This window comes from Gracilinanus agilis, chromosome 3 (assembly GCF_016433145.1).
Source record: "Gracilinanus agilis isolate LMUSP501 chromosome 3, AgileGrace, whole genome shotgun sequence".
Taxonomy (NCBI): domain Eukaryota; kingdom Metazoa; phylum Chordata; class Mammalia; order Didelphimorphia; family Didelphidae; genus Gracilinanus; species Gracilinanus agilis.
Window position 1 is genome coordinate 421,988,655 of NC_058132.1, and position 103,176 is coordinate 422,091,830.

The window sequence follows — 103,176 nt, forward strand, 5'->3', positions numbered from 1 at the left end:
ATGATTAATATCTTTCTGGATGTTTCTTCCAGCAATGCATATTGTGACTCATTGATGCCTTCTTATCCTCTGTGACTCTTGTCCATGTTTTCTCAGGTGTTTGTCACTGAGAACCCACCCAGTGTGCTAGGACCTTTCTTGCTTTCTCTTGATATCAAGAGAAGACCAGAAGTAAATTTCAGCTGCTTTCCTGCAAACCCTCACCCTGTGTGACTAGCCCATCTTCCCATCTAAACATACATTTCTCTGATAACATGTTTTGTAAGATTTAGAATTGGTTCAACTAAATATATGAATTAAAATCATTGAATTGTGGTCGCTGTTTATAAAAAAAATTAACTTCTTAAGTCAAAATGACTGTAAGGAGCTTTTATTTGCAACTGGGTAGAGATGTGAAATATAGGAACGAAGTAGGGGAAAAAAAATCACCTACCTACAAATACCCTCAATTCTAGACCGTGAATGCAGATCTGAAAGTGAGTCTCAACAGAATCCAAAGTCCTAATTAGGAAGATGAAATCTGAAGAGCCAGAAGATGCTGAAAAAACTGCTGAGTGCCTTCAGCACACACATGAGGCTGTGACTGCCAAGAATCTCACCAGAGCTCATGCTGAAGAAAGTGTCCCACCAAAGAGTCAACCAAGAAAGAGAGTCTTCTTGCTGAAGAACCAAGGAAGGAAAGAGTGAATTTTGTCCTTTCATCTCACTTTTATATTCCTTTTTTAGTGTCACTTCTCTCCCCACTTCATGGGAATGAATCACAGCCTCCCAATTTGGGCAGTGCTTGTGGCCTTTGGGAATGTGAACTAGTAAATGACTTGTGAGCTCTCTTACCTAGTGACTTCCCAAATGTTAGGTAGGGGTACTTTAAATTCCTGATTGATTAAATTAAAGGCTGCTGATTGATTACATTAAAAATAAACTAAGAGAGTTTAATTCTTTCTTCAGTTTTACTCCTTCAAATATTCTCCTGGTATATGTGTTGCACTAGATCTTCTCTACCATAATGGTAATTGTCTTAGATAATCAATATCTTTCCTGATGCTTATAATGAGAGGGTTGTTGAACAGGGTTACTTGTGGTGTATTTTTCAAGGAATCTTGAAAGGTTTTTTTTTTTTAAAACATTTATTAATATTTATTTTTTAGAAAAGTTAACATGGTTACATAATTCATGCTCTTACTTTCCCCTTCACCCCTCCCCCCCAGGTTCCCCTTGCCATGGCTGATGGGTATTTCCACTGGTTTTAACATGTGTCATTGATCAAGAACTATTTCCAAATTGTTGATAGTTGCATTGGTGTGGTAGTTTTGAGTCTACATCCCCAATCATGTCCGCCTCAAGTATTGTTTTCTTCTGTTTCCACTCCTGTAGTTCTTCCTCTGAATGTGGGACCATAAGTCCCTCAGAATTGTCCTGGGTCATTGCATTGCTGCTAGTACAGAAGTTCATTACATTTGATTTTACCACAGTGTATTGGTGTACAATGTTCTTCTGGCTCTGCTCCTTTCACTCTACATCAATTCCTGGAGGTCTTTCCAGTTCACATAGAATTCCTCCAGTTTCTTATTCCTTTGAGCACAATAGTATTCCATCACCAGCATATACTACAATTTGTTCAGCCATTCCACAATTGTAGGACATACCCTCATTTTCCAGTTTTTTGCCACCACAAAAAACCTGGCTATAAATATTTTTGTACAAGTTTGTTTATCTATGATCTCTTTGGGGTACAAACCCAACAATGGTATGGCTGGATCAAAGGGCAGGCATTCTTTTATAGCCCTTTGAGCATAGTTCCAAATTGCCAGCCAGAATGGTTGGATCAGTTCACAACTCCACCAGCAATGCATTAATGTCCCAGTTTTGCCACATCCCCTCCAGCATTCATTAGTCTCCCCTTCTTTCATTTTAGCCAATCCTATAGGTGTGAGGTGATGCCTCAGAGTTGTTTTGATTTGCATTTCTCTAATTATTAGAGATTTAGAACACTTTCTCATGTGCTTATTGATACTTTTGATTTCTTAATCTGAAAATTGCCTATTCATGTCCCTTGCCCATTTATCAATTGGGGAATGGCTTGAATTTTATACAATTGGTTTAACTCCTTATATATTTGAGTAATTAGACCCCTGTCAGAGTTTTCTGTTATAAAGATTTTTTCCCAATTTGTTGTTTCCCTTCTGATTTTGGCTACATTGTTTTTGTTTGTACAAAAACTTTTTAGTTTGTTATAATCAAAAGCATTTATTTTACATTTGGTAATTTTCTCTAACTCTTGCTTGGTTTTAAAATCTTTCCTTTCCCAGAGATCTGACGAGTAAACTATTCTATATTCACTTAACTTATTTATACTTTCCCTCTTTACATTCAAGTCATTCACCCATTCTGAATTTATCTTGGTGTAGGGTGTGAGATGTTGATCTAAACCTAATCTCTCCCATATTGTTTTCCAAATTTCCCAACAGTTTTTGCCAAATAGTGTATTCATGTCCCAAAAGTTGGGCTCTTTGGGTTTATCATACACTGTCTTGCTGATGTCTCTTACCCCAAGTCTATTCTACTGATCCTCCCTTGTGTTTCTTAGCCAGTACCATACCGTTTTGATGACCACTGCTTTATAGTATAGTTTAATATCTGGTACTGCTAGGCCTCCTTCCTTCACATTTTTTTCATTATTTCCCTTGATATTCTTGATCTTTTGTTATTCCAGATGAACTTTGTTATAGTTTTTCCTAATTCAGTAAAAAAGGTTTTTGGTAGTTGTAATGGGGATAATTTGAGGAAAGGTTTGTGGTACAAGGGAATTAGTGACCCCCCTCTCTATATACTACATAGTTTGATGGGTATGGCGCTAAATAGATAAATTAATTTGGGTAGAATGGTCATTTTTATTATATTAGCTTGTCCTACCCATGAGCAATCAATATTTTTCCAATTGTTTAGATCTAGTTTTAATTGTTTGGAAAGTGTTTTGTAGTTGTTTTTGTATAATTCCTGTGTTTGTTTTGGTAGATAGAGTCCTAAGTATTTTATGTTGTCTAGGGTGATTTTAAATGGTGTTTCTCTTTCTACCTCTTGCTGCTGTGATGTGTTGGAAATATATGTAAATACTGATGATTTATGTGCATTTATTTTGTATCCTGCAACTTTGCTAAAGTTGTTGATTATTTCTACAAGCTTCTTAGTTGATTCTCTAGGACTTTTTAAGTAGACCATCATATCATCTGCAAAGAGTGATAACTTAGTCTCCTCAGTATCAACCTTCAATTTCTTTTTCATCTCTAATTGCTACTGCTAGTGTTTCTAGTACGATGTTAAATAATAGAGGTGATAATGGGCACCCTTCTTTCACTCCTGATCTTATTGGAAAGGCTTCTAATTTATCCCCATTGCATATGATGCTTGTTGATGGTTTTAGGTATATACTGTTTATTATTTTTAGGAAAGATCCTTCTATTCCTATACTTTCCAGGATTTTCAATAAGAATGGGTGCTGTATTTTGTCAAAGGCTTTTTCAGCAATTATTGAGATAATCATGTGATTTTTGTTTGTTAGATTGTTGATATGGTCAATTATGTGGATGGTTTTCCTAATGTTGAACCATCCTTGCATTCCTGGTATAAATCCCACCTGATCATGGTGGATAATCCTCTTGATCACTTGCTGGAGTCTCTTTGCTAATATTCTATTTAAGATTTTTGCATCTATGTTCATTAGGGAGATTGGTCTGTAGTTTTCTTTCTCTGTTTTTGATCTACTTGGCTTTGGAATCAGTACCATATTTGTGTCATAAAAGAAATTTGGTAGAGCTCCTTCTTTGCTTATAATATCAAATAATTTGTATAGTATTGGGATTAGTTGCTCTTTGAATGTCTGATAGAATTCACTTGTGAATCCATCAGGCCCTGGCGATTTTTTCTTAGGGAGTTCTTTGATGGCTTGTTCAATTTCTTTTTCTGATATGGGATTATTTAGGTATTCTATTTCTTCTGCTGTTAATCTAGGCAGTTTATATCTTTGTAAATATTCATCCATATCTCCTAAATTGTTATATTTATTGCCATATAATTGGGCAAAATTGTTTTTAATGATTGCCTTAATTTCCTCTTCATTAGAGGTTAGGTCTCCCTTTTCATCTTTGATACTGTCAATTTGGTTTTCTTCTTTCCTTTTTTTTTATTAGATTGACCAGTGCTTTGTCTATTTTATCTGTTTTTTCAAAATATGAGCTTCTAGTCTTATTTATTAATTCAATAGTTCTTTTACTTTTGATTTTATTAATTTCTCCCTTGATTTTTAGTATTTCTAATTTAGTTTTCATCTGGGGATTTTTAATTTGCTCGCTTTCTAATTTTTTGAGTTGCATGCCCAATTCATTGATCTCTGCCCTCCTTAATTTGTTAATATATGCACTCAAGGATATAAATTTCCCCCTGAGTTCTGCTTTGGCTGCATCTCACAGAGTTTGGTAGGATGTCTCATCATTATCATTCTCTTCAATGTAATTACTGATTGTTTCTATGATTTCTTCTTTGACTAGCTGGTTTTGGAGAATCATATTATTTAATTTCCAATTGGTTTTTGATTTTCCTGTCCAGGTGCCCTTACTAATTATTATTTTTATTTCATTATTACCTGAGGAGTTTACATTTATTATTTCTGCTCTTTTGCATTTGTTTGCAATGTTTCTATGCCCTATTAAATGGTCAGTCTTTGTGAGTGTACCATGTACAGGTTAAAAGAAGGTGTATTTCTTTTTGTCCCTATTTATTTTTCTCCACGTATCTTTTAAATCTAATTTTTCTAGGACTTCAGTCATCTCTCTTACCTCTTTCTTATTTATTTTTTGGTTTGATTTATCTAGATCTGAAAGAGGAATATTTAGATCTCCTACTAGTATGGTTTCACTATCTATTTCCTTCTTGAGATCTGCCAGTTTCTTCTTTACAAATCTGGTTGCTATGCCATATGGTGCATACATATTGAGCAGTGTCATTTCCTCATTATCTATACTGCCTTTAATCAGGATGTAATGACCTTCCCTGTCTTTTTAAATCATATCTATTTTTACTTTGGCTTTGTCAGAAATCATAATTGCCACTCCTGCCTTCTTTTTTTCATTTGAGGCCCAAAGGATTTTGCTCAAGCCCTTTACCTTAAACCTGTGTATGTCCACCTACCTCATATGTGTTTCTTGTAGACAACATATGGTGGGCTTTTGGTGTCTCATCCACTCTGCTATTTGCTTCCTTTTCATGGGTGAGTTCATCCCATTGACATTTAGAGTTATAATGTTGTGTATTTGCTGACATTTTGGTATCCTCTCCTAGTTCTACTCCTTCTTCTTACACTGTTTCCTTTTAAACCAGTGGTTTTCTTTATGCCAGTAACCCTTGTCCCCTCCCTTGGTTTACTTCCCTTTCTACCCCCTCCCTTATTCACCTCTTTTATTTTTAAGGCCTAATGAATTCCCTCCCCCCCTTTTCTGACCTACCCACTCTCCTGCTCCCCTTGGTTTATCCCTTCTGACTTTCTCAGTAGGGTTAGATGGAGTTTTATATCCCAATGGATAAAGCTACTCTTCCCTCTCAGGGTTAATTACACTGAGAGTAAGGTTTAAATATTACCTCTTAATGCTCTCTTCCTCTCCTTCTTATAATAGTATTCATCCCTTCCCCTTCCTATGCCCTCTTTGTGTGTAATGGAATATCCTATTTTTCTTATTCATTCAAGTTTCTTTTGGTGTCCTCTACTATTCACCTCCCTCTTTCCCACCCCCATATCATCTTAGACCATTTAGTATTCCAACCTTTCCCTTTGAATAATTCTTCTAATTACTATAATAATGAATACTATAATAGTGACTAGAGTTCCTTACAGAGAATTATACATAACATTTCTCCACATAATACCAATAATTAGATCATATTGAAGCCCTTAAAGAGGCAAATTTTAAAATTACGAGTTTTCTTTCTTTCCCCTCTGTTTCTTATTTACCTTTTCATGTTTCTCTTGATTTTTGTGGTTGGATATCAAACTTTCCATTTAGTCCTGGCCTTTTCTGTGCAAATACTTGGAAATCTTCTATCTTGTTGAATGTCCAAACTTTCTCCTGGAAGTATCTGGTTAGTTTTGATGGATAGGTGATCCTTGGTTGTAGACCCAGTTCTCTTGCCTTTCTGAATATCATATTCCATGCCTTGTGGTCTTTTAGTGTGGAGGCTGCCAGATCCTGTGTGATCCTGATTGCTGCTCCTTGGTATCTGAATTGTCTCTTTCTGGCTTCTTGGAAATTTTTTTCTTTTACTTGGAAGCTCTTGAATTTGGCTATTATATTCCTGGGGGTTGTCTTTTCGGGGTCTAGTGTATAGGGTGATCTATGGATCCTTTCAATGTCTATATTGCCCTCTTGTTGTAGAACTTCAGGGCAATTTTGCTAAATAATTTCTATTAGTATGGAGTCCAAATTTCTATTAATTTCTGCTTTTTCAGGAAGACCAATGATTCTCAGATTGTCTCTTCTAGACTGGTTTTCTTGGTCTGTCACTTTCTCATTGAGGTATTTCATGTTTCCTTCTATTTTATCAGTCTTTTGCCTTTGTTTTATTTGTTCTTGCTGTCTTAAGAGATTATTAGCTTCTGATTGCTCAATTCTAGCCTTTAGGGACTCATTTTCCTTTTCAGTCTGGTCATTTCTGGTGTTCAATTTGCTTATCAGTTCATTTGATTTCTGAGCCTCACTTTCCAATTGCAAAATTCTGCCTTTTAAACATTTATTTTCTTGCCAGATCTCTTCCATCATTCTCATCATTCCAGATTTGAACTCTTCAATAGCTTGTGGCCAGTTTTCATTATTTTCGGAAGGTTTGGATATGATTACTTGTTTGTTCTCCTCTTCTGTTTGCTCGGTTGTCTGGATTTTATCTGTGTAAAAGTTGTTGAGTGTTACAGATTTCTCCTTTTTTTTTTTTAACCCTTAACTTCTGTGTATTGCCTCCTAGGTAGAAGAGTGGTAAGGGTGGGCAATGGGGGTCAAGTGACTTGCCCAGGGTCACACAGCTGGGAAGTGTCTGAGGCCCAGATATGAACCTAGGACCTCCCGTCTCTAGGCCTGACTCTTAATCCACTGAGCTACCCAGCTGCCCCAGATTTCTTCTTGATGATCTTTCTCTTTTGGGGTTCTTGTCTCTGGCTTCCCATTGTTAGCCCTGCGCCCTCTCAGGTTTATCCTCACACTCAGGGTCTGTCTGCACTCTTTAGGCTCCTGAGGTCTCAGGTCTAGTTGTTCTCAGGGTCAAGCCTCCTGGTGGTCCCCTTGCTTGTTCCTCTGCCCTAGGCTCCTTTAACAGTCTCAGGGCGCTGCTTCCACAGTTGTGCACCCCTCTGCACTGGGTCCCCACTCAAGGTCCTTGCCTCGTGGCTCTGTTCAGGGTCTGTGTTCAAAGTCTGTGTGTTCTTTAGCCTCTTGGGGTCTTAAGTCTTGTTGCTCTTGGAGCAGGCCCTGGTGATCCCAGGTAGCCTCCAAGGACTTAATGTGTGCCCCAAACTTGCTCTAACTCTTGTGAACTGGCTTTGGCACTGTAGGTGGTGTGGGGTGGGGGAGTGGGTTGCTCAGCTCCCGTTTTAGTGAGAACTGTTTCCCCCCTTTATAGCACGTACCTCCAATGCTGCGCCCTGTTGTGGGGTCCCTTTGCTCCTCTGGATTTGTTTTTTTTTTGTCTTCTTGAGGAGTCCTATATGTTTCAGTTAGGAGAGGTTAAGCAGCTGCTTTTTACTCTGCTGCCATCTTAATCAGGAACTTGAAAGGTTTTGATATATGAAGAGAGATACCTTTTTGGAAGAAAATTTTTTATTTTTGCTCTGCCAATGCTTCTTCATAATCAATAAGCAAACGTAATGAGATCTTTAATTCTCCACATCTTTCAATCAGTTGCCAAGTGGTAAAGATAATGTATATATATATATATAATTTTTTATTTATTTTGAAAGGTTGAAAATCACTTTTATTACCTGATTTGAGCATCATAATACTTTGCAAGATTGATGCTATTATTATTTTTATTTACTGATGAGGAAACTAAGGCCAAGAGATTTTAAGTTATTTATTCAGAATCATATATAAGTGTATGGGAGAAAAGGAGGGATTAAAACTCAGATCTTTGGGGGCATCTGGGTAGCTCAGTGGATTGAGAGCCAGGCCTAGAGATTGGAGGTCCTAGGTTCAAATCTGCTCTCAGACACTTCCCAGCTGTGTGACCCTAGGCAAGTCACTTGACCCCCATTGCCTACCTTACCACTCTTCTGCCTTGGAGCCAATACACAGTATTGACTCCATGACAGAAGGTAAGGGTTTAAAAAAAATAAAAATAAAAAAACTCAGCTCTTTGGACTTCCAAGTCTAGTTCTCTATTCACTATGTCACCTCGCTTTCATAAGATGTGATCTATTGTAAAACATTGATGTTGGATTTAGTATGAACACTTGACCCAGGCAAAGTTCAAGAAATTACAAATGAAATCTGCCCAGAACTCTTAGAGTCATAAGGCAAAATGAAAATAGAAAGAATCCGCATTGGTAATTTCTAGAGAGAAACCCCCAAAAGAAAAATCTAGAGAATACCTTGCCTAAAATTCAGAGTTTCCAGATAAAGAAAAACAGTACCATAAACAGTCAAAACAGAAAGGATTTGAGTACCAAGGAGCATTATAAAGATCATACAATACTTGATAGATGTCCCTATGAAATATGATATTCAAAAAAGCAAAAGGCTTACAACTAAGTAATCTTTCTGGTAAAACTAAATATCTTACAAGGAAAAACTGGACCTCTAAAAAACACCTTTTTAATGAACTTAATAATATCAATCTACAAGATATTAAAAAGTACCATATAAGAAAATATGGAGTGTCTCATAGGCTTTTAAAAACATGAAATTTAATAAGAGTAACAAATTGTTTGACTTGTGTCTCCTTTCTGTGTTCTTTCATTTTCATGTGCACACACCTACACATTTAAAATTATATTTATATATACAGATTAATTTCAAATTCTGAATATTTTTTCATAAGCAAAAATCTGCCCTGTCTTCCTCCCACTCCAACCTGCCCCTTGCAGTTGAGAACAAAATAAAAATAAAACTGTTAAAATTATAATCAAGCAAAACAGACTTCCACATTGGCCATGTTCAAAATATATATATCTCCGTCTTTACCTCGAGACCTTCACCTTTACCAGAAAATCTGGAGAATGTTTCATCTTTAGTCCTTGGAATCATACTAATTAGAGTTTCTGATTTTCAGAGTTCTTAATGTTGCTATATTGTTTTTGTGAATAATCATTTTTCTCCTGATTCATCATTTCCTTCAATTTGCCTGAATCATCTCCTTGATCATTTTTTATATATTTATATGTAAAATATTTTTTATCATATATATTATAATTTGTTCAACCATTCCAAAAACAGATTTTTAATGGAACAGAGAATTTCTAAGCATTCCTGATGAAAAAACAAAATTAAGTATAAATTTTAAAATAAAAATACAGACTCTTAAGAAAATGTTGAAAGGTTAGTCAGAATCAATATTTATTAAATGTCCATTATCCCTAAGGCCACTGCTAAGTGGTAGAGCTACCAAAAGAGGCAAAATACAGCTTCTGCCTGCTGTTAGATACCACAAAGTCCAAGAGAGGAGACAACATATAAAATTTTGTGATAATATAGTCTTTATTTTTTATTATGATGTTTTTATTCTATTTTTCTCAATTACATGGAAACAATTTTTTTTAGCATTCTTTGAAGTTCCAAATTTTCTCCCACCTCTCCTTGCTCCTTGAGAAGGCAAACAATTTCATATAGATTATACATGTGCAGTCATGCAAAATGTTTCCATATTAGCCATGTTGCAAAAGAAAATGCAAACCATAAACCCCAACAATAATAAAGTAAGAAAATATGCTTTAATCTGCATTCAGACTCCCATTAGTTTTTTTCTCTGGAGGTAGATAGCATTTTTCATAATAAATCCTTTGGAATTGTCTTGGATTATTGTATTACTGAGAATGACTAAGTTATTCAGAGGGGGTCATTGTACAATTTTGCTGTTACTGTGTTTAGAGTCCTGATTTTATTCACTTAATTATAAATCAGTTCATGAAAGTATTTCCAGGTTTTTTTTTTTAAAGCATTTTGCTCATTGTTTCTTATAGTGCAATAGTATTCTATCGCTGGCATCTACTACAACTTGTTCAGCTACTCTACAATTCCATTGACTTCCAACACTTTGCTACCACAAAAAGAACTGCTATAAATATTTATATGTGTGTGTGTGTGTGTGTATATATATATATATATAAAATTTTCCTTTTTTTAAAAAATTACTTTAGGGTACAGACCTAGTACTGTATTGTTTGATTATGTAAAGAAAATAAAACTTGTAGAAGAAAACTTCTTAATAAATTGGCTTTAATATGAAGTACACAAATTATATAAAGAGCACATCTAATTTGCTCTGAGACCCTGAGTATCAGCATCAACAGATTTTTATAGGTAAATATTGGGGACAGAGTGTTGTGAGAGGGGTCTCAATCTGAGACAGTGATGGAAAGAATGAAGGATTAACCAGAAAAACACTCACTGGCAGGTTTTAACAGTCCGGGTTTATTTCATCACGTTTCTCCTCCATCAGGCTTCTCTCTCAAGCTTCTCTCTCTCTCTCTGGCAGAGCCAAAAACAAAGTGTATATATCAGTGTGAGGGAGTCAAGGAAGCGTAGGAATTTAAAAGTTGTTTTTCTTCTAGCTGGACATCTGGAGCAAGGGAGGGAATTTTTCCCCCTGCCTCTGTATCTCTCTCAAGGTTGCATTTTCCTCTGCAACTGTGCCCCTTCTCTGACCTTTCAAGAATGTGAGGAGAGGATGCAGCATTTGGGGAGCTTTAACCCTTTGGCTCCCCACAGGTAAGAAAAGGAACAAAATTTGGGGGGGAGTTACAACAAAAACTGAAAAAACAATGGATGTCAAAGGGCTTTTTCCAGTACAGGTGGCTATAACTTTTCCTAATGGAGAGGATTTAAGTGTGTCTGAGTTGGGCTACTGACAGTTCCAACATTGGTCTGGATTAGAGTATATGGCTATTATCTTGTTTTGAACGGGCGTTTTGAGAGTCCCCTAGACTTTCTTCAGCAAATACCATTTTCCATTTAGGCAATTATACTTCTTTCCTTCAGTGAATTTTTGTACCTTTTCCATTTGTCCACATCTGCTGTTTTGGCAATTTTCTTCAGTGGATTTTTGTCTTTTTAAACTATTTGGCCAATTCTGTTTTTTAGGGCATTATTTTCTTTAGTATTTTGTGTGTGTGTGTGAGTGGGGTGCCTCTTTTACCAAATTGTTCTCTTTTCATAATTTTCTTGCATCCCTTATATCTTTTCCCAATTTTTCCTCTACCTTTTTTTATTTGGTTTTTAAAATCCTTTTGGAGCTCTTCTTTGTATTCTTGTTGGGCTTGTATCCAATTTACATTTTTCTTTGAAACTTTCCTTGTAGATGCATTTATATCTTTATTTTCTTATGGATTTGTGTCTTGATCTTTCCTGTCACTTTAGTAACTTATTATGATCAGGTTCTACTTTTGATGTTTGTTCATTTTCCTGCCTATTTCTTGACTTTTAGTTTTATGTTAAATATGTCTCAGCTCCTGTGGTAGAGGGGTACTGTCCTAAGCTTCAGACCTTTTCTTTTTTAAAATGTTGGTTTGTTTGTTATATTAAAATTACCAGGTATCTCCCTCCTTTTCTCGCCCCCTCATACCATAGAAGGTATCACTTGACAAAAAAATATGTATATATAATTTATGTCTTTCATATTTCTATTTATCAGTTGTTTCTCTGGAGGTGAACTTTCACTGGGTGGAGTGAAGTGGGATATGGATATGTCCTGTACAACACTCCTCTAAGCCTGAGGGAAAGAAAACATTTAACTGGGTCCAATTCTGTCCCCAAAATCACTTGGGGAAGAAATCTACACTTGTGAATCATAAATTGCCCAACATAGGAGGAGGCTGAGATGCTATGAGATTCAGGCCCCAAGAAAACCATCATTAGAAGACTGAAACTAAACAGGAGTAATTTGTTTTCACTTGGGAAGGAGTCCCATTTGCTTTCATTGTTCTTCCTCAGGGCTATCTGAACAAGATCTCCCTCTATATTATGATGAACAGAAACTTAAAAGAGGCTTCCCTTCCTGTGGACATTGATATCCTATTGACTGAACTAGATAAGACCACAGTAGCAGAAGCTCTAAGTAAGATGGTGGCCTATGTTAAGGAAATCCAGATCTAACCCACTCATTCAAGTTTCAAGGAATCAAATGGGTTGTGAAAACTTTGAAGATCCTGGGCACAAGCTAGAATAAGCCACAGAAACTTGTTTTCCAAACATCTAAGAAAAGAGCCCAGAGCCTTAATGGATTATTCAGATTTTGAGAATCCACATTCCTTAACTGGATATCTTAATGGTTCCTGTTTGCCAAAATGCCTGCAAGTATATCTCTTTTAAGTGATGTCCAGATAGGCTATAGCCCTGTAGTTCTGAAGCAAGCTGACCAGTAGTCTCCTTCTTAGAGACCTTTATGCAAGCCTTATGTGTCTGGGGGTCTCTATCCATAAAGACCAGGCTGAGTTGAGCTTTTGGTAGGTACTAAAGGGTGGCCTGAATAAGTGATTGTTAGGTTTCTGTAGGTGCAATTTCCCCAAACTATACTCTTTTTGAAAAGTAGTTGCTTTCCATTACTGAGTCCCAGTTATTATTAAATAGATTAAATAATTACTCTTTTCCTAGAGATGCTTATTATAAGTTCTGTGGTGCAAGTGAATGTGACAAAATTGGTAGGGGACAGGAGGCTTATATTGCTAAATGGACATAGTACATTCAAAATCAAACTCACCTGTACTCTTCTAATTTTAGAGCACTTCAGGATGAGTAGTATGTCAGAGATTGAGGCTTCTAATCCAAGGCAAAAAACTCAGCCTCTTCTGCTAGTTCCATGGGACCCCACCTATGAAATTCTGGCTCCATATGAATGTTTACTTGATCTCCATCTGTTATAAGATAGGCATATGTAACTGGACTTCAATATCTACTAATCCCATGACAGAGGAATATCCTTGAGAATAGGCTTCTGGCAAGTTCTCCCAGTTGGATGAGCTGACTGGCATATGAGAGATTGGTATATGAGCCTTGGAGGATAAGGCAGAAAAGATTTTCATCCATACAATTTCTGGCTAATGATTGTGAATATGGTCAAGTGGTTTGGGGTTGGGAGAGTACAGGACTGGACATTCAAAGACAATCTTTTCTTTGGAGTCTGAACCAATGGGGAATTTTATCTATGTCTCTCATGAAATACAGATGTTTGTAGGGCATGCCAGTACCCCTAAGAGATATCACATGCTAAAAAAACAGGCTGGTGCCATTAAAAGAACATATGGTAATGAATAAAGAATATGAAATGGGTCCATTGTGTAAAGGTTAAATTTAGTGGTTGGACTTAAATTATATGAAACAATGTAGTCACAAGTCAGCAGTTTATTTACAAAATAGAGGGGAAACAATAAAGTAGAGAAATGTGAGAGAGGTTAGAGAAAATACCTATATTAGTCCTCAGCCAGGAGGATCGGTAGTGAATAACTACAAGGCCTCCTCCAAGATGGAAGCTAATCTCTTAGGAAACAAGGAAAGTAGTCAGCCCTTTTTACTCACCCACCTGGAAGTAGTCCAGGATTCAGAATCCAAGTTGAAGCCACAAGATCCAAGCCGAAGTCTCCAGTGAAGTTCCCTCCATGACTATCTCCAGGAGACACTCTCCACCAGACTCAACTTCACTAGACTGCCTCAGTCCCAGGATTTCGTGGCTTTTATGGTGGTTTCCTGTTCCTGCCCCTCTTCATAGGGGTCAATCACAGTTTCCAAATTGTCCAGCTCTGCCCAGGAGCAGTGTCTATGGGATTGATTTCTCACCTCTAAAGGTGTTAACTCTCCTAGGATTCACACGTTTCTGAGTTGTCATCCATTTTGGATTTGCATGTTCCTGAGTTATTACCCAGTTAGCTTGTGGGTTGCAGACTTCCACCTACTTTAGGTTAAGTAGGGGTGTCTTCCTCCTGTAGTAAGAGTTTCCCTTACTTTAGGGTTAAGTATGGGTGTATTGCTTTTGTTGATTAATTCAAAAGTAGACAAAGGAGGTACTAAGTAGGGGTATTTAAGTTGTTATTAATGAAAGCTTTAACTCCAACTAAGCAAAGAGGATTCCCTTTTCACAAGTGTAAACTCAGAAGAGACAAAGAGAACCAAGAATTTCCTTTCATAATTGCTTCCATCTCATGGCAAGAGATTTACCTAGAGGTTCTGGGTTCAAATTTGAACTCAGACACTTCCTAGCTTTGTGACCCTGGGCAAGTCACTTAAACCCCATTGTCTAGCCTTTACCACTCTTCTGCCTTGGAGGTGATACTTAGTATCAATCCTAAGACAAAGGTAAGGGTTTTAAAAAACTATTCAATGACCTGTGAGTGCCTGGATTCCTCCCAACATTAAAAATAATAGCTAATATTTATATGGTGCTTACTATGTACCTGCCATTATGATAAGCATTTTATAATTATTATTTGATTCTCATAACCCTGGGAACTAAGTGCTATTAATATCCTCATTTTACAGATGAAGAAACAGGCAAGATAGGATAAATGAATCTCTCAGGGTGATATTGCTAGTATCAGGTCAGATTGAATTCAGTTCTTCCTGACAAAACATTGAATCTGAACTGTGTGCTAGTGCCAGGCCTGCTATACCAATCATTCAACTGATGCTGCTCCCTCTAAAGTTACTAATAATCATGGCCCATTGTCAATCATCTGTATTCTTCTGCAGCCTTTGTTTACTGAATCTTCAACCAAGTTACATTCACTAATTGAGATCCCTTAGGCTATGATCTGGGCCCTCTCCTCTTCTCCCTTTATACTATTTCCCTTGGTAACATCGTCAGCTCTCATGCTCTCAATTACATTTCTATGCAGATGTCTTTATTTTATTTATTTATATTCATCCCAAGTTTTACAAAATCAAATAAAACAAGCATTTCAATATACAAAGAAAAAGATTGTACAGTAATAGAATCACAAATCTCATATGTTTTGCTTATTTTTCTTCATATCTTCATAATAAATCCCATCCACAAGCATTCCAGTTCCTCCCCATCCTCCCTGAATCACAGAAGGTATCATTCAGGGGGCCAACATGTTCATTCAAATTAAGACTTTCATGTTTTCACCTTTTGGCTCACTATCTGTATCACAGTTTATTCTTCCAATATTAATTCTGTGGCTGTGTATAATGTTCTCTTGGTTCTACTCATTTCACTGCTCATTATCCCATATAGTTCTTTCCAAGTTTGTTTGTTTTTTTTAATTAGGCTGCTCAATACCCTTTGATCCTGTAATACTACCACTTGGACTGTATTTCAAAGAGATCATAAAAATGGGAAAGGATCTACTTGTACAAAAGTATTTATAACTGCTCTTCTTGTGGTGGCAAAGAATTGGAAATTGAGGGAATATCCATTAATTAGGGAATGACTGAACAAATTGTGGTATATGTTGGTGAGGGAATACTGTTATAAGACATGATAAGCAAGATGATTTCAGAAAAAGCTGAAAAGATCTACATGAATTGATGCAGAGTGAAATAAGCAGAACCAGGAGAAAAGTGTACAAAGCAACTCCAATATTATACAATGATCAATTGTGATGATGTGACTACTCTTGGCAATGTAATGATCTAGGATAGTGATGGGCAAACTAGATGTGGCCCCCTGAAATGTTCTATCCCTCCATGTGACATTATTCCTAATCTGATGAATACAATGAGTAGGATACAATACAATGAAATTTCGAAAGAGTTGCCTTAGAAACAGACTGACAGATGAGCATTTCCTTTCCTTTGACCCCCTCTTTAAAAAGTTTGCCCATCACTGCTCTAGGATAACTCTGAAGAACTTATGATGAAGAATGCTATTGACTTCTAGAGAAAGAACTGTTGGAGTCAAATGGATGTGGATCAAATTGTACTGTCCTTCACATCTGTGTATTTACAGTTTTATTTTGGAGTTTTGGTTTTGTATGAGTGTGCTTATACAATGATAAAAAAATAATTAAATAAATTAGCCTGCTCATTACTTCTTTTGGTGCAGTAGTATGCCATCAAGTCTTTTTTAAAAACCTTAACTTCTCTCCTAGTAACAACTCTAAGGCAGAAGGGCAAGGTCTAGGTAAAAGGTATTAGAGGGCTTGCCCAGGGTCACATAGCTAAAGTGTCTGAGGTTAGATATGAACCCAGGTATTCCTGACACTAGCCCTATCTACTGTGCCACCTAGCTGCCCCCAGATATCTCAATCTGTTTGTCTAGCCCCAACCTTCTTGTTCACTTCTTCAGCCGCCTATTGGGCATCTCAAAAATGGCCCATAGACATGTTTAAGAAGTCTCTGAGAGATAATAAGAAAAAATACTTGTATAAAAATATTCATAGCTGCACTCTTTGTGGTGGCAAAAAATTGGAAAATGAGAGAATATCCTTCGATTGGGAAATGGCTGAACAAATTATGGTATCTGTTGGTGATGGAATACTATTGTGCTCAAAGGAATAATGAACTGGAGGAATTCCATGTGAACTGGAACGACCTCCAGGAATTGATGCAGAGTGAAAGGAGCAGAACTAGGAGAACATTGTACACAGAGACTGATACACTGTGGTACAATCGAACATAACGGACTTCTGTACTAGCAGCAATGCAAGGATCCAGAGCAAGGCTGAGGGACTTCTGAGAAAGAAAACTAGCCATATTCATAGGAAGAACAGTGGGAGAAGAAACACAGAAGAAAAACAACTGCTTGAATACATGGGCTGATGGGGATATTATTGGGGATGTAGACACTAAACGATAACTTTAGTCCAACTATCAATAATATGGAATTAGGTCTTAATCAATGATACATGTGGAATTATGCATTGGCTAAGGTGGGGGGTTTGGGGAAGAGGGAAAGAACATGAAACATGTTAACTATGGGAAAATATTCAAAATAAAAATAAATTTAAAAAAAGAAGTCTCAGAGATACTTTAAACTCATTATGTCCAAAATTGAATTATCTTTCTCCCCAAACTCTTCCCTATTCCCAATTTCCCTGTTACTACTGAAGGCAGCACCATCTCCGTAAGCCACCCAGACTCATAACCTTGGTGTCATTCTTTATTTCTCATATCCTTGTATTCTTTCATCCCTTGGATCCAAACAGTTGTCAAGTATTGTCATTTCTACCTTCTCTCATCTACTCTTCTTTCCTTTAATACTTCTACTATCTTGGTATCTTCCTCCTTTCTGGTCTTTATACTTTACTTACTCTGCAATTCATTGCCATTGGTCTTCCTGCTGTCTCTGGTACAAGATGCTCCAGCATTTTCATTGCCTCTCTGCCATGCCTTGTCTCTCCCCTAGTTTTTTTGGCTTCTTTGGAATCTTAGCTAACATTCCACCTTCTGTAAGAAGCCTTTCTCTTTCTCTTTAACTTTCCCTCTGAGATTATCTCCAGTTTATTTTGTACATAGTTGCTTGCATGTTACCTCCCTCATTAGCCTGAACTCCTTAAGAGAGATTGCTTTTTTGCCTTTCTTTGTATCCTCAGTATTTAGCAGAAGCCTGGAACATAGTAGGTACTTAATTACTAGTTCCCAAGAACACCAGGGAAATCACTTTATATTTTACTTATATCTTATTTTTGTTGATATTCATTTTTTAGCTACAACCCTGTGGATCATGGCGACACTATCTATTGGGGATTTCTTGGCAAAGATACAGTTTGCTAATTCCTTCTCCCATGGATTAAGGCAAACAGAGGTTAAGTGATTTGTCCAGAATCAAATTGATTTTTGTAGCCCCCAGTAGTGAGAGTGAACACTAGATTGCAAGGCCTCTGGGAAACCATAATCTGGCCAAAATCAGTCACACAGCCTAGGCATCACATGAGGCCCCCCCAAACTGGATGTTGTTGTGTAACCAATCAAATTATCTTAAGAGTTTAGGAGATTCAAAAATCTGTAATTCTTTGAATTTCCCAAACAAAATTTCCCCCCAAAAAATCTGTCTCTTCGATTTCCTCCAAATCAAACTGAAGAAGGCAGAGGGAGGGTCACCTCTTTTATCTGAGATTTATTTTTCCTAAAATGTAACCCTTCCATTGTGTGCACAGACAGACGATATAGACATATCATGGAACACAGAAAATAGACCAATCACAGACAACATAGAACATACATATCCTGGGTATTTCATGCATTCTATGACAATGTAGAACATAAAATTATGGACTAGACTCTTTTCATCCTGGCATAAAGATGAATTGTTACAAATCATAGTTGCACAACTAAAGAAAACTGTGGGAAAAAAGGAGGCTCATTAATAATGAAGGAAGAGAAAATAAAAGAATGCTTGGGGGATAAGAAAATTGGAATTGTCAATGTAGTTATCTAATTCTTGCTCTCTGAGTTATATATCAGGCCAGCAGCGAGAAAGATTAATTTGAACAGGCTTTTTCACATTTCAAGAGTTAGTCAGAAAAGGGGTTAACTTTTTGTACTGACATTTGACAAATCTTAGTTCTAAAGGACTTTTCATGCTACAGCAGATTTTCTAAAATAAATGTACTTTTCTTCTACACTTTTAGAGTTTCAACTAACCTGTTGGTAAGATTTATGAGGTGGTTTCAACTATATCTCCTAGCAATTTTTTGAAAGTCATTAAGACTTTTAAAAATGTTCTGTGGTTATTACTACATGGGATCTTTCCAAAGGGAAAAAAAAAAACTGTGGTCAAAAGAATTTACTTGCAAAAGCAATTCTCTTTCTAAACATACATATACAGACACACCTGGCTTGCCTCTTATTTTAATCCTGAATTTCCTCCCTGTACTGTGAAAGAGAATTTTTTAATCTTAGCTTAATTAATCACTTGGAGTGCTCCACCCTTTTTCACTTAATCAGTCAGGAACTTGAGAATCCTTTTGATAACTGTTCCCCCTCAGAGGATGGGAAGTGGATCTTACAGGCATTGCCCCCTGGGCAGTGCCCAGCAAATTAAGAAACTATGATTGATTCTTGAGATGTGATAGATCAGCCCACAGTGAAAGGAAGTAGAAACCAAAGAGGCAGGAAGTTACATGGAGAAAACTGCTTATAAAAGCCAGCAGAGGGCATTCTGATTCACTTCTGCATTGGAGGACTTCTGTGTTGGGGGGATTCTGCTGCATGGGTGTCTTTGCATTGGATTCCATTTTGTGTTAATGGCTCAAGGAGTTCGGTTTCAGTGACTCGCTTGGGTTGAGAAGATCCTCATCAGAGACACTAACCTTTCCGCTCTTCTCCTATCTTTGGTGGGATACTCTCTTTTGTGAGACACTCGAATCCAGACTTAGGGAATTTAGCTAGGCAATATTTTCTACCTCCTTCCTACATTTCCTCCTTTACTATCTCTACCTTGCTATAATAAAGCTACTAACAGCCTCATAACTTAAGAGTTGATTTTTATAAATGGCAACCACAACTTTTATAATTCTTAATTTTAACAAAACCAATTTTAACTCTTACAGTACTCTTAATTAATTCCCTTGCCACCATGGTGGGGTAGAGTCCACTTACCCGGTATTCCTTTCCTTCTCTATGCCCCTTGTCACTGAGGGGGAAAGGTTCTCCTTACCTGTAATCAGTATGCCTCCAGGGGGCCCCATGGTCGGGTGCCATTTGTTATGGGACTGACAAAACATTTGGGGTATCCGAAGGGGTGAGGAGAATGAGACATGGGGAGGAGGATGACACGCATCAGGAGGGCCAATGAAGCTGGCAGCAATCAGAGGCAAAGTTCATTGATCATGGCTAGTATTTTATAGAGAAAGTGATGTAGGTTAAGGGATTAGGTAAGGTTTTTACATGGACAATGGTTAGTAATGATTTACAATCTTAGTATAATGACTTAGTTTACCTCACCAAAACTTAGAGTTTTTTATAGAAGAACTCACAGGTAAATATGTAACCATCTAGTCCAGATTGTAATGGGGATAATTTGAGGAAAGGTGTGTGGCACAAGGGAATTTTGAAAGGAGGTTATCAGGGATTTTTTAGATAGTAAATCTAGGTTACAGGTAGGCTGGAATAAGGAGATTCAGGATATAATAGGGCTGAAGTCAGGAGTATAACACTGAAGGAATAAGATCTTCAGGGAGAGGGAGAATTAATCTAAACAGGCAAAGACAGCAGGGCTTATAGACCAGGACTCAGACTTAAACACAGACTGAGGGAAATAGACTAAACTGAAATTAACAACAGGCTTTAGTTAATTTCACAGGAAGGGACTTGTTTTGAAGTTACACCTTCCTTCAAGATGGATACCCCGGCTTCCCTTCAAGCCCAGAGTATGTTGTTTCTTTCCCTCTTCTTCCCTCTCTTAATAACTAACTGACAAATTATACTAATAAGTCTGTTAAAACACAAAAGGGTTTATTATCTTTAAAGGATGATGTGTCAGGAAAGTGGATAGAGGAAGCCCTAACAGTTGTTCACAGGAACCTCAGGTGGGGGAAGGGAGGCAGAGATGGAGGCTGAGCAAGGACCTGCCTTAACTCTGTTTACAAGGTGCTCTTGATATCTAAAGGGAATAAACGATGACTAATTTCTTTATATATAATATTATCAATTATAGTTAAACCCTTCACAGATTTGAACTCCTTTCTAATTTACTCTCCTTATTAACTCCACAGACATGTAAGGTAAGGGAGGGAAGGTAGGAAATAAAATAGGGAAGGAAGATACAAAGGGTTTATCTAAAATAACAATTTCTTAAATAAATATTTCAAAGCCAGGCTAAATTTCAATTCTACAGATAGGTAAGGAAGCCCCATCAGCTGATCTAAACCCTCTCTCCATGAGAGACCCAAACCAACTGACCTTCTCCCTCAAGATTCCAAACCCCTAACTAATTTCAGAACTCAGCCAAAGCTTGAAAAACTATCATGACCCCCTCTCTGTACTACAAGACTGTCAGGAAAATGTTTGGCTTCACTGTGTAGAACAAGGACAGCCTTTGGTAGAAGGCAAAAGAGTCTCGAGCACCTTGTTTTCTCAGACTTGCAATTATAGAACACTGTGGTTCAAACTCCCAGTCCTGTGGAGATCCCTTCTGGTACCTGAAACATAGAACTAAACACAGATAGTTGTTGCCAAGTATAGAAGGGGTTTTGTGGGCCTCATGTGATGAGTAGGCTGTGTGACTGATTTTGGTCAGACTTCCCCGAGGCCTTTTGATCTGGGGTTCACTCTCACCACTGGGGGGCTATAGCTTTTAAGTATTTGAACTAATATCTTCCTGACTTCAGACCCAGTGTTCTATCCACTGAACTACCTAGCTGCCTCCTGACATATCTACATTCTCCCTAAAAAGGAAGTCAAGAAAGGCACCTCTCATATATAAATCAGATATCTCTTCCATACAAAAGAAATGCTTTGACTGAGGGGCCCAGGATTTTCTTATCTCATTGCCTCTAGAAGTCAATCAATAAACTTAAGTGCCTACTACATGCCAGGCACTGTGCTAAGCACTGGGGATACAAAGACAGCTTTTGCCCTTGAAGATCTCACAATATAATGGGGAGAGAGAACACATACAAAGAAGCTGAAAAATAGGGAATAAGGAATAGGGAGGGTGAGAGGATGTTGATAAAGAAATGCAGCCAGGGTGGGAAATGATCTGAAAACATGTTTGTTTTAGAGTTTATTTCATCTTGAAGAATGATGAATTTTTGGAGCTGAAATCCAGAAGGTCAGCTGGGTGGAAAATGACCCAAGGCTGGAAACATCTATCTCAAGATTACTGTCATTCATCTAAAAGCAGGAAGGAAAGACAAAGGGGCAGCTAGGGATTTAAGAACCAGTCTTAAGCACATGTGTAAGCATATACCAACTGATAAAATTGCATAATTTGATCATGGTTATATAATGTAGGCTTCCCTGAACATGGACAATTCTATTGATGGGTCTTTTAAGCATGCCCAGTGTGCCAAGTATTAACCCTACTGTGTTCTCTACCTCTAAGGAGGAAGGGTAGCCTCATTTGATTGACTACCTGAATCTTTAAAAGTGGAGAGACTGCACTACTTGCTTTCATTTCAATCATTTTTTTTGGCTTCACTCTTTTCTGGGAATATAATCTGGAACATCTAGCACAGACTTTGTGAACAGCCTAGTGAGAGAGAGGAAGCATTTGCCTTTCCCTGCTGCCTTTGTTTCCATTCTATGTTTAGTCCTCTGTTTCAGGTACCAGAAGGTATAGAAAGCCAGCTCCCTATATGGTAGGGGTTCTGAGTGGCGTTTTGTGGTGTCAGATTGACAAGACAGGAAAAAGAAAATGAGAACAACCAGACTAGTGGTTAGCCCATGCTGATCCAATACTATGGGATTGTGGACTTTATTTTATACTGGTTTCAAACAAAGAGCACAAAGAAAGAGTCACAGCTGTGAAGGGGTTACAAATCATACACAATCCATTAAATTCTAAAAAGTAGAGATATAGGTACAAGGACAAGGGCCAAATTCCAACCACCAATTAGTAGGGGTTAATTCTGGGAGCAGAAACATATTTCATAGAGATGTTTACTAATTGAATTCTGCCTTGATTTACAGGCCTGCACCTGGTCAGATAGTCTGGACTAAATTGTCTGTCTAGGCCTTATCTATGTAATATATTTTTTTAGGGTTCAGGGTTCTTAATTACCAAGGAGAGAAATTGTTAACTCAGTAGCTGCTGGTCTAATTAAGGACTCAAAGCTTTCCAATAAGAATATTGAGAAAAGTGGGGATCTAAAAATGAGTCAAAAGAGGAGCCTTAGATTTTTACCTTAGATGGCCCATTCTATCTGCATCTGACATGCAGTGCAGAAAAAATCATACACACAGTTTTACTTGCCGATGATTTTGTAATGGGATCCAGATAAAACATCTATTACAGACTTTATTTCTCTAAATGACTCCTAATAGCCTCTTGGAGGGGTCAAGTTGTTTTTGGATTAACCTACCTGCTGGTACCAGAGCTTTGCAGGGCTCAGGTGACCAGGACCAAACACAAAGACTGCCTCAGCCTGGATTGGTCACATAGGGAATCCAGATAACAGGCCCTAAATTTGACCCTGTTTCTCCAATGGCTCTCTACAAGAAGTGATCTCCACAGGACTGGGAGTTCGAACCACAGTGATCTTAGTTCTGTGATTGCAAGTTTGAGAAGCCAAGGTGCTTGGGACTCTTTTGCCTTCTACCAACAGCAGATGGGCCAATTATGGGGAAAACTTGAAAGCAATACTGATTCCTGACCATTGCCAACCTCTCTAGAAAGTAAGGCCACATTGCCACTTTTCAATGCTGGGAGGTATCATGTGTGGAAATCCTTTCAGAATGACCAGGCAGATGTGGAGAACTGCTTCTTGTATTGGCAGTGACCATTGGATGGATGCTAATAGCACTATATGACCTTTTGACAAAAAATTAAACCTGTACAAAGCCTTAGAGACAGTCACCGTGAGATAGGTGTTACACCAGAAACATATTGACAATGCTACAGTTCATGGAAACTGGGTCATGACTTCAAGCTCTAAGTGATACATAAACCTTTTTTAGAATCTGCTAGTTTTGCTTTCACTGAATACTAGAAATATTCTTTTTCACAAACTCATCATCAAATGCTAGGGTAAGAATTTAAATTTAGGTTGTATGCTAAATATGAGGATATTGTGGTTACCGATTTTAAAATATTAAAGCTTAAGTCAAAATGGCTTTTAGCAGTTTTATTTACAAAGAGGTGGAAAGAGTGAAAGTGGAAAAATATAGATAACGAGACAGAAAGTACAGCCTAGCTACAAAATACCCTAAGTTTAATCCTAATGTCTCTAGACCACAAATGCGAAACCAAAAGCAAATCTCACCAGAATCTAAAGATCTAATTAGGAAGCCCAAATCCAAAGAGCCAAGAGATGCTGAAGAATCTGAAGAGAAACTTCAGTGCATATGAGGCTAAGAGCCCAAGAATCTCACCAGAACTCATGCTGAAGGGAGTGTCCTACCAAAGTACGCCAACAAACCGAAAGGGTCTCCTCACCAAAGAACTAAGAAAGGAATCACTCCACTCACCACCCACAAGCTGAAGCAGGATTCAGGGAAAGAGTCTCCTCCTCCAGTCTGGCTCATCAACGAAGAGAGACTCACTGAATTCTCAAGCTGACCTTTTTAAAGCAGTTTTCTCGACATCACTTCCTGTTGCTCCTCCACTTTGTGGGAACCAATTGCAGTCTTTAATTTGCCTAGCACTGCCCGGGGAGTGGGCAGTGGTCTCTAGAGTTGTCACCCACTCTAGCAAGTGACTTGTGACTCATACTTAGTGACTGGTAAGGTACTAAGTAGGGGTACTTAAGTTTTTGATTAATTAACTTAAAAGTTGCTGATTAACAGATAAGAGAGTTTGAGTCACTCTTCACATTAGCTAAACAAGTCCACAATTCTTTTTGTAGATTTCATTGATTTTATCACATTTTTTTAATCAGCAGGCAACTATTTTCTCTTTCTACTATCTTGAAACAAAAAGGAATTAACAAAACCGTTGTAACAAATCTGCCTAGTCTGAGCAAGAGCCACCTAGCTGCCCCTTCAATAAACATTCTTAAAAATAAACAAAGGGGGGAAGCTGGGTAGCTCAGTAGATTGAGGGCCAGGCCTAGAGATGGGAGGTCCAGGGTTCAAATCTGGCCTCAGACACTTACTAGCTATGTGACCCTGGGTAAGTCACTTAACCCCCATTGCCTAGCCCTTACCACTCTTCTGCCTTGGAACCATAGTATTAATTCTAAGGTGGCAAGTAAGGGTTTTAAAAAAAATTAAATAAATGAAACCAGGGGCAGTTAGGTGGCTCAATAGATTGAGATCCAGGCCCAGAAATGGAGGTTCTGGGTGCAAATCTGGCCAGAGATACTTGGCTGTCTGACCCTGGACAAGTAACTCCCATTGCCTAGCCCCTTACAGTATTGATTATAAGGTAGAAGATGAGTTTAAAAATAACTAAATAAATGAAGCCCTTTCAACTTTAATGAAAGTAACTGGTGAAAATAAATAGCTTTGGATTTCTACATCTCCATTTGCCTTCCAAATCTAAATCCTGCTCTTAATCTACTTCATGAACTCCACACTTCCTTTATCCCTCATTTCTCTCTCTGGCCATCGCTAGTCCAATAGCTATACTCTAGTCCTTTTCCCATATTGACTCCATGGTGGGCAGTTCAAATGTATTGTTTTCTTTCTTGAGGCCCTTATCCCTGCTGATCTTACCCTGCCAAACCTCAACCTTGGATTCTTCCCACTATTCAACTTTTGCTACTTTTGCATATGCTCCTAAACAAAGGTGGAGAAAATAATGAAAAGCTTACTGGGTTGACAGAAAGTTATGTCACATAACTTCAACTGGACCCTTACTGCTACAAGGAAATCCATTTACATTTACCTAATTAACTTACCAGAGAGGCTTGAGAGCCTTTTAATTCCTCCTTAAACATTTTATGGCTTCCTTCCCCCCCCCCACCCATCAACAGAAATCTCCCTTCCTCTTCATCCTGTGTTACCCAGATGCTTTCTACCACTAATCCTCCTTTACCTCTGTATGACATGAAGAGGTGGCCCTTTTCCTTGACAAGGTTAACTCTTTATAAGTATAAGTTACCCCATTCCATTTGAGCTCCTCATCTCTACCATCTTCACTCTTACTTATCTTTATTCTCTCCTTATCTGCTAGCTACTTTTCTATATTCCCTACAAATTTGCCCGGGTGTCTCCCATCCTAAAAAAAAAACCAATCCTTATTTCATCCCTCCATCCTCAATCACTATTTTCTCAATTCTTCTGCCTTTTGTGGCTAAACTCTTTATGAATGTCGTCTACAATAGGTACTTCCACTTCTCTCATTGTGGCTTTCTGACCTCATTATTCAATTATCACTTAAAAAGTACTAATGATTTCTTAAGGTGCCAAATTAAATGGCCTTTTCTCAGTCTTCATCCTTCTTGACCTCTCTGCAAATTTTATAACTTACTCCTTGATACTTTCCTCTCTCTAGGCTTTTAAGATACTACTCTCTCTCCTGATTCTCCTACCTCTGACCACTTTTCCCCTGTCTTTCTTGAATCTTTATCCAGGTTGAAGCTAATTGTGGGTATCCTACAAGTCTCTGATCTGGGCCCTCCTCTCTTCTCTCATGGTTTCAATTATCATCTCTATGCAGATCATTCTGTACTACTTCTCTAGCCCTAGCCTCTACTGACACCTCATGTCTTTACCCACCTATTAGATATCCTGAACAGGATGTCCTAAATATTTTAAACTCAACTCCAAAACTGAACTCATCTTTCTCCCCAAACCCTTTTCCTTCCCAATTTCCTTATTACTGTTGAAGGAGCCATCTTCTTCCTAGTCCTCCAAGCTCACAACATTAGTGTCATCCTCAGCTCCTAACTCTTCTTAGGCCCCCTACTTCACATTTTGCTAAATTCTCTCAATTGTAAATTGGTAACATTTCTCAAATATATTGCCTTCTCTCCTCTGCCACTGCCACTACCCTGGTGCAGGCCATTATTCCCTCACACCTGATTTGTAGCCTACTTGTTTGTCTGCCTGCTATAAGTCTCTCTACCCTGGTCCTTCTTACAAAGGTTGTCAGTGTATTCTTCCTAAAGCACGGGTCTCACCATGTCAGCCCCCCTCATCAATAAACTCCAGGGGCTAACTGTTGAGAGCCATTGGAGAAATAGGATCAAATTTAGGGCCTGTTATCTGGATTCCCTATGTGACCAATCCAGGCTGAGGCAGTCTTTGTGTTTGGTTCTGGTCACCTGAGCCCTGAAAAGCTCTGGTACCAGCAGGTAGGTTAATCCAAAAACAACTTGATCCCTCCAAAAGGCTATTAGGAGTCATTTAAAGAAACAGTCTGTAATAGATGTTTTATCTGGATCCCATTACAAAATCATCAGCAAGTAAAACTGTGTGTATGATTTTTCTGCACTGCATGTCAGGATGCAGACAGAATGGGCCATCTAAGGTAAAAATCTGAGGCTCCTCTTTTGACTCAATTTTAGATCCCCACCTTTCTTAAAATTCTTATTGGAAAGCTTTGAGTCTTTAGCAGACCAGCATCTACTGAGTTAATGATTCCTCTCCTTGATAATTAAGAAGCCTGAACTCTAACAAACATTACTTAGATAAGACTGCATACTTAGATAAAACTGGAGCCTTTAGTCTGGACTTTATTTGACCAGGTGCAAACCTATAATCCAGAACATCTCCATAAAATATTTCTGCTCCCAGAATTATCCCCTACTAATTGATGATTGGAATTTGGCCATTGTCTTTGTACTTATACCTTTACTCTTTAGACTTTAATGGGTTGTGTATGATTTGTTACCCCTTCACAACTATGACTCTTTCTTAGTGTTCTTTGTTTGAAATCAGTATATAATAAACTCCAAAGCCCACAGAGATTAGATCAACATGGGCTAACCTCTAGTCTGGTTGTTCTCATTTTCTTTCTCCTGTCTTAACAATCCTATGCCACCATATGCCACTCAGGACCCCAAAACTATATAGAGCTGGCTCTCTATAGCTAACCTGTCATTCCTGGGTCAAATATAAAATCCTCTGGTATTCAATGTCATTCATAACCTGATATCTCCTCCCCTTCTCCTCAGTATTCTTATAGCCACATACTCTTCAATCCAATTACACTGGCCTCTTTGCTCTTTGAACAAGATACTGCAATTCTCAACATTTTCACTCTGTTCTCCATGCAGCGACTATTTTCCCTCCTTTTTTCAATCTCCTGGTTTCCCTGGCTACCCCTAAGTCGTAGCTAACATCTTTCCTGCAGAAGTTGTCCCTCTGATCCAACCATTTTGGATGGCAATTTGGAACTATGCTCAGAGTGCTAAAAGACTGCCTGCTCTTTGATCCAGCCATAGCATTGCTGGGTTTGTACCCCAAAGAGATCATAGAGAAAAAGACTTGTACAAAATATTTATAGCCACGCTCTTTGTGGTGGCAAAAAACTGAAAAACGAGGGTATGCCTTTCATTTGGGGAATGGCTGAACAAAATGTGGTATATGCTGGTGATGGAATGCTATTGTGCTCAAAGGAATAATAAACTGGAGGAATTCCATGTGAACTGAATGACCTCCAGGAATTGATGCAGAGTGAAAGGAGCAGAACCAGAAGAACATTGTACCCAGAGACAGATACACTGTGGTAAAATTGAATGTAATGGACTTCTCTACTAGCAGCAATGCAATGACCCAGGACAATTCTGAGGAATTTATGGAAAAGAACGATACCTACATTCAGAGGAAGAACTGCAGGATTGGAAACTCCAAGCAAAACAACTGCTTGAACACATCGGTTGATGTGGACATGATTGGGGATGTAGACTTGAAATGATCACACCAAAGCAAATGTCAATAATATAGAAATAGGTCTTGACTGATGACACATGTTAAAACCAGTGGAAATGCATGTTGGTTATGGGGGGGGGGGGGGTTGGGAGTGAAGGGGAAAGAACATGAATCATGTAACCATGGAAAATTTTTCTAAAAGATAAAATTTAAAATGAAATAAAAAAAAATTGTTCCCAATCCTTAATTCTAATACCTTCTATTCATTATTTCTATATCTCTATATACTGTTTTACTTACTTTTTACTTTTATTATTATAATTTAAAGATTTTATTTTTTATTCATATATATTTAAAATATACAAAATATAATTATCAAATCAAAAATTATTTAATTATTTACATAGAATCTCCTCCATCAGATTGTGAATGCTTTAGGGGCAAGAGCTTTTTTTACCTTTCTTTTTGTTCTTAGTGCTTAGCACAGTCCCTTGCACATGATAGATGCTTAATGAATATTTATTGACTAATTCCATTCTATATATTTGTCAATATATCATATACATCTATATATAATGCCATTCTATTTAGCACTAAAAAAGAAACTGATAAATAGTAATAGTAATAAACAACTACTTAAATATTAACTCATGAAGACACATAATACCTATAAAAATTAGGTTGGTTTTGTTGAATTGCTTTTTGTTCCTTATTTTAAGGAATAACTCTTTAGGTAGTAGAAAGAGAGCAACATATTTGGAAGTGAAGGTGATATGAAAATAAAGATATAAATTGAAAATAAAAATTTTATAAAGTAAATGAAGCCCTTTCAGCCTAATGAAAATAAATTAATGAAAATAGCATCAGTTTTAAAAAAGTGAATATTCAATAAACTCCCCAAATCATCTACCTTTCCATATATCATAAAAAAGTTGAGACATCTTTTAATGATAAAATGTATCAAATAGTTGGCCATTAAACTATGTTCACAAACAAAACCTACATAAAGACAAGAAAACATTTTAAATATAAAGAATTATTGCTGAGAAAATATTTTGACAGAAAAAAAATTCTAAAAATTGTGAAGGAATAGGAATTGAATAATTCCAGGGAAAGGCATAAATGGAATTGGTTCACCCACCAGGTGTGTCATCCCACCCAAATGAGAATTAAGTGGGAAATGGGGGAGGTCTATGACCCACATGTGCTAGTAAGTAACAAATCAAAAACAAGTGACTGCTCCCTGGGCAGTCCAAAACAAGGTTGAGACTGTCATTTGTCCACATAGAACTGGGCAGTCCAAAACAAGGTTGAGACTGTCATTTGTCCACATAGAGGGTGGATGCAGGAAGTGACAATACGAACTATCTTTTAAATATGATGTTCCTGTGAAGGGGATTTTGCTTTTTGAACCTGGCCTTGAAGGAGCTCAGGTGAGACCCGACTGCTTCCTTTTAAATTCCCTTTCCTTTGCCTTGGTGTTTCTGGAGGCCCTAGCCTCAAAAGAGGCCTCTCTTCTTAGAGGAGGTCTTGTAGCTAGAAGCCTTGTTTAATTAACCTCTGTGCCCCCTTTGTTGGGCCTCTGAAGCCCTTCCTGGTTCTGGTCTCTGGACCAGGCCAGAGTGGTAACACTCTCTCTCTCTCTCTCTCTCTCTCTCTCTCTCTCTCTCTCTCTCTCTTCGTCCTTCCTAATTGTAAATAAACCACCATAAAAGTCATCCCGACTTGGGTCGTTTATTTTGGAATTGGGTAATTCCTTGGCAACCACACCTTTAAATATAAATATCCAGTCCAACCATAATCTGTTTCCCCTTTTACAGAATAATAACAATAATGCATAATTTGTTGTTTTTATTTTTAATCTTTTTATAATAAAGATAACTGAAAGTAGACCAGATGGAAGGTTACAAATGTGTGGTAAAAGCATAGGGACACTAATAAAAATGCTGAATATTGCTCATTTGTGTTTTCAAATTCATAAAATATGATGTCCATTTAAGCCAGATGAGGGAAATCTCTGAAAAAGAAGTTTGTAAGGCCATTACTTGGCAATCGCTGTACATTTTCTTTGTCAAAGGCAACTTTTAGCAGCAGAATCATTTCCTGGTTTTGTTGCTCCTTTTCAAGCTGCCCTCATCTGTTTCTGTTACAGAGGAATTCTTCCTTCGGCTGTTCTGACATAAGCTGCTATAAATTATGGTGGCATACTAGTGGGAAAGAAGGAGAAGATGATGGGTATAATTTTCAGTGTCAAAAATGACAGATGTAATTTGGAATTTACTATGACTTGTCTTCTTTCATCCCTTTCTTTTAGCCATTCCACGAAACAGAAATGAAGCAGAATTTATTTCCATTCCAAACACATTTTTTTTCCATTTTTGAAGACAAAACCCCAAATTGTTCTAAAATAGATAGATACTACATGTTAAAAACCTAAATATCTCCTATTGCTTTATTGATGAATAAATGATGAGGTGAAAAGCTTTCCCAGCTTGACCTGAAAATATTTTAATTTTATACCTTTTCTGGCTTCCCAAGCAGCTAAACTGTGGGGCAGATACTTAATCACAAAAAAAAAAAAAAAAAAAAAAAAAAAAGATTTTTTTTTAGTGACCGATTATTTTTTAAATTAAAATTTTTTATTTAAAATTCTTCAAATTTGTATCATCTGCTTGAAATAATAATCTTACTATTTAAGTGTCCTATACCTAGGAAAAAGATAGAAAAATGTTTATAACTGTTGGTAACAGTGTGCTCAAATGAAACTCTTGCTTGTGGAATATTCATTGTTACCTAGACTATATCAGCTTTTCTGAAAGGCAATAGGCAGTCAAAATTATCATGTTCAGAACTATAATACAAACTATGAGAAATGAATTTCTCTAAATTTAAGCATCACTGTCTGAAGTACTCTGGATTTTCTTGGTAAGTGAAACAATAATAATTATCTTCTTTCCAATTAAACATTAACATATTAAATTATAAGTACTTGAAATAATTTCCAAAACACAAAACAAAAATATGTATATAAGGCAAGAATGAAAGACTATCAAACTGGAATACATTTATATGTTAACTGTATTGAAATAATTTACTTTCTCTTTTTCTTCTGTGGATGAATATGATTTAATAGGCTTTACCATAGTTACCTTAGAATCTCCAAAAGCATTAATGGCTGTAGATTGACAATTATGAGGATCATGCATCCGATCATTTCCCAAACTCTCTTTTTCTTTATTAGATGGTTTAAGATCAGCATTTGAGGGACTGTCTTTTAGAACACAGCCTGAGCCAAAGAGTTCTTCCATCAGATTATTTTTCCTATCCCTCAAAGTTGTATTAATATAGTTTCCATTTTTTTCACCTGATAAATCTTTTGCCTTTGTTTTGGAAGATTTACCAAATGATGGCTCATATCCACTGGGTGAATTTTCTGTCTTCAGGTCAGTTGTATTACCTTGTTGCTTACTTACAACTTGACTGTTGCGGATGGTACCTACATTACATGGACCTGAAGTAGGAAGTCCTTGATGCAAGTTTTCAATGGCTTCGGTAAAAGAGTAATGTTTTCTTTGCCTAAGTGGGATTCTGCTGTTTTGAATGACATATTTATTATGCAGTTCATCAGTGTCATGCATCGGTGCACTAATTTTAAACCTTTCTTTTCCAGCATTATGTGGATTCATTTCTATTAAAGGAGTAACTATATGTTCTATTTTTGCTAATGTCTCTTGTTCTTTCAATAAATTAAGCTTCTTTTCTAAGTCTTCTTTTTTCTCTCTTTGCTTTCCATTACTCTCCAGAGGTGTTCGTAATTCCCTGCGTATGTCTTCCTTTAGTAAATCTACAATAGAAAAATAGCTAATATAGTATTTTAAAATTAAAAATAATGACAGATTAAAATTGAAAGTTCACTTCAATTACAATTTTCCTAAATAGAAATATTGCTGGTAATATTACTATTTCTATTAATTCTTTTCATCACGATTAAATAATAGACAAAGCTTCTTAATACAACCACTATTAATATTGACTTAGAGTCATACTTAAATTTTAATAAGGAAAAAGACTTGTACAAAAATATTTATAGCTGCGCTCTTTATAGTGGCAAAAAATTGGAAAATGAGGGGATGTCCTTCGATTGGGGAATGGCTGAACAAATTATGGTATCTGTCGGTGATGGAATACTATTGTGCTGAAAGGAATGATGAACTGGAGGAATTTCATATGAAATGGAAAGACCTCCAGGAATTGATGCAAAGTGAAAGGAACAGAATTAGGAGAATATTATACACAGAGACTGATTCACTGTGGTACAATTGAATGTCATGGACTTCTCTACTAGCAGCAATGCAATGATCCAGGACAATTCTGAGGGACTTATGAGAAAGAACACTATCCACATCCAGTGAAAGAACTGTGGGAGCAAAAACACAGAAGAAAAACAACTGCTTGACCACATGGGTCAACAGGGATATGATTGGGGATGTAGACGCTAAGTGATCACCTTAATGCAAATATTAATAATATAGAAATAGGTCTTGATCAACGACACATGCAAAACCAGTGGAATTGCTAGTTGGCTACGGGAGAGGATTAGGAGGAGGGGAGGGAAAGAACATGAATCATGTAACCACGGGGAAATATTCTAAATTAATTAATTAAATAAAAATTTTCAAGTAAAAAAAGATACTTAAATTTTAAAAGTAATTAAATACTTAAAATATGTTGTTAGAGGGAAAGTAAAAAAAGTATGGACAAATGTGGGTATCTTAAGTATCCTTTAAAAAGATTTAAATCTTTTCTTTCATTCTTTACCAAAAAGACCCCACAACTTTTTTTTTTAAACCCTTACCTTCCGTCTTGGAGTCAATACTGTGTATTGGCTCCAAGGCAGAAGAGTGGTAAGGGTAGGCAATGGGGGTCAAGTGACGCCTAGGGTCACACAGCTGGGATGTGTCTGAGGTCAGATTTGAACCCAAGACCTCCCATCTCTAGGCCTGGCTCTCAATCCACTGAGCTACCTAGCTGCCACACACACACACAACTTTTCAAATGATCTTAACTTTATTTTTAAAAGATTTACTCATATTTTTTTGTCATTTCACAATATGAGCTCCCATCCTCGCCAAGAACACTTGTTTGTAACAAAGAAAAATGTTTATATGATTTATATAGCAACTGCACCTGACACTGGATGTTATTTATATTCCACAGGAGTAGTTCCTCTCTACCGAGATAAAGGATGCATATGTGTAATTAGAATGTTGTACCCTAAAGGCTCCATCTCCCAGAATTCTTTTTCTTGTCCCCAAATTCCTTTTTCTTTTGTCCCCACATTGTATCCTCATGTTTTGGAAATAAGTTCTTCTCTCATGACCACAGCTGGGTTAGCTCCCTCTTTACTCTAGATTTTTATTTTTCTTTACTTCAAGCTATAATATATAATAGAATAAATCTTATTAAATATAATACTTGGAGATATTATATATTAATTTTTAAGCTTACACATATTTCATCATCTGTTCTCCCAGACCAAAACTGATCATTGCAATTAATCAGAATTTGGTTGCCTTTAAGTGTTGTTTTCATTTATTTATTTAACTAAGAGTCAGTTATGTGGCGTTATGTATGGATCCTTGGACTGAGAGTCAAGAAAACTTCAATTCAAATATGGTTTCAAATACTTACTAGCTGTGTGACTGTGGGCAAGTAGCATCACATTGACTGCCTCAGTTTTGTCATCCATAAAATTGGGGTGATACCACCATTAGCATAATGATACAGAATATTTCTCAGAATTGTTCTGAGAATGAAATAATATTTGGAAAGCATTTTGCAAATCTTGAAATGGTTTATTTATATGCCTATATAAATATTCATCTATATATGCTATTATTATTGTTTTTATTATGGATAACATATATATATTAGATAAAATAAGGGAAAAAATGGAGATAATCAGAGATAAAATGCATTAGCATTAAGGGATTGGGAAAGGCTTCTTGTGGAAGGTGGTATTTTACCTGAGACTTGAAACTAGAAAAACTAAGGCAAAGATGAAGAGAGAATGAATTACAAATGTGAGGGGCAGCCATAAAAAATGCATGGAATTGAGAGATGGAAGACTGTATGTGAAGAAGAGTGAGGAAGTCAGAGCCATCAAATTATGGAGCAAATTATGGAAGGGTGTAAGGTATAAAAGGAGTGGAAGATGGCAGAATAGCTGCATAGAAAGCTGTTATCAATCTATGTTCTCAAATCAACTTAAAATAACTCCTCAAAATGAATACTGGAGTGACAGAACCAACAAGGGGGTGGAGGAAAGTAACTCTTCTGCAGAAACCAACTTGAAAGGTAGGCAGAGAGGGTTTATTTCAGTAGAGTGACAGGGGAGCTGGATGTAAAACCATGCACAGTACAAGTACAAGCTCTTGCCAACTTGCTCCAGGTTCCAAATCTGGGCATAATCCAACTTTGAGATCCCAAGACACTGCCTAGCCCAACAGCAGAACACCCCATGCCCACCCTTTGAAGTTCCAAATCCTAGTGGAAGGCTACAGTGAGGCTCCAAGCCCCAGTGCAAATCAGTCTTTGGTACCTCCTGGTTCAAGGCCAGAGACCCAGTCCAAGCCTGATGTCCCAAGATCCATTATACAGCAGTCCACAGTGCACCAAGTTGGTATAAGGCCAGAATGAGGCTCTGACACTCTACCAAAGCCAGCAGTGAAGAGCAACCCCACCTCATGGCAGTCCTTGCCTGGCTAGTGCTAGCCTAAGGCAAGGCCCAGAGCTCTGTCTAAGCCTGCACTGAGGTCACAAGCCCTAGGGTAAAGCCGTCTGCAGCACTTGTGAGTGGTGTAGGTCTAGGGTGAAAATGTAATCCTTAACCAAACCCCAAGATTATCACAAAGAAGTTCTGAGCCCTGCAAGCCATCAGCAGTTCCTAGAGGAGACTGAACCAGTAGTGGGAAGTAGTTTTCCGAGCTCCCTGCCCACAGGTCTTCATACCACCTTGGAAGAATTGAAACTTAACCAAAAACTAGAATTAGAGCTCAGGGTAGCACCAAGGAAAAACTGAAGTTTAAGAAAATATAGGACTCCTCAAGGGGACATAAAAACAAATCCAGATGAATGAAGGTACCCCACAACAGGGCACAACATTGAAGGTACGTGGAATTGGGGCATTTTTCCATGCTATAAGGGGCTGAAATAGCTATACTAAAACGTGAGCTGAGCAACCCCCTTCCCCCACCCCACACCACCTACAGGGCCAAAGCCAGCACAGAAGAGTTAGAGCAAATTTGGGGCACCCATTAAGTCCTTGGCAGCTACCTGGGGTCACCAGGGCCTGTTCCTGAGATCAGCAAGACTTAAAGACCCCAAGAGGCTAAAGAACACATGGACTTTGAACACAGACTCTGGGCGCAGGCAGGGTCGCAGCTGCAGATGCGGATTCTGAGCACAGGTGTGGACTGTGGGTGGGGACCTAGTGCAGAGTGGTGTATGACTGTGGAAGCAACTCCCTGAGACTGTTAAAGGAGCTTCTGGCAGAGGAACAAGCAAGGGGAAGGCTTGACCCTGAGAACAACTAGACCTGAGACCTCAGGAGTTTAAAAACCAGGGGAAATGCACATTGGCTATGGAGAGGGAGGAGGTGGGGGGGGGGGGTGTGTGAAGGGGAAAGTAAGAACATGAATCATGTAACCATGATAACTTTTCTAAAAAAAAAAAAGTATTAAAAAAAAAGAAATTTCTTTTAGTAGACTCTGTGAATGAAGTTTGCTCCATTCACTTCTGGGCCTCTGGCCCTCTAACTCTCCTCTGAGGATTAAGATCTCCTTGGATTAATTAGAGGATTGTAAGAAATTACCTACTGGGTTAGATTCTTATTTCCTTATTTCTTCTCTCTCCTTAATTGTAAATAAACTTCCATAAAAGTCAATTTTGACTTGAGATTATTCTTAATTGAGGATTGATAATAGTTCAATCATCTGGAGACCATCTTTTAATATATTGAACCTTCAAACCCCTTTGTCCGCCTTACAAGCAGAAGTGTTGGTAATCTCATGCTGTCTCTTTATGAGAAGTGGTTATAAGGACAGGCAGTTAAGAGACTGGACTGCATTTTTTCTGTCTTCCTAAGGAGCAGCAGTTCTGGGATTCTGGGTGTTCTTTCAGTCAATAAGATCTGACAGTTATTTTGGGAGTTTGAGATATAAATATCAATTGAGAAAGAGTCTAGTCATTGAGGGGGTTTTCTTCTCAGTACTTTGTAGGGGAAAGGTCTAACTCTGGGGCCTTTTCTCCACAGCACTTTGAGAGCAGCTGTAGAACTGTAGAGCTGTTTGTGTCTGTGTGTGACAGGCAGTTTCAACAGACAGTTAATATTATAATTTTTTTAAAGAGTTTGTTACTGATAAAAGTTCATCAATTAGTTAGTTTAGATAATTAGGGAATTTAATACAAGTTAGACATAGTAGGCCAGATTGAGGTCTGCTTTGCTATAAATATTTATTAGCTATAACAGCTATTTATTAGTTATAACACTTGAAATAGATCCAGAAGAGACAAGTTAAGAATTATTGGACTACCTGAAAGTCATGATAAAAATCATATTACATCATATTACAAGAAATTGTCAAAGAAAACAGGCCCGATATTCTTGAAGAAAAGGGTAAAATAGAAACTGAAAGAATCCACAGATCACCCCTTGCAATAAATTCCCAACTGACTACTCTGAGGAATATTTCAGTCAATTTCAAGAGCTCCTAGGCTAAAATACTGCTAGCAGTCAGAAAGAAACAATTCAAATCCATGGAGCCACAGTCAGGATTACACAGGATTTAGCAGCTTCTACATTAAAGGATCAGAAGGCTTGGAATATAATATTCCAGAAGGCAAAGGAACTAGGTTTACAACCAAGAGTCACCTGTCCATTAAAACTGAGTATATTCTTTCAGGGTAAAAAAATGAACATTTAATAAAACAGATTTCCAAGCATTCCTGATGAAAATACCAGACCAAAACAGAAAATCTGATGACCAAATACAAGATTTAAGAGAAGCATTAAAAGGTAAATAAGAAAGAGAAAAATTAAGTGACTTAATGTGATCAAACTGTTTATTTTCCTACATGGAAATATATTTGTAACTCAGTTTTTTAATCATTAGCAGAGCAGTTAGAAAGAATATACATAAAGAGAAGGTATGGGAATAAGCTGTTTAGGATGTCATGATATGAAAACAAAATCAAGTGGTGAAAAAGAGGATTGCACTGAGAGAAAAGGGAAGAGAAAAGCAAAATGGGATAAATAATATCACCTAAAGAGGCATAAAAAACTATCATAGTGAAGGAGAGGACATTGGAATTGGCGTACAGAATCCTATTTTCCTCTGTAGAGAAGAGAAGGTAGTGGGGTGGTAAGTAATATAAGGGAGAAGAAATTGGGGAGGAGGAGATTAAAAGCAAAATACTTCCAAGGAGGCACAGAGTGAAAGGAGAGATAAAGTTCAGGATCAAAATGGGAAAATAAGATGGAGGAGAATATGCAGATAGTAATTATAATTGCGAATATAAATGGGATGAACTTGCCCATGAAATAAAGGGAAATAGCAGACTTGACTAAAAACTAGAATCCTAAGCTATGCTGGTTATAAGAAACACATTCGAAGCAGGTAAGGGGATGGAGCAGAATCTACTGGGCTTCAACTGAGGTAAAAAACAGTAATCATGATCTTAGACAAAATTAAAGCAAAAATAGATCTAATTAAAAGAGATAAGGAAGGAAATCATATCTTGGTAAAAGGTACTGCAAAACAATGAAGAAATATCAATATTTAACATATGTACCTAATATAGCCTCCAAATTTTTAAAGAAGTTAAATGAGCTTCAAGAAGAAAAACTATGCTAATGTGAGATCTTAACCTTCCCCTCTCAGAACTAGATAAATCTAACTAAAAAATAAACAAAAAGGAAGCAAAGGAAGTAATTGAAATTTTAGAAAAGTTACATTAAGGAGATCTCTGGAGAAAATTGAATGAGAATAAAAAGAATAAAACCTTCTTTTCAGCAGCACATAGGTACACAAAAATTGACATGTAGAAGGGCATAAAAACTTCACAACCAAATGCAGAAAAGCAGAAATAATGCACTCTTTCCAGATCATAAGGCAATAAAAATTATAATCTAAAAGTGTGCATGGAAAAACAAATTAACTGGAAACTAAATAATCTAATTCTAAAAAAATGAGTAGGTCAAAGAACAAATTATAGAAACAATAAATAATTTTGTTAATGAGAATGAAAATGGTGAGACAATTTATCACAATTTCTGGGATATAGTCAAAGTAGTACTTAGGAGAAAATGTATATTTATGAATGTACATATAAATAAAAGAGAAAAAGCAGATTAATGAATTGAGTATACAACTAAAAAAACTAGAAAAAGGACAAATTATAAATTCTCAGGTAAAGATTAAATTGGAAATCCTAAAATCAAAAGAGAAATTAATAAAACTGAAAGTAAGGAAACTATGGAACTAATAAATAAGATGAAGTTGGTTTTATGAGAGAACAAATAAAATAAATAGAACATTAGTTAATTTGATTAAAAAAAGGAAAGAAGAAAATCAAATTACCAGTATCAAAAAGCAAAAAGGATAAATTTACCACCAATGAAGAAGAAATTAAAACAATCAGCAGGTGCTAATTTGTCCAATTTTGTGATATACAATAAATTTGACATTCTAGGTGAAATGGATGAATATTTACAAAAATATAAATTGCCTAGATTAGCAAAAGAGGAAATATAATACTTAAATAATCCCATTTCAGAAAAAGAAATTGACATATCATCAATGAAATCCATAAGAAAAAATCCCCAGGGCCATGTGGATACACAAGTACATTTTATGAAACATTTAAAGAACAATTAATCCCAATACTATATAAACTATTTGGCAAAACAGGCCATGAAGGAATCCTACCAAATTCTTTTTATGACACAAATATGTCTACGACACAAAAATTGGTCTTCCTGCCTTAGGACACAAAGCCATATTTGTGTCCTAAGGCAGGAAGACCAAAAACAGAATGAAAATTATGGACTAATTTTGTTAATGAATATTGATGCAAAAAAATTTAAATAAAATACTAGCAAAGAGACTACAGCAATATATCACAAGATCATTCACTACAACCAAGATTTGTACCAGGAATATAAGGCTGATTTAATATGAAAACTCTCAGCATAACTGACTATCTCAATAAGCAAACTAACAGAAAACACATGATAATCTCAATAGATGCAGCAAAGGCCTTTGACAAAATACAACACCCATTTCTATAGAAAACTCTTTAAAGCACAGAAATGGACCTTTCCTTAAAATAATTAGTTGTATCTATCTAAAACCAAGAGCAAGTATCATCCTCAATGGGGATAATTTAGAAGCCTTCCCAATATGATCAGGAGTGAAGCAAGGATACTCATTATCACCACTATTATTTAATACTAGAAATGTTAGCTTTGGCAATAAGAGAAGAAAAAGAAATTGAAAAGTTAAAGCAAAGAGGAAACTAAATTATCATTCTTTGTGCATGATATAACATCAATAACTTTAGCAAAGTTGCAGGATACAAAATAAACCCACATAAATCATCAGTATTTCTATATATTTCCAACAAAAATCAGTAGCAAGAACTAGAAAGAGAAACTCCATTTAAAATCACTCTAGACAATAATATTTGGGCATCTAGACAAACACAGGAATCATATGAACATAATTACAAAACACTCTCTATACAAATAAAACTAGATCTAAATAATTAGAAAACATTAATTGCTCATGGGTAGGATGAGCTAATATAATAAAAATGACAATACTACCTAAATTAATTTACTTATTCAGTGCCATATCTATCAAACTATCAAAAACTAATGAAAAAAAAAAGTGAAGGCCGCAGTACCAGATCTCATAGTGTATTAAAAAGCAATAATCATCAAGACAATCTGCTAAGAAATAGAAAGGGTAAATCAATATAACGGTTAAATGTGGGCTAGAGTGTCATGAGAGGGGTCTCTTAAATAAGAGACGAGAGTGGAAGATAAGGAAAGATTAAAAAGACATTTATATAACGGCAGACTTTACAGTCCTAGTTTATTCCATCATGCTTCTCCTCCATCAGGCTTCTCTCTCTCAGGCTTCTCCTTCTTTAGCAGAACCAGAAGCAAAGCATATATACCTTACTCAGCTGGGAGAACTGAGCTAGCTCTTGTGGGAATCAGACAGTCAACAAAGATAATTTTGACTACAAACTGTTTTCCTACTTGCTGGACATCTGGAGCAAGGGAGAGGAAAATTCCCTGCCTCAGTATCTCTTTCCTAAGGTTACTTCTTTCTTCGGGCTGTGCCCTTTTTCTGGCCTTTCTTGAGAATCCCAGGAGGAGAAGGGTGGAAGCATTTGGGGAGGATTTAATCTCTTGGCTCCCTACAAATCAATGGAATAGATTAGGGATAAATAACCTTAGCAATCTTGTGTTTAATAAACTCAAAAGATCCCAGCTTTTGGGATAAGAATTCACCATTTGAAAAAAACTGCTGGAAAAACTGGATAACAATTGGAAAAAAACTAGATATAGATCAATATCTCACACCTTATGCTAAGATAAGGTCAAAATGGGTATATGATTTAGGACATAAAAGGGGAAGCTAAATTAGAGGAACAGAATAATTTGCCTGTCAGATCTATGGAAAAGGGAAGAATTTATGACTGAGCAAGGTAGAAAACATTACCAGATGTAAAATGAATAATTTTGAGTATATTCAAAAGATTTTGTACAAACAAAACCAATGTAATCAAGATTAGAATGGAAACAACAAAGTGGGGAAATTTTTTTATAACAAATTTCTCTGAAAAAGGTCTCCTTTCTTAATTATGAGAACAACTAAGCCAAATTTATAAGAATACAAAAGCAATTCCCCAATTGATAAATGATCAGAGCTATCAATGATCATATAAAAATGTTCCAAATCACTCTTGTTTAGAGAAATGCAAATTAAAATAACTTTGAGGTACCACCTATCAGATTGCCAATATGACAGTAAAGTGATAAATGTTTTGGTTTAATATGATTATTCTCTTAGAAAAATGAACAGTATGGAAATAAATTTTGCATGATAATACCTGCATAACCTGGATTGAATTGCTTGCCAGCTCTGGGAAGGGGGAGAGAATAGAGGGAGGGAGACCATTTGGATCACATAACTTTGGAAAACTCATGAGAAAAATTATTACATGTAATTGATAAATAAAATATAAAAAAGTAGGATATGGATAGGTTATAAAAGATTTAAAGTCAAAGAGAAGATTTTATATTTAATCCTAGAGGTAACAGTGAGCTCCTGGAGTTTATTGAAGAGGGGAGTAATAAAATCACATCTGAGCTTTAGAAAGATCACTTTGACAGATAAATGGAGAATAGCCTCAGAGGAGAGAAGTGGATTGTATATGAGAGATATTGTGAAGGTAGACTGGCAGGACTTGACAATGTGGGGCAATGAGAGAAAGTGAGTTATTGAGAATGATACCTAGATAGTATGTCTAGGAGGATGATAATACCTTCAACAGTAATAAGAAATTTAGGAAGAAGGGAAAGATTAGAGAAAAAAGAACAAACTCAGTTTAGGTGTTTAAGATGTCTAAAATACATTTGGTTTGATATGTCTACTTGGTAGTTGGAAATATGAGACTGGAGGTCAGGAGAGAGGTTAAGGTTGGATAAATAGAAAAGACTGTTGATTCTAGAGTCAAAAGATCTAGGTTCAAATTTGGCATTCTGATAGTTATTACTTGTGTGACTTTAAGAAAGTCATTTAGCTTCCTGGTCCTCAGTTTCTTCATCTGTAAAATGTGGGTTGGAGTAGAAGACTTTGCAGGGACCTTTTAATTGTAGATATATGACCCTATATCTAATTTCTGATAAATTAAAAATCCTAAAGCGTATGGTGAAGAGATTCATTTTATAAGAATTTTATAAAATTGGATAGGAATGTGGTAAAAATTTGATTTAGTCTCAACTCATACCATCTCAACTTCCAAATTTTTCTTCATTAAAAAAGAAGACAATGTCATAATAAAATTTAGAAGTACTTTTATAAAGTACTTAAAATCATGACCCAACAGTTGTCTTATCCTGAAACTTCCTTCAGCAGTTGGAGCTTCCTTGCCTTGGAACCTTCAATTTTCTTTGTGCCCTTCTCACCCTGAAATACTGCACCATCAGGAAAGCATCTTTTTCCTTTGTTAAGTTCCTCCTGAGGCCTCTATTTTGTGGAGGAGCCCAGGTCAGCCACCCTTCACTCCTCTTTGAATCTGCTCTTGACTTTCTAGACTTCAAAACCATGCTCCTCTGCCTTACTACTCTCCATCCCTCCCAACCCCCCTTTTATTGTTTCTTTATTAAAATATAAGCTCCTTCAGGGCAGGGGCAATGGTGGGTTTTTTTTATTTTTTGTTTTATTCTCAGCATTTAGCACAGTGACAGATAGTACTTAATATACTTGTTTTCTTCCTATAGCACTGTGAAAAGGTGGAAAATTCTTAGCCATTTGAAATATAGATTTATGGAAGACATTAGCTATATACCATATTACATAAAAACAAAGACTTCACAATTAAAAGCCTTGAAAAAGAAATCAGTTGGAAAAAGTTTTCATTTTATGCCCATTAACTCATATCACCCATGCTCTATCCTGGGATCTTTTTTTCCCACTTTCTCTCTATAAGCTCTCTTTTGGTGATCTTATCAATTCTCATGGGATTCCTATATCTATTTATCCAGCCCTTTTTATCCATCTCCTGATTTTCAGTACCACATAAAAAACTGCCTGTTGGACATCTCAAAATGTTTTATCTCATCAATATCTTTAACCAAAAATGTAATTTGTTATCTTTCTCTCCAAACCATAGCATCTTTTTAAATTCCCTATTACTATTGAGGTCACTTCAATCCTTCTAGTTACCCACTTTTGTGTAAGCTTAGTGTCATCTTCATTTCTTCTCTCCTGCTCACCACACATTCAAATAAATTGTCATATCATCTACAAAAGGCAAGAGTATTATTTCCTATTTACCTATGTTTATTCTTTTTATTTTCTTTTTCCTGTTATTGTTAAAAATAACATGTTTAGGGCAGCTGGGTAGCTCAGTGGATTGAGAGCCAGGCCTAGAGACAGGAGGTCCTAGGTTCAAATCCAGCCTCAGACACTTCCCAGCTGTGTGACCCTGGGCAAGTCACTTGACCCCCATTGCCTACCCTTACCAATCTTCCACCTATAAGTCAATACACAAAAGTTAAGGGTTTAAAACTAAAAAAAAAAAAAAAAAAAAAAAAAAAAAAGAAAACAAAAAATAACATGTTTAGATGGCAGCTGGGTAGCTCAGTGGGTTGAGAGTCAGGCCTAGAGACAGGAGGTCCTAGGTACAAATCCGGCCTCAGACACTTCCCTGGGCAAGTCACTTGACCACCCTTACCACTCTTCCACCTATGAGCCAATACACAGAAGTTAAAGGTTAAAAAAAAATAACATGTTTAGGATGTGGATAAATAATAGTGGTGGTCCCGAGTATCCTTTCTTTAGTCCTGATCTTATTAGAAATGCCTCTAACATTTTCCCATCACATATGATGTTGGATCTTATTTTAGATATATATATCATTTCTTTATTTATGTTGTCTTATCTCTATCTTGTATGTATAGATGCTATGCTGGTACTTTTGATTTATTATCTATGGTGACTTTAAACACAATGTCGTTTCCCTGCTTATCTCTTTTTGCCTAGTTTATTTTTACCATAGCCTTGTTCAAAATTGTTAGAAAGGATTACTAACCCTGCTTTTCTGAATTCACCTAACTTGATATATGCTGCTTTAGCACCTCATTTTAATTATGTAAATCTTTATGCTTCAAGTGTATTATTTCTAAAAACAAATTGCTTTTTAATCTTAATGTTTCAAACGTATTGTTTTCAAAAAAATTATGTTCTCAAATCCATTTGGCTATTCTATTCTACTTTATGGTTTGATTCATCCTATTTATGTGCAGGGTTATGATTGTTAATTGTGTATTTCCCTCCATCCTGTCCTCTTGACATTTCAGTCTCTTTTCTTTTGTCCCTATCTTTATAAAGAAACAACAGGTAGTGAAGGGGAAGTTTGTCTAAAACTTTGTTCTATTAATCGAAGCAACCTGTTTCCACTATTGACTGTCTTCTTTTTCTCCTTCCTCAGACAAAAGTAGTTATTCTTTTAATTCCCACTTCCCACACTCTTCTTCAGAAGTGTGTATTTTATTTATGAATACCCCTTGACTTGTTCTGACTTACAAATTTGATACCAGGACATGACACACATATTTATAAGTGTAAGATCTATAGATAGTCAAAAGATATAAAAAGGTAGATCTTAAAAGGAACATAAGTGATAACCATCTTAAAATGTTCAAATTTTCTAACAAACAGAAATATGAACTACAACAACTAAAGATAGTTAAAAATTATATAGTTAAATGCAGACAGGACTACTGGAGAAAGAGACTCATTTTTATGCTGTTGGTAAAGCTGTAAATTAATATGATTTTGAAAAGCAATATAGCTTTAGTATTTTAATGATCTGTGATTTTACTGGTGTAGGTGTTCCTTCCACAAAGGACAGTGTAACTCATCTTATACAAGGTCTTTGAGTGTCGTACCTGAAAAATTCACCACCAGTCTGATGATACACCTCTCTAAAGTTGAGTAGGTTGGTCCTTAGACAAAAAACATAGCCTGTGCTTCAGCCCATTCTTAAAGCTTTTCCAGCTCAGTAGATCTCTTAGAGAGAGTATTCTGTTGACATTGACACTGAGAATCCAGGGTTACTGTTTTATAATGAGTCATTTTATATGTAACATTGTACATTAGCTCCCAGACTATCCATACTTTTTGACCAAGTTATCTCACTTATAGTACAATAGCCAAAAGAAACTACTAGTATGACAAGAAATTGCTATCTCTAAAAAATATGTCTGTAGCATCATTAATCACAATACATGGAAACAAGGTATCTAATGAATAGGGGATGACTATAATTTGTGATATATGAAGGCAATGGAATATTATCCTATCATCAAAATTACAGATATTAAAACTATAAGAAATAAGGGAAGAATTATATGAATTGATATAGAAAGAAGAAAGAAGACTCAAAGTAACAGTATACATGTGGACCATAACTATGTATAATAATAATAATAATAATAATAATAATAATAATAATAATAATAATGACAGTAAGGAAATCTGGATAAATACAAAGGATAAAAGGAGACATGGAAACAGGCAGGATGCTTTATTACTATTCTTATTAAACTTAACATATATACATTTAAAATAGTTTGAAACAAATTATAAAATAATGGAAGTTTATGGTTTCACGTATAATATTAAATTTTTTGTGTATTTAAATGCTTATTTTTGTTGATGCTTTAAATCTGAAAAAATTTATCCCTTCTGTCTTAGAATTAATACTGTGTATTGGTTCCAAGGCAGAAGAATGTTAAGGGTTAAACAATGAGACTTACCTGGGGTCACATAGCTAGGAAGTATCGGAGACCATTTTCTCCTGTCTCTAGACCTGGTTCTCAATCCATTGAGCCACCTAGCTGCCCTCTATCTCATTTAATTTTAAAGAACCTTTCCCTCAAAATGTCTTAAACTAAACATTAAGATTCTTCCTGCTAAGTATGCAGCATATTACCGAGTCTTGTGTTTATTCCTTGTTCTTTCCCTGACCGAAGACAAAGTATAACTAAAATCTAAAATGCTTTCTTTAACATAAGAGGCTTAGAAAGGTTTTATAAATCCTTGCTGGACAAAAATATCAATAACCTACCAATTCCTAAAATAAGTTCAGTCTGTCTTGAAGAAAAAAATAAGTAATCCTTCTTTTAAATATAATTTTGATGAAATATAATTTATTTTTTCTATAAGTAAAACTCAGAATAATTGTCAGCTCTAAACATGAAATTTGTGTTTCAGTCTACTTTTGGTTCATTTATACTTTTATTTTACTAAATCCTTTCAAACATTATTTTTATTGATAATTTTTAATAATATAATTTTATTTTACTTCTTTAGATTGTGACATTAACATAAAAACTCCTTTTTTTTAGTATTTAAAAATAATCCAAATTCTAAATAAATGGCCCAAAACATAGTAATCATAAGTCTTGGATTTTTATCACTTCTTCATTATGACAGTTTCTATAAATTTCTAATTAATAACCATTTTAATTAATAATTAAGAATATAAAATTTAATTAATAATAAACCAATTAATAATGATTACCTCAAGGTTCTTTTTTCATTTACTTGCACCTGGCCTCTTGCCAAATCATAATGAAGACTACAGTAATTTTTAGTCTTGCTAATAATTTTATTTATTAACCAACTGTTTGTAATACCTTGTATATCCGGAATTTTCTGAGTTGTGCCAATTGCTTCCATCTTCCAGATGCATATTTCACCTTCTGTACAAATATAAGTAAAATTTTGAAGAAAACTAAATTAATATGTATTATCTAATCTATCAATCAATCAAAAAGCATTTGATTGAGTGCCTCCTTTTTGCCAGGCACTGTACTAGGGATATCAAGATAAAAAAATAGTCCATTCCCTCAAAATATTACATTTTACTGGAAGGAGATTTATATATATATATATATATATATATATATATATACATATATATATATGTAGACTTAATACATGGTAGTTTTGGGAAAGTAGTATTTAGTATCCATGATAATCAAAATAGGATTCATGTAGACAGGAATGTTTGAATTGAGTTTTGAAGGAAACAAAGGATTCTAAAAGGTAGAGATGAGGAGGGATAGCATTCAGGGAAACAACCATTGAAAATACAAGGAGAGCTGGAATGTAGTAGGAGGAATGGCAAGTATGTCAGAATGGCTGAACTGTAGAGTTCCTGGAAGGGAGCCATGTGGAAGAAGACTGGAAAAACATGAAGAGAATCAGATTGTGAAGAGCTTTAAGTGCTAAACAGAGTTGTTTATCTTGAACCAACCTAGAGGTTACAGGGGCCAAGGGTCTTTATGGAGATTGGAGGCTGGAGGAACCTGATTAGATTTGTATTTTAGGAACATCTTTTTGGAAACTATGTGGAAGATGGGTTGGAGGGGTAAGAGGTACAGTGAGACCAAGCAGAAGGGTAATATTTCATACCAAGGTGATGAGAACCTGAACTATGGTGTAGTTATGTGAGCAGAGAACAGAGATATGCATATATGTGAAAAAAAGTTACAGAGAAAGGAATAAGATCTGGAATGTGGCTGGATATGTGGTATGTGAAGAGTGAAAAGTTAAAGATGACACCAAAGTTGTGACCCTGGGTGACTAGAATGACTATTCTTAGGGAAATTCAGGAGAAGGGTGGGTTTTGTGATTTTGGGGGGAAAGATAATGATTCTATTTTATACATGCCAAGTTTGAAGTGCTTGTAGGACATCCGATTTTAAATACTTAATAAGTAGTTTATAATGCAGAACAGGAACAAAAGAAAGTGACTGGGGTTGTATATATTTATTTACTGTATTAATTTAAACAAAAATAGAGTAAAACCTTTAATAGCAGTGGAGAAATGACTTTTTTCTTCAATGTAAGTAAAATAATCTCAAAACAATTCTCTAAAATTGAATATATAGCTATAAAAGATCTTACTTTGGAGGTATTAACATGAAAATACTTAGCCATGCAAAAAAAAAAAAAGGAAACATAGTAACAATAGTAAGATAGTAGAAGTCAATGGAAGCTTAAAACAATAGTAAGGTTAAAAAGATTATCTTTTAGGGGGCAGCTGGGTAGCTCAGTGGAGTGAGAGTCAGGCCTAGAGACAGGAGGTCCTAGGTTCAAACCCGGCCTCAGACACTTCCCAGCTGTGTGACCCTGGGCAAGTCACTTGACCTCTATTACCCATCCTTACCACTCTTCCACCTATGAGACAATACACCGAAAAGTACAAGGGTTTAAAAAAAAAAAAGATTATCTTTTAAATCAGTATTTCTGGTGTTGTTAGGGTGAAGTTTGGATATATACAATAATCCACTTCTCTATGAGATTTTATTTCTGTCTATAATTCTGAGCCTGTTGTTTCTTAAAGTAGTCCACAAAATGAGGACACAAATAGAATTATTTTTACTATTCCTTGAACAAGTACAGAAGCTTGAACATAGTCTCTGGGGGAAAAAAGTCTCCCAAATATGGTATAAGAAAACCTTCACTGAAAAGTAACACAGAAAACAATTGGTTCATCCTGTAAATGGCAAGGACAAACTTTGTCTTAAAGCCCTCTAGTGAGGGCTCTCTCTCAGAGAGAATTTCTCACACAAATCTATTCCACATTAGAAGAACTTTAATTGTTAAGAAGTTTCTCCTTAGATGTGGTCAAAATCTATCTCTTTGTAACTTCCAGCTTTTGCACCTTTTTCTGGCCTCTGGAGCTAAGCAGAACAAGCCCACTTCCTCTTTTACATATCCCTTGAAGATAGCTACTATGAAGAGGGAATATGTGGAAGAAAAAAGATAAATATTCTTTCTTTACCTTGTTTTTCTTAAAAGTTTTGTTAAGTAAAATACAATTATATTCTAAAATATAAGGAAGTCATGTGTAATTAATAGCTTTAAAAATCATTATTAGTTTTAATAAAATACATAAATTTGTTATTTTATTCCATAAAATATTCATTACTAATCTTTATTCTCATTAACATTTCTTTTTATAAGATAAAGTTAGTATGTACTAATATGGTACCTAGGTGGTGCTGTGAAGAAAGTTAGGAGTAAAGAAGTTGTTTTATTTTTAGTTATCTCTAGCTACTCTTGACCTTTTTGAGGTTTTCTTGGCAAAATTCCTGTAGTGGCTTGCTATTTCCTTCTCCAGTTTATTTTAAAGGTGAGGAAACCAAGGCAAAAAACGCCAAAAAACAAAACTAAGGAAAACAGGATTAAGTGATTTGCCCAGGCGTCACACAGCTAGCAAGTGTCTGAGGCTAGATTTGAACTCAGTCTTCCTGCACTCTAATCATTGTGCCTTCTAGCTATCTAGGAGAGAGGAAGACCCGAGTTCAAATCTACCTTTAGAAACTACTTATTAGCTGAAAAATCCTGGCTAAGTCATCTAACCTCTGTCTGCCTCAGGATCCTAATCTCTAAAATGGGGAAAATAATAGCACATACTTCCCAAGGTTGTTGTAGGACTTGAGATATTTTGAGATATTTATAATGGTTCCTGGCACATTGTAGGTGATTAATAAATACCTTTTCCTTCCCCTTCCTACCTTGTTTGGTTCAGTTTTTTCTCTTATATTATTTCACTAAGGTCCTTACATATTTCTTTATGTTCTTCATACTTTTAAATTAATCTTAGTTGCATTAATATGCCACAGCTTGTTTAACCATCCACCCATTGTTGGACACATATCATTTGCATTTCTTCTTTTACAAAAAAATTCTTTTTTATAAACCTTTGTTTTATAAACTTTTTCCTCTTTCTCATGGTGTATTTCCAGAGATTATTTGAGGAAAAGAGTATTGCTATTTTTGTAACTTTAAGAAAAAGTTATCAAATATTTTACTATGTCCTACAGTGGAAAGAATATTTTCCAAAATGGTCACATGATTTTTCAATTCCATTCATACTATTTCTCCAGAATACCATCCATAAGTTTCATTACTTTTAATCATTTTTGCCAATATAATTGCTTTTCTTTTCTGAAAGATGTATCTTAGAATTTATTTAATTTGTGTCTTTTAAAAAGTTATTAGTGAGCCTGATCATTTTTTCAAATAATTAAGTTTGCATTTATTCATTTACTAATTGACTTAGAAATCTATTTTTAGAAAGATTTCATTTGTAAAATTCCCCAATGAATACTAAAGACTGTGGGATCAGTTTCTATAAGTAGGAGAAGCATTTATTTCTCTAATTTGTATAAGAACAAAAGAAACTTTAAACATACCTTTATATATTTTTTCAGAATCTTCTTGGTTTGGTAATTTATTGATATCATAGATTACTTCACTATTGATAAAAATTGGTTTTTCTTTTTCAACATCAATTACTGTAGTTTTTTCATCCTATAATTCACAGTAGATTTAGAATAATTGTAAAAAATTGAATTTCTCTACACATAATTAAAATTTTTTTCACACTATAAGTAAAAATGATTTCCTTTATATAAAAAGTTAAACCTAACATTAGAATCCAAAACCAGGATGGGGGGATGAACAAAACAAATTAGAACACTTGAGATTTCAAATTTGTTGTACCTTAGCTGTCAGAGATATGTCTTCTGTATTTTGCTTCAACTGATGCACAGTAACTATATGTGGAAATAGATGGGTTTTCTTGTCTGCTTGTGTAGATTTCGTTGCTAAATAAACTACAAGGAAGATGAAAAATGGAGAAATATTGTAATCTATTGGTTTGAGAAACAATGACAATTTTAACCACAAATTAAAACTAAAACATATTGTAACCCAGGTTTCTAGCCAACACTAGATTTTCTTAAGAGATTCTCAACTGGTGAAGAGAATGCCAAAATGATAGCACCTGATTTGGATAAAGGGAAGAATTAGTGTGAAAACTTTGGAAAGGCCTTTTTTTCCTTTCAGGAAACTTACAGTTCTAGACTATTTTGGGGGAGAGATATGTGGAGTGAAAGACTTAAGAAGTGTCAGACATTCAGTGAAGCTGACATCTCAACAACAGTCTCTTCTCTTTGTCTCTTCTCTTTGTCAAGCTGAGAACTCATTTTACTCTCATATAAAAAGTTCATTTACTTTTGTACATTTTTTCTTTTCCTTTTTTTTTTTTTCTAAAACCCTTACTTTCTGCCTATATGTTGTTTCTAAGACACAAGAGCGGTAAGGGCTAGGCAATGGGGGTTAAGTGAATTGCCCAGGGTTATAGCTAGGAAGTATCTGAGGTCAAATTTGAACCCAGGACCTTCTGTTTATAGGCCTGGCTGTCAATCTACTGAGTCACCAAGATACCCCAACTTTTGTAATTTTCTAGTATATTTTAATTTTAATAATTTATCTGATTTCTGTCTGCTACCTGCTTAGATAAACTCGATTCCCAGTTTGCATAATTGAACAGACAGGGTTCAAGAAGGTTGGACAAATTTAGAGCATCGTGCCCCCCTTTAAGGGAGAGAGGCCAGGAAAGTGGATCCCATCATCATTAAATATAAGGATACTGGCTATTGGCCAAATGTTAAAAAATACTCATTGTCTAAAGACCAAATCCAGGGAATAAAGTTAGTAATCCAGAAGGTGGAAAAATAGGATGAATAAAAAAAATTCTCTGTTGCTAGTGAAGGAAGAATGAAAATCTGATAAGGATGGCCAACCTATTAACAGGATTAACAACAATCTATGTACAAGATTTTGTCATTTCCTTTTTGATTTTACATATTTTGAGGATCTGGCCTTTAAGGTACCTTCTGAGATTCCTTTAAAATGGCTAATATGGGATATGTTTCAGGAACTTGAAGTGTTAATTTTGTGTGTGTCTGTGTGTGTGTTGTGTGTGTCTGTGTGTGTGTTGTGTGTGTGTGTGTATGTGTATGTGTAAAATATCAAGTAAATTTAAGCACTGTCTTTGTTTTGTCTTTTGATATCTCCAAACCTACTTTCCTATGACCTTATCAGCCAAAGGAAAAAAGTATAAAAAGTGGAATTTTTCTACAGAACTTTCAAAGTCCTCAGAAAGAAAAAAAGGAGATAGGAATAAAGAGATGGAAATTGAGGTTTAGGTGACTGGGAAGGGGCGTTTAGAAGCTGAAGCAGTGGCTGAGGTACAGAAATAAGGATAACGTTTGTGGTGAAGACAGGACTCTGTGAATTAGAAGTGAGATAATTTGAGGGCAAGGCTGAAAGCTACAGAGTAGGCAGTGGGAACTTCAGGGGTAAATTAGAGCAAGATAAAGACCTGAGTGAGGTGAAATTTAGGCCTATCTCAAAAAAAAAAGATATATTAATGCATTCCCCATGCCAAGCACTGAGGGTACCTTAGAGGGTAAGGGCTAACTATGGGAGAACCATGACTTTTTGACAGTCATTGCTTTTTTTTCAAGATAGTTTATTAAAAAATTAACATCTAACATCAATATTACCATTTAGACTTGTCTGGGAGTGTAAGATATACTATGTACATTTAACTTGATTAACTAAATTTCCTTTCACACTGTAATCCCACCATCTTTACTTAGTTGAGGGAAGATGATGGGATAACCACAGTATAATCTGTTTATTATAGTTCTCCCTTCCCCTAGAATTTATAACAGAGCTGTTATCAGAAATGCCCAGAATTTCCCAAATTCCCTTTTTTCCCTTTTGTTTGTTTACTTTGAAGAACTAGAAAAGAAATAGCCAGGAAGAAGAATTCCTAGTATCCATGTTGACTGGAAATTCTATGTGCTTGCCAAGATATGCCAGCAAAGAGGAACACAGGGCAAGAGGTAGTTTTAGGCCCTGGGGCTGAGGAGCTGTTAATTGCAATGAAGGTACTAGTGAAAACAAGAGGAGTCAGCAGGTCAAGATCAGAGAAATACTTAAGCCCAGTCCCTATAGACAAGTTCATCCCATTCTTAGTCACTGGAGTAGGGAAGTTGATCTCTGTTCACCTATCCAGCTATTTCACTTCTCATTTAGTTTCTGAATCAGGCAGAGGTGGGAGGTCTTTTATACAGTAAAGCAATTGGCATTTGGAAGCTTTATTTATTAATATTTTACTCTGTGCTATTTGAGATTGTTATTTAAAAAATTCCTACAACTAACATGATTATGAATATTTAGAGTGGGCCTGATAAAGAAGCCAAAACCTAACAAAGAGAGTTTTTCCTAGGGCAGGCTGTTTTGGTGAGCCAATGAGGGAGAGAGAGTGCTTTTGTTATTAATAATAATCATAATCTTCTAGAGTACATACATTCAAATAATACTTTTGGACATTTTGCTTTTGATCCCAGAGAGACAGAGAGACAAGTTAAATGAGATGGAAAGAATCCTAGTATAGGATTTGGTACCACTTTTGTCTCAGAGCACCTTGACACTTAAGGGAAAAGGCTGCTTTCTGTTTTCCTGGTCATTGAGCTCCCTTGGCTGGAATGTATTCATATCCTACAGGGCCTTTATTTTATAGACCAGTAATGGCAAACCCCTGGCATGGGTGCCAAAGATGGCACGCAGAGCATTTTCTGTGGGCACGTGCCACACTCCCTCAACTCCCAGAGTTCATTATTAGAAAGGCAGAGGGATTCAGGTGAAGCTGCTCACCTCTCCCTCTCCACCACATCTGAGGACATTTTTTCACATCTCCCACCCTTCTGCCCAGCAGTACAATGGGAGAGCTTTCTCCCTCCCATGTGTAGAGTAGGGTAAGGGGTGGGGCAGAGAGAGCCCAGCACTGGGTATGGGGAAGGGGCATGGCACAAGGTGGGTGGGGGCATAGCACTGTTTGGGGAATGGGATGGGGTCAGGATCCATTCTATCTTTAAAAGGTTTGCCATCATCATTATAGACCTTACTTGAAGACAGCTAACATATCAGTAAGAACTTAGTTTCTTCTGACTTTTTAAATTGCTAGGAGATTGCAAAGAATTTGTTCCTAGCCACAAACTGAAAATTAGAATTTTAAAAGAACGTGGTTTCTAAAAAAATTATCTCTTAAAGATTCAATAGTTTTCCCATGTTTTCCTAAAATAATACTTATCTTAATCAGTAAATGATGTTCCTTTTCTCCTCCAAAATAAGGACTTGAATGAGAATTTAGGCTAATGACTACTGTGTAACTATAACTGACAGCCAAAAGAAGATTTTGATGATACCTAGCCTGGAGACTGGGAACAAGTTGGAACACTTTTGGATTTTTTTGTATATGAAAATTTTCAATTTAATGAAAACTATAATTGATTTTATTTTCAAAATAAAAAAGGAAACTCAATTCAGATTTACCTTTTGTTTGGTCATCTTTGTCATATAAATTTTTAAGGAACCGGTTCGTATATATATTTTTTATATCAAGTTCTCGATCTTTTTCCTAAGAAAAAAAGCAGTATTATACTTTCTTCAATAATAGCTAACATTTCTTTAACTCTTACTATGTGCCAGACTGTTTTTAAGTGCTTTACCATTTTTATATTATTTGATCTTTGCAACAACTTTGGGAGCTAGGTGATCTTATTATTCTTATATTATAGAAGAAGAAGCCAGAGTAAACAATTTAAATGATTTGTCCAAAGCTAGTAAATATCTGATGCCAGATTTAAACTCAGGACTCCATCCACTGCACCATTAAGGACTTCCTTTTATCATCCACAGTTGAGTGAATATAATGCTCCTGAATGTAAGTATTAAAAATACTGGTTTGAAAAATACAGATCTTCTAGAGGAACAAGTAAATCTCCTCTTCTCTAAATTAGTGCCAAAGCAAAATTAGTTTATTAGTACAATATAGTTTATTTTTGGAATTCTAAGCCAAATGTAGTGGTACAGACCAGCAGTCACTGCTTCTGGAGAGGTTGAGGTTGGTGGATCACTTGGGTTTTGAGATATAGTAGGGTTAATGCTGAACAGGCATCCATACCAAGCCTTGACAAGAAATTAGTGAGCTCAGGAAAATTGAATCATCAGGCTTCCTAAGGAGGGCAAATTGGCCCAAGAGCAGATTAAAGCTTCCATGCCATTCAGTGCTGTGATTGGACCCATGAGTGGCAGATGTATTTCTTGCCTGGGTGAGATTTGGAGCTCCAATCTCAAAAATAAAACAAATTTTATTAAAAATTCCACTTCAATGTCAGAGGCCAATATACTTTACTCACCACAGAACCTTTTAGACCTTCACTCATTTCTGTTGGCTTTTTGTTTAATAAATGATAATGCTTAATTTAGATCTTCTGCTTGTTGACATCTCTAGTACACAAACTTAAAAAATTTAAGAGGTATATTCAGTTTGATTAGCCAGATGGAGAGTTCATTTCAAATAACTAACATGGTTCAGTGAAAAGATCCCAATATTATAGTTGTATATAACAGACAACATTTTTAAAGGAATACCTTAAGTTTTTGTTGAAGACGTTTTATTTCCATCTGAAGGTTCTTTGTAGTAGTTCTAGCTGTTATAGTCTTTCTGTTTTCAGCAGCTAATTGACGACTAAAGGCATTACTATTCAATCTCAGTTGTCTTTCTAAGCTCTAAAGACAGAATATATTTTTATTTATTATTTTAATTGGTAGAGGGACCAATTATGAAAAATGTTAGTCTTCATACACATCTTTAAACATTTTAAAAAATAATTTAATGGGAAGTTTAAAATTTGCATATAGCACAAATTACCAAAGCAGTTAAAAGAATGAAGCTACTAACCACTGATTTCTAACATTATTAGTGAGTATAACTGACAAGATGCTGGATGGTCTGGAAGAATGAGCATTGAATTTGGAGACAGGTTATTTACAAATACAGATCTTATGACATCAAAATAGCTATATGTATGCTGGGGTGCCTGAATGCTGGATTTAGTTCAATACCTTTTACTAATTCTAATTTTACTCTAATTCTATTCTAATTTTACTCAAACTAATTTTACTCCTTTTATGTGTTCTGGAAAAGATAAGTTTTTATGCAAATTCATGTGGATATGTTTCTTTACTTAAACAAAATACTTAAATTTTATTTTTTGCTTAAAAATGAAAGTTTCAGAACATTATTTCATTTAAAGGAAGCAAATAAGGAGAAACTGGTGGCCAGACCTGCTAAAGTAGTGCTGATCTTTATGTCAATGGAAAAAAATAAAATTTATTTTATTAAAAAATATGTTATAGTGACTAGCTTTCTAAAAAGGTTATTATTAAGAATATATTAAAGACAGAGTTTCAGTCAACAAAGTGTCTATGTGACAATTAGGGCATATTTTTATATGACCATTGAACTAAAACCCAATCATTTCAGTTGTCTTTATGATTGACATGTTTGGGTGAAACAATTGTCTTGCATTCAATCATCCATATCCAGCATTAAGATAACTAAAACAAATGAATCAACCATCAAATGTTTCACTTGTCACCTATAAATGGCTCAAAGGAGTTACTGTGAGGAAAGCATTTTGTAAACTAGAAAGCAAAAATTTCCAAATTATGGAGAGGACAACCATCTCTCTCTAAAGAGAACAGATTGTGATACAGAACCTCTCAAAGGAGTTGTGAAGCATGGTTAAAATAATTGAATTTTTAAAAAGTACAATTTCATCCACTATTTTTTTTAAACCCTTGTACTTCGGTGTATTGTCTCCTAGGTGGAAGAGTGGTAAGGGTGGGCAATGGGGGTCAAGTGACTTGCCCAGGGTCACACAGCTGGGAAGTGGCTGAGGCCGAGTTTGAACCTAGGACCTCCTGTCTCTAGGCCTGACTCTCAATCCACTGAGCTACCCAGCTGCCCCTTCATCCACTATTTTTAATGAAAAAAAGTTCCAATCAAATCAACAAAAATGAGATTAACATGTTTTTTGATGATATACACAAACAAGGTTAAATCTGAATTGTTGCAGGCTTAATCTTTACACAAATCTTGACAAGTGTGTGATCTATCCCCACCACCCCAGGAGAGTGTAGACCCAATATAGCTGAATTGTGTTTTTGCTTATTGCATTTGAACATGAAGCATGCAGGCTTGAAATCAAGTAATTATTGCAGGAAAGTTATAAGTACCATAATATTTGTGATTTTTCTCAATATAATTTATTTTGAAGTACAATATACTAAACTGATTTTTTAAAAAATGCAACTAAAATAACTCGACAGCTTATGAATATTTAAAATTTTATTATTTATGGAATAGTAGCTAAAGAGTGGGCCTCAAAGCCAGAAAACCTGGATTAAATCTTCTCTCTGACATGTATTGGCTATGTGACCCTGGACAAGTCATTTAACCTTTCAGTGCTCTAAATGCTCTCTAAGACTACCATCTGCTCTGCTAAAATTTTTTTCATCCAGGAGTTCTTGATACCAGGGAAATCATAGGTCCCTATCCTCTAAACTTAAATGTCATTTTCTTTAAATTTTTGTCTTTTTAAACTGTGCAATGATATCCTTTCTCTTTTATTTATTCATTTATTTATTCACTAGTTTATTTATTTGTTTATTTTTAAATTTTTTATTTTGAATATTTCCCCATAGTTACATGTTTCATGTTCTTTCACTCTCCCCCAAACGCCACTAAACCCCCCTTAGCCAATGCACAATTCCACTGGGTTTTACATGTATCATTGAATGATATCCTTTCTTAATGGAGAAATACATAATTGATTTGAAGAGAAAAATCTATTGGGGAGCTGAAATTAGTACAAAAAAAAAGAAAAAAAAGGGAAAACACAACAAATAGAAACACAGAAACCAAAAGTTATAAAATCTAAATCTAGAGACTAGGATACCATTTTATTATTGTGACTCACAAGTGGTATTATTTGTGGAAAGAGTACTGTGTTTGCTTTATATGAATGCTTTAGCTGTAGATAGCATAAAACCTAAGAAATTGAATAACATCTTAAAAGTATAAAATCAGAAAACATTGGCAAGACAATAGAATTTTTCTAGAGAAAATTAAATGCTTTTAATAATTAAAACCAAACTTTTACAAAATCATATTTGTAACATGAAAAGGAATATTTGCATCATAAAGGGTTGCTTTTTGACAAGGAAATAGGCCTTCGAGAACTGAGTATGGAACAGATCCTCTATTTGCACACAGAAAAGAATGATTAATTTATTACTAGTTAAATAAGTTGGGACAGAAGTCTTATTAGGACATAAACAATTTTTGAAAGGCTGCTAATTAGCTGTTTACATTTCATCTCCAATGAGCCTGACAGTCCAATCAAATGCTATTTGGGATCTTCTTTCCAGGATCATCTCTCTCATGCCAACTTTTTCTTTGCCTCTAGTCTGGTTCCACTGATGCTACTACAATAGCTGCTTTCCCTGGTGTCAACCTGCACCTGCCACCAATGACACTAAAGATGGACTAAAGAAGAGGAAACCTAAAAAAGGAAGTAAAAACAGCCAGAGGCCACAGTATAGTCTTTCCTGGTTAAGTCTTAAGGTCCTAGATAACTTGTTAGTGAAATCACCATGCTCCTAGGATATTAAAAGACTGCGATCATATTTTATCATATGGGAAGTTTTAGCCAGAGGTCCACCAAGCTGAAAAACTATTTTTTTAAATCCTTAACTTCTGTGTATTGACGTATAGGTGGAAGAGTGGTAAGGGTAGGCAATGGTGGTCAAGTGACTTGCCCAGGGTCACACAGCTGGGAAGTGTCTGAGGCCGGATTTGAACCTAGGACTTCCTGTCTCTAGGCCTGGCTCTCAATCCACTGAGTTACCCAGCTGCCCCTGAAAAACTATTTTTTATCAGATGTGGAAATTATCCTTTTTTTGCTGTCACAGGATTGGGGATGACCAAGGGTCTATCATATTCAACAGCATCAAAAATTCCTTTTAATGCTGGGCTATCACTGCCTACCTGATGACAAGTACCAGCTAGGAAATTAATTAAATGCTCAAATAACAACTTGCTCTGTCTTTGGAATCCTGAGGTTTTTCCAGGGAAGCTGTGGCCACAAGCTCTTCAAGAGTCCAATACGTTCTGGGAACTTATTTAGGATAAGTTTCCCTTGGAGATGCAAAGTTTGGTTTATGCTTGGGTTAAGGCTGTCCCTAAATAATTCTGGAGACAGTATCAGAACTAAGCTGAAAGGATTGCCAGGACACTTTACCTGCCACTTAGAAGACCAGTAGGAACTGTGAGCTTCACAGGACTCCAGAGACTTTTCCATAATTTGGGATATGATAAATGTGCCAAAGGTGCCCCAGTTGTTTTGTTTTGCTGACAGTGGATATTTAAGAGGGAAGAGTGTAGTAGTGGCCATGGAGAACATTAAGGGCTAGCCTGTTTGTGTCTAGTTGGAGACAATGAAGCAGTTCCCTTTCCCACTGCTAAGAGGAGAAAGCTGCTGACTCTGGGGCCTTTTAAAAAAGTGAATGTTCTCTGGCAAAATAGGAACTTTGCTAGACCTGCAAATGAATTTAACCATTCTGGAAAGCATGAAATTTATTCACAAAAATCTAATAAACTGTGTGCTCTTTGATCCAACTATTCTTACTCTGTAAGACTAAATACAAAAAGAGATCAAAGAAAGAGAGAAAATGTTTATGTAAAAAAATATTTCTAGTAGCTCTTTTTGGGGTGGTAAACAAAAACAAAATATTAACTAAGGGGATGCCCATCAGTTGAGGAATGTTGTCTACATTTCTTGTAAATGAAGATAGATTTATGTGATTTATTATGTGTGTGAGAGAGATAGGCAGAGAGAAAGAATATTCACTTTAAGGTAGAGTCAAAAAAATTTGTCTCCTTCGTGTATGTGTGTGTGTATCAAAATCATCTTATGTGTGCCTGTGTCTTTAAGAAAAGCAAAAAGTGACAGGAGAGAGATTTAGTTCAAGAAGCTTTATCTGAAAAAGTTAGTAAAGAATCTTAAAATGGGTCTTTCCTTTCCTTTCCTTTTCTTTTTTTTCTTTTCTTTTCTCCCCCTCCCCCCCCCCACTGCCCCAACTTGACCACACCAGCTTTTCAGAATTGCCTGGCTAGCCCAAGAGGCTTGGATTGAAATTTGAAAAGGTTTGGGAACTCACTGAAGCTAAACCTTTTGTTTTAGGAATAGGTCATGAAAAGTTTAGTGGTGATGACTAAACAGTATCTGTAATAACTTCAGCTGAGAATTTGTTCTAATTTAGTTGTTTATTTTTGCAGTTTGAGAAAATTATAACTAGCAAGTATTTGATTTTGCCTCTTATTATTTCAATTTATGGAAAAGGAAATTGTCATTAAGTGTAAGTGTATATCTTATTTTTTTGCCTGGATTTTTGTACCTTTGTAAAATATAGAATAAAACTATAGTGAGATAGTTTACATTTCAGTGGGAAGGATTAATGAAAAGAGATTAATGCCCTCTCCCTACACTAGAACTAAATTGTAGCCTCTTGCTCTTCCATATGTACAGAAGGGAGAAATTTTGAAGTGTACAGCAAAATTAAGTGCCTGTCTTATTTATGTTTTGTGTTATGTTCTGGTAAAGGCTTCTGAAAACTGTTTTATGTCTTGCTTTAACTTGAGGTTGGATCAACCAAAGGGTTTTCCAAAATTTTCAAACAGACTGGAAAAGACAAATTAAAAATTAATTAGAGACTCAATTTGTTAGTAGTAAGAAAATTTCTTATTGAAAAAACTTTAATTATAATGTGGGGATTTTTTTTATAGCAGCCTTTTTATTTTTTATTTTTTTAAATTTAAATATTTTATTTTTTTAGAAAAATTTTCCATGGTTACATGATTCTTGTTTTTACTTTCCCCTTCACCACCACCCCCATATCCAATGCACAGTTCCACTGGTTTTAACATGTGTGATCAATCAAGACTTATTTACATATTATTGATAGTTGCATTGGTGTGGTCGTTTCGAGTCTACATCCTCAACCACGTCCGCATCAACCCATGTGTTCAAGCAGTTGTTTTTCTTCTGGGTTTAATGTGGGGATTTTTTGAATGAGTAATTCCAAAGTAAACAAAAAATTTTATATTATAAAATAAAATTTAAGTTATAAAACTTAGATTTGATTTGGTTAAAACATGTCCTGAATTAAAAGTTTCTCTTTATTAGGGAAATTATGTTGAAAAACAAAGAATAGCCATTTGAAATTTCTGTCCTTAGATAAACTGAAATTGTGGTAAGCCTTAAAGTGAGCAAGCATTGCAGAAATTAATGCTAAAATTCTAGCTATATTTAATTTGAATATTCTGTGTGCTATCATTTGATCCCAGTGGGAGTGTAGTAATTTTAATAATGTAATTGGGATAAGCCAATAAGGTGTTAGGTCATATTACCTCAGTTTATAAACTTATTAGTCTAATATAAATGTGATTATTCATGGTATTGGGAAGTATTGAGATGAATTGGGATATACTTAGCAGGTATGTGATCTCTAACCATTAAGCCACATTACATAAAATCTATAATTTGTTGCAGCTAAAGTCAGATAAGCATCTAGCAGTCATCAGGTCCACTAATGTCATTCATAAAGAATTTTTGCCTAGTTTATAATATTGTGTTAATTGAAAAATGTTGCATTAGGTCTCCTTTTGTTTCCATGAAGTCCCTCCTCTCCCACTCAGGAACTTAGGTGGATCCACCTTACCAACATCATATCAAAGATAAAATAGGATTTCCTTCCCCTTCCTGCTCCCCCCCCCCTTTCTTTTTGCAGTGCAGTTCTCTTTAACTACTTTGATAAATTGAGACTTAAATATTGATTAGTGATTATCAATCCAGATTTAATTTGGTACTGAAACTAAATCATATTGTAATCTCATTAACAGGGGGTGTGTTTTCCTGTTGGGTTATGATTTTATGGAATAAGAACTCAATGTAAAACACAATAATGATAAATATTATGATTTTCTTTAATAAAATATAATTACTTGATATGAGATAACTTTACATAGGATTTTAGGTGTGACAAAATATTGCAAGCAAGTTAATCTTTGATTAATAATTTCTGTTAGCAATAGTTAAACCTCATCTTCCCCAAAAGTTCATTTTTTTAGTTAATTCGTTTTATAAAAAAATAAGACTAAAGTCATTCTCTGCAGACTAGTTTAGAAGACAGCATAACTCACTGAATATTCAGTAGTTTACCTAAAACAAACTTGCTATCTTTTAGCAGTTTAATACATAAGATGCTAAACTTATTTCAACCATCAAATTAATCCATTTGAAAGTAAAATTATAAAATCAAATCACAACTCACTAAATAAATCCAGGAATCAATTGCATTTTGGAATTTAAAATAGAGAATATATCAACAGTTTTCTCAAAATTCTAGAAAAATAGTAGCCAATTAATGCAAACTTTAGACAATATATACATGCATATATAGTTCTAGATTATAATTCTACTTCAGAAAACTACATAATTCATAATTAAACAGTTTTAAAAGATAAGTAAATTCTTAATGACTCTCTCCTGTGTTAACAAATGTCCCTCTAAGGTGTAGTTAATGGAGAAAGGAATAAAAATATAATACTTTATTTTGAAAATATCAATATTATATAATATTTTTGATTTTGAAAAAATCAATATTATATGATAATCTTAATAAATTGTTTTACCATTTTGATAAAACTTTTCCAAATATTTTTTTAAAGTTTGGTTTATAGTCTAATAAAATTCAGATTAAAGAGAAACTGCATTTTTGGTAACAGTATACTTTTATAATAGTTTACCAAATTCCACCTTAATATAAATAATATTAAAATTTTAAAATATGAAACAAAACTTACTACTAAAATTTCAAATGATCTTATTCAGCATTCAGATAGTGCATTTTTCCCAAGCTTTTATGACTATGGCTACCCCATCTTTTCCAAGCATAAATTAATTTATGTAACCAGGCTGTTGCCCTTCTCCTTTATAAAAAAAAAAAAGAAACCCATTATTTAAGTGCCCTACTTTTGTAGTTCAGTGGAAATCCTAGTACTTTGGTCTATGTCTATCCCAAAGTTATAATTCACAGGGTGATGGCTCTGTTTTTCCTCTATTTTGATGTTCTTGCCCCAATAAAGACTTATGATTATATCTACATTGGTAGTTCTGTATTTTTTCCAGGCTGACAACAAACACACAAATACTTAATTTCTTCTATTCCCTGTGATGATATCACTTTTAGATAATCATTTTATTGACTTTCCTAGAAAGGAACTCAAAAGAAACTCAACAAGGAGCTCAAAAGATAATTGCTGAAATGACTATGAATTGCATCTAGGATCTTCCCAGCCACTGCAGCCTCTGGTTATTGCATCTTTCCCAGGCTTTTGTGAACTTAAGAGATCTGGCTATTGTCCTTCAGGTCTTTCCAAAAGATTATTTAATGTTGTTTTTTTCCTTTGAACCAGATTGGGAAATCAAAGTACCATGGTGCATGGAACTGTGGGAAAACAAGATTGCAATCTTTATCATAATATCAAATATCAAGAAGAGACAATAATTAATATCTTAGGCTTATTTGCATGAATTGATCATTCTGAAGCAGTAAGAGGGAACTTATTTTCCATCTAGGATCAATGACCAATTTTAGTCAATGACTACACAATTAAAAAAATAATTAAGAGGGATTTAAAAAAAAATAATTAAAGTGTATAACATCGTACTCATTCACTTTTTTAAGTGAATAGAATACATACAATTCTATCTAATAAATAAATCACACTAACATTTTCTGTTTAGCTGAATTGAGTAAAGGAGAAAGGAGAGAAAAAGGCAAAGGTAAAATCCTTACTATATGCGTCTAGACCACAAGATGCACCTTCTCACCACTGCCATTATGAACAAAAATACTGCTCAAACTTTCTCCACCTCCTCCCATAATGCCAGATAATAATTAATTAAATTATACAATTTGCTATTGTCATGCCTTCTAAAAACTGGAAAATGTTAAATTTTGTGTTTTTTAATAATTACATTTACCTACAAATTAATTGAACCCAAACACCTTAACTTTGTAAAAGTGACTAAGGTTTTTCCATTGGTCAAAATAGAAGACCAGAATACTGACTAGGTGATTTTCTTTCTTTAGTTTATCTTTTGTTCTGGCTCAAATTCTTTTGTAAAAGATCTCACAACAATGGTTAGGAGAGATGTATTTTAACCAAATGAGTGTCAGCCTTAAAAAAAATCCATTACCAAAGTAGTTATAATCTAACCATTAGTATTAGTATCCTCTTTTCTCTCTTTAATACCTATCCTGTCTTCATTATAGTTTTTTTTCCCCTCTCCTATGGATTTGTACTTTGGCTTTACTAAAATGTTAAGTACCACTACGATTAATCTATTAATATGTAAATGGAATTTTATACAAATTGATTAAAAATCATAGTTATTGTTTTATAAAAAAAATTTAAGTCATAATTTTAAAAGCAAACCTGTATTCTTTTGTCATTGGCCTCCATTTTTGTGGTTAGGGAAGACAATTTTTGAGTTAGTTCTTCTCTCTCTGCAAGATTTTTGTCTTCAGAAAGTTTCTGCAGTGTTAGCAAGGAATCTTTGGTTTTTAACAACTCACTGTCAGTTTCTCTAAGTTTCCTGGACACATTTCTTTCTTTCTCCTGAGATTTCCTAAGAAGTTGCCTTAGATTTTTTACTTCACTCTGATGTTTGGCCATAAGCTGGGGTAAATTATTTTGTGAATTTTCGTATTTTCCTATTGCTTTCAAATGTCTGAACTGAAGTCGTTTCAGCAGTTGGTTTTCTAAGACGGTTGCTTCTAGTTTACGATGGATATCAGCTAATTCATTTTTCAGTTCTTTAATCTTATGAAGCCTTGCTGACATTATTCGATGAGCCATAGCATCTCTTCTTTGGGTAATTATATTAATTTGAGAAGTTAAAGCTGCATTCCAGTTCTGAAGTTTTTCAGGTGAAATTTCCTTGAATCCTATGTAAACAAATTAGTCCATTACTAACAAAATATATAACACAATACAATATATATGTATGCCATTACATGGTTGTTATAGGAGGGTTATGTAGAAATTATGTATATTGACATAGATATGAAGCTAAAACTATATATTAATTAGTGATCATCCCAAGTCATGAAAAAATATACGGTATTTCCCAAATGACACAGTCAACACTTAACATTTGTGCATTTAACTTTTTTGGCTTCAAGCATTCCCATGTTGTGGCTATGTGTAATAGAGAAAAAACTGAGAAGCAGGGATGTCTGCAAGTTTGTAGATACCCTAGTAGTAGGGTATTTGGTTGTTGTCCTTACTCAGAGTACCCAAACGACATCTTTATTGTTCATATCTTTTGACAGAAGTGTAATTTGGATTTAAAAGAGGTAGAGTTGGACAAAGTTGATGACTTCACTCTATTACTGAAGTTTAGTGTCAAGACAACTGGTGATGGCTTAGGAAGCAGTGGATGACCTTGACTTCTTTGATGTCTAACCAAGCTCCAAGTATTCCATAATGCCTGCTTCCTCCACCTTTGTGGCCTGTGGAACAAACTATTCTCATCTGCCCTTTCCACTGGGTTAAAGTCTTTGCATGAGTTAGACATTTCCCTAACTCACTCATTCCCAGGCCTTGTCAAATTAAATTCCCTCTTTGACTCCTGATGATGACAGAGTTCAGAGGGGACACAAATATCATAATTCAAATATAAGCAATGTTTATACTGCTTTTTAATAGTTCATTATAATTATTCATTCATGTTCACAATTTATTTCTCTTAATTCTTGTGTTTAAAATCCAAAGTTTCTACACATTGTTTCTCTGCAATGGTCTAAAATGGTATAGGTGATATCTCTTTAACATCAAGAAAACAGGTTCTCCACCAGTCAGCACTGCATCATTCATACATGGAACCATCAATTACAGCAATTGGAGAAATTATGAATGCTTTGGATAAGTTCACTTACCTTCGCAGTATAGTTTTCAGGGATGCATACATAGATGATGAATTTGATGCATGCATCACCAGAACTAGCTCAGTGTTTGGGAGGCACAGAAAGAGAGTGAGGGTGAGAATTGTTATTAGACGGCCTACCAAACTGAAGGTCTACAGAGTCATTGTACTGACCTCACTGTTGTATGCCTGTGAAACGTAGACCGTATATCAACTCCATGACAGGAAATTGAATTGCTTCCATTTGAATTGTGTTAGGAAGATCCTGAAGATCACCTGGCAAGATAAGGTACTGGAAAATGAGGTCCTTTCTTGAGCTGAACTGCCAAGCGTTCAAACTCTACTGCAAAGAACACAACTCTAATGGGCTGGCCACATTGTTCCAATGCCAAACATACATTTTCCTAAAAGACTATTTTATGAAGAACTCATACAAGACAAATGTTGACAGAGGTCAGGAGATAAAAGGTCTTGAGGTTTCTCTGAAATATTGGTTGTGAGATATGGGAGACACTGGCATAGTACCAGCTAGCATAGCAAATCTGCATCAAAGAAGGCACTGTCCTCTGTGAATAAAGCAGAATTTTAGTAGCTCAAAAGAAAAGTGAAATGTACAAATTTAGGGACATCTTCATCCCAATTTCATTTGGGCAATTTGGGCCTAACTTGTGGTAAGAACCTTCTAAGTTTGTGTTGGTTCAATCAGACACATTGTACATTGACCCTGACATAGTAATGTCACTTTGGTCCTCTTTGAGTAAGAAGGACAACAACCCATTCTACTAGTCTAAGCTCTCTGGACCTCTGCAGTGGTGGCTGATAAGTCTATGTGATTCTATGTCTTCTCAGTACTTAAATTCTTACTGCTCATTAAAAAAAAAAAAAAAAAAACTTTTGATTTTGACTTTTTTTTTTAAACTGTGTTTGGCCATGACATTCCTGGGAGTTTATTATTTAGGGGCTTCTTTCAGAAAGTGACTGTTGGATTCTTTCCATTTTTCATTCTGCCCTATAGTTGTAAAATATCTAGGCAGTTTTCTTTCATGATTTCTTGAAATAGGAGTCTAGGCTCTTGTTTTAGGAAATGATGTTCATATAGTCTATTATGAAATTTTTTCTCCTCATTCTGGTTTTATTATGACATACTGTATGTTTTCTTCTATTTTTAAGTCTTTTGAATTTGTTTTAATATTTCTTATTGTCTCATGGAGTCATTAGATTCAAAGTTCATTCTGTTTTTTGAGAAGTTTTTTGCTTGGGCAAGACTTTGTACCTCTTCTGCTAAAGCTATTAATTCTCTTTCCAATTCTTTCCTCCAAAGCTCTAATTTAATTTCCCATTTTTAACTCAAGTACTTTCATTTCACTTATAAAAATATTAAAAGTTAAAAACTCTTGCTTCATCTCTCCTGGGAATCTGGGTTGAGTTTGTGTCCAAGCTATATTTTCTCTTTTGCTTTGTTTGTAGGCATTTTAGAGTCATCCTCTTTGAGTTTGTGATTTAAGTGTCCTTGGTACCATACGTTTTTCATCTTGGGATTGGAATTTTTTTGTTTGCTTCAGTATCCTCGACTTCAGACTTGATGTCAGGTCTAGAGTCCATGAACTTTAGAAGGTCTGGAATGGTCTTGCTGCTACTTTTTTTGGATGTTGAATATTGTTTTTCTACAATTTCAGCAATAGTTTAGGGCAGTGATGGGCAAACTTTTTAAAGAGGGAGTAGCAAAGGAAAGGAAATGCTCATCTGTCAGTCTGTTTCTAAGGCATCTCTTTCTAAGTTTCATGTATTGTATCCTACTCATTGTATTCGTCAGATTAGGAATAATGGCACGTGTCAGGATAGAACATTTCAGGGGGCCACATCTGGCCTGCAGGCCACAGTTTGCCCACCACTGGTCTAGGGTTCTACAAGGTTTCAGAATTCCTAAGGTTTGATCAAGAGCAAAGCTTAACAGATGTTTCTCTAATTCATTTAAGCTCTGTCAGTTCTTCATCTGTGTTTGGAGCAGTGATGGGCAAACTACAGCCTGCGGGCCCCTGAAATGTTCTATCTGGCTGTGCGACATTATTTTTAATCTGGCAAATACAATGAATAGGATATTGTATTAACTAAGGACCTAGGTTATACTGACTAGAAGCCTAGCTTTTTCACACTTACACATCTCAAGCAATCTCTTTGTCCTATCTGAAAACTATCAGCTACTATTTTGCTGTTTCTTTGACACTTGGAGGGAGTGGATCTTTTTTGTTTTTAAAATGTGGAGAGAATACTACCTCTTTTTCTGATTTCAGAGAATTGCACATATTCACTCTTCCTCTCCCAACTTGGAAAGTCTCTAATTTTTCTCACCAATTAGAAATTAGATTATCTAATGTTGCATTCTGATTTATTTCCTGTCAATTGTTTCCTTTTGATACATAAAATTTGTCTTCCCCTTTATTCAGGATCCAGTGCCAAGCTGAGGTCTGTCCCTGATTTGTTATGCAATTGACATGTATTACTTAATAAATTGATATGCTCAGAAACTGAAACCTTTGATTCTTCAATTATTTCAGATTTTGTCTGTCATATCCCTTTCTTGGTGTATAGCCCAAGGCCTGTGGCTACTTCCTATCTCAAAAATACCACCCCTAGGTGCACTTCTCAGTTCCACCATGCATTTGTGACACAAGGATAGGTAGTTGTCAACAGAGTTACTAGGGGGCACCTGTTCTCACACCTACATGCCATACCTCTGTATAGGACCTCTTCTTGCCCTAGTACACAATCTTACCCTGCACAGTGCTACAGGCAGTGTGATCCTGGTTGGAAGTTGTCCTTGGTGTCCATCTGTATATGTGTGTGTGTGTGTGTGTGTGTCAGAGAAGGCTTGATGGAAGAGGTTGCACCTGAACTGAACTATGAAAGAGTAAGATTCTGAGATACAGAGATAAAGAGGAAACACATCTTCCACCTGGGGCTTGAATGGGGCTAGAAGGAGGGAATATAATTTATACGGAAAAAAGGATATTAGGTTTGGTATGTAGAATTTAAAGAAAAGTTTTAAAAGTTTAAAAGGCAAGTTGTAGTCAGATCATGAAGGGCCTTAAATGTCAATGAGAAGCTTGTATATTGTCCTATAGGCAATAAGGAGATACTGAAGGTTTTGGTAGCTGTGTGGAGACTATCAATGAAGAGACTATTATAGTAGTCTGTTATAGAGAGATGATGACATTAGAGATGATGACTATGTGAGTGAAAAAGAAAGAGGGATGTTTTGGGGGTAGGGTCAGAAAGATTTGGCAACCAGTCAGGATGTGCTTTATACAGTAAAATATTACAAATAAAGAATAATATGTTTTAATTTTCAGTTGGACTTTGTTCCTTTTATGGAACTGGATATACTATTTTTGTCATGTGTTTTTTGGAGTTGTCTTGGATCCTTGCCCTTACTGATAATGGTTAAGTCATTCACAGTTGATCATCATACATTATTGCTGTAACTGTGTATGATGTCCTCCTTGTTCTGCTCCCTTCATTTTACATCACTTCATTTAAGTCTTTTCAGGCTTTTTTTTTTTTTTTTGCGTGATCACCTTGTTTGTCATTTCTTATGGCAAATAGTATTTCACTACAAGCATATACCACAACTTATTCAGCCATTTCCCAATTGATGTATATCCCTTCAGTTTATAGTTATTTGCCATCACAAAAAGAACTGCTTTAAATATTTTACAAATAGGTTCTTTTCCCCTATCTTTAATCTCTTTGGAATACAGTCCTAGTATTGGTATTGTTGTAACAAATGGTATGCACAGTTTTGTAGCCCTTTGGGCATGGTTCCATATTGCTCTTCAGAATAATTATCAATTTGCGGCTCTACTGCTACTGTATTAGTCTTCTGATTTTTCCACATCCCCTCTAACATTTATAATTTTCCTTTTTTTATCTGATGGGAGTGAGGTGGTACACTGGTTGCTTTAATTTTTTCCTGACTAATAATAGTTTTAATTTCTTCATCTGAAAACTGCCAATTCATATTCTTTGACCATTTGCCAACTGAGAAATGCTTTGTATTCTTACAAATCTGACTCAGTTCCCCTTGAGAAATTAATGAAGCCTTTGCCACAGACAATTGGTATAAGATTTTTTCCCAGTTTGTTGTTTCAGTGCTTTGGTTTGTGCAGAAACTTTTTAATATAATGTAGCCAAAATGATCTATTTTATATCTCGTAATGTTCTTTGTCTTGTTTTGACCTAAATTCTTCCCTTATCTATAGGTCTGATATATTATTTTGAGCTCCCCTAATTTGTTTATATTATCAACCTTTATTTCTAAACCATGTATCCATTTTGACTTTACGTTGGTATATGGTGTAAGGTGTTGGTCTATGCTTAATTTCTGCAAGACTGTTTCCTAGTTTTCCCAGCAGTTTTTGCCCAACAAGGAGTTGTTCTTCCAAAAGCTTGGATCTTTGCATTTTCAAACACTAGGTTATTGTGGTCATTTACCATTGTGTATTGAGTGTCTAATATATTCCACTGGTCCTTTGATCTATTTCTTATCCAGTACCGGATTGTTCCAATGGTTGTGGCTTTATAATATAGTTTGAAATCTGATATAGCTAAGCCATCTTCCTTCACATTTTTTATTAATTCCCTTGATATTCTACATTCATGTGATTTTGAATATATTGAAATTCTTACTTTGAGAGCTTTTTCTTCAGATCACCCGACCAAGTATCCAGTCTTCTTATACCTAACTCCCTAACGTACTTTTAGTCCAGTGACACTGGCCCTATGGTTGGACCACCAAAACCACCTTCAGTACCTCTTTATTACTTGTAGGTCAAAATATAAGCTTCTTAGACTGGTAGCTCTTGGCTCTGCATATTCTCTGGCTGTCCTCCATACCTAGAATGCTCTCCCTCCTCTACTCCAACCACTGATTTCTCTGGTTTCCTTTAAGTCTCAACTAAAATCCCACTTTCTACAAAAACCTTCCTCAAACCTTCTTAATTCCATTTTCCTACCTCTTTTATTTTCTATTTATCCTATGCATAGCTTGCTTTGTATATATTTGTTCGCGTATTGTCTCTCCCATTAAATTGCAAGTTCTTTGAAGTATAGTGCTTAGCACATAGTAGGTGCTTAATGTTTGTTAAGCAATTGATCTACTAGGGAATGGATTTAGTCATACATATAATCATATGTAATATATATGTATATATGTATCTATTTAATTGTTTACATATGTCTTAGGTACTAAGCCCTTATTAGAGAAAGTTAATACAAAGATATTTTTCCCATTTGACTACTTTCCTTCTTATCCTAGAGGGTCTTAATGGTGTCTGTGCAGAAGCTTTTTAGTTTCAAATAATCAGTTATCTATTTTATCTTTTTTAATTGCCTCTATCCCTTAGTTAAGAATACATTTCCTAATCATTACTGTTTACAGGTATGTGGTCTGCTTCTCTTCTGATTTTTAAAATAGTATGAACTTTAATATTAAGGTCACAAATCCATTTAGGAGGTATAGGTGGTTCAGTGGATAGAATGCTAGGTATATAGTCAGGAAGACCTGAGTTCAAATTTGGTCTCTGATACTTCCTAGCTGTGTGACCCTGGGCAAGTCACTTATCTTCTGATTGCTTCTGATTGCAAAAGGATCCAATGAATCCACTAAAGAAGGAAATGACAAAACATTCCAGTATCCTTGCTAATAAAACCCCATTGATGAGTGTGGTTCATGGGGTCATGAAGAATTGTACACAACTGAACACCTGAACAACAATGGCAATCCAATTTAGAAATATTGTGGAAAATGGTGTAAGATATTACATCTAAGCCTAATTTCTGCCAAACTGCTTTCCAGTTTTTCTAGAAGATTTTACAAATAGGGAGATTTTTCTGAGGTAATTTATGTTTTCTACTTTATCAAATCCTCTTCAATCTTCCCTCCCCAAAGTTTCAATCTAATTTTACTCAGCCCTTCAAGTGTAACCTTTGGAATGCCTATTTTATAGATAACGAATTTCCCTTCATCTTGAATCTATTACTCTCAACCCATTCTTTCCATCTATTAGTTCCTAATGAAACTTGGCTTTACCCTGATGACACAGCCTCCCTTTCCCATACTGGCTGTACCTTCACTTATTCTCATCTGGCTAGGTCAGGAGGTTAAAATAATTCTTGTTTCCTGTGACTACTTTCAGGTTCTCTTCCTTCTTCAATTGTTCAGTAACCTATCTTCCCTTGAGGGCCATACTTTTCATATCTACCAACCAATCAAAATCCTGGTAGTTGATATTTATAGACCCCCAGGCCATTTTCCTTCCTTCCTCAATTAATTCAGTATTTGGCTCATAATTTCTCAACTCCTGCCCTACAAACTCCCACTAGGGGACTTCAACATGCATACTGATTCTCCCTCAAATACTTTAACCACTCCATTCTTAAACCTACCCACTTCCCATGAGCTATTTTCCCCCTACCTCACCTACACATAAAGATGATTATACCCTTTTATCTTTCCATCACCCACAAATGTACCACCCTCCATGTTCAAGAAATCTCATCTCACTATAATCTATTGACTTCTCATCTCTTCTTGTACTTTCTTTTATATAACCCTAATCTTCACCCTCACCATGACCTCCAATCCCTTGACTTCTTGGTTCTCTTTCCAGGTCATTTCTCCTACATTAGCCACTTTCTCCTTCTTTCCCCATCTTGACTTCTTGGTGAACTGCTGTCCTTTCTTGAATTCTTAGTCCTTTTTCATATCATCCAAATATATTCAGCCAACCTCAACCTCAGATCACTCTCACCATTTATTGCCTTCACACCTACACATGCTGCTGAATTAAAGTGGAGAAAATCAAGTGACTTCTGACAGGGTCCACTACACATTTATAATCTCTACTAGGCACTCATTGCTACTGATCAATCCTACTAAACTTCCTTCATCAACTCACTATCCCACTCTTCATGGTGGTTCTTCTAAACTGCTTTTTTCATCCCTCTTCAAACTTCTATGCTTTCCCTTCCCCCAACTCTCTCAGCAAAGAGCTTCCCCTCATATTTTAGAATAAAAAAATGGAATTCACCATGAACTCCATCTTCTTCTCTCACTTATAAAAATCCTTTACAGACCGGCTTCCAACCTTATCATTCCACTTAAAATACTCTTTCCAAAGTTACTAATGATCTCTTAGATACCAAATGTAATGGTCATTTCTCAATCCTCATTCTCCTTGACTTTTCTGCAGCATTTGACTCTGTTGATCACTCTCTTTCCTGATACACTCTCCTCTCCAAGTTTTCAGGACATCACTCTCTCCTGGTTCTGACCTCTCTCTGCTTTGCTGAATTCTTCCCTCCAGCTCATGGCTCCCATCTGTAGAAGTCTCTCAGGATTCTGTCCCTGGGCCCTTTTCTCCTTTAATACTACATCACTTCTTAATTTCTTCAGTTCCTCTGGATTTAATACCATCTCTTTGCTGATGATTCTCGAATCTACTTATCTTGCCCCAGTCTCTTTGCTGACCTTCAATCTTCCATCTCCAAATTCCTTTCATAAATCTCAAACTGGATATCCAGTAGACATCTTAAACTCAGAATATCCAAACAGAACTCATTATCTTTCCCTCTAAATCTTCCTTCCTCTCTTATATTCCCTTTTACTGTAGAGGGTAACACTATCATCCCAGGCCCTGAGGCTCCCAAGAGAGCAGTCATCCTGGACTTCTCATTATTTCTCATGTTCAAGCTGTTGTCAATGCCTGAGAATTTCATCTTTGCATTCTCTCTCAAATACTCCCCCTTCTCTCTTCTGATACTGTCACCACTCTAGTGCAGGACTTCACCACCCCACACTGATTTTTATAATAGTCTGCTGGTGATCTATCTGCCTCAAGTCTCTCCTCATTTCAATTCATTCCCTATTCAGCCAAGAAAGTTTTCCTAAAGCAGAGTTTTGATCATGTTGCTCCTCTACTCAATAAACTCCAAAGGTTTCCTATAGCCAACAAAACTACAAATATCCCCTTCTACCTTTCCAGTCTTCTTACACATTATTGCCTTGCTACATAATCTTCAACGAAATGATATTGGACCATTTTTCCTTTGACTCTCCCTAGTCTCATAATTTCCCAATTCCTAGTTCCCTGGGATTTTCCATATATGTCATATCAGCAGCAAATAGGGTAGTTTTGCTTACCTTCACGTCTTTATTTTCTTTTTCTTGTCTTATTGCTAGAATTTCCAGAACTATATAAAATAATTGTGAGGAGAATAGACATCCTTGCTTTAGTCCTGTATTTACTGAGAGAGATTTAAGCATATGCTTGCTTTTTATAATATTAAAATATTAAACAAGGTCCAAGTTTATATTTTCATATATATAACATATACACACACATACATATTTTTTTAAAGAGTGTATTATACTTTGCAAAAGGCTTTTTCTGTAGCTACTGAGATAATTATGTGGTTTTGGATGCTTAGATTTTTCAAAATTTTGAAATATTTTTCCATGTTTCCATGATTCATTTTCTTTCCCTTCTCGATGCCCTCCTCCCTCCTCCCAGAGTATGTATAGATTTTTAATGTGATTACATTGATTGTTTTCTGATTGTTGAATCATTTTTGAATGCCTGCTATAAATCTAACTTAGTCATAATGAAGGAATACTTGGATAAATTGTTGGAGTTTGTTTCACAGGACTTGAAAATCTTTGCATTAATGATACTGACCTGTAGTTTTCCTTTTCTATTTTATTCTTACCCTGTTTATGTAAGTATGACTTTATTTGCCTCAGAAAAGATTCTGGTAATGCACTTTCTATCTCAATTTTTAAGAATTATTTGTGAGGTATGGGTACTAATTGTTCTTTAGAAGTCTGATAGAATTCTCTGAATCCATGAGGACTAAGAGTTTCTTTGACAGTTCCTTTACAGATAATTTGGTTTCCTTTTCTGAGATTGTTACTAAGATCTTTACTTGATCTTCTGATAATTTGGTAATTTTACATTTTTGAACATTTCCCTCCTTTTGTGTTGCAGATTTTTTTTAGCCTATAACTATTGATACATATTCTGATTATTCTTTTTATTTCCTCTGGTTTTGTTTTGGGTTTTACACTTTTCTCATTTGCTATTTTGTTTTGATTTTTTCCCTTCTTAAAAAAAATCAGATTAGCTAAGCCATTCTTATTAGTGTTTTCAAAAAAATAGTTTTTGGGCAGCTGGGTAGCTCAGTGGAGTGAGAGTCAGGTCCTAGGTTCAAACCTGGCCTCAGCCACTTCCCAGCTGTGTGACCCTGGGCGGGTCACTTGACCCCCATTGCCCACCCTTGCCAATCTTCCACCTATGAGACAATACACCGAAGTACAAGGGTTAAAAAAAAAATAGTTTTTACTTTATTATTTCTAAGACATTTTCTTGTTTCCAATACATCTATTTTTGCTCTAATTTTTAATATCTTCTCTTTTGTGCTTATTTTAGGTTTGCATATTTGTTGGTTTTCTAAGTTTTAAAAATGCATATTTGCTTTATTAGTCTTTTTTCTATTTTGTTAATGTATGTTTGAAAGAAAATCATTTTCCCCAAAAGGAATGCTTTTAGTTGCATCTCAGAAATTTTGGTATGTTGTTTCACCATTAATATTTTCTTTTATATTCTATTATATATTCTTTTACCAAATCACTATTTAGTATTTCATTGTTGTTTCCATTTGAGTCTTTTTGTCCTGAACCAATTGTTTTTATATTAGTCTTTAAAGAATGAATTTTATTTTTATATTTACTTGCAATATATTTGTGACCTAATACATGGTGGTTTTTGTAAAAGTTTCATGCAGTGCTTAGAAAAATGTATATTCTTTCGTGTCCATTTATAAGATGTCATATGTCTTCTAGTTCTACTTTCTCCAGAAATTTGTTCAGTTCCCTATTTTCCCTTTGTCTTTGTTAGACTAATTCAAAACAGAGGCACTGAAATCTCTTGTCACTATTATGTTTCTTGTAGCTATTAATATTTCCTTTATGAATTTAGATGCTTAGCATCTAAATGAAACTATTAAGTTTATTACTGATATAGGCATGTCATTCATCTATATGGTTTCTTTCAAATAAACATATTCTTGTTTATTCATTTTTAGTTTTTGATAGTATAATTTGATAGTATAATTGTAAAACTTTTTTGGATTTTCTTGATGGACAGTGAATTTTTTCCCAACTTCTCAGTTTTATGTGTATCTTTTTTATTAAATGTCCAGATTGTAGGGTTTTATTTTTTTATCTCTGACTTTTTCGTTTTATTGGATTACTTAGTGCATTTACATTCAAATTTGTGAAAGGAAGGGATCAATAATACCTATTACTTAATAGACTCTATGCTAAGAGCTTTTTACAAATTTTATCTCATGTAATCTTCTTGACAACCATGATGGTGCTTTTATTGTCCCTATTTTACAGTTGAGGAACCAGAAGGAGAGATTGTAACTTGCTCAGGGTCATATAGCTTATGAGTGTCTGAGGACAAATCTGAACTCAGTTATTTAACTTCATTTCCAGAAAAATGCCAATTTTTGCAGGTGACAGAGGACACTCATGGCATGACTTCCCCCTCACTTTGCTGCTTCTGTTATTCTTAACTGCTGCATTTGTTCACCCCTCTTGCATTTCTGCTGTCTAAGTATTTAAGGGGCAAATAATCTCCTTTGACTGTAGGCGCATGTAAGCACTTCAGATTAAACATACACAAAAAAGAACTCATTTTCCACCCTAAAACCATTATTATTGCAAATTTCCATATTTCTGAAAGTTTACCACAATCTTTCTAGTCTTCTAGGTTCAAAACCTCAGAGTCATCCTTAACTCTTTACTCTCCCTCATTTCCTATACTCAATCGGTTGTTAAGTCTTATTAATTATACCTCCACATCTGTCCCCTTTCCTTTACTCACACAGTCATTATCCTGGTTCAGCTCATCACCTTTCTCCCTAAGTACTGCAATAATCTCCTAGTTTGTTAACTTACCAAGTTACATTCCCCCCAAAATCAGTTCTGTCCATGTCACTCTTCTGCTCAATAAATTCCATCGACTCTGCATTGCTTCTAATACAATATATCCTCTGTCTCATAAAGCCCTTCACAATGTAGCACCAATCTACCAGACTTTTAAACATATTATATGATCCTTTGTATACTTAATCAAGCTGGCCTGCTTGCAGTTTCCTTTATGTGGCATCTCCTATCTCCATGTCTTTGCATATATTTTTTTTCAATGCTTGGATAGTATTCACTCTTAAACTTTGTTTCTTAGAAAGTCTGGTTTCCTTCAAAACTTAGCTCAAGGACAGCCTTCTGTCTGAAGCATTTTCTCATTGTTCCAACTATTGGTGTTTCCTTCCTTGAAATTGTCTTGTGTATATTTTATGTTTATTTATTCTGTTTTTATACATTCTGTTTTTCATAAAAGAATTTAAGCTCTCTGAGGATATTTTAAAATTTGTTTTTCTCCACTGTAGTGGGCTATGTGGTGGGCTACCTTCCCACATTACTTGGCTTTGAGCAGCTCTGAGGAGCAGAAGAATTTGAAAGTTAGGGAAACCCTAGGTTCTGGCAGAGCAAGAAACTGAAGCCATGTGGAAAATATGGAAATACTGCAAGACAGTCATTTATCAAACAGATAACAAAAGCCCAAAGGCTTCTTTGATTCATGAGTAACAGAAAGCTTTGTACTGGTGATATGGCACCTCACATCCCCATGGAATAGTATAAGAGGTTGAGGCCTACTGAGAGCAAGCAGATTACTCAATTTAGCAGGGACTACAAAGATCATCAATCTGGGTATATCTCTATGGGAAAAGAAGGAAGATACCTGGGCAAAACTTTCACTCACTGCACTAACAGCATGTATCTTTGATACTTGTTTTATAGTTGTATTCTTAGAAACTAAGTAAGCCCTTATGATGGATCATTTAATCCACTCTATTATTCTGGCTTAGGGTGGCTACATGCTCAGCAGCTGACAAAGTGCTTAATAAATGCTTTTGAACTGATAAACAGGTTTTAGGTTGACAAAAAGAACAGAAGAAAATGAACACAGTATGTACTCCTACCACACCAAGCTCTGAATTTATACAGAGCCTTCCAGGTTCAATCTTACAGGGGCAGCCTTCCAAGTTAGACAACTTAAACTCATTTTATCTGTATCCAGGGTTTTCTTTCTGAACCAAAGAACATAGTTTATATCTCTTCTCCAAAGATATGGGAACATCTGTCTCCAATTTTCATATGAGTGATCTATGACATCTTTATAATACGCATATCTACAACAAAACAGACTTAATTTTACCCCTATTGAATACAGAAAAAACAAAGATTTATAATAGTTCACAAACAGTGACTGTGGGAAGTAGAGTCATGATGGTGGAGTAGCAGAAAGAAGTACAATGAACTCCTCCCAACAAAGCTCTCCAAATAGATATAGAAAATATGCCATATAGAGAAATCTAAGAAAAGTTTATAGTGAGTCACTCTTCCAGCCCAAGTCATGCTGTCTGGCCAGGAGATTTATATGCAGAACATTCCAGGAGAGGAATTGTATATGTATAAATGGAGATTTTGAACCTTGGACTTCATCTCCCATAAGTCCTTAGTTTTCCCAAAATTCCCTTTAATCTCTCCTGCATCTCCACATTTGCATGGTCATGTTATTGTTTTAAATTTGGCTGTAACTCCTTCCTCTTTCTCTTTTGTTCCTGGGAGCGGGCTGGTTAGTAACCTTTTAGTTAGGTCTCTGTTAGTTTGTTATTAATAAAGTATTCATAAATATAATATTTAGTATTCTGAAAATTAATTTTAATCTCCACATATACCAGGGCAAGAGGAGGTCCCAGACTCATGAAATGGTACTTTATGCAGGAATAGCTACCAGTTGGTGACTTTGTGATCCACCACCCAGGCCAGGTTACAAATACAGGACAGACTGAGGAAAAGACCTGAACCCAGGAGTAGCAATTTGGGGAAAAGAATGGTTTGAGGAGGAAGGAAATTTCCAAACCAGAAGAAGCAGTGTGGCTCAGACCCTAAGAAATGAGTTTCAGTTGCAGCTCCTATCCTAGTCAGAAACTAACATTGGAAAAAAACAGGGCAGGATTTCCATACCAAAGGGAAGTCTGTAATTATGTCACTGAACCAAAAGAATTTCCAAGATGGCTAAGAGTGTCTGGGTCTGAGTAGCAGTCTACTGCTGCTCAAACCCAAATCTAGGTCAGAAATCTGCAGGGAACAGGGGTAGAGTGATCAGATTTTTGTCCTGGATTGGCCTACTTTGGGAACACTGAAAGCTAACTTGATTTCCTAACTTGAGCTATCCCAGAAATCCTGGAATAACACAATATTCAAAACCTCAAGAAAGCAGTAATAGGACTAGACTAGTCCAGCCCCTCTTCTAGAAGTTCTTCTTCTAACATACAGTCTGAAGTCAGGAAGTAAACTTGGAAAATAAGCAAACAAAAAAAGAATCCTATAATAAAAAGTTATTATGTTTGTAGGCAAGCCCATAATAACAAAAACATCCCACAAGCATAGAATGACTCCAAAACCTCAGATTAAAACACAGCTTGAGCACAAATTTGACTCAAATTCTTGTAAAAGATAAAACAAGAGTTTAAAATGGTTTTATAAATGAGATGAAAGCACTAAAGAAATAAATTGTAAAAGAAATGAGACTTATGGAAGAAAGAATTAGAAAGGGAATTAACAGCTTGGCACAAGAGATACGAAACTTTAAAGAACAAACTTTTAGAATGAACCAAATAGAAGGCAAAATAACAAGAGATACTAAAACAGTCAAAAGATTTAAAAGTAGGATAAAATTTAAGGTATCTCACTGAAAAAGTAACTGACTTGGGAAACAGATTGAGGAGATTTTTAAATTTAGGAACCACTGGACTTTCTGAACACTGGGACCCTAAAAAAAGAGCCTAGCTAATATCAATACCTCTTAAATATCAATATCAATAACTCTTAAAAAGAAAATTGCCTCTCATAACAAAGTGGGCAAAGTAGAAATAGAATTCACTGGTCACTTCCTCAAAGAAAACCCCAAAAGAAAACTTCTAGGAATATTAAAGCTAAAATGTAGAGTTTACAGGTCAAAGAAAAAATATTGCAAGAAATCAGAGGGCTGACACTTGAATCTCCGACACATATAAGCTGGTCAAAGGAAGTAAGAATACACAAAGCTGAGCACAGAACTACAACAAGGTAGGGAGAAGGGAGAAGAGAGCATAAGAGAAAGAGTAAAATAAGTTTAGTTGTGAGCAAAACAAATTTTGATAAGGGTGACAGAAAGACCTTATTTTATGTTAACTGAATATATAAATTAAAATATATGCAATTGGCAACAAAAAATAAAGGTAGAAAAATATATAAAATAAATAATTTTAATTACACACTAAATTCACTCCATTTTCCCAAGTTATGTAAATTCTCACAGCAGTTTGCCCAATCATTCTCACTCTTACTCTGAGAAGCATTAGTGTGAGCCATTATTTTGTTTTGTGCCAGACACTACCTCCTGCAACAGTCTTTGTCTGGAGTGCTTCTCCTTGTTATATAAATGTTATTTAGTTATTAATAATGGCCCTAAAGTACAAGAGTAGTGATGCTGGTGGCTCTGATAAATATCTAAGAAAAGTCATAAAGTACCAAGTTATGTTCATATAAGAAATACTTATTAAATAGTGGAGTTTGCTATTATGCATGATTTTCAGCTGACGTGAATGGTCTTGGAATGTACTGTCACATAATATGAGGTTCTACTGTATAAAAATACTTAGTGCCCTTTTAGAAGTAGAAAAGAATTGGATCTCAAAGGGTGCCCATCAGTTGGGTAATACCTGAAGGTGTTATGGTATAGGGATGTATTGAAATACAGTTATGCTATAATAAATGATGATGGCAATGGTTTCAGAGGAACTTGGGAAGATCTGTGTTAACTGATGAGAACAATTTGTTTAATGACAGTAATATTATAGAGACAAATAGCTTTGAAAGTTGTATGAACTCTGATGAGCAAAATGACCAACCATGATTCCAGAGGACTAAAGATAAAACAAGATATCTACCTCCTGAAAGACTTTGAGTGCAAAATGAGACACCCATATATATGTGTATATGTAAATAAAATGCATATGTATGTATTTTCTGTTTTAGCTATTTTCCATTGTGACCCATTCTTTGGGTCACATTCATTGAGTCACACATTCTTTGTGATCCATTTGGAGTTTTCTAGGCATAGGTATAGAAGTAACTTGCCATTTCCTTCTTCAGATAATTTTACAGATGAAGAAACGGAAGCAAACATGATTAAGTGATTTGCCCAGGGTCACACAGTTAATAAGTGTCTGAGGTCAGATTTGAACTTGAGAAGATAAGTCTTCCTGACTCCAAGCCTAGTATTTTATCCATGATGACATCTAGTTGCTCTATGTATATGCCTTTACATATAATATGTATTATGTGTATGTATATACATATCTATAAGCATAAATATGAATATGTATATATGAGCATGAGTGCCAATGCTACCATGTTCTTTTACTTTCCTCAAAATGGAAACAAATGAGCTTGCTAGAAGCATTTTTCTCTCAGTATTCCAGTGAATCACTGTACCCCAAGAACCCATACAGGCCTCCACCTGGTTCTAAGCCTAAGATTCTAGCCAAAAGAAAACACAATTGGGGTAGCTAAAGAGGTAACCCCTTTCTCATCATGGTAGCTCTTAGTGCTTTGCTATTTCTCCAGCTTCAGAGCCTACAGGTGATCATCTTCTCTTTAATTAATATTTCCCAGGAACCAAAAGGTTGGATCTCAGAACTCTTGAAATGCCTAGTAACAGCTAAATGGTACAGCAGATAGAGTGCCTAGCTTGGAGTTAAGACAGCAAGTTCAAATCCAGCCTTGGATATGCTGTGTGGCTTTGGGCAAGTCACCTAACCATCTGCTTCAGTCTCCTCAATTATAAAATAGAGATCATCAGAGCATCTACCTCCCAGGATTGTTGTGGGGATCAAATGAAAGAATACTTGTAAAGTGCTTAGCAAGGTGCCTGGCACAGAAAAGATATTCATAAACGTTTATTTCCTTCCTTCTTGAACTTGGCTGTTTGGTTCCCCTTTCTTAAGACTGTACATGACAGTTCAAACATGCTGCAGTTGCCTCTTCTCTATGTCTGGAGCTTGTGGCTACTGCCTTCTCTTGGGCTCAGGGGCTATAGTGCTGTTTCTATATAACACCTTTCACTGGGACTGAATAATCACTGGAATTAGTTAACCCCTAAAGACACTGTACAGGGTCTCAGGGATAAAATTTCAGTGAGAAGAGGTAATAAAATCTACTTCCCATCTAATGAAAAAGAGATATTGGACTTCTAAAAGAATAATCTATATATTATCAGACACTTTAAATAACTGTGACCTAAAGACAAAACATGCCAATAAAGCCTGTTTTTAAAATGCAAGATATATACCCCACAACAAATGGGTGGTTCTAATCCACACCAGTCAGAGCCAATTAATTAATTCCCAACTATTGAGGTTTAAGGACCTATCTTCATTTTTTCAACCAGATGCCAATGGGCACCTACTTCCACACCCTTAGGAGGAATATGTAATCCACATCCAAAACAAAGGCTCAACCACTACTTACACTCAACAAGTGGATTAGGTTCCTCACTCAAGTCCTTACAAATAAATAGTTTCCCAAAATAAAAACAAAGGAAAAAGTAGAAAGCTATTAGAAGACTAGTGGAACAAATGTGTCTACCAGTAACATCTATAGGAAAAAGTTCCAAATCCCAAATAACCTATTCAAAAACTTTTCTTTCTTTTCCTCTTTTACCTCCCTCAATCTTTCTTTCCCTCTCTCACCTTCCATTTTTCTTTCCCTGCCTTCCTTTCCTTTTTTCTTCTTCCTTTCTCCTTTCTTTCCTTGCCTTCTCTTCTTTTCTCTCTCCAATTTTTCTCTTCTATGTCTATTGAACACTTACTATATAAAAGGCACCTCCTCTTTACAAATTGAGATTGTCATAATGTTGTCTGTTTTTTAGACTCAATCTTGTTGATTTGGTTTCATTGCCCCAAAAGTCCAATTTGATTTAAAAAAAAAAAAACATGTATTAAACACATGTACCACATGCAAGGCATTGTGCTTGGCTCTGGAGATACAGACAGGAATAAAAAACAGTCCTTGTCCTCCAGGAGCTTACGTTTTTTTCCTAGGAAAAAGAATAACACATTTGATATATAATATAGTTAAACCATACTATTATGGAACCTAAGCACTATTTATGACATTGATTTTTTTTTTTTTGTGAAAGATCATTGTAAGTTCCAGGAGCCCACAAAACTCTCATGTATTTTTACTAGTAAGTGTAGCGATTCTCTTCTCATCTCCCATAGTGGGGAGTGTGGACTCAGGCTATAGTGGTAACAGGGAGGGAAGTAAATTATGGAAAAGGATTGTGAAAGGTGATTGAAGTTTCCAGGACTAGTAGGAAGGAAGAGGAATCCTATTATGTTTCCAGCACAATGGGAAGGATAAAGAGATCAAACAGTGGTAGAGGACAGGGTAGTTCTGGTGGTCCTGGAGAGGTGGTTAACTCCCAATAGTATAAGACATTTGTAGAGACATCAAGCAGTCATAAATTATTATTATATATTTTTTGTTCTCCTCTACTATTGTTATTGTTAATAACAATGTTAGAAAAATAGCTTTCTGTGGTAAAAAGATAATTTCCCACTTGAATAATAAAAGATTGGATATATTTCTCACCCTTTTTCATCCATATATCATCTATAAAAGTATCTCATTTTTTGGTTAGTTGAGATTCAAAAATTAAACATTTAGGGGGCAGCTGGGTAGCTCAGTGGATTGAGAGCCAGGCCTAGAGACTGGAGGTCCTAGGTTTAAATCTGACCTCAGACACTTCCCAGTTGTGTGACCCTGGGCAAGTCACTTGACCCCCATTGCCTACCCTTACCACTCTTCTACACAGTATTGACTCCAAGATGGAAGGTAAGGGTTTTAAAAAAAATTAAACATTTAGCAATATGTATATTTCACCAGACTTTAAGATGATCTTAATGGGTTGAGAAAGGTTTTTAAGCTTTGGTGAAAGTTCGATATTTGGTTGTTCAGCCAAAAGAGTTGGAAAGGTGCCAGAGAATTCTGAGTTTTATAAAAATAGGCAACAGAGCCATCTGTTAACTAAAAGTGGACTGACATGACTAATCGATTCAGTAGGATAAAGCAATGGGACTGCTGACCTATATTACTGTTAGAATGTGGAAAAATATATTAGAGTATAAAGCACCAAAATAAGAAATCATTACATGACAACTTTCTGCTCTCAACTGTATCACATAGCCAACCACAATTTCCTTCTAAAAAAAGGCAGAAAAGCACATTGCCTGGTACATAACAGTGCTATATATACATTTGCTATTATATTATAAAAACCAAACATGAAAGCATTAAATATACCACAATAGTCAGAAATGTAGTCTATTTTTATTAAATACAGTCTATTAGTCTAACCTTCTTACCTTTAAGTTGGGAGACTTTAGAGACATTTTTCTTTTTCTTCTCTTCCTTCTTTACTATTTTTGCCTCAAACAATTCTAAACAACTGCCATTACCAGCTGTTCCAGAATTTTCAGAGATAAAATCTTCTGAATAATCACATTGAGAACTAAAGTTTCTGCTTGAACCTTGAGTTTTGCTATAATCAATGCTTCCAGTGCTATTGTTACTGACCCTGGAAAAATCACCAGTGCCTAGGTTTCCATTACATCCTGCAGGCTTACCACCATCTTCCAATACTGCATGAAGGTAAGGGTCATCTATTTTTGTTTTTGTTGCATTGGCCAAAGACATAGTAAGTAACCTAGTAGAAGTAAAGATATTTGGTCATTTTCAGACATAAAGTAAATCTATGCATTACTGTATCTTTACCTTTTAAAAACAATTACTTCCCCCATAATACTGAAACAATTTGGAGGAAAAGAGATACCATGCAATACACATTTTATTCTACCTTCTTAGAAAAAAAGGTTAAAATTTGTTTTATCACCATTCATAAAATGTAAGGTGTTTGTAGAATCCTTCATGTGAACATTGTTCTATTTTTAAGGCTAATTATATAAATAGAATAGGTCTTTTGTCTGGGTTAGAGAAATTAAAAAAATGAAAATTTACTGAGCTTAATGACTTGGAAACAATGCAATGTTCAGACATATTTCTGGGGTTTAAAATATATTCATGTGCTAATTCTGATGTCAAAGCAAAACAACAAGTTTTAAGAGTAAAAGTGTAAATGAAAACAATGAATGAATTTATTCTTTCTACAGAAAATAGCCATTGAGTAATATTTAGCCATGACTGGATTTGTAATTGTTGGACATGAGACTGAATCCTAGATCTTCCATTTATTGCCTATTTGACTTAACCTCTATGGGCCACAGTTTCCTCATGTGAAGGAATTGAATAGGATGACCACTGAGATCCCTACTAGTTCTAAATCCAGATTGAAAATGTTTAATAATTGGCTCTCTAAAAAAAATCTATACACAAAATACTATTAAGTTTATCTAAATGGATGATTTTTTAAGATCCATGTGTTGGAACCTAACTATAATCAATCCACAATGGAATGTATCTGATATGATACAAGTTCATTTAGACTGTATTAGAGGTTTAATTTCTAATAGTATCAGAAGAACTTCATTTATAGCAAGACCTCAAAGAATTTAGGTTGATTTAAGTGTACATTCAAAATTTAATTATCTGTAATAAAAGGGAAAGATGATACAGAAGATACAAAATAGTATGTACCAGCATTTGGTTTTGCTCCAAACAAAGCAATACATTTATTTTAAACTATAGTTAAAAGTAGATTTTTACCTGGAGATGATTATATTATCTTGTATTGCAACAGAATGACTTTTGCTTCACCAAATATATATATTTAGAAAACTGGCCTCTTCTGTTTTGTGTAGGCCTACTACAATGAATGTGAATTCTACATACCAAGTGAGCATAGGAGAAGCAATCTGGAAGAACAAGAAGAAAGGCACTTAGGCAAGAAAATTTAAAAAATGGATCATTTCTATCATGTGTGGTGCCTAGCATCTCTAGGTGCCTCTTCCCTTCTGACTAACTACCATTTCCAGGGCAGATCTCTCTGATAAATCTACCCCAAGTTCAAGATTACTTTGCGACATTGCATATACCTGTGATGGCAAATCTATGGCACACATGCCCAAAAGGGCACATAGAGCTCTCTCTGTGGACACACCTGCAGTTGACCACTGGAGTTGTTACTAGAAAGCTAGAGGGATTTGGGGTAGAGCTGTTCCCCTCCCCCTCTCCATGCACCTGAGGATATTCCTCACTTCCCCTGCCCCTCTGCCCAGTAGCCCAGTGGAAGCACTTCTTCCTTCCCCTGTCTGGGATAAGGGCCCTCCCCTTTACTGGAGGAGGTAATCAGGGGTTGGAGCTCAGCACTTGGGTGTCTGGGGGAGCTGGGACTCACCCTAGGGGTTGGATTGGGGCAGGGCCAGGACTCTGTCTCTAAAAGGTTTGCCATCACTGGCATATACTAAAATCACAGCTCACGAGCCCTCACTGATCATCAGCCAGAGGGCACTATTAGAGTCAAGCAAGAGCATTTAATAAAATGGCATTATATTAAAAAAACAGCAATAAAACTTTCCCCATAAATCTGGGATACACACAAATAATGTGGTCATTGTTGGAGGAGTGACTCACTCCTCTCATGTTAGAGGGCCATTGATGTCTTCTAGAAATATTGGCATGAAGTTCCCATTGGCCCTACTTCTTGCTGGTCCCCACCAGATGCAGACTCTCCTGAATGTTGTTTTGCTACATTTTGCTCAGATGGATGTTGAATGTGTAATGGTCTCTATGTGCTACTGATGCCTCCATTAGCTAGTGCAAGTCACAACCTCACTGAGCAAATGCCTAAGGAACATCTTTCTGCTTCAAGCTTATGACAGCAGCTAAAGTTCTTGGCTATTGTATCATTTCTTCCTCATAAGATGAGGAAGCTCAAAGTCAGAAACTTTTATAAATTATAGCTCTTTTAGAAAAGTAGCCACCTTTGCTTCAATTATAGGATGAGCATCACCTCTCAAGTTGTGAAAAACAACAAATCTTAGTTTTCTTCTTTTATGAAGTGGCTTTTTCTTTTCCCGCTACTATCTTAGAAAGTCTTTCTATCCTCTTAGAACTGTGATGGTGAAACTATGGCATGTGTGCCAAAGATGGCACACAGAGGCCTCTCCCTGACTTGGCAGGCTGGGAGGATCCTCCCCTCAACCCTAAAGCAGGGGACAAGGCATTCTAGCCTCTTTCCACTGTTGCAGGGGCTGAATGAGCATAGCTGGCTCAGCACCATGGCTCTGGAGGCAGTGGGCACACAGCCCCACAACCCTGGGAGCCCAGCAGTGCAGCAGAATAGACCACTCCCCTCAGATTGGTGACAGATTTTACCCACCTTTCACTTTGCAAGAGGTAGAAAGTCCTTTCTTTGTGGACACCCTTATTGGGTGAATAGAACAGTTAACAGTCTTCCTCCAGATTGCACTGACCCTAATTAAAATACCCCCCTGAGCAAATCTAGGGCTGAGCCCCATTCACCAAGCCCTAAGGGAATGTGCTATCAGATCCTCCCAAATCCTTCAAAGGAGGATAGAGAAATCACACACCCAGCCCAAACAGAGGAAGGATCAGCTAACGCCTCAATGGGAGGGCTCCCATCAAGCCATCCTAGCCACCCCCACCCCTGTAAAACTGGAAGGGAAGAATACTTGGACTGGTGTCTCTCCCATTAAACCCTTTATCCTCCCCCCCAGAAACAGGTGAGGGGCTTCTCCTGGGTTTTGAACTATGTGCACCCAGCTACCAGGACAGATAATTTCTTAATTCAATTAGCAGTAGCTAAAGTATGCAAGAAACCACAAAGCCAAGAAAAGTGAAGAAAATATGGGCCTCTAGCCTAGTGTTCTTGGTGCCTCAAAGGCCTACAAAATGCCTGAGGTTTCCAGGAAATTCATATCCACTCCAGTTCTATAAGCAGCCTTTCACTTTTACTAAATATCCCCAGGCCCACCAGTATTTTTTGCTAGGGGTTGAGTCACTGACCTTTTTCCTTTTAATTTGACTCATGCACTATGTAGAAATTGGACTGGGAACCCTGTCACCTCCAGGAAGAGAATGATGATATATTCCTCTAATTGTAGTACTGGTATCTTTTGCGGTCACACCCCTACATGCAGTCAGGGGGCGGGACATGCAGTTGGAGGTGGAGCATGGCATGCAATTGGGGGCAGGCACTGGCACTCAGTCTTGGGGGAGTAGGTGGGACATGGCACAGGGTCCCTAAAAAGTTTCAAAAGTTTGCCCATCATTGCCCTAGAACAGTGGTTCCCAAACTTTTTTGGCCTACCACCTGCTTTCCAGAAAAAAATATTACTTGAAATTAATTTAATTAATTTTTTTAAATTTTAATAGCAATTAATAGGAAAGATAAATGCACTTGTGGCCATCCCTGCTCCCCTGGATTGCTGCAGCACCCACCAGGGGGCAGTGACACCCACTTTGGGAATCACTGCCCTAGAACAGGGTTCGGCAATGTATGGCTCTCAAGCCTATATCTGGCTCTTTTGAGGGCCAGATATGGCTCTTTCTGCAGGAGCCATAAAGTCAATTTTTTTCAGGTGCTGTTACAGGAGCACGTACTGTGAGCACTGTACGGCTCTCATGAAATTACATTTTAAAAAATGTGGCTTTTATGGCTCTCACGGCCAAAAAGGTTGCTGACCCCTGCCCTAGAAGAACATTCTTTGCACCAGGTGCCAAGACTTTTAGGACAAATTGCTGAGGTGGGGTTTCTTAAAGACTGTGTGGACTTTATCTTTTCTTTGGCCTGAAATACTTAATTACACAGTTCTCCTTGGAGGCTATCATTCTAACATATAGTGAGAATTCCCTATGATTCTCAACTTCAAACTCCAGAGACTAGGGAATAATTCTGGTTTTCATGTAGCATCTACTTGACCAATAACCATGAGGTTCTAGTGCCCTCTAGTTTTCAGTTCCACAAACCCCTTCACTCTTTTGTGTAGATAAGCATGCAGGAGAAAAAGTCACAGAAACATCCTTTCTCTCTAATATTCATGCTCTCCCTACCTAATAGATTTCACCCCTTTTGAGACATCCAAATCTTCCTCCTTCATTCCATCTTCACTTGCTAATGCGCTATTCCTTTTCTTAGGCTAACTCCCTGAGAAAGCAATCTACATTTAGTTCTTCTCTACAACCTGTCTTTGGGCCTCATCACTGAAATTGCTCTTTCCAAAGTTTCAGTTGATCTTTTAACTGCCAAATCCAGCAGCTTTTTTTCTCAATTCTTACCCCTCATGATCTTACTCTAGCATTTGACATTGTTGATCACCATTCTTCCTCCACACTCTCCTCTCTGAGTTTTCATGAAATGTTCTTACTTCTATTTTCCTTCTACCTGTCTGATTTCTGCTTTTCAGTTTTCTGAATTATTACCTATGACTCATCTACTGACTCTGGTTGCATCCCAAGACTGTCTCTTTTTCCCTCTGTCTCTTTTCTTTCTAAATTATCTCAATTAGTTACATCACCAGCTCTCATGGGTTCAATTATCACATTTAAGCAGATGACTCCCAGATCTTTATGTCTAAACTTAATCTCTCTCCTGAGACCAAAACATCAATTATCAACTGTATATTTCAAATTATATATTCCACAGACATTTAAAGAATCAATATGCCAAAAACAGAACTCATTTTTTTTTTTTACCAATTTTCTGTACTTCCTTATTACTTTGGAGGGACCACCATTTTTCTAGTCATCATTTCACAACCTGAGTATCATTCTCATATAATCAATTCACTCACTCCACATAGCCAATCCATTCCCAAGTCTTGTTAGTACTACTTCCACAATGTTTCTCTCATCCCTTGCTCCTGACTCTCCACTCACATCCCACTCTAGCTCAGGACTTCAAACACTAATTGGTTGGAATCTTGCTCTGGTCTTCCTATCTCCTCTCTTACCAACTCAATACATCTTCCACATATCTGTCAAAGTGATTTTCCTAAAATACAGGTTTAAACATGATATCCCTCTACCAATAAATTCCATTATCTTTTAAAAAAAATTTTTTTTAAACCCTTAACTTCTGTGTATTGGCTACAAGGTAGAAGAGTGGTAAGGGTGGGCAATAGGGGTCAAGTGACTTGCCCAGGGTCACACAGCTGGGAAGTGTCTGAGGCCCTCCCGTCTCTAGGCCTGACTCTCAATCCACTGAGCTAGCTACCCAGCTGCCCCAATTCCATTATCTTTTTTTGTTTTTTAAACCCTTGTACTTCGGTGTATTTGTCTTATAGATGGAAGATTGGTAAGGGTGGGCAATGGGGGTCAAGTGACTTGCCCAGGGTCACACAGCTGGGAAGTGGCTGAGGCCGGGTTTGAACCTAGGACCTCCTGTCTCTAGGCCTGACTCTCACTCCACTGAGCTACCCAGCTGCCCCTCCATTATCTTTTGAAAGACTCTGGGACCAAAGATCCCCTTTCCCCCAATCTCTGCGGAGACCAATAGCCCTCCCCTACTCTACCTAGTTATGACTCTACATAGTCTGAACTATGAGACAATGCCCCAGTAAAACCTGGCAGAACGTCAGGACTTTGCTGTCAGGCCTGCATCACTGACCATCAGGCCTGAGAACTTCCCACCCCCCAGAGACAAAGGTTCCCAATCCCCTTAGGGCTATCCAATCAACTGGACACAAGTACCCCACTTTGAACAATTAGAGGAAACACAGATTACCTCATCCAAGACCACCATTCTATAAAATATTGCCCCCTTCTCCACCTAGGTAGAGACTTTAGCCATCTGCAGTACTTGGCTAGCTCCCCCTTGCTCTCCCTTCCTTTTCCTGCCCCTAACCCTTTCCCACAAAAAAAGCCTTGCTGCATTACTCAACTCTCTGTCTCATTTGCCTCTCGTCAGGTCTGACACCTCTATTCTAAAATTATTCTATTTCCAATTCTGTTACCTTTTAGTTCAGATATAAACTCCTCTGTCTGACATTTAAAGGTCTTTATAGTATACTCCCTTCCTATCTTTCCAATTTCCCTATACACTTTTCCCTTCTATGATTTCTATGGTCTAGCCAGTCAAGTACTGCTCATACACGATGCACCATTTCCCATTTACACGTCTTTGCTTTGACTTTCTTCATGTCTAGAATCCTCTCTCCCCTTACCTCTGTGTCCTGGAATCCCTGTTTTCCCTTGATATGCAGCTCAAGAAGAATTTATTGTGAGAGTCCTTTCTCTACCAAGAACAAATGCCTAATCTAAACCTATTTGTAGGCTTAGCCAGGTACTTGGCATAGTAACTGCTTCATAAATACTTGATAATCCCAGGGAAAAAGTTCCTTCCTCTACAACCAGCCCAGCCATATTTCTGGTTTTTTTTTTATATATATAAATACAGCTAAAAGACCTTATAATCCTCTCAAAGAAATTTCTTTATACATTGTTATGGAGGTATAGGAAAACTCCTTAATGCTTTCTTTACTTTATAATGTGTCTTCTAAAAATAAAACTTATATAACTCTGAATGCTAAACAAAGCTAATTAAGGTTATAACAAATTAAAATAATATAACTGATGAATATTCCTGTCAAGATAAAGCCTAAAGGGATTTTGAGCTTACCCTTTCCTACAAAGCATACACAAATGTTGTTAGTCTGTGAAATATGGGAAGCCAAAAGAAACCATTAAATGTTAACTATTTCTAGAAATAATATAGTTAATGGATGTCTCTACATTTTGATGAACGGGAGGCATTGTGGTACAATCAAATGAGAACTGAACAAGCAAGACATAGGTTTGAATCCCATCTCTGACAGTTCTAAGCTTGTTAGTCATTTAAAGTTATTGTGATAGGATAAGAACTCACTATTTGACAAAAACTTCTGGGAAAATTGGAAAACAATATGGCAAAAATTAGGCTTAGATCAATAGCTTACACCCCCTATACCAGTGATGGTGAACCTTTTAGAGAGGGAGTGCTAGGTCATCCCTCCCTTAGAGACTGCATGCCTGGTCTCCTCCCCCACTGAGTGCTGCGTATACCCTCCCTCTCTTAACTCACACAGGGAAGGAGGAAGCACTCCCACTGGGCTGCTGGGCAGAGGGCTAGGTGATGTGAAAAAAATATTATCAGGTACAGTGGAGATGGGGAGGAGAGCAGCTCTGCCTGAGTCCCTCTGCCTTTCTAGTAATGAACTATGGGGCAGGGGGTGCATAGTCATGCCTACAGAGAGTGCTCTGCATGCCATCTTTGGCACCTGTGTGATAGGTTCACCATTGCTGCCCTATACCATGATAAGGTCAAAATGGGTATATGATTTAAACATAAAGAATGATATTATAATTAGGGGAACAAAGAATAGTTTACCTGTCAGATCTATGGAGAAGAGAAGAATTTATGACCAAACAAGAGACAGAGAACATTACAAGATGTAAAATGAGTAATTATTATATTAAATTAAAAAGGTTTTTATAAATGAAATCAATGCAACCAAGATTAGAAGGGAAATAACCAATTGGGAAAAAATTTTATAACAAATTTCTTTGGTAAAGTTTTGATTTCTCAAATATATAAAGAAGTAAGTCAAATTTAAGAGGAATCCAAGTCATTCTCCAACTGATAGTCAAAAGATATGAATAGGTAGTTTTCAGATAAAGAAATTAAAGCTATCAATAATCATATGAAAAAATGTTCTAAATTCCTCTTGATTAGAGAAATGCAAATTAAAACAGCTCTGAGGTACCACTTTACATCTATTAGATTGCCCAATATTACAGTAAATGAAAATGATAAATGTTGGAGTGGATGTGGCAAAACTGGGACACTAATGCATTACTGGTGGAGTTATGAACTGATCTAACCATTCTGCAGAGCAATTTGGAATTATGCCCAAAGAGCTACTAAAGAATGCAAAGCTTTTGATCCAGCAATATCACTATCAGGGTTGTATCCCAAAGAGATAAAAAATGGGAAAGGTCCTGTTGGCACAAGAATATTTATAGCTGCTCTTTTTTTTTTTTTTAAACCCTTGTACTTCGGTGTATTGTCTCATAGGTAGAAGATTGGTAAGGGTGGGCAATGGGGGGTCAAGTGACTTGCCCAGGGTCACACAGATGGGAAGTGGCTGAGGCCGGGTTTGAACCTAGGACCTCCTGTCTCTAGGCCTGACTCTCACTCCACTAAGCTACCCAGCTGCCCCTATAGGTGCTCTTTTTGTAGTTGCAAAGAATTGGAAACTAAAGGGAGGTCCCTCAACTGGGGAATGGCTGAACAAATTCCAGTATATGATGGTGATGGAATACTATTGAGCTGTAAGGAATGATGAAAAGGATGATATCAGAAAGAGCTGGAAAGACCTACATGAACTAATACAGAATGAAATAAGCATAACCAGGAGAACATTATACATAGTAACTACAATATTGTGGAGCACTCAGATGTGATAGGTTTTACTACTAACAGCAATACAATGATCTAGGGCAGTGATGGGTAAACTTTTTAAAGAGGGGGCCAAAGGAAAGGAAATGCTCATCTGTCAGTCTGTTTCTAAGGAACCTCTTTCAAAGTTTCACTGTACTGTATCCTACTCATTGTACTCGTCAGATTAGGAATAATGTCACACGGCCAGATAGAACATTTCAAGGGGGCTGCATCTGGCCCATGGGCTATAGTTTGCCCATCACTGATCTAGGCCATCCTGAGGTCTTAGGAAAAAGAATGCTATCCATTTCAGAGAAAGATTTGTTGGAGGAGAAATGCAGATGAAAACATATGGTTTACCACTTGTTTATTTGGGTATATGTTATGGGGTTCTGGTTCTATAAGATTATTTGCTTACAAAAATGAAAAATATGGAAATATGTTTTGTGTGATAATACATGTTTAAACCAAATTGAATTGCCTGTCAACTCTGGGAGGGGAGAGGGAAAGAAGGAGGGAAATAATATGGATAATATGACTTTCGAAAACTGATGTGGAAATTTGCTATTAAAGTAAAAAAATTAAAAAAATTAAAAGTTATTGTGATGCTCGAATAAGCTATAAAGAAACTTTATATAAAGTTTCTACCTTTACAACTTTATAACCTATCTAATGGGAATAAATGAATCCAAGAGTAGTGTATGAGATTTCCAATTATTTGAATTTAAATGACAAAAATATGTACAATAAAAAAAACTGGTGTTAATATACAGTAGATCTGGAGATAACCTTATTGAAAATTCAGAACTTTCTAGTTGTTTTATTTTTAGAAGACACATAAGAAACCATTTCCCTTGACCTCCCTTCTTTATATTTCAAAATCCCATCACATCATCCTCCATTCTTTCCTAGTCTTCTCTAGTCTCTGGCAAAGAGGTGATTCTTACCCTCAGTAAGGCCAACTTCTTTACATATATTCCCTTGATTTCATCTCCTCATTTTTTAGCATAGTGAACCACAATTATGCCTTTCCCCACCTTTCTAATCTTCAAACTCTCTGTTTACTGGCTCCTTCCCGAATGCCTACAAGTAAATGCAAGTCTCACCCTCCTTGCTTTATTTATTTTTTATTTATTTATCCATTTATCCATTTATTTATTTGCTTGCCTATTTGTTCATTTATTTGTTTGTTTGTTTATTCATCCATACATCCATCCATCTATTCATCCATCCATTTATCCATTCATCCATTTATTTATTTATTTGCCCATTTGTTTATTTATTTATTTACTTATTTATCTGTTTGTTTATTTTACTCATTCATTCATTCATTCATTTATTTGTTTATTTATTTTAAACCCTTATCTTCCATCTTAGAATCAATATTGAGTATTAGTTCTAAGGCAGAAGCAAGGGATGCCGGGGTTAAATGACTTGCCCAGGGTTACACAGCTGGGAAGTGTCTGAGTTGAACTTAGGACTCCTATCTCTAGGTCTGACTCTCAATTCACTGAGCCACCCAGCTACCCCCACACCTCCTTTATAAAAACAACCACCACCACCAAAAAAAGTCACTAAACCCTCAAACCATAGTGCTATATCTCTTCCCATTATCATGGTCAAAACCTCTAGGAAAAAAGCTATCTGCAGTTGATACCTCATTTTCTTTTTCTCTCACTTCTTAATCTTTTGCAATTTGGCTTCCAAATGCATCAATCAAATGAAACTGCTCTCCTATGATAGTCTTTTCTCAATATTCTTCCTTCTTATCTTTGAGAACTTAACACTGTTGACAACACCCTCTTTGCTTTCTTGTTGACACCTGTGAGTTTGCCTTCTACTTGTTAAGACAGCTTCTCAGTCTTGTTCACTGGTTCATTTTCCATATCCTATCCACTAACACTGGGTGTGTACCTTTGAGTTTTTCTGAACCTTCTTTTCTTTCTACCTTCTATCACACTTGGTAATCTTGTCAGTATCTGTGTTTTAACTATCAACTCCATTCAGATGACTAGGAGATCTATATATTCAATCCTATTCTCTTTCCTGAGTTCTAGCTGTGCATCTCGGACTTGCCAATAGCACTGTGTTGGCAAACCTATGGCACATGTACTGGAGGGGGGGCTGCTGTCCTCCCCCTCTCCACATGCGCCTGAGGACATTTCTCACATGAACCACCCCTTTGCCCAGCAGTCAGTCCAATGGGAGCTCTTCCTCCCTCTCCTGCCTGGGGTAAGAGGGCAGCTTACATGCAGTGTGAGGGTGAAGTTTGGGTACTTGGTCTCTAAAAGGTTTGTCATCTCTTGGAAGCATCTCAAACATGTCCAGTACCAAATTCATTATTTTTTCCTGAAACACACCCTTCCTCTGCATTTCCTTATTTATGTAAAGAACATACCATCCCTTCCAGTCTTAGGTTCACTACCTTCGGACTATCCTTGACTGCTTATTGTTCCTCATCCCACACATCTAACAAATTGCACAAATTTAGTCATTTCTACCTCCAAAACATCTCTTGGATCCATCTTTTTGCTACTCATGGTCAACACCTTAGTTCAGACTCTGTTATTATTTAGTTTAGAGGCCTTATAAGCTACAAACGGGTACCCTCCTACAGAGTATCTGAAAGTGATATTTATATTTAAGAAATCTAAGATATTAAAACCTCTTAATTTTTCATATCGGGATTAGCCTTTTATTAAAAGCTGTCAGTCTCTAAATGAAATAATGGGGATAGGGACTGGGCTGATATCCACCGGTATAAGGAACTCCCAAATGAAAAAACTAGCAATGCAGCTCAACATCTACTCTACAATTTAGTAGTTTTAGAGAACTGCTTAAAGTACAGAAAAGTCATTAGTTACTCAGGGTCACAAAGCCAGTATGGGTAGGAAGCTGAACTCAGAACTCAGGCCTTTCTGGTTTCAAGGCTGGCTTTATTATTTAAAAACATTTTTTTTTAATTCTTACTTTTTATCTTGGAATATTTATAAAATTAGTTTATGTTTATAAGCAAGGCAATATTTATAAAATTAGTTACAATCCTAATATGAAGAACTGAGCATCATACAACTTTTGTCAAATCCTCTTCAGAGAAAATTGTTCTTCATTTCTTAAATTTCTTTTCCGTCTTATGTTCATTTACTTTCTCTACCCTTCTCAAAGGATCAGAGAATCATGGAGATAGACCTGAAAAGAATCTTAGAGTCCACTGCATTCAACTTCTTCATTTTACAGATGAGGAAACTGAGGGACAAAGAGTTTGAGACTTGCCCAAGGTTACACAGCTCCTTAGTATCTGAGGATTTGAGGTGGGAGTTGAACATAGTTCTTCCTGATTCCAAATCCAGTGCCCTAATACTTACTTATTTTGCTATTGTACCTTCTTCCATTTTAAAATAAAGAACCATTTTTCTCAACTTTCTCTTTAGTAGAAGAGAACTTCCTCATAAATACAATAGCTCATTTTTTATTCTCTAAGTTATTAGAAGCAAGCTAGAGATACAGTGGAAGGCCACTTTTAAATCTAGGTCCTCCTGACTCCAGGCCTGGTATTCTATCTATTGTGCTTTCCTATTGAGCTGCCCCTCCTGGCTGTATAAATAACTAAAATAAATAAAACTTAAATACTGATGAAATCCAAATTTCTTTATTACAAAAGGTGATAGTGCTCCTGTATAATAATTTATCTTCTCATTTCAAAGGCATTTTTCATATGGATAGCTACAACATGAATCAAAATGTGGGTGTTTTTTCCATTAAGAATCTGAAAATAAAATGAACAAAAAACCTGCCAGATATTATATATATACATATTTACATGTATATATTTTATAAATATACAACATATTTTTTAAACCCTTACCTTCCATCTTGGAGTCAATACTGTGTATTGAGTGGTAAGGGCTAGGTAATGGTGGTCAAGTGACTTGCCCAGGGTCACACAGCTAGGAAGTGTCTGAGGCCAGATTTGAACCTAGAACCTCCCCTCTCTAGGTCTGGCTCTCAATACACTGAGCCACGCCACTGCCCCCCTGTACAACATTTTAAAAAGGAAAATCCATTTGCAAATCTTGGTTTGAACTTAAAAATTATATATATGTAAATTATATATATGTATATAATTATAATTCACAAAATTAAGATTTCTTGAATCAAGAACAGTGTATTGAATAAGTAAATAAATATTCTCTTTTAAAATTAAAGGTCTTTTAAAAATCATTTTAAAGAATCTGTTAACTCAGTGCTAGTTTCTAAAATACAGAATCTCAGAGTTGGAAGAAACTTCAGAGTCCGTTTGTAAAAATTCCCAAGTAAAACTTTCACTTACAATAGCATCAGCAAGTATTGATGCAATGCCTTAGAACCTCTTAAGTGGGAGAGAACCCACTACTAATTTTAAGGTTTATTATTATTTTTTTTTTACAATTTAATATTTTTCTCATATTTTAACTGACCACGACACCTCTCTGCAATTCTACCCATAGCTTTTAGTTCTGCCTTTTGAGTCAAAAAAAAACCAACAACAGACAGGTCCTCTTCCAGGGAGGTAGTACAGTGGTTAGACCTTCAGGTCTAGAAAGAGTTGACCTCAAATCCGGCCTCAGACACTTACTAGCTATATGACCCTGGGAAAATCACTTAACCTTTTTGCCTCAGTTTCCTCAATGACAAAAATGAAGATAGTAAAAGTATCTCATGCTTCTTCTAGGAATCAAATGAGATAATATTTCTAAAGCACTCAGTAAAGTGCCTGGCATGTAGTAGGTGCTATATAAATGTTTATTCCCTTCCCCTTATATATTTTCTTTTCCTCTATGGTGTGGATGTAGGGCTACCATATTCATTTGGAAAGGCATCTATTGTTGATTGATGGAACTGAAATGGGTAATTAGCTCTTTAATTTTTTACTCCTTTTAGCTCAAGGAACCCACATTCCAGTTGTTACAGTGAGAAGTTTTAATTTACCCGTCCACCCTCCTCCCTTTTTTCAAAGCCATATATACCTAATTCTTTCAACTGATCTTCATACAATATATCAAAGCTGATGTCACATTTAAAATATGGTGCCTAAAATTGAACTTAACTCTACAGAAATGGTCTGACTAGGGAAGGGTATCACAGAACTATCATCTCCTTCTTTCTTTTTTTTTTTTTTTTTTTTTTTTTTTTTTTAAAACCCTTACCTTCCGTCTTGGAGTCAGTACTGTGTATTGGCTCCAAGGCAGAAGAGTGGTAAGGGTAGGCAATGGGGGTCAAGTGACTTGCCCAGGGTCACACAGCTGGGAAGTGTCTGAGGCCAGATTTGAACCTAGGACCTCCCGTCTCTAGGCCTGGCTCTCAATCCACTGAGCTACCCAGCTGCCCCCTTCCTTCTTTCTTGATAGTATGCATCTCTTTAGACTAGTTTCCTCATCTTTTTTTTTTTTTTTTTTTGGAAGAGTAGAGCTCTCTTGCCACTCCGGAATTAAATGAACTTTGAGTACACTAAAGTGTTCAGAAACTTTTCATATAAATTCATTTAGACATACCTCCCCCATCTTGAGCTGGTGAGAGATTTTACATTTATCCTTATTAAATTTTATCCTATGCAATTTGGCTCATCATTCTAGCTTGTGGGGATTTTGCCAAGTTGCCATATAATGCATGCTGTTCCCCTTTGTTATTCAGTTACTGCCTACATAGTGATACACTGAAACACAAACATTAAATACATATTTGTGTATGTATATCTATATCAATGAAGATAGGAAATTTACATAGTTCAGTAAAATATCCTCCCTTGGATTGGCCTGTGAAGCCACTAACAACTACTTACATATATGAATGAGTAAAATGATTAGTGATGCTATTCTATAACAGCACAAATCTTGCATTTTTAATTAACATATTTAATGAAGGAAAATAAGGCTGAACAAAAGTCAATCAGTCAACAAGCATTATTATTAAGCCTTACTCTGGGACAGGCAGTGTGCTAAGTGGCATGAATATTAGCAGGCTCATAAATTACCATTCTAAATCTCAATTCCTAATTAGGCTCATGAGTTATTTAGGAGAGACATTATCTTTAAGGCTACCTCTCATTGCAGCTGTAGAAACTGCATCTTAGACTTTGGCCAGATTCTTATGTCATCTGTGAAATATATGACATGATAAAGACTTCCCGATGATCCAGAAAGTGATGGCTTTTTGTAGGGGTAAGGTGGCAACTGGTCTCAAAAGTCATTTGATGGCAAAAACTGTGCAAGAGAAATGCATTGTAATTGTATCTTATTTTTGAACTATACATACAGCATATACAATTGTTCTAAAGGATAGGTGTATGCTGGAAAAAGGCAGGACTTGGTATCAGGATGATTTGGGCTTGAACCCTCTCCTATCTACTTGGTGTGACCTTGGGCAAGTCCCTCTGGGTCTGTTTCTCAGAGTTATTGTATAGATCCACAAAGAAAATGTATGCCAAATGCTTTGTAAACCTTAGAAAACTATATAAATACGAGTTACCATTATTATCAGGATCTGATTAAGGGGGAACTATTAGGCTGAGGTTCTGCAGAAGGCAGGCCATTTCAAGGAATAAGACTGCTGATTTCTCAGTGAAAATAAGGTTTAAGGCAAGAAATGACCAAATAGAAACTAAAAAGGAAATGTTTAGGAATCAGATTTCAAGACAGAAACAATCAAAATAGAGAATAAGAAAGTGGGGTGGGGATGGGAAAGATTTATTCTGTCATTCATTTAACAATTTTTATTCTGTACTAGTGTAAGGCACTGTGCTACTATGGAAAATAAAAACATACAAATTTAGACAAGCATGGTCCTTATCCTTTAAGGATAACAATTTAGTGGAAGAAGTAAGATAACTCTAATACAAAGCCAAGTGGTGAAAACTGCAAAAATTGCCTGGATTTTAATTGTGGACTGGTAATTTTGGCTTGCTGGGCCTTGGTTTTCTCAACTGTAAAATGTGGGGATTGGGCTACATTATTTTAGAGGCTCTTTCCACCTCCAAATTATGTAATTTTATATTCCTAGAAGGTGGTAATTTTGTTGAGTCAGGCAAAATGGAGGGAGATGGGAGAGAAAATATGTGTAGCATAACTTAGTGTACGGAGAGAGGAGTCAGAGGAGAGGCAGAAGGAATCACAAGGGGATAGCCCCGAAATAAGAAATTTTGTTGTATAATAGCTAACATTTATATAGCTCTTACTACATGACAGAAGCTTTATAATTATTATATTACATTAACATAATATCTCATTTAAGGCTCTCCACGTTACCAGGTAGTAGCTATTATTAACTCTCTTTTACATATGAAGAGACTTACGCAAACAGGGGTTAAGTGACTTGCCCAGGGCCACACAGCTATTAAGTGACTAAGACTAGATTTGAACTAGGGTTTTCCTAACTTCAGACTCTCTTCAGTGCCGCCCCTATTTTAGGAGGGCGTCCAGCAGTCCGGATAGGCTACAACAGAGGTCGTAGGCTAAGTTACAGGTACTGAACGCCAGGCTGAAAAATTTGTCTCCGCTGAATTTTTCTAAGCACAAGTCTATAGCAATGAAATTGGTGTTCGAATAGTTTTAATTTGCAGGGGATGCGGCAGGTGCTCTTTAAAGAGCCAGGGGAAAGGATGACGTACGTGTCCCAGACCTCAGGCCTTGGGAGTGAAGGGGCTGAAGGGCATTAGGGGCGGTAGTCCTTGAGGAGGTCGCTTCGTATCTCCCTTCTCAGCGTCACCCAGGGCGGGAGGGTGGTAGGGTTGGCGGCGTCCGAGGAGGGAGGGAACAAGTCGGGGTTAGGGCGGCTCATTCCAGGGGACCCGAAAGGGGTCCGGGGACCCGAGGAATATAGTAGGCGTTACCTGCTTTTCTCGCAGCTCCGTAGTCCTAGTGTTTTCAGTTTGCTGTTACCATGGAGATTGGGGCTCGTGGAGGCTCCGGGAACCCGGGAAGGACTTCCGGGACACCAGACCTACGCCCCTTTCACCTCCAACCCCCACCTTAGGTCCGTGGTCTAGATCCCCAAGGCTTCAGCTGCTTAGAGGTTTAGGCGTCTCGCGGCGCACGTGCAGGCTCCGCCTTCTCACCCCACTTCGGAAAGCAGATTGCGCTTTTGTGTCAGATCCCTGAGCTTTCCTGGCGTCAAGATCTTAATGATTTAAAGTTGGAAGAGGATTATAGGCGTCATCCAATCCGGCCTTCTCTTTGCCAGCTGAAAAAATTGAGACCCCAGAAGGCAAATGGGTTTCTGAAAGTCACAGTGGTTTCCACCCTGCTAAACTCCCTTCTCTGGCCTAGTCAGGGAGCACCTAGTTTCTCGGCTAGAGAAAAAGTCATCTGGGCGCAGAGATTTTTTTGTTTTTTTTAGGGGGCTGAATATTTTTCTTTTCTTTCCTTTCCTTTTTTCTTTTTTTGAGAGCTTTGCTTTGCCTTTATTTTTACTTTTTTTAATTTTTTAGAAAAATTTTCCATGGTTACATGAGTCATGTTTTTTCACTCCTCCCCAAACTCCCCCCCCCCCACACACACACCTTCCCCATAGCCAACACGTAATTCCACTGGGTTTTACATGTATCATTGATCAAGATCTATTTCCATATTATTGATTGTTGTACTGGGGTGGTCATTTAGTCTACATCCCAAATCATATTCCCATCAACCCATGTGTTCAAGCAGTTGTTTTTCTCCTGTATTTCTACTTCCACAGTTCTTTCTCTGATAGTGCTCTTTCTCATAAGTCCCTAAGAATTGTTATTGCCAGCAGAGAAGTCCATTATGTTTCATTGTACCACAGTATGTCAGTCTCTGTGTACAGTGTTCTCCTGGTTCTGATCCTTTCACTGCATCAATTCCTGGAGGTCTTTCCAGTTCACATGGAATTCCTCCAGTTCATTATTCCTTTGAGCACAATAGTATTCCATCACCAACGTATACCACAATTTATTGAGCCATTCCCCAATTGAAGGGTATTCCCTCATTTTCCAATTTTTTGCCACCACAAAGAACACAGCTATAAATATTTTTGTAGAAGTCTTTTCCCCTATGATCTCTTTGGGGGTATAAACCTAGCAATGGTATGGCTGGATCAAAGGGCAGACAGTCTTTTAAAGTCTTTGAGCATAGTTCCAAATTGCCATCCAGAATGGTTGGATCAATTCACAACTCCACCAGCAATACGTTAATGTCCCAATTTTGCCACATCCCCTCCAACATTTATTACTTTCCTTTGCTGCCATTTTGGCCAATCTGCTAGGTGTGAGGTGGTACCTCAGCATTGTTTTGATTTGCATTTCTCTAATTATAAGAGATTTAGAACACTTTTTCATGTGCTTATTGAT

At 36.2% G+C, this 103,176-nt stretch overlaps 1 protein-coding gene across 1 annotated transcript; it reads right to left on the reverse strand.

The window, feature by feature from the left end:
- Nucleotides 1-30,413: 30,413 nt before the first annotated feature.
- On the reverse strand, nt 30,414-101,849 carry LCA5L (lebercilin LCA5 like). The gene is made up of 11 exons (XM_044670304.1): nt 101,701-101,849; nt 86,162-86,310; nt 84,805-85,145; nt 64,713-65,224; nt 55,736-55,873; nt 54,635-54,719; nt 50,948-51,060; nt 50,638-50,755; nt 47,065-47,130; nt 31,712-32,406; nt 30,414-30,769 (listed from the first exon to the last, which is right to left on the reverse strand). Exons 3-11 carry the CDS (start codon nt 85,133-85,135, stop codon nt 30,659-30,661), a joined length of 2,169 nt encoding a protein of 722 aa, XP_044526239.1. The 5' UTR covers nt 85,136-85,145; nt 86,162-86,310; nt 101,701-101,849; the 3' UTR covers nt 30,414-30,658.
- Between the last annotated feature and the right edge of the window lie 1,327 nt (nt 101,850-103,176).

Bases quoted from the DNA above. Each gene is read 5' to 3' on its own strand.
- LCA5L (XM_044670304.1), bottom strand. From the start codon at position 85,135: ATGTCTTTGGCCAATGCAACAAAAACAAAAATAGATGACCCTTACCTT. The intron at 65,225-84,804 runs GTAAGAAGGTTA...TTGTTTACATAG, and splicing joins TAAAGTCTCCCAACTTAAAG to GATTCAAGGAAATTTCACCT. The intron at 51,061-54,634 runs GTAAATCTGAAT...TCTTCCTTGTAG, and splicing joins CAAAGATGACCAAACAAAAG to TTTATTTAGCAACGAAATCT.